Here is a 144,179-nt window from a genome sequence, read left to right as displayed (position 1 = left end):
ATAGAACCGGAACGGCTTTTCAGAACTCAATTGCTGAATAACCAACTTATGTTCTCCATCAAAGGGAATGATTCAGAAATTGATTACACAAACATTTAAAACTTTAGCAAAGTAAGAAACAAACAAAAAAACCCATAAGCATAGGATGTCAAATAGCTAATTTGTAATAATCTAGAAACTTTTGCACATCATTAATAATAAAATAATAAACAACCTCCCAAAAATGTGTCACAAACATTAATAGATTTGTGGACAGAAAAGAGATACAAATAACTGATAAACATATGAAAAAAATGCTCAATTTCAAAGAAATACAAATCAAAACAACCATGTTTTACCATGTTTCAGCTAGGAGTTGGTCAAAATTTAGAAATTTGATGATATTGTTCACTGGTTAGTGGGAAAATGGGCATTTCCACACTTTGTTGGAGGGAGATACTCTGAAGCAATCTTTTTCAGGAGGGCAATTTGGCAAAAGCTATCAAATGATAAATATAATATCCCAAAATTCTTTGACCCAGCAATTCTATTCCTAGGAATTTAGCCAGCCTATATACCTATACAGTTTCACAAAGATATATGAGGTCTACAATTAAGTTCCCAAACTCATCCTAGAAAAAGTGCTACATACCTCATTGCTGAATATCACTACAGTCACCTCGAAGTACTCCCCTGGGGAAGCTATGCACTGATGGCAGCACCTAGTTCACCCTTCAAAGCAATTTTGGAATTCTTTCTGGAATGGCCATCAGAGCTGTTGTCCTATTACCCTTGATGTCCTGAATGTCATCAAAATGTTTTCCTTTCAATATTTCCTTTATCTTTGGGTAAAGAAAGGAGTCATTGGCGGCCAGATCAGGTGAGTAGGGAGGATGTTCCAATACAGTTATTTGTTTTCTGGCTAAAAATTCCCTCACAGACAGTGCCCTGTGAGCTGGTGCATTGTCATGATGCTAAAGCTATGAATTGTTGGCGAAAAGTTCAGGTAGTTTTTAATCTAACTTTTTCACACAGCCTTTTCAGCACTTCCAAATAGTAAACTTGGTTAGCTGTTTGTCCAGTTGGTACAAATTCATAATGAATAATCCCTCTGATATATAAAAAATTAGAACATCATTTTGACTCTTGATGTGGACTGAAGGAACTTTTCTGGTCGTGGAGAATTGGCTGACTTACGTTGTGCACTTTGACGCTTTGTTTCAGGGTCATACTGATACACCCATGTTTCATCACCAGTGATAACACGGCCCAAAACATCACCTTACTTCTCCAAAAGGTCTTCGCAAACTTTGACTCTCCTTTGTTTTGTTCATCCATGAGCTCTTTTGGGACTATTTTTGCACACACCTTTCTCATGCCAAGATTTTCAGTTAAGATTTTCGTAACTATTTCTGTATCGATGTTTACTTGGTCTGCTATGCTTCTCACAGTCAGCTGACGATTTTGATGCACAATTCGACGAATTTTTGCAATGTTTTTGTCAGTTCTGCTTGTTACTGGTGACCCTGACCTCTCTTCATCAGTGACATGTTCTCTTCCCTCAGATAAACTTTTAGTCCATTCACTGCCGTTTTCTTCATTGCATTATCCCCATAAACTTGGACTAACGTCCCTGATTTCACTTCCACTCTTGCCAAGTTTAACAAGAAATTTAATATTTACTTCTTGCTCTAATTCAAGCTCAGACATTTTCATGTCGGCACACAAAAACATGCAACAATAATGAACGCCACTCAGCAAGACACTGACACACATTGGCATGAACACAGCTGTGAGACACAGATATGCCAAGTTTATGAAACCTTACTGAGCTGTTTGTACAGTGCTGCCAATGTAAGCATACTGTGGCAAGTTCGTGAACTTAATTGTCATGCCTCGTATATAGAGGGTGCCAAAAAAATGTATATGCATTTTAAGAAAGGAAAACTGTATTAAAATTGTAACACTCAATATATACCAATAACAAAAGGTGAATACAAGTGACTTTTGACTTCTGCAATTACAAGAGGTGTTCAAAGTGGTTACCATCAGCGTCCAGACACTTCTGATTATGGCAAACTACTGCTTGAGTGACGTTGACCAAAGTGTCCACTTGTATACCAGTACCCCCGGTATATACTAGGATATCTATCATAGTGCTTGTAAAGGTTAAAAAAAAACTGAAGCAGCATAAAATGTCCATCAATAAGGGAAAGATTAAATACATTATGTTAAATTTATACAATATAGTTGATTTAAAAATGATTTAGCTCTGTATATCTTGAACGAAAGACACTTAGGGTATTTTATTATTTGCTGTTTAATTTCTGTAACTGCACACAAATTCCTCAAGAATAGTATAAAATTCGAATGGGGGATACATTCCAAGACCCCCAGTGGATGCCTGAAATCTCAGATCGTACGGAACCCTATATATGCTATGTTTTTCCCCTCTATACATACATACCTATGATAAAGTTTAATTTATAAATTAGGCATAGTAAGAGATTAACAGTAACTAATAATAAATTAGGACAATTATAACAATGCACTGTAATACAAGTTATGTGGATGCAACCACTATTAAGTAAAATATGGGTTACTTGAACACAAGCACGGTGACACTGGGACAGTTCATATGATAACCTAAAGGGCTGCTAAGTGACTAATAGACGGGAGTGTATACAGCTCAAAAACACTGAACAAAGAGATGATTCATGTCCAGGGCAGGGCAGAGCAGGACAGCTCAAGATTTCATCACATTACTCAGAACAGCGCCCAATTTAAAACTTAGGAATTATTTATTTCTGGAATTTTCTATTTCATATTCTTGGACCATGTTTGACTGCAGGTAACTGAAACTGTGGAAAGCAAACTCAAGGATAAGGGGGGACTACTGTACATATATATAGGGTTTGGTACTACTGGTGGTTTCAGGCATCCACTGGGGGTCTTGGAATGTATTCCCCGCAAATAACAGGGAATTGCTGTATATTACTGCTTCAATAGCACACTTTTAATTAGTATAGCTTTTTAGGAAGTTTTGGTGTCTGGTGGGACACATCTTTCATTGTATTACTTTTTCAACCTATTTTTGTATTTGCTTGGGCATTTCAAGTGAAGCTCCAAGTTTCATTTAAAAAAAATTCTATTGAACTTTTATTAGGATTTGATTGAATTTATAAATTAACTTGGGGAATAATTAAAATAATAGTAATAAATTATTATTTTCATTCAGGGTCATGTAGTATTTTTTAAATTTATTCATATCTTTTTTTGGTCCCTTTAGTAAAATTGTATAGTTTTCTTCATGTAGATTTTACATATTTCTTATTAGCTATAGTCCTAGATATTTTATAGTTTTTGTTAACATGGTAAATGGTGTTTATTTGCAGATGATATTCTTTCTTCTTTTTTTAGGAAAATAATTTCAGTTTTTATAAAAATCATGCGTACTCATTATAACAAAGCAATGCAAAGCAGTAAAGCACAAAGAAGAAAGATAAAATATCACTCAGATTCCATGAAATAACCATCAAACTTTCAAAAACCAGTTAAACTGCCTCAAACATTATATGTTCTTTAGATCCGAACACTTCATTATATATATATATATATATATATATATATATATATATATATATATACATACATATATATATATATATATATATATATATATATATATATATATATATATTATGGACAGAAGAAGCGCTTGAGATAATCACATTGACTGGAGATGAAAAAGAAAAAATGAAAGGAAATGAAATACACACACACACAAATATATTTGTGTGACAAATATATTTGTGTGTGTGTGTGTGACAAATATATTTGTGTGTGTGTGACAAATATATTTGTGTGTGTATTTCATTTCCTTTCATTTTTTCTTTTTCATCTCCAGTCAATGTGATTATCTCAAGCCCTTCTTCTGTCCATAATACAATTTTTAGCCATGTTTTTCTATTTCAGCTATTTATAATTTATTATTTCTATGATAATATTATTTGGACCTAATTGGTTCCTTAGTTTACAATCTTTCTTTTTGTCTAATTCTGCTTATCATCTCATCTTTGAGCTCTCATTTGATTAAGCCCACATTCTTATTAAGTTGTCTTATAGCTTAAAGTACTTGTTGGAAATTCCTCCCTGTGCTTTGTGGTGTGTTTCCTTCTTATTTAGGTTCTTTGTCTTTTGCATGCTCTATCTTATACAGAGCCCCAGGGCAAGACTGAGAACCCAGCTGCACTGCACCACTATGCTCAGCTCTGGAATCTCGTGTTTCTTTACTTGCTTGTGAGTTTGTCTGTTTGTTTGTTTGTTTGTTTTTTGTCTATCTTTTTTATTATTAAAGTTTATTGGGGTGACAAATGTTAGTAAAGTTACATAGGTTTCAAGTGTACAGTTCTGTAATACGTCATCTATAGATGAGAGTAAAAGGGATCAAATATATGGTGACGGAAGGAGAACTGACTCTGGGTGGTGAACACACAATGTGATATATAGATGACGTATTACAGAATTGCTTGTGACTTCTTGAAGTTTGTATATTTGGGATGTGCCCCATTCCTTTGTCTGTTTGCTGCTCATGATCCCCCACTCCATGCCCACTTGCTTTGTATTCCTTTTTTTTTTTTTTGCATTTTGTTAACATTAGGAGACATTCTGTAAGGCAATGTCTTTTCCTCTATTCTAACACAGAAGCTTCTAATCCATTTTCCAGTTAGATGCTCATTGCTGGTGTAAGATAAGGCTATAATTTTTGTATGGCACTCTTATATCAGGCCACCCTAATGAATCTTTACTACTAGTTCTATTATAAAAGTTTGTCCGCTGATTACAATTTTAAAGAGACAATTACATTGTAAATGACAGTTTAGTATTTTCTTTTCTGACATTTTAGCTTATGCACACTCCTTTTTGGCTTTTGCACAAAACAAGAACTTCAGAATACTGTTGAATAGCAAAGATAATGATATGGGAGCCCCCTCACTATAGAAATTTTAAGTCTCCTTTTGAAGTAGGAATATTTTTCTGTGAGTCCCCAAATGATGTAAATGATGTTGGATCTGCTAGCAGTTTCTAGGTGTGGGCTGGGATCGTGTCTTGTGAAGCCGAAGAATGGATATATGGACCAGGGAGAGGCAAAAGTTTAAAAAAGAGGATAGTTTATTAGAGACAGAAGAGGTTGTAGCTCCTGAGCAGGAGGGGGTCCCAAATGGGGGTGCCCAGTGACTGAGGCAAAAGTTCTTACTTTTATACCTTCCCTTGCCTGCTTGCGGAAGGGGGCCTTCTAATTGAATCCATCAATCAGGTTTGTCCATCCTGAAGGGATTAATGAACCAACCCATTCCTATCTATCAGATCTGCTCCTTTGTCCAGCCAGAAGGGATTTGAGATTATCTATTAACCTCAAGGCATATTCTCATGTCCTTGTCCGGGAGGTGAAGGAGACATTCCAGGATATGGCTGTTTTTTGTTTATTCCACCAGGGACCCTCCTGTCTACCTAGCCAACATACTAACTATCCTGTCTCAATCCCCCCTCTGAAGATGAAACCCTAAGTGCTGTTAGAGAATAGGGGCGATGACCGCTCTGGCTACTTCAGGCTGAGGAGGGGCGTAGTAGAGAGAGACCAGCAGCTGGGGCTTGTCCAGAGGTCTATCTAAGGGTCCCTGGTAGGTGAACAAATCCAGATGCTGTTGTTGTTGTCTTGTAGGCCATTATAGCCAACTAGTGTGTGGTCTGTAAACTGAGAAGCATTGTAGGCAACAGAATGAGGTAAAAGCTATAATAATGAATAAAAGAGAAATGAGAAAAGCTTCCTTAAGTCCCGCTAAACTGGGAAGCCAGGAAGTAAGGCAGGAAAAAATCTAGGCCAAAGAATCTAGTTTTTAATTTACTATTGGAAACTATATTATGAATTTGTTGAACTTTATCTTTAATTAACTGTGAATTATCAGACAGCTTGAAACAGCACAACCCTTTAAACTTTTTACATCCTTGATTGTGTTTGAGAAGTAGATAATCTATGGCAGTTCTGTTTGAGAGTGTGGTGGTGTGGCTCCCCTGTCTGAGGTTCCATGGATGTTCCTTTTTGGCCTCACCATGTCCTGCATTCTTATATGGGGAGCGGGAGCTGAGACACCCTGCGTGACACACGGATAGCCTGTGAGGTAGATTAAAGCACTGGTTGGAGCTAAGATATTATGTAGGGTAACTACAGCGTATCCAGCCTTTTGTATGTCATTTTTTATAAAAGAGTTCTCGTCAGTGAAGAGAGTCCATTCTGGGTTGTCTAGGGGTGTTTCTTGTAAATCTGCTCTAGTAGTATAGGTTTGTATTAAAACTCATTGGCAGTTAATTCTTCCTGTATCTCTGGGAGGAATGGGGCAGGATTAAGGGTGGAGCATATGTGTATTTGAATTATAGAACTTTCTAATAAGAGGGCCTGATACCATAGGAGGTGGCTATCAGTGAGTCAATGACTATTATTAGCATTTAAAAGTCCTCGAATGTGATGGGGGGGGCAAAGACAGTTAAGTCCTGTCCCATCGTGAGCTTGGTGGCTTCAGGAACCAGGAGGGCAGCTACAGCTATGGCCCAGAGGCAAGCTGGCCAGCTGCGTACTATGAGGTCTAGTTCCTTACTTAAATAGTTTAAGAGTCCTTTTTAAGTTTAATTTGTTTATTTTACATTTTCTTTAAGGTATAGACCAATGATAAGAAACAGGCTGAGTAAAGTGAGCCCAAATCTGAGGGCTGTCTTTGTCTTTACAATCAAGCAGTTTTCAGAGGAAAAAGGTCCAGAGTGAGCAGTTGAGACAGAATAAATGGCTTCTATATCAATTAGGAAATTAATAGACTTACCTGCTACGTTAGGGTCACCCACAGTTTTACCCCCTGTGATGAGAATAGCTTGGGAGCCACTGGGAACTTTAGGCCCAACAATGACGACAGCCATTTTTGGGGAGAGAGCTGGTTCTTGCTCCCTTCAGAACAAGGGGTACTCTCTCCTCTAGTGCCCTTTAGTCTGTGCAGGGGGCACAGCTGTTTTGGAGGACTAGGACACTCCTTATTCCAGTGGTCTGGGCTTCCACATCCAAAGCAAGCTCCTTTGTCTGGCATTTTCTCTCTGGGGCTTTTGGGGTACCCTGAGGTGGATTCAGCCCTAGGTTGTCTATAACTGTGGCCAGAAGTCTGGCCTGTCTCTGATTTCATCCTCTGGTCTCATTGTTCCTTTATTTCTTGTTTTTCGGTCTTGGCTGCTAAAGACATTTAAACAAATTCCTGACCTTCTCTAGGATCTGAGCCTCTTAATCAGGGATGTAACAGTGGGTCAGAACCATTAGAATTCCCTGCCAGTTAGGGGAAAATATTAGGCTAAGCTTCCTTATATTGGCCTATAGCTGATACTGAGGAAGGTATATGAACTCTAGCAGTTCTACAACATGTTAGTAGCAGACCAATAGTCTAACAAACTTTATCTTAGTAGAGAGAAAACAACTTTTGGACCAGCTTACTTTTTTTCAAATTTATTTTTTAAATTTATTGGTGTGACAATTGTTAGTAAAATTACATAGATTTCAGGTGTACAATTCTGTATTACATCATCTATAAATCCCATTGTGTGTTCACCACCCAGAGTCAGTTCTCCTTCCATCACCATATATTTGATCCCCCTTCCCCTCATCTCCCAACCCCCACCCCCCTTACCCTCAGTAACCACTAAACTATTGTCTGTGTCTATGAGTTTATGTTTCTCATTTGTTTGTCTTGTTCTTTTGTTGTTTTTGGTTTATATACCACATATCAGTGAAATCACATGGTTCTCTGCTTTTTCTGTCTGACTTATTTCGCTCAGCATTACACTCTCAAGATCCATCCATGTTGTCACAAATGTTCCTATATCATCTTTTCTTACCGCCGAATAGTATTCCATTGTGTATATATACCACAACTTCTTTATCCATTCATCTATCGAAGGACATTTTGGTTGTTTCCATGTCTTGGTCACCATAAACAAAGCTGCAGTGAACATTGGAGCACACGTGTCTTTATGGATAAATGTTTTCAGATTTTTTGGGTAGATACCCAGGAGAAGGATTGCTGGGTCATATGGTAATTCTATTCGTAATTTTTTGAGGAACCTCCACACTGCCTTCCATAATGGCTGCACCACTCTGCATTCCCACCAACAGTGCATGAGGGTTCCTTTTTCTCCACAGCCTCTCCAACACTTGTTACTATTTGTCTTGTTGATGATAGCCATTCTGACTGGGGTGAGGTGATATCTCATTGTGGTTTTGATTTGCATTTCTCTGATGATTAGTGATGTTGAACATTTTTTCATATGTCTATTTGCCATTTGTATGTCCTCTTTGGAGAAATGTCCCTTCAGGTCCTCTGCCCATTTTTCAATTGGGTTGTTTGTTTTTTTGTTGTTGAGTTGCATGAGTTCCTTGTATATTCTGGATATTAGCCCCTTATCGGAGGAACTGTTTGCAAAAATCTTCTCCCGTTCAGTTGGTGGCCTCTTTATTTTGTCGATGGTTTCTTTTGCTGTGCAGAAGCTTTTAAGTTTCATATGGTCCCATTCGTTTATTTTAGCTTTTACTTCCATTGCCTTTGGAGTCAAATTCATAAAATGCTCTTTGAACCCAAGGTCCATAAGTTTAGTACCTATGTTTTCTTCTATGCAGTTTATTGTGTCAGGTCTTATGCTTAAGTCTTTGATCCATTTTAAATTAATTTTGGTACATGGTGACAAATAGCAGTCCAGTTTCATTCTTTTGCACGTGACTATCCAATTCTCCCAGCACCATTTATTGAAGAGGCTGTCTTTCCTCCATTGTATGTTTTTAGCTTCTTTGTCAAAAATTATCTGTCTATATTTATGTGGTTTTATTTCTGGGTTCTCAATTCTATTCCATTGGTCTATGTGTCTGTTTTTCTGCCAATACCATTGTACCAGCTGCCTTTTGAGATTTAAATTTACTTAATTATATTTAGCTTAACTATATACAAAACTCTCAAAACTTCTCACAAACCTACAAATTTCCCAGTCCCTCTTAGTTTGTCTCTTTTCACTCATTCAGAAATAACTATCTTTAGGACAAACTGTTTTCTTTCAGTACCTTCAAAAATGTTATTTCCATACCTTATACGTTCCTTGAAAACACACACGGTTTTCTTCCATGTTAGAATTCATAACCTTCAGAACCTTAATTTTTATTGACAACCAAAAGCAAGCTATTAGCATTTTCACTGGCAAATCCAGGAATATATTTGGAAACCTTTAAAAACATAGGTTTTTGTACTAAAATATAAGATATATTTATTAACAGATCTTAGTTTCTCCTTTAACATTTCTGGGACAAGAAGCTAGAAATGGATGAACTTAGACCTACCTAATAATTAACACCTCAGCATTTTGTTATTTTGAAATACCTAGATACTTAATCTAAGCCATTTTTTTTTTTTTTTTACAAATTCTGTTACAGAGATAACATGACTTTAAAAGCAGGCTTATTTAGAATGTTAGTACTCTGGGACGCCAATCTAAAGGCGATTTCCCTTATAATGAATTCCACTGTGAATGGTCCCTGTAGGACTTAGAGCAGCAGAGTAAGGGGTCTGGTTTGAGAATTAGCTGGTTTTTAAAAGTGCCACTTTTTTCCTTCAGTTACCTCAGCCTCAGGCATTTCTGTTTATAGGTGGACTAGGAGATGGGTGTATGTTGAAGGGTCCTCCTCAGGAGAGGAGGATCCCACTGGACGTTCCTTTGGAGGAGTCCCTTTAGGAGGGGACTCCTTAGGGAGAGTCTCCTTAGAAGGAATCCCCCTAGGAGGAGTCCCCTTAAAAAGGGACTCATTAAGGGAAGGGAGGCAAGAGATCACAGCCAAAAGAGCCGGGTCAACTCTACATTTCTTAGAGATCTGGGTTGTTCCTCAGGGCAATACAAGCCTGAACATATGGAACTTCTTACTATTTGCCCTCCTTTCTGCAAAACAGGTCTAGCTGCATGATAGTATTGTAATTAATACTTCCCTCAGAAGGCCAAGTCTCCCCATCGTTCAACGTGTATTTAGGCCAAACCTATGAACAAAAGAAAATGACACACCGCTTCTTCAAAGTCTGAGGGTCAAATTTGTCCCAATGTTTCAAAATGCCATTCAGGGAGGTGTAGGCATGTGAGGGCTGATTGCCCATCTGAAAGGGAGGAAGAACAGAAAGGTATCCCTTTGCAATTCATCTCCCACAACCTGCTCTAGAGTGTCCCCTAGATGCGTGGGCCATGGACATCTCACAACCAATTCCGGGGCGAGTGGGGAGACATGGCATGTCAGGATTAGTCATGCTTACCTGAGCAGCCCAGCCTGTGCCTCCGGGTCGGCGCCTACCTTGTTCCCGCCTGAATGTGGCGCTGGCCCACAGGCCGATAAAGGCTGTGGCCAATAATGAGGTGCCTTAAGGTAGCAGGGTGTACACCCTGACTCTGGGCATCACAAAAATTGATGGCACGACTAATGTAATAGTGGCCTTCTAAATAAACATGTTTAAGGAGGGAGTATATACTTAAGGCTTGTAGGGAAGGCATACGGCCTAGGCAAGAGGAAGTGGAAGGAGGCCCTGAAGCCCAATATGTGAGGGGGAACAAAAAGTGATATCTGAAGCCCCAAAAGGCTTCTGAGAAGGCTGTTTCCTTAAGGAAAAGTGAATCTGGAATATGTTGGTCCTCCTTAAGAACTTTGCCTGCTGGTGGCTGAGGAGGCCTGGCACATGGTGCTCCGGAGGAGCTGTGCTCTTGTGGCCCTTCCCCATCTCCGCTGTCACTGCAGCTGAGCTGAGCTGGGGATGGCGCCAGGCAGCAGAGAAGCCGGGCATGGTCCCCAGAGGAGTACAGTGATAGTACAGAGGAGAAGAAAAATCAAGTCTCCAGAGAGACATTATGCCATACAAACACAGACGTCACTGGTGCTTGGATTTGTCTTGAACCCAGCAGGTCCTAAATGACCTATTCCAAGACCAGGTTATCCTGTCATGGGAGTTTTCAAGCGGCGGACACCCTAATGCCCATTTAACTGTCCGACCCGTGCCCACAAAGGCCATATAGGAAAGTGAGTGAGAGATTTTGGGATCCCTTAAAAGAGGCTTACCTCCTGGCTGGCTTGTTAAAATATGTTACCAGAGAGTGTTGAGGAGGTCTCACAGGGAAGGGACCCCGGACCAACGTCTCAACAGCTAGGGAGACATAGTGACAGGATGAAAGAATAATAGCAGAAACAAAGGAGTCATCCTGCTGGCACCCTTATGGGCCGTCGAGCTGGGAAGGGACCACAGGGACCTTTGGGGGCTCACAGCAGAGGGGCCATGGCCAGAGTCCCCTCAGTTGTCCGCAAAGGCCCGCAGTCCTGGCCACGCGCCAATATTCAGTCTCCTCGTGGAAAGGAAAATGGCAGCAGAAGGATATGAGAAAGTAGCAGAGAAGGGGAGGGAAGCCTCTGAACGGCACCCTTACAGGCAGTCGGGCTGGGGGAAGACGCCAGGAGCCTTTGGACCACACCGTAGAGTCGCCATGGTCAGAGTCCCGCAATTGCTGCCATTCACCTAAACCGCGCGCTGTCTTTGGGCTTTACTCCATCCGAGAGAGAAAACAAGAGAGAAGGTAGTTGGACTGTGGCCGAACTTCCTCCGGCTCAGTGCTGGAGGAGGTCAACCAGAGCCCTTCTGCAAGACCTGCCCTTTGAATCTTGAGAGTAGCAGCCATGCTTTTCGCATTTAAATGGCTGACGGAGGCCTACTGTTTGTATGACAGAAAAAAGGAGACAAAAAAATGATGAAGGCCCATAGAGTGGGCAAGTAGAAAGGAACAGGTAATATTTACCTCTCCTTCAATCCTGGACACGAGCCCCAAAATGAAGTAGGAATATTTTTCTGAGTCCCCAAATGATGTATTTGATGTGGACACACGGACCAGGAAGAGGCAAAAAGTTTTAAAAAGAGGATAGTTTATTAGAGGCAGGAGAAGAAGTTGTAGGTCCCGAGCGGGAGGGGGTCCTGAATGGGGGTGCCCAGTGACTGAGGCAAAACTTCTTACTTTTATACCTTCCCTTGCCTGCTTGGGGAAGGGGGCCTTCTAATTGAATCCATCAATCAGGTTTGCCCATCCTGAAGGGATTAATGAACCAACCCATTCCTATCTATCAGATCTGCTCCTTTGTCCGGCCAGAAGGGATTTGAGATTATCTATTAACCTCAAGGCATATTCTCATGTCCTTGTCCGGGAGGTGAAGGAGACATTCCAGGATATGGCTGTTTTTTGTTTATTCCACCAGGGACCCCCTGTTTACCTAGCCAACATACTAACTATCCTGTCTCACTTTCCCCTAGTTTCTTAGCTCCTTAGCCCCTGGCTTTGGTTACTCTTCTAATCAGTTTCTGAATCCTAGACTAAAGATTGCTCCTAGCCTGAATCACAGAATATCTCTCACCCCTGCTTCAGATAACTACTTAAAAGCCTCTGACTGCCCAACATCCTCCAAGCTATTCCGGACCTAACTCTTGGATAATTCCATCCCAGAGACCAAATAGCTGTTAACATTCCCCCAGGCCAGTATATTTGTTGATTGTAATCATTGAAGCCTAATGTTCTTTCCAACCCATTCTGGGCCCGGCTTCTGGACAACTGATGCCACCTGAATGACTGGTTGAATGGTCACAGGCACTATGGAGCCAACGGATTTATTAATTAAAATCTATTTTTCCTCATTTAGGGGCCTATCATCTGGGGATACAGACGATACCCCAGCAAGATTGTCAGTCCCAATCAAAGAAGCCAGCACAGTCTTCCAGGCGGATCTTGAAACCCCTTCCTCTCATCTAAGATCAGCTAGGGCGAAAGTTCCGTGAATCCCAATAGGTAAGGACAGCTCTATGCCCCTGCCGAGCAGGAAGCAGATACAGAATAAAAACCTGTCCCTCAACTTTCCATAGAGATTTTATGGGGATCACATCTCTAAAGGGGAAAACAAGCCAGGCAGTTAGAGATAGGTATCGGGTCTTTGCATTACTGCCCAAAAGACCTCCCCTCTCTGTCCAAAACTTCCCCTTTTCATTGTAAACATATGGGTACAAGATATCCAACTAGATTAAACCAGCCACTCACACCTGTGCAGTCTAAAAAGATGAGGTAACAGCCTCTTGTCAATCACAGGCATCAATCAAGTGGTCCCACGCCTGCAAAGGAACAGCCCATTCTAGAGAAAAAGGGATAAAACCTCCAAATCTTCACCAGTCAGGCCCTTTTTCTGAGCCTGGGCCCTTGGCCCTTTGGCCTTTGAGCCTTTTGAGCCTCTTCTTTAGCTTGGCCCACTCCAATCTCTTTGGAGTGTACTTTTTCTCCTAATAATGCCACTTTGGGCCCTTGAGCCATTCTCTTCTAATAAACTGCTTTTTCACTACTTTACTTTGGTAGCTCGTTCAATTCTTTGCTAGAGACGCCAAGAACATGGATAACGCCCCGAGGAGGGCCCACCCTCCTGCAACAGTAATAACAGAGTCTAGCTCCTGACTATAATAGAAATGCTTAGTGTTTCATCATTAAGTACAATGTTTCCCAAAATCTGTGGCACAAACTTTTTGCCAAGTTAAGGAAACTTCCTCTATTCCTAGAATGCTAAGTGTTGTTATCAGGAATGGATGTTTTATTTCAACAAATGATTTTATGGTACCTATTAGGATGATCATATTTTAATATGATTTTAACATTATTTTAATATAGTGGATAACAATAAAACTGAACCACACTTGAATTCTTGGTATAAATCTCACCTGATTTTTTAATACACTGCTGGATTTTAATTTGCTAGTATTTGATTTTTTATTTTTGCACATGTTCATTGATGAGATCAGTTTATAGTTTTTTGTGCAGCATCTTTTTCCAATTTTTTGTATTAGGATTATATTAACCATGTAAAATGAATTGGGAAAGTTTCTATGTTCTGGAAATAGTTTACATAACAAGAGAATTTTCCGTTCCTTGGAAGGACTTTGTTAAGAAACCATTTGAAAATGGTAATTGTCTTTTTCCCCCTTTTATTTGTTTTTTAAGCAGTAGATCTTTATCTTTTGAGATTCTTCATTGGTTGTTGGTTTATTCAGGTTTACTACGTCTGCTGGAGCCCATTTTGATAACTTATATATTCTTAATGTATGATCCATTTTGTCTGAAATTTCAAACTTAGTGGTAAAAAAAATGTGACTTGTATTTTCCCATATTTTCCTCAAATGTCTTCTATATTTATAATCATGACTCCTGGTATTGTTTATTTTCCCTTTTTTCTTGATCAAATTTGCAATTTTTTCTCACAGAACAAGTTAAGGTTTTATTGATCAAGTGTACTGTGACTTTTTTGTTTATTGTCTTGTTTTCAATGATTTTTTTTGTTTTTATTTTTATTTTTTCCTTGTATTTTCTTTGGATTCAGTTTATTACTTTTTTTCTATATTCTTTTTCTAAATTAATTTATTTTCCAATTACAGCTGACATACAATATTATATTATATTCTTGGTTTGCACACTAAGTTCATTTATCTTAAATTTTTTTTGTTTTCTAATATGTATTTGAGTCTAAATTACCCTTTTGCATTTAGTGTTCTCATTTTCAGTCTTGCCTGCATAATATGAAGTGATAAATTTATTTCCGCTTTAACCCAAGAGTCATTTAGAAAAGTCATTTTTCATTTTGGATTAGTGGGAGTTCCTTGTATTAATGTCTAATTTTATTTCATCACATCATGTCACCTCCACTTCAAGGCTTTCCTTAATCATACAATGTAAAATATCCCTCCAGCTTCTATAGCATCATCCAGTTTAATTTTCATTGACGGACTTATCACCTAAACAGGTGATATTTCTTTATTGTTTGATTCTTTTCCCTAGGGTGTAAGCTCCTTGGGAACAGAGACATTGTTTTTTATTCACCACCACATTTTCCGTACCTAAAATAGGTCTGGAATATAGTAGACACAATAAATATTTGCTGAATTAATAAATTATGGTCAATGAATGTAAACTCTATGATTATTTTTTCTACTTTTTTTTTTTTTAGAAATTGGTGGGATTCAACTGTTAAATGAGCATGTTCTAGTATATAGATAGATTTTGTAAATCAAGTGCATTTGAAAAAATATTATTTTCTGTTGTGTGCAAAGTTGTTTATATGAGAGAGATTAGTTAAAGCTCATTGATTGTGCAATACAAATCTTCTATATACTTGCTAATCTGTAGATTACTAAAAGAGGTATGGTAAGCCTTCCACTATAATTGTGGATGTAACAATTTTTCCTTATATTAATATCATATTTTGCATTGCATATCTTAAAGCTATATCATTAAATACACAAAGATTATAATCTTCTATGTTTTTTAGGCAATATAACCATACTTATTAAATATTGCTCTTTGTCCCTGTAAGTCCTTTATGTCTTAAAATTTCTCCTGCCTTATATTGGTAATGCTACATTTGCTTTGCTTTTATTATTTTTTTGCCTGGTTTATCTCTTTATTTAATACAATAGAGAGAGGGATTTTTGTTTTAATCTTTAACACAATCAGAGAATCTCTGTCTCTTTTAAGTGACTTTAACCAGTTCACCCAGTAATTGTCATATGTTTGGATTTACTCCTGTCACCTGTTTCACATTTTCTATTTACCATGTTTTTTGTTCCTTTACCACCCACATACACACTTCATGTTTTATGTTGGATCAATTAATTTGACCTATAGTGGTCTGGAGGTTATTACATTCTGTTTTTATTCCACCATCTTTGTCAGCCCTGATAACTTTTTCTTTTGCAGATACTCACTAAGAAGTCTTGATTTCCACTATTTGTTCTCCCTAAATCTGGTAGCCTATTCCATATCACCTCTTTCTGAGGGACCACTGCCTCTTCCATGTTCCTAGATAAAAGTTACGACCTTTACTTTTTTTACTTTTGCACTAAAAATAAACACCAAATCCATAAGGTTTCTAGCATAAAACACAGGGAATTATCTTCATGACCTTGGGATAGGCAATGACGTCTTGTACAGGATACAGAAAGCATTAATCCTAAAAGAAAACTGACTGTATCAAAATTTAAATTTTCTGTTCATCCATTATTAACAAAATGAGTAGACAAGCCACTGACTTGGAAAATATATATATGTAGTACATATATCTGGCAAAGGACTTGTATCCAGCATATATGAAGTATTCCTACAGATCAACAACCAAAAGTAAGATAGCCAATCCTCAATATCTTTAGCAATCAGGGAAATGCAAATTGAAACCACAATGAGATAGGTATCACCATATACCAATTAGAATGGCTAAAACCAAAGGCTAATAATACCAAGTGTTGGTGAAAATGGAGAAACCAGAACTATTTTTTTTCTTTAAATTAAAGTTTATTGGGGTGAAAATTGTTAGTAAAGTTACATAGATTTCAGGTATACTATTCTGTAATAGATTATCTATATCTCACATTGTGTGTTCACCACCCAGAGTCAGTTCTCTTTCCATTACCATATATTAGACCCCGTTTACCTTCTTGTAGAGCCCCCCCTCTCCCCTTACCCTCTGGTAACCCCTAAACTATTGTCTATGTCTATGAGTTTTTGTTCTTTCAGTTGTTTGTCTTGTTCTTTTGTTGTTTTCGGTTTATATACCACATATCAGTAAAATCATATGGAAACCAGAACTTTAATACAGTACACTACATTACATCCATTGAGGGTGTAAAAGTGTACAGCTACTTTGGGGAACTTTTTCACAGTGTCTTTAAAAGTTTAGCATTCACTTACCATACAACCAGTTGTTTCAATTCTGGGTATTTAGCCAAGAAAAATGAAAATACATATCCACACAAAGACTTATACATGAATGCTTATATCAGCTTAATTCATCATAGCCTAAACAGGAAACAAGCAAAACGATAAACAAATTGTTGTACATATATACAATAGAATACTATTCAGCAATAAAAAGTAATGAAATACTGATACATGAAACAACATGGATGAATCTCAGAAGTAGTATGCTGAATGAAGAAGCCAAACACAAAGGAGTATTGTAGAATTCTATTTATATGAAATCCAAGAACAAATAAAAGTTATTCGAGATGATAAAAATCAGAAAGTGGTTGTCTCGGGAATAGAGGGAAATTAACTGAAAAAAGTTACAAGAAACCTTTCTGGGATGATGGGAAAGTTCTATATTTTGTTCTGTATGGTGGTTACATAGGTATATACAATTGTTAAAACTCTTCACAATGAACATTTAAGATATGTGTGATACATTGCATGTAAATTACACCTCAGTACACCCTAATTCTTTTTCCAGAGAGAGTCACTTTATTAGTTTGGGTATATCATAACAAACCTTTTTCTATGGATTACATACACATACACGGTCGGACAATTAAGTTCACGAACTCATCCTAGAAAAAGTGCTACATACCACGTTGCTGAATGTCACTATGGACACCTTCGAAGTACTCCCCTTGGGAAGCTATGCACCGATGCCAGCGCCTGGTCCACCCTTCAAAGCCATTTTGGAACTCTTTTTCTGCAGTGGCCATCAGAGCTGTCATCGTATTACCCTTGATGTCACCAAAATGTCTTCCTTTCAATATTTCCTTTATCTTCGGGTAAAGAAAGAAGTCATTGGGGACCAGATCAAGTGAGTAGGGAGGGTGTTCCAATATTTGTTTACTGGCTAAAAACTCCCCCACAGACAGTCCTCTGTGAGCTGGTGCATTGTCATGATGCAAGAGCCATAAATTGTTGGCAAAAAGTTAAGGTCGTCTAACTTTTGCACACAGCCTTTTCAGCACTTCCAAATAGTAAACTTTGTTAACTGTTTGTCCAGTTGGTACAAATTCATAATGAATAATCCCTCTGATACAAAAAATAAATAAAAATGTTAGCAGCATCGTTGCAGTAAGTTCACGAACTTAATTGTCAGACCTTGTATATGTACCTATATGTTTCACAACTTGATGTTTTTTCACTTATCAACATAGCTTGGAGCTCTTTCCATGTCAGTAAGTGTGGATCTTTTAAACTGTTGTATTATATCCTACAGTGTGGGTATACTATACTTTATTTAGCCATTCCTCTACTAAAGGTTGTCTTTAATTTTTAGCAATAACAAACAATGCTGCAAAAATTATCTTTGAAAATGTTGCCAATGAGAAAACTGAGATGTGGTATACAAGTGTCATAGACGACATTTTGCTATTAAGTATTAAGGTTGTATATCTGTTCACAGGCTTATTGGTCATTTGTAGCCCTGTGAATTGCCTAACATCCTTTTCCTATTTTCCTGTTGTACTATCTTTATCTTATTATTTTTGCAGAAGGCTTGCAGAAGGATAGCATTTGTTTCTCTGTTTTGTATGTTGCAAATATTTCCTTCTACTCTGCAGCTAATTTTAATATTATCTATGTGATCTTTCCATATACTGAATTTTTTTCAATTTTGATGTAGTTAAATGCATCAATCTTTTCATCTACAGCTTTTTTTAAAAAAGATTTTATTGGGCAAGGGGAACAGGACTTTATTGGGGAACAGTGTGCACTTTCAGGACTTTTCTCCAAGTCAAGTTGTTGTCCTTTCAATCTTAGTTGTGGAGGGTTCTGTTCAGCTTCAAGTTGTGTTTTTTTTTCACTCTTAGTTGTGGAGGGCGCAGCTCAGCTCCAGGTCCAGTTGCCGTTGCTAGTTGCAGGGGCACAGCCCACCATCCCTTGCGGGAGTCAAACCGGCAACCTTGTGGTTGAGAGGACATACTCCAACCAACTAAGCCATCTGGGAGCTCAGCAGCAGCTCAGCTCAAGGTGCCATGTTCAATTTTAGTTGCAGGGGGCGCTGCCCACCATCCCTTGCGGGACTCGAGGAATTGAACTGGCAACCTTGTGGTTGAGAGCCCGCGCTCCAACCAACAACTGAGCCATCTGGGAGGCAGCTCAGCTCAAGGTGCTGTGTTCAATCTTAGTTGCAGGGGGCAGAGCCCACCATCCCTTGCGGGACTTGAGGAATTGAACTGGCAACCTTGTGGTTGGGAGCCCACTGGCCCATGTGGGAATTGAACCGGCAGCCTTCGGAGTTAGGAGCACGGAGCTCTAACCGCCTGAGCCACTGGGCCGGCCCATCTATGGCTTTTTTCTTCTTCAACTGAAGCATATGAAAAATACTCCCATATATTGTTATAATACTATTATAAGGTTTTTTTTATTTTAAACTTGAGTTCAATTTGGCATTAGCTAGGTCTCTGACATTATATTTTTTACAGATGGATATGCAGATTCCCAAAAGCATTTATTAAAGAGTTTATCCTTTCCCCAGTGATTTGAAGTACAATTACCACACACTAAATTCCCCAATATACTTGTATCTATATGAGAATATATGTTAAACACACGAATTGTGTTGTACATACTATTCTGTACTATGTATTCCTCATTTGGCACTATTCAATCAAACTAATTCTTTTATAAATGACACAAAATTAAAACTGAGCAAAACCAATATAAAGCATTCTCAGTAACAATTAGTTTCATTAAAGAAAAATAGGCATTTTTCTGCCAGTCCAGCAGGAACTGTATTTCAGGTAATCAAATAGCCTAATTAATGAAGAAAACACTTCCTTTTAAATTAGATGAATGTTAACTAAGAAGCATAGAAGAATGATGAACCCCAATGAAATAATTGATTCAAGCAAGGATCATTGATAGATGCTTAAATCATGAGATGCTAGTCATGGGGGCAAAACATAACTTTACAGTTGAGGAATTATATCATCGCCAGCTTAAGCCAGCTTCTTGAGACAGATGCTTTGACATTTTCAAAGTCAGGTTTGTTGAGATAAAATTAATTTTTTAGATGTAAATATGACCCAGCAATCCCTCTTCTGGGTATCTACCCAAAAAATCTGAAAGCTTTTATCTGTACAGATATATGTGCTCTGGTGTTCACTGCAGCTTTATTTGTGGTGGCCAAGACATGGAAACAACCGAAGTGTCCTTCGATAGATGATTGGATAAAGAAGATGTGGTATATATACACAATGGAATACTACTTTGCCATAAGAAAAGATGAAATAGTGCCATTTGAGACAACATGGATGGATCTTGAGAGTATAATGCTAAGCAAAATAAGTCAGACAGAAAAAGTAGAGAACCATATTATTTCACCGATATGTGGTATATAAAACTGAAAACAACAAAGGAACAAGACAAACAAATGAAGAAACAAAAATTCGTAGACAGACAATAGTTTAGTGGTTACCAGAGGGTAAGAGGGGAGGAGGGTGGTAGATGAGGGTAAATGGGATCAAGTATATGGTGATGGAAGGAGAACTGACTCTGGGTGACGAACACACAATGTGATATATAGATGATGTATTACAGAATTACACACCTGAAACCTATGTAACTTTACTAACCATTGTCACCCCAATAAACTTTAATTAAAAAAATATTTTTATGAGTTTTGACAAATGTATGCGGTCATGTAACTACCACTACAATCAAGATATAGAATACTGTCATCATTCCCAAAAGTTCCTTCATGCCATTTATGGTAAAATCTCAGCCTCCAGAAGCCACTGGTCTGATTTCTATCCCTCTAGTGTTGCTTTTTCCAGAATGCCATATAAATGAAACCAGCCTTTTGTGTCTGAGTTTCATTGAACATAGTGCTTTTGAGCTTCATCCATGTTATTTGTGTTAATAGCTCAATCTTTCTATTGCTGAGTAGTACTCCACTGTATATATGTAGCACAATTTATCTACCCATTCAGTAGTTGATGGACATTTGGGTTGCTTTCAGGTTGAACTAATTACCAACGAAGTTACTATAAATATTTTCATACAAGTCTTTGTTTGGACTTGTGTTTTTAACTTCTCCTTGGGTAAATACTTAAGAGTAGGATTGTTGAGCCATATGGTAAGGATATATTTAACTCTCTATGTATTTTTTAAAAAAACTATTTTCCAAAGTGGCTGTACTATTTTACATTCCTACCAGAATTATATAGAAGTTCCAGTTACTCCAATCCTCACTTGCACTGGATGTTGTCATTTTTTAAGGCACTGTAATCTTTTGCCCATATTTTTTAATTGGGCTGTTTGTTTTCTTATTATTCAATTGTTAGAATTCTTTATATAAGTTGAATACAAGTTCGGAATTATATTAGCTACGTTGATTTCAAACATTTTATTCTTATCTGTTGTTTGACTTTTCATTTCTTAACAGCGTCTTACAAACAGCAGCAGTTTTTACATTTTATATATCCTATTTATCTATTTATTGATTAAAGTATGTACTCTTTGTGTCCTATTAAAAAAATTTTTGTCTGACACAATATTACAGAGAGTTTCTATTATGTTTCATACCAGACATTTTATAGTTTTAACCTTTACATTTAGACAGATAATATGTTTTAGGTCAATTTTTGTATAAGGCGTGAGGTTCATTTTTTTTCCATATGGGTGTCCAAATCTTCCAGCATCATTTATTGAAAAGGCTATTCTTTTTCCACTGAATTACCTTGCCACCTTTGCTGAAAATCAATTAACCATATGTGTGGGTCTGTTTCTGGACCCTTTATTCTGTTTCATTGATCTACATATCAATCCTTTCACCAAAACCACACTCTTTTGATGATTGTACTTTATAGTAAGTCTCAAAAGCAGGTAGTGTGAGTCCTTCAAGTTTGTTCTTTTTCTTCAAGTTTGTTCTTTTTCAAAGTTGTTTTCAGCTGTTCTAAGTCCTCTTTTTTCCATGTAAATTTTTAAATCAGCTTGTCAATTTCTAATCCAAAAAATGGCCTGCTGGGATTTTGCACCCCACAAATTCAGATATGTTATAATTTCATTAAAGCGCAATTCAAAATATTTTATAATTTACATTTTTATTTCTTCTTTGACTCATAGGTTATTTGAAACTGCATTTCATAATTTCAAAACATATAACAATTCCCAATTTATTTATTACTTTTTAGCTTAATTTCACAATGGTCAGAGTATATACTCTGTGTTATTTCAATCTTTACAGTTTGTTAACTTGCTTTATGCCCTTCGTGTAGCAAATTTTGTAGATGTTCCATTTGTACCTAAAAAGAAAGTATATCCTGAAGTTTTAGAGTGCAGGGTTCTACATTTGTTGATTATGTTAAGATAATTAATTATGCTACTCAAATATTTTATATTCTTACTGATCTTATCTATTATGTTATCAATACTGAGAGAGGTCAGTTAAAAATCTCCCATTATTCTTATACAATGAAATACTATACAGCAATAAAAATGAGCAAACTGCAACCACGTGGATGACTCTCACAAATATAATATTGAGTGAAAGAAGACAGACACAATATAGTACGTAGTAGATGATTTAATTTAGGTAAAATTTAAAAATATGCAAAACTAATATATATTTTTAGAAGTCCAAGTAATGGTTAATCTTGGTAGGGAGAGCTTTAATGACTGGAGGGGGACACAAGTGAGGCTTCAGGGATGCTGTTAATGTTCTCTTTCCTGATCTGGGTCCTGGCCACACAAATATGTTCTTTTTGTGAAAAGTTCTCAAGATATACATTTATGGTTTGTGCACTTTTCTGTCATATTTCCAAAGGCTTGCTTTAAAAAAGTCAACCTCAGTAGTGATCAAGATCTGCAAATTCAAGCAACAATGAAACATTATATTTTCTCACCAGAATTACAAGTCTCAGTTTTTGTGTAGAGGAAGAGAAATGGATATTCTTTTGCATGATTATCAGGAGTATAAACTAGTATAATTTTTGAATGGCAGTAGGAAAAAGTGTATTGGAAAGTTTTTAAAGTGCATATGCCTTTGAAGCCAATAATTTAATTTCTGAGAAAGCATCCCAAGGAAGTGATAAGACAAATGCACAAAGATGTATCTACAAAAGTTCTGATTGCAATGTTGTTTATAATTCTATAATTCTAAACTACTTGAATATCCAATAGGGGATAGGTTAAATAAATCATGATACTTTTATATAATAGACTACAGTGCAGCCTTTAAAAACTATAACAGAACAACATATTTTACATGAAAAGATATTTATGATATACATTACTTAAAAATAGGCAACGAGACCGTATGTATATTATTGTTTATTTTTTATTCAAATACATATACACATATATACAAATATACCAGGAAAAATTTTAGATAGATAGATATATACTAAAATGTCAACAATGGCTTTCTCGGAGTAGTTGTGATTGAAATTATGGGGTTATTTTCCCCCATTTCCCTTTTCCCAACCAATTTTATTCTGTGTATTCTTGTATAATAAAAATAGTTTTAAAAACTCTCCAAGTATGACTGTGGATTTTTCAATTTCTCTTTAGATGCTACCACATTTTGCTTATTATATTTTGAAACTATATTATTAGATGCATACACAGATTTAGAACTATTTTATCTTCCTGGTGAATTGGCCCTTTTATCATTATGAAATGTCTCTTTTTGTCTTTATTAATACTCTTTACTTTAAAATCTATTTTATCTGATATTGCTATAGCTATATCAGATTTCTTTTGTTAATATTTACATGGTATCTCTTTTTCCATCTTTTTATTTTCAGCCTTCTTCTAAGCAACATATAGGTTTTGTTTGTTTGTTTGTTTGTTTATTTTACATCCAGTGACAAGGTTTGTCTTTTAATTGGAATATTTAGGCTGTTTATCTGTAATGTAATTATTGGTATATTTGAGCTACAATCTATCATTACTATTTGCTTTCTATTTGTTTTGCCTATTCCGTATTGCTTTTTTTTCTTTTCTCTTACCCTCTTTTGGGTTGCTTGATGATTGTTTTAGAGTTCCATTTTCCCACTTTATTACCTTGTAAATTATACATTCTATTACTATTCTTGTAATGTTTACCTTGGAGATTATAAAATGCATCCTAGACATTATTAAACTCTAATATAAATACTGTCCAACATAGAGTGCGCCTGAGTAAATATTAGATCCCTTGCCTGCATTCCCCACTCCTATCTGCACTCCTATCTGTGGTTCCAAGGCCCTATACATCATTGCCTTGGAAACGTAGTGATGTCAGTCCTATACCTCCCTTTCCTCATATCAACAAGAGAAGTTGATGAAGTGGTACCATATATCTGTGTCATTTCTTAATATATGTGCACCATTGCAAGCAAATGTAACACAGCCAGATCCTGATCCCTAGAAGTCCATCATCTAAAAAGGAGAAGCTATGTGGTAAGTTGGGAAGTTATGCATATTAAAGCCTGGGTAAGAACCCAAGCCAGCTAGAACTTGGAAACGTTTTATCTCTCCACCTATATTCACTACAACAGGCATAATCTGATATTCTCAAACCTACCAATAGATGTCAGCAAATCATAGAAAGGGATGAGCTGTTAAGTTTGTGGGATTGTGGGTGTTTATCACCATTCTTTCTGTTTTAATGTATTTTCTAAATGTTCTGCAAAGAATATGTATAATTTAAATTGTAGGAAAAATAAAATTAATGTTACCTATAGCAGAAACTTAATAGTGGTGAGCACCATATCTATTCCTCTGTTATAGAGCAAAATAAGTTATCGCTGCCAAGCTCTCACTGAGTCTTACTTCTGTAACCCCAATATTTTTTCCTAAACACAAGACGGATTCTAACCCTCCCTGAGACTCAGTTTCCATGTCTTTAAAATAAGAATAGCAATCCTTCCTCAAAGAGTTGATCTAAGTATGTAATGCCACCATGTGTCTACAAGGGCTGAACTCTGTGCAAATCAATCCCCACAGTTAAACAGGCACACAGGGAATACAAGTGCCCCTTGAGAGATAAACACATGGTGCAGGTTACCTAGAACAGAGAGCACTTGGAAGACAGGGCTAGAAATGCAGTCTGGATTCACAGGGTGGGGAATGCAAGCTGGGAAAAGGAGTTTGCAGTTCTCTTCGAAAGTAGTGGATTGCTTCTGAAGGTGTTTGTGTGATGATATCAGAGCCACCTTTGGGGAAACTGCTCTGGGTAGCTGTGTGTAAAGTGGCCTAGAGAGAGGCAGGTGGAAGGTTTGAGAAGCCATTACAGGGAAATGGTACTTGGGGGGCTTAAACCATCTGCTCTCTCCACAAGGGACACTCTCTACAGCGTGGACAGGTCAGCAAACCATGAGGAAGAGAGAGGGAGAAAGAGGGAGAAGATGATGAATAAAGTGTATATAAAAGTGAATTGAAAGGACATAAAAAGTAGCCACCTGGAGACTGGTAGGAGGGGAGGAGATCTGGAATGTGCTGGTCCCACATTGTATATGACCATTAAAAATTGGGAATGATATCGCATATGTGGAGGGCCTCCCCAGAGGAGTGAAGGGTTCCCAGGATTTCAGTGCCAGAGCGAGAAGTCTCTACAACTTCTGGCTGTGAAAAGCAGTGGAGAGTGTGGCTGAGTGAGACAGAGGGTGTTGCAGTCCCAGATGCTCCTCTTAAAGGGCCCCTGCAAGGACTTACTCGCTGACAGATTCACTCACTCTGAGCTCCAGAGCTGGGCCTCCACCTGGAAAGGCTCCAGGGACATACGAGGAGGAACTGAGTTGTATGGCTTCAGGGCTCGGGCTGGAGGGGTAGCTTTCTCCCAGATGAATGAGATGGATGAAGCCATTGTTTCTTTGTTGAGCCCTCCCCACTCCCTGCACGCAAATGCACGCGGCCACCATATTTGAGTTTCTGTGGGGACAGAGTCCCAGAGAGCAGTTTCCAGGCTCTTGGCCTCACGTGGAAAGGTGCTGGCTCGGGTAATAGATGTCCATCAGCTGTGACTAGTTAGCCATCAGCTGTTACCGGTTAGCCGTTAGCTAACTGATATAACTGCTGATATAACTGCTGCATTTATATCAACTAAACTAGAATTTGGCTTTCTCTCTGTTAAAAATAGCAATTTTCTTAGATTATTGGTCCACTTTTTTATTGAAGTGTAATCGACATACAATATTATATTAGATTCAGGTGAACCACATAGTGATTCAACCTTTATATACATTATGAAATGATCACCACAGTAAGTCTAGTAATCATCCAAGTTCTTGGCCTGCCTTTAGCAAGAATCTTATTAGCCAGATTATCAATAGTCCCCCTACCATTGATGTAATCTTAGTAATTTTCTATCCACCAATCCCCCTTACTCTGCTCATTGGCTGTAAATCCACAGCTGTCTTTGCTGTATTCAGAGTTAAGTTAAATCTCTCTCCCCTATTGCAATAGTCTCTCCCTTATTGTAATAATCTCAAATAAAGTCTTTCTTACCATTTCAACAAGTGTCAGGGATATTTTTTTCTTTGATACTTCTTCCAAATTTACTGATGACAAGCTTATTAATAATTTCATCATAGCTAAATTTTTCTTTTCCTTGGTTCTTTCACCCTGCTAGTGCCCTAAGTATGTGTTTAGTCTGCCTACTGGGGAATCTAACACTGTCCATTCCCACTCTTTAATTCAAGCTATCATCACTTATTGCCAAAGCAACATGTTTCCTATGATCTTGAGTCATTTGTATATGCTGTTTCTTCTACCTGGAATCCCCTTGTCTATCCTCCACATTTGATGAACTTCTGCTATCCTTCAAATCTCTTCTTAGACATAATTTACTTTGGGAAACCCAATGGTGTACCAGAGTTAGCTTGCCCTGACTTTCAAGAGCCTATTATGCACATCTCTTCCCAACTCTGTTTTCAGTTATATCAAGTTGGTAGCTTGAAATTGGCCATTCACAATGAAAATCAGCAAACACTACAAATCAAGGCTTTCAATTTTTTTCAGAGAACTGATTGTTAAACATTTACCAGCATATCTACCTCTTCCCCACCTATCCCAAATTTGGGTTAGATGGTTCTGCTATATGGGTTCTGATAATATCCTAACACTCATCACTACATACTGTAGGTTACATGTCTGTCTTTCCCTCTAGGCTGAAATTGTCTTGAGGGTATCTAGAGATACTATATATCTAGAATCTTATCCAGTATCTGGGTCACAGAATGTACTAATTAGTGCTAGTATTCTTTGACAGAGTGGTTCTATAAATGAATGACTATAATGCATTCTTATTAAACACTTGCCAACCCTGGGAGAAATATTATCAGAGAAGACAGTTCCTGGCTTCCATCTGCAGTGATCACCTATTTGCATGAAAAGCATGGAATGAGAGCAAGGAGAGTGAGTTGGATACTCTCCACGGCCTGTGCCATCAAGCTGTGACTTGATGCAAATATATCACCTACACCACAGGTATAGGTCTGCTGTGAAGAATGGACCATGATATCCATGGTCCAGAGCTCCATCCCTCTCCTCCCTATCAAGCAGCAGAAAAGGCTGTAGTGTTTGTCTCTTGGATTCACTCTCTTTTTGGCTGCCATTGTTCATTAGCCACCACTTATGGTTAACATCAATGGCTTGCAATAGCATGCAGATCCAATAATACCTGCCATAGAAGATTTCCCAACCCATTCACAAAGAGAAGATAGAAATGGTACCATAAGCAGAGTTCTAGTGTAGAGGAGAACCTCTTTAAAACAGCTTATGAGTTCCAACTCAGCTAGCTATCCTTGATCTACAACTACAAATTCCTGGATAGCTAGAAGCACCCCTGGGGATTTCAAGAATATTTATAGAGGAATACTCCATAATCTTCCTACTCAAAATATGATCTGAGATCAAGTGGCATCAGAATCACCTGAGAGCTTGTTAGAAATTCAGAATTTTAGGTCCCACTCTAGACCTACTGGATTAGAGTCAGCATTTCAAACAGAGTCCCCAAGTGATCTATATATACATTTAAGTTTGAGAAGCACTGGTCTATAGAATCTTCTCAAACAGGCCCTTAAAGCCATGGAGTTTAGGGTGTTAATGCCAATGGCACTTCATAATGATAAATACTATTTATGTATCATGAAAATATTTACATTCATTTTGTCATTGAATTAAAAAACAACTCTACAACTTAGCCAATTAGAATCAACCTGACCCTGAAGCTTGAAATCTCACCATCTGAAATAGGAAGCATCTTCATAAATACCACAGGCTTGGGAGTTAAATAAAGCCTGGATTTGAGTCTTCCTTTTTTCACTCACTGGTTGAGTAATCCTTCAAGAACTATTTAACATTTCTAAATATCTGTTTCTTTATCTGTAAAATGGTGATAATAGTACTTTATTTTCAGAGTGGTGGTGAGAATTAAATGAGAAAACCTATATAAAGTGTCTGGCATGTGGTAGTTGCTCATTAAATATGTTTCCTCCCTCCCTGCTACCTCCTTTCTGAAAAGAAATTAATATGGATTAAAACAAACAGCCCAACCATGCCATAGAAACCTTTGGAAATTTAAGTGCAAAAAGGAAAATAAGCACTATTTTGTACATGATGTGATAAGTTCAATACCATTTCTGTGTAGTACAGTTGAATTTGTCTAATGGAACTAGGGTTGAAAGAAAAACCATTACATTCTTTTCAAATGAATTGGTGAGACTTTCTTTCAGTTTCTGGACTATGCAGGTTACTATTAGAGATGCATATTGTATTCATCCATGCTCTCTGGGAAGCAGATTTTGGCCTAGTGTCTTTATCAAAATACAGACACAAAGCACAGACAGACAAAAAGGAGTAAATACTGAGTACCCAGTGGACAATGCAGCTCCTAGACAGCCTTTCCCAATCCAGGACCACCACCATTACAGCTTCTCTTTACATTTGTTTCCTCATCTGATTGTTCTCTGACACCCCCACCCCCACTTTCCACCCTGCTCTATAAATACCAGGAGTAACTTTGTCAGGGTTTTGTTGTTGCTGCTTCTGCTGTGAGGAAACAACTACAATGACAACAGCAGCTTCCCTTCCCCTTAAGTGTGGGTTGGACTTGGTGACTCACTTCCAACTAAAAGAACATGGCATAAGCTGCTATGTATGATTAGATCACAAAAGGCCTCACAACTTCCTGCCTTATCTCTCTCAGATCTTTCACTCTGGATGAAGCCAGTAGCTGTGACATGAGGACACTCAACCAGCCCTGTGAAGAGATCTACATGATAAGGAACTGAGGCATCTTGCAAACAGCTCTGTGAGCCATCTTGGAAGTGGAACTTTTAACTCCAGTCAAACCTTCAAATGACTGCAGTCTCGGTGCACATCTTAACTGCAACCTCATGAGAGACCTGGAGCCAGAATGACACAACTTAGCCATTCCCTGATTCCTGACCCTCAGAAGTATGTGAGAAACAAGTTTCTTATTTTAAGCTGCTAAATCTGGGTAAATAGTTATGCAGCAATAGATAGCTAATAAGGGACTTTTCAAATAATTTGCTCCACTCAAAAGACAGATTTATGTATACTACTAGAAGCAATATATGAAGCAGCCATTCTATGTCCCTTGTTATTGTTCAACATAGGAGATATCACATATCTGCTCTTCTTCAAGTATTACTCAATCAGCTTTTGTGGAGGCCATAGCATTTGTTTAGGGGTGAAACTGGATGAGCAAAATGAGCACAGTTGAAACTATAGGAAACCTACCAAGGGGTACTGAAAAAGAGCCAAGAGATGAGAAATCAGAGTGGCTAGAGAAGTTAAAAAAAAACGGTTTCAAAGAGGAGGTAAAACATTTTCAGTATATTTTGCAGATAATAAAATTGTTTTTCTAACCAACCAAAAGTAAACTAACATCAAATGAGAAACACCAAATTGGAAACTGTCGCATCCAGCGCAACACAGGCAGTGAGAGAACAAGAAGGGGCGGCGAAGGGTTAAGAAAGAAACAGAAATCAAGAAAGTTATGAAACAGGGGGCCAAGGGTCTCCCACCCTCAAAGGACTGAGAGCCCCGAATCAAGCCACCTTGTGGCTTTTATTGATGCACGCACAAGGAAGTAGCATTGTTTTCTCCACGGTCTGTGAGTCTCATACATCATACCAGAAAACTGATTCAAACCAATCACCCTTGCCTGCAAACAGCCGGAATCAAAAGACCCATGATGTCTTAACAATTATGGTGTGTGCCTTCCCAGGGACAAATTCTTTATGCTGAAACTTATTGATAAGAATGGAATGAGAACTGATGTTGTCACATCATTGACTCACTTCCCAAGCAGGTTGTGGGAAGGAATATAGCCACAGAGACAGAAGCTCTCCTCAGCCGGGGGAGGTGGGGGCTGTGCCCACCGCTATCGGCCCTGTGAGTTCTCCTGGTGGTCCCCACATGGTTCTGCCTGGCTTGGGTTGTTCCTCCCGTGAGGAATCTTACCCGTCATTGACTGACCAGCCATCTTTTGGGGGCCAAACAAAGAGACATGAGGTATAAGCACAAAGGTGAAGCAAAGTCCCTGAAAGGAACAGTCTCACAGACACTTTTTTTTTATTGTCCTTTTTTTAAATTAAATTTATTGGGATGACAATTGTTAGTAAAATTACATAGATTTCAGGTGTACAATTCTGTATTACATCATCTATAAATCCCATTGTGTGTTCACCATCCAGAGTCAGTTCTCCTTCCATCACCATATATTGGATCCCTTTACCCTCATCTCCCACCCCCCACCCCCTTACCCTCTGGTAACCACTAAACTATTGTCTCTCACAGACTCTTCTTTCGTTAGGGATAGACATGAGGGGACAGATGGTTAGGCTGCTGCGTGATAACAGAAACAAATGGAAAAGCCAACATATATGTAGAAATTTTCCTATCTAGCTCATATAAACTTCTGTCAATTTGAAGATAATGCTGTAACAGTTGGTGAACTATTTGTCCTTGATCTAGTCAGCAGTGAGAGATGCTAGAACAGAAGGAAAGTATGCCATCAGAATCCATAAACAATAAAGCAAACTGTCAATTGAAAATAAACATGTACTAAGCACCTACTATGTGCCAGGTAAAGGCTCTGCTTGGGAAAATGTGGCTTATCTTAACTATCCCTACTCCGTAGCTCAGGCCCAAGTGCAGACCCCTCCTCCCCAGGGTAGGCACCCCAGGCCCACTCCTCCTCTTCTCCCTCCTTGACACCCTTCTTCCACAAAATATTCATGAGAAGGGGCGAGGAATGTGGAAATAGAGCTGGAAGAGGAGGGGCAAATTTCTGCCACAAATAGGACTTTACAATAATAAACATAATTTATATAACCTGAATTTAAACTAAAGATATATACTCATCTTGTCATTTAATGCAAAACAATTTTATTTCCTCTACTCTTCTCTAATCTCCAATAACCTCCTTCTTTACCACAGATAAGACTGATTCTCCCCCCTCCTGGAGAATTGGTTTCTTCTTCCCTAAAATGAGGGTAACAGTGCTCTCTCAAGGGGTTGATCTGAGGATGTGATGACATCATGTGTGTGAGGGCCAACCCCTGTGAAAATTGAACCCTAGCATGTTAAAGGAGTGTGGAAAATGTGGTGTGTTTTGAGGGAACAGACAATGGTGCAGTTCTCCAAGAGCACAGAGGGCTTGGAAAAGAGGACTAGAAATGTAGTCTAGGTCCATGGGATGGTGGGCCAGTCAAGGACTCTACAAATAATGTTATAAAATCCAGCCTGGCTAATATACTTTTGGCTGGGGCAGGAGTGGGGATACTTCTACATAAGAATGTTAATAATAATAATAATAATAACAATGATGCAAGTGATAATGACATACAAATGTTATTTTTCGTCTCCTTCCACTTATTTCAAGATAGTATTTATTGTGGTTAATATACATCATGTCTTGTTTTCTAGAATCATAACTGCTAAATTTAATGTTATATAAAGCTGTGTACATACAAAATATTTGCATTTTACTCACAACTTTTAGGCAGCAATGTTTTTTCAAGACCTTGGGAGATGGAGAGAGATGACAGCCAGGGAAAGCAGTATGTCCTCCTGTTGATAGGCAGTAGGACACCTCTGAGAGTGTCTGGGTGATGAGGTAACAGCCAGCTTCAGGGAAACTGATCTGGGCAGCTGTGAGCAGTTAGAGAAATTATTCTGACACTTGATAAAATGATAAGGAAGACTCTATTCAAGACTATTGCAGTCGGGAAGAGAAATTGAACTCAACTCCAAATACACCAAAGACAGCTGAGGATTTACAGCCAGTGAGTAGAGTGAGGGGGTTAGTGGATGGGAAATTACTGTACTAAGGAGAGATATCAACAGGTGGGGGAATTCTTGCTAAAGACAGATCAATGACTTAGACACCAAGAACTTGCTCAGATATCAAGGGTGATCAAATATCAAGAGTGAGGGGATTGTCGCTAATCTGACTCAGCAGGATTCTTACTTACTAAAGGCAGGCCAAGGGCAGCAGGCCAAGGTCCTGGTCTATATAAGAAGGGGGCTCAGAGGAGCCTGACAAAAGTTTGGTCAAGTAGAATGTCTTTGCCAGGGCACAGTAGCCTGGAGAGAAGATAACAGAGGTGAGGGAAAGTCTGGAAAGCCTTTACAGATGTGAAGTATTGGAGGCATGGATGGGGGTTGCTCTCTCTGACAGGCCTTTCCTATGTGTTAACAAGTCCCTTGATGAAGGGAGAGAAACAGGTCATCTGGGAGAATGTCCTCTCAATGACCTCTAGGTGTCCAGTCATGGGGCATCATTGGTCAGTGTGGTAGTCTGATAATGGCTCCCAAAGATATGTCCACAACCTAATCCCTAGAATCTTTGAATGTCACCTTATTTGGAAAATGAATCTCTGGAGATGTAATTAAATTAAGGATTTTGAGATGGGGAGATTACCCTGGATTTTCTGGGTGGGGCCTAAATGCCATTACAAATGAATTCATAAGAAGGAGGCAGAGAGAGATTTGACACACAGAAGAGAAGGAGACAATGTTACCATGCAGTCAGAGATTGGAGTGATGCAGGCACAAGTCAAGGAGTGCTGACGGCCACCAGAAGCTGAGGAGAGGCAAGGAACAGATTCCCCCCTGGAGCCTCCAGAATGGGTGCAGCCCTGCCAACACGTTCATTTTGGCTCAGTGAAACTGATGTTGAATGTCTGGCCCCCAGAATTGTGTGAGAATAAATTTCTGTTCTAAGCCACCAAGTTGGTAGCCATTTGTTACAGCAGCCTCAGGAAACTAATGTCAGGCAGAGCAATGGAAGCTAGTTGAACCTCAGGGCTATCACCAGCATTGTCTTCCTACCTGGCACACACCCGCCACTCACTATGTGGTCATGAATGAATGGAAGTAACTACTGGGCTTGGTCTCTGGGTGAGTAACCATTTCCTTATACAGGGGCCTGCAAGGAACTAGGGTCTGAGTACCTCTGATTCATGGAGGCTGGGTACCATCTGCTTCTGAGTCAAAGGGCAGCATCTTCAGGAGTCCTCAACCCTTCTCTCCTGTAATCCCAGAGCCACGCCCCCTAGGGGAGTCCAAATATAACCATGCCTTCCATCCTGGCCATTTAATTGGGGGTCTCTCTGTGCTGAGGACTTTGGGAAATGGTTCTCAGGAATCTGACAAAAATGGCCAGAATGTAGAGCTCTCACTGGTCTGTCTTTGTGGGGTGGGAGACTTAGCAGGCCCATCTTGGAGTAATCCCGTTTTTGCTGAAAATCACTGATTTCTGCTGGGTGAAATAGGAACCTGATCATAAACATGCCCTCACACATAAGGCATGATCAGCCTTTATTGGCAATAGTACAGATATTAAAATCTTGGGAAGGTGGTGTGATCTCCAGAACATTCCTCCACTGCTGCTTATCTGTGGAGATAATAGCTTAGAACCTCAGAGTTTCTTTGCTGTTATAAAGTGAAACCTAGGCACTCTAATGTAGTGCAGCTGTGTACACCTGGAAATGGGCTCAGCTAGACTAGTCAATGTCCAATTGGCCTCCAAACCACCTCTCCCTCCTATCAGGAACGGAGTCTGGGCCTCAGTGGCCTCTGAGGGTGTCCTTGTCTTGTCCCTGCCCTGTGTTATTCCTCTTCTTTCTCTCTGCAAAGTCATGCCTGCCCTTCCCTCCTGGTCTCTTTCTTATCTCTCTAAATTCAGGTTTAAGTTCAAAGGTTTACAGGATGTAAGAACTGCATCTGCACTGACGCCTAGCAATTCTGGGAACACCAGAATTGACAAAGATGATTGCTGCCTGGCAAATGGATCTATTGCAAGTTGATGAATGCTATTAAGTGAGTTTGGAATTTATTTAACAGGTACTGTTCCAGATGGCTACATGTATCAAATCGCAAACAGCAACAACATCATGCAACAGCATCATCACTATCTCCATGTAACAGATGAGGAAACAGGCTCAGACAGGTTTTCATGTCCAAAGTCACAGAGCTAATAAAAGATTGAAAGATGCTAACCTACTGCTGTCTGACTGCTAAGTACTAATTACTTCCTTCATTAGAATTCTGGTCTGACAGATTGCAACAGCCATCGTTCCACTCCCCAGGGCCTCCACTAACACTTGTGTAAACTGTACTGACCCCTGAAATCTAAATTTCAGCACCAAATAATTCCAAATAGTGAAACCCAGGATAAAGAAGCAGCTAGAGCTCTGCCCCGACCCCCACCCCCACCTCCCACATACATGCATGTGAACTTTCACTCTAGCATATTCCTTGCCTGTGCAGCACATATGATCTACTCCCTGTCCCCTTCAATTGCTGTGGACACACACCTGTTTTTGTCCAGTTAGCTTAACTTGGTGTGGGGAGCCATGGTTTCTTGCAACCCTGAACCTTGCAGACTGGCTCGGTTTCTGCCCCCATAACATTGCCTCTGCCTTATCTGAGAGGCGCCTAACGGCTGCTGAGGAATGTGGTGGAAACAGCTAGTTCCCGGACACAGAAGACTAAGGGCTTTCTGGACAATTGGTAGGTTCTGTCTCCTTGAGATATTTACTTTTGTGAGTTTCAGTGACCTTGTATCTTCTATGTCAAAGTAAAGTTGAGGCTGGAAAGATTTACTTTCGCTGAGATAATGCATATTTTCTTCGTTTAACTGCACGTACTCAAACTGTATATATTGGTTAGAGATAATAAACTCAGGGCTTCAGCATGACTGAAGACCGGCCGCATTAGCATTTGTGTGTGTCTTTTATTTCATTCCCACTCCCGTCACAACTTGGCTCTCTTTTGTCCTTCGTGTGCCTCAGACAAACCTTTCTGGGACCTGCCTTTTGGTCAGGGTTGAGACAAACTCTGTGCATTCTTAGAATATAGCCATTCTCCAATACTTGAGTTTCAGGAACTTTACACAGGTCCCCTACACTCAGGACCAAGCAGGATAGGTGGGGTATGCCCAAGGGTGAAGAAGGGACACAAGAAAAGAGGGGGGCATGGCCTGGGGAAGGCTGACCATCTGTCACCCAGAGTCATTCATTCGCTAAATTTACCAAGAGTCTTCAGTATGGTGGAGGTCAGAAAGCTGCCTTGTAGCATGGATCTGTCCCCCTTCAGGGGCTGACTCATACGCCCATACTTGAAAACCTACTGGGACTGGGTAGATTTGGAAGGCTGTGTAGAAGGATTTATACAAGTTCACTTGTGTGTGGTCTGTGGAGCCTCCTTGGAAGGTGTTCATGGTTCATATATTTGGGGGGAGACTAGGAAGCAGTTGGTGGTCAGATATCCCTGGAGTAACTGATGAAATGGACCTAAAGGAAGTCTACTCAGTAGAGCAGGGGTGTCCAAACTTTTTTCAACGTTTTTCACCAAGGGCCATATGTGGTAAAATACACAAACAGCCGGGCCATTCACTCGAGGTGAAGTATGTATTGCCTCACCTGGTTTATTTAAGTAAACTAAATATATTTTTGGAATTTGCTGCAGGCCAATTAACAATGGATCATGGGCCGCAGTTGGCCCGTGGGCCGCAGTTTGGACACCCCTGCAGTAGCGGCTCAAGAACCTCAGGAAAGGATCCAAGCTGTGTCTACTGCTTGAGACAAGGCACATCTGGAGAACAGGTGCGGAGGCCTGGCACAAGACTATTTCAGGTCATAATGGGGATGGAGAGGTCTGCTGCAAACAAAAACTCATCTGAGGGAGAACAGAGCCAGGCACAGTGAGCTCAGCACAGGAAAAAAGCTTTGTCATTAGGGGAATATAGCTATTCTAGTGGCATCACTGAGACTAGGACACCTCTTGGTGCCTGTTCTAATACCTCATGGTCTAGTACAGAAAAATGGTTTAGAAATAATTACTGAATAAATTACAGTGATTCTCAGATGTTGTTTCTCAGTACCCGTCTCTTCTTTCAGAAGCCCAGCATTGAAGGGCTGGCGGCTGGCCGGTAGCATGTTCCATGCATCTATCTGCCTGTGCAGATCACCGCTGGGAGGCAGGGGCTTCCACACACAGGCTCCAGGCACACCCTAACCCCTCACCTCCTGACTGGGGTCCTGCACAGCGCTAACCTGGTGACCCCTGGGACATGCCCGCTTTACATTCACAAGACTGAAATTCAGTCAGGTGAGGGAGCAGGTTGTGAAATGGCCCTTGTGACTCTCCCAACTTGGTATCAGGCACAGCGAGTGAAATTTCATGCCATCAGCGGCTATCTCTTTTGCAATAGTCCTAGAGGCCCATCTTGGAGAAATTTTCCTTTTTGCTGACAGCTTAGGAATTCTCCCTAATGGAAAAGGACCTTGATTTGTGAAAGAATTTGCAATGCATTTTCGTATCAATTGCTGGGAGCGGGGAGGTACAGAGGATGTGCCATGCTTACAGATAAGATGGTGTGTGGTTTAGGAACCTCCTTTATGGTTGGATGAATGAATGCAGGAATAAATGAATGGGTGGATAATTAAATCCATGCAGAAGCCAGTGGTTCTGAGTATCAGAATCACCTGGGGGGCTTGTTAAAACACAGATTGTTGGGCCCTATCCCCAGGGTTTCTGATTCAGTCGGCCTGGGATGGGGCCTGAGACTTTGCATTTCCAGCAAGTTCCCAGGTCATGCTGATGCTGCTGGTCCAGGATCCCCACTCTGAGATCCACTGGAGTAATTCATCAGTAGAGACCCCTTTAGGCCATGAGTGTTGTGGCTGGAACCTTCTTTGGCTAATGCTGCAAAGTAGCTCATGGGTGCATTCTAAAATGAATTCCCTGCCTTGATGATTGGGAGATATGGGTTGGTTGCCCACTTTACCTCCCAGGAAACTCTACTGGGTAGTGTTAAAGTATTAGATTTGAGAGACTTAGAGGTGGTAGTGGTGGTGGTGATGTGTGCATCTGTGCTGTTACTCTGACTGGTACTGCTGTCCCTTTCCACACCTCTAGTGTTAACTTTTTCCTGAGTTTCTCTTTTGCCTTTCTTGAAATCAGGGATATTCCAAGGTGAAGGAAATGACAGGTTGCCTGCTCCCTAGTCATATGAACTTCTAAAATATGGGGCCTGGACTGAGGCTCAGCTTCATTTTCAGTAAAATTAGGATTATGACTCTTACTTCACAATAGTGCTGAGAACATTAAGTGAGAAACCATCAGGAAAGCTCTCAACAGTGTTGGGCACATAGTAGGCATTTATAAAACATTAGTTCCCTTCCTACCCTCTACTTCACTGTCTTCATTTGATGTTTTCTAAGGAGAAGACCCTAATGTTCTTTGAGATGGCATCAAGGGTCACAGACCCAGCCTGGCCTTTGTCATAACAGTTCAACATGCATAAAGCAAGTGAATTTTGCAGGAGAATAATTTTTTTGGTATCATGATTAATCACTGCCTCTAGGTTCTGCCTTATTTTCTCCACACAATCTATACTTCCCCATATGAATTCGTTTCTCAGGCAATAACAATAATAGCTGACATTTATGGAGCACATTCTATATGCCAAACACTGGGGTTGGTTTGTAGGCATTTTTTCATTGAATCACCACCACAACCCCTATCTTACACCACTCAAACAAGTGAACTTGAAATGGATTAAATATTTAAATTTAAGGCATGAAATGTAAGACTTTTAGAAAAAAAACGTAGGGGTAATATTCCTTGACATTTGTCTCAACAGCATTTTCCTGGAACTGACAGCAATAGCATAGCAATAAAAGCAAAAATAAATAAGTGGGACTACATCAAACTGCAAAGCTTCTGCACGGCAGAATGAACCATCAACAAAATGAAAAGGCAACCTACAAAATGGGAGAAAGTATTTGTAAATCAGATATCTGATGGGTTAATATTCAAAATACAAAAATAATTCATACAACTTAATAGCAAAAAATAAACTAACAACCTGATTAAAAATGGGTGGCAAAACTGCATAGACAGATCTCCAAAGAGGATATACAAATTGCCAACAGGTCCATGAAAAGATGCTAAACATCATTATACCAGCAAGGATATAGAAATCAAAATCACAATGAGATATTACCTCACACCAATAAGAATGGCTATTATAAAAAATACATACAGGATAGCCAGTTAGCTCAGTTGGTTTAGAGCATGGTGCTGATAGCACCAAGGTTGCCAGTTCACTCCCCCCATGGGCCACTGTGAGCTGTGCCTTCCTAAAAAAAAACAAAACAAAAAAAACAAAAAACCACCGGTGACATCATAGGAATGGCTGCAGCGAGGTGGTCTTCTTGAGTTCTCCTCCGGAACATACCACAAATTGAACATGTATAACCCATCAAAGGACTCTCTGCTCATCACACAGAACAGATAAGAGACTCCTATGAGGATTACTTGAAGGTGGGCAAACTGGGCAAGCCGGGGAAGACAGAAGGGAGCCCAGTGGAGACACAGGTGGTCCCAGGACAGAACAGAGACTACAAGAGCCAGGAGGTGGGCTCTTTCCCTGTGTCCCACATCTGATCTCTCCTGCCCAGAGAGCAGCATATCCAGCATTGGACGTAGTAACCTCAGCTAAGATCTCCAGCTGGGCCCTAGTCACACAAAGGACATAAACACCTTACCTGGGCCCCTCCTGCCACTCTCCCAATCCTACCTTTGCCCTTCCAGAGATGCAAGCTGGCCCCTGAACTGAGGAGTAGTGTCAGATTACAGAGGAACAGTAGTGCTCAGGCACTGGGAAGACAGGCGTGCAGCTCTGACCCAGGGAAGAGGCTGGGGAGAGTGTGACACTGTTGGGCTGGGAGACAGAAGACTCCTCCATCCCCAGCCCCCACCTCTTCTGGCCAGCCTAGAGCAGGGCAATTACAACTGCAGAGACACTCCCCAGGGGTCAGCAGCAGGTGGCAGAGGCAGCTCTGGGCTTTCAGCAGCTCAGAAATCTCGTGCCCTACACACACACACACACACACACACACACACACACACACACACACACGGAAGAAGTGCCCTAAGACTCAGGTGGCCTGGGCACAAGGCTGTGTTACTCTCAGTGCGCATACATGCAGGCAAGAGCAGAAGCTGCACTGAATTTGTAAAAACTGCCATCCAGACCCCTCAGCCCCACTCATCTAGAACTGCAGTCCCAGGGTCACTCTGGGTACCAGGTAACTGGCTCTCCCTGCACAAGACACAGAGGACTCTTGTACAGCAGAGGACAACCAGCAGATTACTTGGTGGCAGTAAGCCAAGATTGGCGCTACTTTTTTTGTTTCATTTTGTTTTTGTATTTTCGATATTTTTGACTGGGTTGAGTGTGGGTTATCAGTTGTTTTTACATGTGAGTGTATTTGGTTTTTTCTTTGTTGTTGTTGTTGTGCTTTGTTCTGAAATTGTCCTACACCAGAGCCCAGCCCAAGAGGCACACGGTTCAATACACCCAGAGGCCTACTCCACACCAAACCAGAGTATTACTGCGTTTGACTTACAAGTGACACACCCAGAGGGAATTCTCTACAGGCACAAGAGCCCATAGGGGCCAAGCCTCATTTGAGCAGTCTACCCTCACACAGCAGAACATCCACTGTGGGCAGAGCCAAGTCTCACAACTACTCAACCTAGGAGTCAATCCCACCTACTGACAAGCCAAAAGCAATTAAAGTTCAACTTTCACAAGACAGTATACACAAGGGTCATCTTTGGAGCACACGCACAGGAGAATAGGGAAGTGGTGCAAGTCAAAATAAAGGACACACACTACGTAAGATAACCCAGCAAAAACCAAGAAGCCTAGGGGATCTACCTAATACATCAAAGCAAACACAGAGAGTCAGCCAGAATGGGGAAACAAAGAAACATGTCCCAAATAAAACAAAAGAAGAAACCTCCAGAATTGGAACCAAATGAAATAGAGGTAACCAATCTTTCAGAGACAAAGTTCAGAACACTGATGATAAGAATGTTTAAGGAGCTTAGTGATAACATAAAGAAGGATAGAGAAATCACAATGAACAACCAGTTAGAACTAAAGAATACAATAACTGAAATAAAGAACACACATGAAGGAATTACCAGCAGGTTAGATGAGGCAGAGGATCGAATCAGCGACTTAGAAGACAAGTTAGCAGAGATCACCCAAACAGAACAACAGAAAGAAACAAAAATAAAAAACAAGAAAGATGGTTTAAGAGACCTCTGGGACAACATCAAGCGTAACAACATGCGCATCATGGGAATACCAGGTGAAGAGAGGGAGCAAGGGATCAAGGACATATTTGAAGTAATAATGACCAAAAACTTCCCTAACCTAGTGAAGGAAACTGACATACAAGCCCAGGAAGTGCAGAGAGCTCCAACCAGGATAAAGCTAAACAGGTCCACACCAAGACACATTACAGTGAAAATAGCAAAGGTTGAAGACAAAGTGAGAATCCTAAAAGCAGCAAGAGAAAGACAGCGGGTTACATACAAGGGAACTCCTATAAGACTATCAAATGACTTTTCTACAGAAACTTTTGCAGGCCAGGAGGGAGTGACAGGAGGTACTCAAAGTGATGGAAAAAAAAAAAAAAAAAAAAAAGGCCTACAACCTAGATTGCTTTATCTAGCAAGGCTATGATTTAAAAATGAAGGAGAGATAAAGAGCTTCCCAGAAAAGAATAAACTAAAGGAATTTATTACCACCAAGTCAGCATTGCAGGAAATATTAAAAGGCCTTCTATAAACAGAAGAAAGATGAAAACAATCTAACTACAAATTTAAAAAATGGCAATAACTATGTATCTCTGAAACATCACTTTAAATGTTAATGGATTAAATGCTCCAATCAAAAGACATAAGGTGGCTGAGTGGATAAGAAAGCAAGACCCTTGCATATGCTGTATACAAGAGACTCACCTCAGATCAAAAGACACACACATGCTGAAAGTGAACAGTTGGAGTAAGTTCCATATTTCATGCAAATGGAAATGAGAAAAAAGCTGGAGCTGCAATACTTATATCTGACAAAATAGACTTTAAAATGAAGAATATATTAAAAGTCAAAGATGGGCACTACATAATAAAAAAAAAGGGAGCGAGGACCCGAATAATAAAATCAGAAATGAAAGAAGAGAAGTGATAACAGACACCACAGAAATACAAAAAATGTTAAGAAATTACGATCAATGACTATATGCCAACAAATTAGATAATCTGGAAGAAATGGACAATTTTCTAGAAGTATACAATCTTCCAAGGCTAACTCAAGAAGAAATGGGAAACCTGAATAGACTGATTACCGCCAGGGACATTGAATTAGTAATCAACAAGCTCCCAACAAACAAAAGCACTGGATCAGATGGCTCTACGGGTGAATTTTACAAAACATTCAAAAAGGAATTATCACCTATTCTCCTCAAACTATTCCGAAAAAATCCAGAAGGAGGGAAGCCTCCCAAACACTTTTCACAAGGCCCTTATCACCCTGATCCCAAAATCAGACAAAGACATTTAAAAAAGAAAACTACAGGCCGATATCCCGAATGAACATTAGATGCAAAAATCCTCAACAAAATATTAGCAAAGAGAATTCAGCAATACATTAAAAAGAGCATACGCCATGATCAAGTGGGATTCATTCCTAGTATGTAAGGGTGGTTCAACATCCACAAATCAAATAATGTGATACAGCACATTAAAAAATGAAAAATAAAAATCATATGATCATATCGACAGATCCAGAAAAAGCATTTGACAAAATGCAGCAGCCATTTATGATAAAAACTCTTAAGAAAGTGGGAATAGAGGGATCATATCTCAACATAATAAAGGCCATATATTATAAACCCACAGCCAACATCATACTCAATGGGGAAAAGCTAAAACCACTCCCCTTAAGATCAGGAACAAGGCAAGGTTGCCCACTTTCTCCACTTCTATTCAATATAGTGCTGGAAGTTCTACCCATGGCAATCAGACAATAAAAAGAAATAAAAGGCATCCAAATCGGTAAGGAGGAAGTAAAATTGTCATTATATGCAGATGACATGATACTATATATGGAGAACCCTAAAGACTCCACCAAAAAACTGTTAGAACTGATAAATGAATTTAGTAAAGTAGCAGGATACAAAATTAATATTAAGAAATCAGTTGCATTTGTATATAACAGTAATAAAATATCAGAAGGAGAAATAAGAAAACAATCCCATTTACAATTGATTCAAAGACTATAAAATACCAGGGAATAAATTTAACCAAAAAAGTAAAAGATCTGTACTCAGAAAATTATAAGACACTGAAGAGAGAAATGAAAGAAGATACAAATAGATGGAAATATATATCATGCTCATGGATAGGAAGCATTAATATTGTCAAAATGTCCATACTGCTTAAGGCAATATACAGATTCAACACAATTCCTATCAAACTACCAAGGACATTTTTTCACAGAAGTAGAACACATAATCCTAAAATTTATATGGAACCGTAAAAGACCCCAGGTAGCCTCGGCAAACTTGAGATATAAGAACAAAGTGGGAGGTTAACGATACCTGACATCAAATTATATTACAAGTCTACAGTAATCCAAACAGAATAGTACTGGCATAAAAACAGACACACAGATCAATGGAACAGAATAGAGAACCCAGATATAAATCCATGCCTATATGGTCATATCATCTATGACAATGGAAGCAAGAATTTACAGTGTGGTAAAGACAGTCTATTCAATAAATGGTGCTGGGAAACCTGGACAGACACATGCAAAAAAATGAAGCTGGACCACCTCCTTACACCATATGCAAAAATAAATTCAAAATGGAGAAAGACTTAAATGTAAGATCTGAAACCATAAAACTCCTAGAAGAAAAGATAGGAAGAAATTTACAGACATTACCCAGAGAAAAGATTTTTACTTATATATCCCCTTGGGCAAGGGAAGTAAGAGAAAAAATAAACATGTGGGATTACATCAAACTTAAAAGTTTTTTCACAGCAAAGGAAACCATCAATAAAACAAAAAGTGATCCTACTGAATGAGAGAAGATATTTGCCAATGATAGATTCAATAAGGGGTTAATATCCCAGATTCATTTTTAAAAGTCACTCAAATCAACTCCAAAAAAAACCCCCCAAGCAACCCAATTTAAAAATGGGCAGAGGACATGAAGAGACATTTTTCTAAAGAGCACATACAGATGGCAAACAGACATATGAAAAAATGCTCAACCTCACTTATCATTAGAAAAATGAAAATAAAAACCACAATGAGATACGACCACACCCCAGTCAAAATGGCTATCATCAATAAATCAACAAATAACAAGTGCTGTTGAGGATGTGGAGAAAAGGGAATCTTTGTGCACTGTCGGTGGGATTGCAGATTGGTGCAGCCACTATGGAAAACTGTACGGAGGTATCTCAAAAAGCTGAAAATGGAACTACCTTATGACCCAGCTATTCCAATCCTAGGTGTATATACGGAGAAATCCAAAACTCTAATGCAACAAAAAAAAATTATGCACCCCTACGTTTATTGCAGCACTATACACAATAGCCAAGACATGGAAACAATTGAAATGCTCATCGGTAGACGACTGGAATAGGAAACTGTGGTACATTTATACAATGGAGTATTACACAGCCATAAAGAAGAATGAAAGCTCACCATTTGTAACAATATGGATGGACCTAGAGAACATTAGGCTAAGTGAAATAAGTCAGACAGAGAAAGACAAATACCATATGACCTCATTTACAAGTGGAATCTAAAGAGAAGAACAAATGAATGAACTAATTAGAAACAGTCTCACAGATATAGAGGAAAAATGGAGGGTTGCTAGACGGGAGGGTAGGTGATGGGATTGGAAAGTACAATCGGGATTTTTCCGGAAAAATGGCGGCGTGAGGTGAGCCTCTGTAAAGATCCCCTGGAATTTACAACGAATTGAACAACAAAAACTCCGCAAAGGACTCCCTGCACAGCAGACAGGCAAGACGAAGAGGCCCACTACCGAAATCACCTACAGGTGGGAGATTCGCGTGAGGGGGGGGAGGAGGAAAGGGAGAAGTGCGGAGGCGAGCAGCAGGCAGGGGCGCAGACCTAGCTCAGTGCTCCGAGCTTGCTGCTTCCCGGAAGCACCGCAGCTGGGAGGGAAGAACTCGGACTGCTAGGGCTCCGCTATGGCTCCACAGGGCTGAGGGGCAGCATAAAACACGGCTGAACCCAACGCTCACGGCAGAGACCTCGGAGAAAAGACAGAGGGAAAAAGGCTGAAAACGGTGGTTTAAGCCCTCACTGCCGAACAGAGAACGGAGCCTTAGGCACTGAGACTAGCCGCCCCCTCCCTACCCTCCCAGAGCTCGCCCTGCCCCCACCTGCCCGGTGCTAGAAGCGTAACAGTAGCAGTGTCAGATCAAAAGAACAGAATATTTGCTGTTCTGAAAACTGTGGACCGCAGACACAGATTTGCAGCCCAACTAGTTCCGGCAAAGGGGAGGGAGCTGTGGAAGCAGGACCGGCTGTGGTGGTGGCCACAGCCATTGCTCTGGGCCACCTCTCACAACTCACCCCGCCCCTGGCCCCATCTATCTGGGCGGATCCCTGCAGGAGTAAACAGAACTGCTGAAACATAAGGGGCTCTGAATCTGGTGCAGAAAGAGCTTTGAAACTTCAAGCTCTCCGCATACCCACACGGACACTGCACCCTGTGACCCAGTCGAACTATGAACAGAGGAGAAGCCCATCTCCCCGGGAATCCCCCCCATTGGAATAGTGCAGAGAAAACACAGCACTACCATGTGAGAGAAAAAAAAAGGCTGCAGTTGGAGAGAAAATAAAACATTCTACCGACAAGTATTGGAAAACAAAAGAAAGACCTCTTCCTGTCAACCTGTTGCAGAAGCCACTCGTGTAGATGTCTAGGAAGAGAAATAATGAATCAGTCATTGCCATGTTTAACCAAGGCAACAAGACAGCTCAGAAAGAAAGTGAAAAGTCACCAGAAAAGGAACTTAAATATATGGAAATATGTGACTTAAATGACAGAGAATTCAAGATTGCAGTTCTGAAAAAACCCAACGAGATGCAAGAAAACACAGAAAGGAAGTTTAATGAACTCAGAAACACAATCAAAGAACAACATGAGCATTTTAAGAAAGAGATTGAAATTTTAAAAAAGAACCAAATAGAATTTCTGGAAATTAAGAACTCAATAGAAGAAATTACGAATAAAATAGCCACCTTAGGTAGTAGAGTTGACCAGATGGTGGAAAGAATAAGTAACATCGAAGATAGAAAGCTGGAAATCACACAGATGGAAAGAGCCATGAGACGTAAAAGAAATGAAAGAACTCTACAAGAACTTTCTGACTCCATCAGAAAGAGCAATATAAGAACAATGGGCATACCAGGAGGAGAAGAAAGAGAGAAAGGAACAGAGAATATATTCAAACAAATTGTCGATGAGAACTTCCCAAATTTGTGGACAGAACTGGATCCTCGAATCCAAGAAGCAAATAGAACACCTAATTACCTGAATTCCAACAGGCCTTCTTCAAGGCACATTGTATTGAAGCTGTCTAAAATCAATGACAAAGAAAGAATCCTCAAGGCAGCCAGGAAAAAGAAGGCGGTAACCTACAAAGGAAAGCCCATTAGATTATCATCAGATTTTCAGCAGAAACTCTACAAGCCAGGAGGGAGTGGAACTAAATATTCAAACTATTGAAAGAGAGAAATTATGAGCCAAGAGTAATATATCCAGCAAAGATATCCTTTAGATATGAAGGAGGAATAAAGACCTTTCCAGACATACAGAAGCTGAGGGAATTTTCTAATACACGACCTGCACTACAAGAAATACTAAAGGAGGCTATTCGACCACCATCAACAGGGACAATTTGTGGCAACCAAAACACAAGAAGGGGGAGAGTACAAGCCTGAACCGGAATACGAGAATGGAGAAAGTAAGCGTGCTGAATAAAATGGAATACTCTAAATATCAAACATTCTTTTTCATAAACTTAAGGGTAAATACTAAAAAAAAAATCCAGAACTGAAATATATTATGTAACAAAAGAAGAAGCAGAGAGAACATCATAGAATACCACCACACAGAAATAATAGACAACAGCAAAAAGGCAAAGAAACAATGGAGACACAGCCTTACCAGAAAACTAAAGATAGAATGACAGGAAATCCTCACATATCAATAATCACCCTAAATGTAAATGGACTGAACTCACCAATAAAAAGGCACAGAGTAGCAGATTGGATCAAAAAACTAAACCCAACCATATGCTGTCTCCAAGAGACACATCTCAGCTACAAGGACAAGCATAGACTCAAAGTGAAAGGGTGGAAATTGACACTCCAAGCAAATGGTACCCAGAGAAAATCAGGTGTAGCCATAATGATATCAGATGAAACAGACTTCAAGGTGAAAAAGATAACAAGAGACAAAGATGGACATTTCATAATGGTAAAGGGGACTATACAACAAGAAGACATAACAGTCATCAATATTTATGCCCCAATCAGGGAGCACCGAAATATACCAAGCAACTACTAACAGAACTAAAGGGAGAAATTGACCAAAACACAATTATACTAGGGGACTTAAATACATCATTGACAGCTATGGATAGATCATCCAAACAGAAAATAAATAACGAAATAGCAGCCCTAAATGACACATTAGATGAAATGGACATAATTGACATTTATAGAGCACTTCATCCTAAAACATCAGACTATACATTCTTTTCTAGTGTACATGGAACATTCTCAAGGATAGACCATATATTGGGACATAAAATCAGTCTCAACAAATTTAAGAAGATTGAAATCATACCAAGCATATTCTCTGATCACAAGGCTTTGAAATTGGATATCAACTGCAAAAGAAAGCAGGAAAAACACAAATACATGGAGATTAAACAACATACTTTTAAAGAAGGACTGGGTCAAAGAAGAAATTAGAGGAGAGATCAAAAGATACATAGAAACAAATGACAATGAAAATACATCCTACCAAAATTTTTGGGATGCAGCGAAAGCAGTTTTAAGAGGGAAATTTATCTCATTACAGGCCTATCTCAAGAAACAAGAAAACTCCCAAATAAATAACCTCATGTTACACCTTAAAGAACTAGAAAAAGAAGAACAAGTAAAACCCAAGGTCAGCAGAAGAAAGGAAATAACAAAAATTAGAGCAGAACTAAATGAAATAGAGAACAAAAAGACAATAGAAAAAATTAATGTGACAAAGAGCTGGTTCTTTGAAAAGATTAACAAAATTGACAAACCCTTGGCTAGACTCACTAAGATAAAAAGAGAGAAAACACTAATTAACAAAATCAGAAACGAAAAAGGGGAAGTTATCACGGACACCATAGAAATACAAAGGATCATCCAAGAATACTATGAAGGACTATATGTCACCAAATTCAATAACCTAGAAAAAAAGGACACGTCCTTAGAAACATATAGGTTTTAAAGCTGAATCATGAAGAACTGGAAAATCTAAACAGACCGATCACCAGTAACAAAATTGAATCAGTCATCCAAAACCTTCCCAAAAGCAAAAGTCCGGGACCAGATGGCTTCACTAGTGAATTCTACCAAACCTTCAAAGAGGATCTAATACCAATCCTGCTCAAACTCTTCCAAAAAATTGAAGAAGAGACAGTACTCCCTAACTCATTTTATGAGGCCAACATTACCCTGATACCAAAACCTGGTAAGGACAGCACAAAAAAAGAAAACTACAGACCAATATCTCTGATGAATACAGATGCAAAAATCCTAAATAAAATTCTAGCAAATCGAATACAACAATGCATTAAAAAGATTATTCATCACGACCAAGTGGGGTTCATCCCAGGGGCACAAGGATGGTTCAACATCCACAAATCCATCAATGTGATACATCACATAAACAAAATAAAGGACAAAAATCATATGATTATATCAATTGATGCAGAAAAAGCATTTGACAAGATACAACATCCATTTATGATTAAAACACTTAATAAAATGGGTATAGAAGGAAAATACCTTAACATAATAAAGGCCATATATGACAAGCCCTCTGCTAATCTCATAATCAATGGTGAAAAACTGAAGCCCTTTGCTCTACATCAGGAACACGACTGGGCTGTCCCCTATCACCTCTGCTTTTCAACATAGTGTTGGAAGGCCTCGCCAGAGCAATCTGGCAAGAGAAAGAAATAAAAGGCATCCAAATTGGGAATGAAGAAGTTAAATTATCACTCTTTGCAGATGACATGATGCTATATATAGAAAACCCTAAAGACTCCACCAAAAAGCTATTAGAAACAATCAACGAATACAGTAAAGTTGCTGGCTACAAAATCAACGTACAAAAGTCCATTGCTTTCCTATATACTAACAATGAAATCTCAGTAAAAGAAATACAAAAAACAATTCCTTTTGCAATTGCAGCAAAAAGAATAAAATACCTAGGAATAAACTTAACCAAGGATGTGAAAGACCTATATGCTGAAAACTATAAGACATTTTTGAAAGAAATTGAAGAAGACACAAAGAAATGGAAAGACATTCCGTGCTCATGGATTGGAAGAATCAACATAGTTAAAATGGCCATATTACCCAAAGCAATATACAGATTCAATGCAATCCCCATCAAAATCCCAATGGCATATTTTAAAGAAATAGAACAAAAACTCATCAGATTTGTTTGGAACCACAAAAGACCCCGAATAGCCAAAGCAATCTTAAGAAAAAGAACAATAATGGAGGTATCACACTCCTGACTTTGGCTTGTACTACAGGGCTACAATAATCAAAACAGCATGGTATTGGCAGAAAAACAGACACATAGACCAATGGAATAGAATTGAGAACCCAGAAATAAAACCACATAAATATGGACAGATAATTTTTGACAAAGAAGCTAAAACATACAATGGAGCAAAGACAGCCTCTTCAATAAATGGTGCTGGGAGAATTGGATAGCCACATGCAAAAGAATGAAACTGGACTGCTATTTGTCACCATGTACCAAAGTTAATTCAAAATGGATCAAAGACTTAAGCATAAGACCTGACACAATAAACTGCATAGAAGAAAACATAGGTACTAAACTTATGGACCTTGGGTTCAAAGAGCATTTTATGAATTTGACTCCAAAGGCAATGGAAGTAAAAGCTAAAATAAATGAATGGGACTATATGAAACTTAAAAGCTTCTGCACAGCAAAAGAAACCATTGACAAAATAAAGAGGCCACCAACTGAATGGGAGAAGATTTTTGCAAACAGTGCCTCCGATAAGGGCTAATATCCAAAATATACAAGGAACTCATGCAACTCAACAACAAAAAACAAACAACCCAATTGAAAAATGGGCAGAGGACCTGAAGAGACATTTCTCCAAAGAGGACATACAAATGGCAAATAGACATATGAAAAAATGCTCAACATCACTAATCATCAGAGAAATGCAAATCAAAACCACAATGAGATATCACCTCACCCCAGTCAGAATGGCTATCATCAACAAGACAAATAGTAACAAGTGTTGGAGAGGCTGTGGAGAAAAAGGAACCCTCATACACTGTTGGTGGGAATGCAGACTGGTGCAGCGTTATGGAAGGCAGTGTGGAGGTTCCTCAAAAAATTACGAATAGAATTACCATATGACCCAGCAATCCCTCTCCTGGGTATCTACCCAAAAATCTGAAAACATTTATACATAAAGACATGTGTGCTCCAATGTTCATTGCAGCTTTATTTACGGTGGCCAAGACATGGAAACAACCAAAATGTCCTTCGATAGATGAATGGATAAAGAAGTTGTGGTATATATACACAATGGAATACTATTCAGCAGTAAGAAAAGATGAAATAGGATCATTTGTGACAACATGGATGGATCTTGAGATTATAATGCTAAGCGAAATAAGTCAGACAGAAAAAGCAGAGAACCATGTGATTTCACTGATATGTGGTATATAAACCAAAAACAACAAAAGAACAAGACAAACAAATGAGAAACAAAAACTCATAGACACAGACAATAGTTTATTTGTTACCAGAGGGTAAGGGGGGAGGAGGGTGGTAGATGAAGGTAAAGGGGATCAAATATATGGTGATGGAAAGAGAACTGACTCTGGGTGGTGAACACACAATGGGATTTATAGATGATGTAATACAGAATTGTACACCTGAAATCTATGTAACTTTACTAACAATTGTCACCCCAATAACTTTAATTAAAAAAAAGAGTCGATTTGGGGAATGTAATCAATAATGTTGTAAAGATTTTGTAGGGTATCCAATAGACACTTGTCATATTAGTGAGACCACCTCAGGGATGATGTAGATGCCTGATCACTGCACTGTAAAGTTGAAGCTGAGCAATAATGAATGCCAACTACAATTATATATATATATATATGTGTGTGTATATTTACAAGAAGTGGAGTACAGCATTAGGAAATGAGGCAGTGGAAATGTAATGGCTATATACGATGTCAGAGGGGTAGTAGATGGGGTGAGGGGGTTTGTCACTGTGTGAGGGATATAAATGATAAATGTTTAATTACATTGTTTTGTACACCTGAAACTAATAAAAATACTTAAAAAAAGAAGTACTTTTAATACACTGAAGAGAAATAGACACAAAAAATAATCTTAATATATGGAATTAATATTAAAGGATTGAAAAGGAATGTGAAATTATTTTTAAAGGAACATTTTTATTTCTTCATTCATCTTGTTCTTTTCTTGTTTTCAGTTTATATTAAAAATTAATATTTTATCATATGTATTTATTCTATCACTGCATGTTAGAAAAATAAGTATACCATACCAAAGTAAAATTAAATAGTTCGTGTCTTTAAGCTTTATTACCTACTGATACACACTAAAAATGTTATTGTATAATAAAGAAATAAAGGTTAACTATGTTGTTGTTTTTTCTCAAAAAAAAAAAAAATCCACACAAGTAACAAAATGTGTTGGAGACATTGTGGAGAAAAGGAAACCCTAGTACACAGTTAGTGGGAATGCAAACAGCCACTATGGTAAACAGTATAAATGTTCCTCAAAAAATTAAAAATAGAAATACCATATGATCCAGCAAATCCAACTTTTGGGTATTATCCAAAGATATTGAAATCAGGATTTCACAGAGATTTCTGCATGACCATATTCATTGCAGCATTATTCACAAAAGCCAAGATATGGAAACAACCTAAGTGTTCATCAATGGATAAGTGGATAAATTAGATAGATAGATAGATAGATAGATAGATAGATAGATAGATAGATAGATAGATAGATAGATGATAGATAGATTATATATATATGTATATATATGTTCTTTTTCATCTATGAGAAGAGGAAATCTTGCTGTTAGCAACAACTTTGATGAAACTTGAGGGTGTCATGCTAAGTGAAATAAGTCAGACAGAGAAAGACAAACAAACAAACAAAAAAAACAGACTCAGGGGAACAGAGAGTAGAGTGGTGGTTACCAGGGGCTCGTAGGTGGGAGGATGGAGATATTGGTCAAAGGGCACAAACTTTCAGTTATAAAATAAACAAGTTCTGGTGAATCTAATACGAGTATGATAAATAGACCAGCCTTTCTTTGTCTCAGCCCCATTGCAGTCACCATCATCCAAGTTGTCTGCCTGAAACCGAAACCATTGGGCTTCACCATAAATGCACATCGAACACTGGGCCAATAATCTCTAGATAAAGCTTTGGACAAATATCCGTTTACCTATCTATCCATTTGTTCATTTGTTCAACAAGTATTTATTGAGTACTGACGATGGGCTAGGCCTCATGTGAAGTGTGACTGTTAGCCCTGAATTGGAACCATTTATCTTCCACAAATGAAGCATGACCCTTGTAGGGACCTGTGTTAGGTGTGAGTAGCTTTGGGGTTGAGGATATAGTCTCAGAAGGAAGAAAAGAAACATTTACTGAGAATGGATGGTGTCAGACCCATGGAACCCTGAGAAGTTAATTAACCCCCAAGAGGATTCCTAGTTCTCAGCCCAAGGCAGCAGCATTTTGGAGGGCTGCCCTGCAGGTGGGGCTCTGAGGGGTCTGAGGCTCACATGTGCCCCTTTCAGTTTCCTCCTCTCCTCTCTGTACTCCTGTGTTTCAGATGGTCATACTTGTCTCTGTATCCAAACCCTACTTTTTAGTCTATGTTTATTTCCTCCCATGCTATAAGGATATCTTACTCACGTGGGATGGTCAGACTTGAAACTGGAACTCCTCACCACTTTAGAGGGGCTATGTATATGAGTATACAGTGTTTCTGAGAGAATGAATGGGTTAGGTCTCCCTTCCCTGGGTAAAGCAAACCAAAACAAGTACAGAAATCTATCACTATGACTGAGGTTTGGATTAAAGATTAACTGTGCCTTCCACAGAAGTTTTCCTTAATACATATTTTCTATATTCAGTCTTGCGCATTGTTTTGTGGCTCTATAACAACTCTGTACTTTCCTCCCAGAATTTCACAATGTTGCCTAAACCACTGATAAAAAGTTAAGGAATTGCCCCACATTCGGTCTTATAAAAGTTTATGTCTCTATGCTGTACTTTACACCCCTGATAGTCAAAAATATTGTAATAACTATATATGGTGCCAGGTGGGCACTGGATTTACCAGAGGGATCACTTCTTAAATTAGGTGACTATCTAACCACTATGCTGTACACCTGAAACTAATATAATATTGAATGTCAACTCTAATTGAAAAAAAATTAAAAATATAAGAAATAAAAAGCCTGGAGAACAAAGTTTATGTACCAACTTCCTTAAAGGCAGATATATTGATCACTTTTCCCCTAGTTTTGCAAATAGTTTATTTTTGCTGATCATGAAGTAATAACAATATTCTCTGTAGAAATTTATGAAAGTACAGAAATACATATGCCAAAAGAAATAACTGTTGACATTCTGGCATATTTTTCTCCAGTTTAAAAAAAAATCTTGAATATATAATCTTCCCCAAGCTTTATTGAGATATAATTGACATATAACATGAAGTTTATGGTATACAACCTGTTGATTTGATACATTTATATATCACAAAGTGATTACCACCACAGCACTAGCTAGCACCTCCATCTTGTCACATAATTACAATTTCTTTTCAGTGGTGAGAACATTTAAAATCTACTCTCTTAGCGACTTTCAAATTTATAATACAGTGTTATTAGATATAATCACTGCTCATAGACCGCCTATAAAGCAACTAGGCCGGTGTTTAACACAGAGCAGTCATTCAACAAACATCCGTTCTCTCTCTACTGAACCTTCCCTAAAAGAGACAACTTTGAGAGCAACTAAGTAGCATAGCTAGCATAAAAATCTCTCCAAAATGGGTCAGCAAACAGGAATATAAATAGGCATGTGTAGGGGGAATAAAGGCATATGTGTTATGGTTGGCTTTCATGGTCATTTCCCTGTTGTAGGAATGAGGTGTCTGGTGGAGTCTCAGGTAAGAAGAAAAATCATAATCCTATTTTTATTTATGTAGGTATCTGCAATGTCTTATTATGCCCCCACAAGGCAAGGTACAGAATATTTGTCAGTACTAGACCTATCACTAACTATAGGATCTTGGCAAAGTCAAGATGCCTCTCTTGTCTTCACTTCTGTAACAGGAGAACAACAACTATCTCTCTCAAATAGACCACCCAGGAATGTTGTGGAAGCCAGTGAAAAAGCCCCCTCCATTCTTATTTGGTAAGAAAGAGGCTATGTGAATCCAAGGATGGGTCTAAGAGTGATACTGCAAATATAAATCGTCCTTATAGTTGTAGTGGTAATGATAGGAAGGGCTATTTAACATCCAATGGATCAGGGACAGAATGTTACTTGAGATTCAAAGGTTGCAGGTTTGCAACCCTATAGGGAAATAAGAGAGTCATCCAAAATTAAATACTTTCTCTGTGGCAGGCACAGTGCTGTACCTGTATTCTCTCACTGAATTCTTAAAACAAGCCTAGGAAGTGGGGGTTATACACCCATGTTCTGAATGAGAAAACTGTGGACCATAGAAGTTAAGTCATTTTCCTACGGTCAAATAGCTAGTAAGTGGTGCAGCAGAGATTCAAAGGCAAATCTGTCTGACTCCAAAGATACCAGCTTTTAGAGAAATAACCACAACAGAAGTGAGAGCCCAAAGATATTATACATATCTAATCCAACTGCAAAAGAACAGGAAGAAATGTTCACTCCCAGAAGACATCTTTAACCACAGACTTCTTTGATTCTACTTCCTGAATAAATTGTCCTCTGCATTTTCCATTTGAGGGGAATGTGAACATTTGATTGGCAGAATTGGCGGTAGAATCAGCTTCAGTGCCTGGATGTGCCATCAATTCTCTCCCAAAAGGATATAAGCAATAAAGAGAAAGGAGTGGAGAGAAGGAGAAAGATAAGAAAGTGTTAAAGGAAGGAAGAAAGAGACTGACTAAAGCAGTTGCATCTTCTTTTAACTTTTTTATTGGGTACAGCATTCACACAGTAAAGTGCACAGACATTGAATGTATAACTCAATGAACTTTATATGTGCGCTGTGATAAAAAAAATACGGTGAATGTTTGAGTTTAAAAAAACTATTACAGTAAAAGACACATTGACTTTAATCCCCTTCAAAATACTCCCTCTCGCTTCAAACACACTTTTCCCATCACTCCTGCCACTTTCTGAAGCAGTTCTGGAAGTCCTCTTTCGTCAGTGTTTTTAGTTGCACTGCCATGGCTTCCTTGATGTCCTGAATTGATTCAAAATGTTTACCTTTCATGGACATTTTGACTTTGGGGAAGAGCCAGAAGTCACACAGTGCTAGATCCGGTGAGTAAGGTGGATGAGGACACAGCGTAATGTTTTTATTTGGCAGAAATTGCCATGCCAGAAGTGATGTGTGACACAGAGCATTAGCATGATGGAGGATGAAGTAAAGATACTCACGAAAGAGAACTTCAAGAACTGTTTCAGAAAGTGGCAAGAATGATGGGATAAGTGTGTTTGAAGCGAGTGGCAGTATTTTGAGGGGGATTAATGGCAATGTGTCTTTTACTGTAATAAATTTCTTTTATTTAAACATTCACCATATCTTTTGATCACACTTTGTATATATCCACCCATGTAACTGGATCAAGATACAGAACATCTCGGGGCCGGCCCGGTGGCTCAGGTGGTTAGAGCTCCGTGCTCCTAACTCGTAAGGCTGCTGGTTCGATTCCCACATGGGCCAGTGGGCTCTCAACCACAAGGTTGCCAGTTCGATCCCTCGACTCCCGCAAGGGATGGTGGGCAGCGCCCCCTGCAACTAAGATTGAACACGACACCTTGAGCTGAGCTGCCGCTGAGCTCCTGGATGGCTCAGTTGGTTGGAGCACGTCCTCTCAACCACAAGGTTGCCGGCTCGATTCCTCGAGTCCCGCAAGGGATGGTGGGCTGCGCCCCCTGCAACTAGAAAACGGCAACTGGACCTGGAGCTGAACTGCATCCTCCATAACTAAGACTGAAAGGACAACTTGAAGCTGAACGGCACCCTCCACAACTAAGATTGAAAGGACAACAACTTGACTTGGAGAAAAGTCCTGGAAGTACATACTTTTCCCCAATAAAGTCCTGTTCCCCTTCCCCAATAAAATCTTTTTTTAAAAATGGTCAAAATGGTCAATAAAAAAACAGATATAGAACATCTCTATCACCTCATGTTTCCTTCAGGCCCCTTCCCCATTAATTCCCACCCCCCAGAGGTGACCCACTAATGTATTAATCTGATTACTGTAAATATACCTAATTTGTATTTCCTAGGATGTTATATAAATGAAGAAATACAGTGTATACTTTTTTTTTTGGTTTGGCTTCTTTCAGTCAGCATAATTATTTTGAGACTTTTTTTATGGCTAAGTTGTATTCCAATGTATGGATGTATCACATCCACAGTTTGCTTATCTACTCATTTGCTTATGCACATTAAAGTTGTTTCCAATTTGGGGCAACTATGAGTAAACTTGCTGTGAACGTTCGTGTACAAGTCTTTGTATACACACTTGCACTTTCATTTCTCTTGAGCATATACCTAGAGATGGAATTGTTTGATCATAGAGTAAGTACATCTTTAGCTATAGTAGATTCAAAAGCATTGACTCTTAGATGTCTGCCCTTTGCCTATCCTGGCTTTTTATTTAGAAAAGGTAACTTCATTTTCCTCCACAAAATGGAAGTTACATATACTCTCTATATAAAATTGGAAAATACAGCAAAAGAGAAAGAAGAGAAATTACATCGATGACCCCCATTTTCCTAAATGTAACCCAGCCTCAAATAAGCTCTCTCCTTTCTGGAGCTAGGTGTTGTCTAGTGGCTGACTTGAGAATGCAGAACCACAGCTAGAGAGTTTCTGGAAAATTAACTGAGCAGACTGTCAAGCATAAAACCAATTTACAAAGCCATGGAGACTGTCTATGAAAGAGTCAGGGCCCAGTACACTGTGCGGCTTAGTTTGGACAGAGCCTCTAGTCAGGCCCAGAAAGGCAAACAACTCCATGTTCTCCGCCAGCCTTCCTGAGCTTTCTTACAAGACAGCACAAGAGGGCAAAGGAACATACAATGCAGTGTTTTCCTGTCCTGGCAACTGACTTGTGCCTATAAAAAAAATACTTAGATTTCATCCTAACATGTACCACATCCATACAATATAGTGCACCATTAAATATATTTAGGTAGCTCTATATGTAGAATTGGTCAAGTGTGATCATGACCTGTTTTGGGGACATATTGTAATGTAGTGGTTAAGATCATGGGCTTTGGAGACAGTCTATCTGGGCTCAAAACCTGGCTCCAACCTAAGCTCTTTGATCTTAAACAAGTGACATGGTTTTGCTGTCTCCCCATTTTATCATCTGTGAAAAGGGAGTTATAATAATACCTACCTGTGAGACTGCTTTAAGGATTAAATAAGATAAAAATCTGGGACACTTAGAAAAGCACTCAGAACAAGTAAAGCTTGGTTGATGACAAATTAACCATCAACAACCTCAAATGGCCCACCAACATTACTCCACAGTCCTATTTTCCTCACACACACTCTCACTTTTACTACTAATTAAACCTCTCCAATCTCTTCAAACTTCCAACTCCTTCTCTTCCTCATTCTTTCTACATGTAGAAATGACCACACTCCCCTTTACAAAAAAAAAATGGGGGGAGCCTTCAGAAGGAAACTTCCTCATCTTTCCAACACCAAACATTAACCTGCTGACACCTGCACACAAGCTGTTAGAAAGATGCTCTCTCCCACTGAACATTATGTCCTCCACCTGTGCTTTGAGTCCCAGGCCCTCCTCTTTCCCAGAAAATGTACACTATATAATTTATCCCTTCTCTCTACTGTATTTGAACCACTCACTCCCAATAGACCCTTTATTGAAAACTTTACACATCCACAACATTTATTTCTGTTTTTTTAAAGGCCTCTCTGCACCCCTAATCCCACTCCTGCTGCAACCCTGGCATTTTTGTGCCCTTCTTAGTCAAACTGCTTCAAATAGTTGCCTATATTCTTTGTTTCCACCACCTTGACTTCCCCTCTCAGCTAACCACAATCCAATCCACTCCAATCCAGATTCTGGCACTGTCACTCCATGAAAATTGATCTGGCTAAAGTTGCCGATGACCTCTATATTCCTAAATGCAACACATTTTTTCCAGTCCACGTTTTATTTGACCCCTCAGCACCAATAGACACCGTTGACAGTTCACTCCCTACTTCTTGAAACACTCTCTTTCTTTTCCTTCAATGACATGAATCCCTTCTAACATTCTTTTAAACCTCCCTGGCTGCTCTTTCCCTGTCTCCTTTGTAGGCTGATCCTCTACTCCACATTAAATCCTGGAGTTTCTCAAGGCTCCTTCCTATGTTCTTTTACATTCTCCCTCTGATACTCTTCTGACTTTGACAATGTTATCCCCACATATGGCTTCAATTACCACCTATGTGCATAGAGCTCACAATTTGTATCTCCAGGTTAGATTCCTCTTTCAAGCTACAGATCCAGCCACTGAATTATCTATATGGCTCTCTTGGTGTTCTCAAAGTGATATAGGAGAGTCAGCATGTCCCTAGGTAGACAGGAAGGTCCCTGGTGAAATAAACAAAAGACAGCCATACCTAAAACTTCAGGTTTTGAAATCACTCCTTTGCTCCAGGACATAATGTAACAAGGCCCTAAGGTTAATCATAAAATTCCTTCTGGCCTGACAAACGGAGCAGATCTGATAGATAAGAGTAGGTTATTTTACTAATTCCTTTAGGATAGGCAAGCAGAACAAACCTGGTGGATGAATTTCATGAGAAGGCGCCAAGTTCCCTTCTTCAAACAGTTCTCTTCTCCAAACAGCTCCCCTTCCCCAAACGGGCAAAGGAAAGATAAAATTAGGAGCTTTTGCCTCAGTCACGGGCACCTCCATTCGGGACCCCCTCCTGCTCGGGAGCTGCAACCTCTTTTCCTGCCTCTAATAAACTATCCTCTTTTTAAAACTTTTTGCCTCTGCCTGGTCCGTGTTTCCATTCTTCGGCTTCACGAGACATGATCCCAGCCCGCACTCAGAAACTGCCGGCAGATCCAACATCACCTACATCAAAAGGCATCTCCAACACAACATGTCTAAGACCAATCTCACCATTTTCATCCTTGAACTTGGTATTCAGTGTCTCTGACCAGCACCCCCAAATATCCAGTGGTACAAGCCTTGACCTCTTACTCTCCCTCACTCCCAACTCCAATCCATTGCTAATTCCTGTGGATTTTACTTCCTATGTCACTCTAAAATATACCAATTTCCTCCATCTAAACCACAACTACCCCAGTCCAATCTACCATCACTTCTACCCTAGATTGTTGCAATGATTCCTAATAAGACTCCCCAATACATTCTGATCCCTTCCCATTCCTTTGTCCACACTGTAGCCAGGGTGATATTTTCAAAAGACAAATCCAATCTATTACCACAACCATCACACACACACACAGGACTGTCAATGGTTCTTAGGATATAGACAAAATGGCTTAAGCTGGCTTGTGTTGACAGTCCAGTCATGACAGTTCACATGTTCTGGCCCCTATATACCAGCACATCTTCAACTCCCACCACACTGCTCTTGCACTACCTCTTGAACTCCAGCAGTATTGACATTCTTTCAGCCCCTTTTACTCACTATGCTATCTCTTAGCATATAGCCTTAAGCCTTTCCCCCAACCCCCATCTCCAATCTAATAATCTTCTATTTTTCCTTTACCTCTCAGCTCAATAATCACATTCTCAGAGCAGAATTCCTGACCACCTTGACTAGTCAAATCCCCCTATTTTATAGGTTCTCATAGCACCGTGGACCCCTTCTTCCTAGTACTTGTCCTTATTGCAAGTACACACTTGTATGGCTATTTGCTTACTATTTGGTTCCCTCACTAGACTATGAGCTCCATGAAGAGTTCCTTGTAGATGTTTTTTGCTCACATCTGTTTCCTCAGCACCCAGCACAGTGCCTGATAAGTAAGCCCTCAATAAGTATTTTGTGAGTGAATGAATGAATGAATGAATGAGTAGGTGCTTTTCAGTAGTCTGTTAAAAAAGAATTGCCCCCCCCCAGAAAGCCAGCCTGATGTATACTACCAGAAGCACTGTCTGAAAGTGCCTCTGTCAAAGAGAAACAGCCATATACTAGTTAAAAGCTGTTAAAGACAGATTTTAAGTATTATTGCAATAGGGGAAAAAGAGACTTCAGTATAGAACTGGGTTCAATTCTGAATACAACAAAGACAAGTTGGGATTTGTACCAAGGAACGGAGTGAGGGAGTCAGTGGATGGAAAATTACTGAGACATCCTGGAGGTGATACGGGCCAATGAGTAGCCCCTCCACTGAAAAACTTTAAGTTTTTCATTTCACCTGGGCCTCATTATACCAATGACTATAATATCATACATATGCCCAGAAGTTTATTAATATCATTATAACAGACTGAATTCTGGGAAGGAACATGCACAGTCTAAAAAGATGAGGTAATAGCCTCTTGTCAATCACAGGTGTCAATCAAGTGGTCCCACTCCTGGAAAGGAGCAGCCCATTCTAGAGAAAAAAGGATAAAAACTCTAAGTGCTCACCAGTCCACGCCCTTTGAGCCTTTTGAGCCTTGCTTTTGCTCAGGGGCTCGCTCCAAACCCTTTGGAGTGTCCTTTTTCTTTTAATAATGAGCCCCTGAGCCATTCTCTGCTGCATGGGTCCGCTCCTATTTCTTTGGAGTGTACTATCTCTTCTAATAAACTACTCATTCACCACTTTATTTCTGTGTCTCGTTCAATTCTTTGCTCGAGACACCAAGAACCTGGACACCGCGCCAAGAAGAGCCCACTGTCCAGTAACAGAGGAGGGGAATTCTTGCTAAACCAACTTAATAAGATTCTTGGTAAAAGCAGGCCAAGGTGATCAGGTATCAAGGGCAGGAGGAAGGTTATTGCTAAAACTGGACTAGGCATGTGTAGGACAGGATCCCAGGACAGTGCCCAAGGATGAAGCCTAACTGAAAAGAGGACTTAGAAGAGACTGTCTAAAGTTTGGTGAAGGAGAGTCTGTCATTTCCTTAAGTTGTATTTTGTTTATCCTGCTAGTCTCTCCATAATATATATGTCCACTATTCTTATTACTCCATAGGATTTGTAAGTGCTTCTTTAAGGTAAAAGTTTATATTCATAAATTTCACCCATTTACAATTCAATGGTTTTTAGCAAATTTACAGAGTTGTGCAAACTATCACCACAGTGTAAGTGTAGGACATTTTCATTATCTCTATAAAAAGGAAAAAAAATTCATGTCCATTTGCAGTCACTCCTCTTGCCCCCTACCCTATAGGCACTTTTGAAGCTCCTCATATTTGCCTTAGGATAAAACATACAACCTAGGCAGACAAGCAAAACTCTACATTATCACACGTGAAATAATTTGAAAACCACGTAATAATTGTGCAGTCTGATTACTTGCTCAAAAAGATTTAGAAGACAAATCAGTGTGAACTGAGGAGTGGGAAGCAGTTTCAAGGAAGAGGTAGAACATTTTAGGGCTTTGTTGCAGAGAAAAAAGAAATGCAAAAGAATAAAATGAGTTGAGAAATATTCAAACAAAATAACCCACATGTTTTCCGAACTTTTTAAAGTTCCAATATGGTATTTTGACAGTTAGGGAGCTGTTTGTCCTTGATCCAGTAGGCAATGGGAGTTTTGACAACAGAAGAAAAAGGATTGATCACAAGCCATAAAAGTTGAATCAACACTCAACTGAAAATAAACACGTACTGAGTGCCTACTGTGCGCAGGGGAAAGCAGCTCCCCTTCCCTCCTGCTCTCCCGGCTGCCCTGGGGAGACGGAGAGCTAATCTCCAGAATCTCGAGAAAGCCCAGGGAGGGGACGCCAAGGAGGTTCCGGAGCCCTTCCTTTCCTGCCCTGTAGCCGGGTTTGGCCTGGGTTCTCCCGCTCCCGGATCCCAGATGAATCGAAAGGAGTGAGAGGGGCCTGGGAGGGCAGGTGATGTTCCCGGACTAAAGTTATCAGGCCCCGCCGCAGTTAAAGTGGCGGTCTCCATTCTCAGAACTCCGCTGACACCCTACTCCCCATTCTTCCCCTCGACAAGATCCGCCATTCGCCACGCTGACCACGCCCCCTCTCCAGCCGCCCGCACCAGCCCGGAGCCGCCCGCCGCCTTTGCCCAGGAGGCCTCTTCCGCCTCCATCCCCGGAAACCAAATACACTAAGGGCGAGGATGGGCGGATTGAGGGAAGGGTGATTCTTATCAAACTCTCTCTCCGCCCTCCTGAGGCCCCCACTACCTGACCTTTTCTCCTGATTATCAGAGGGCTTTCCGTAGGGAAACGTGACTTTGGGGTGGAGGTGGGGGGCGGGGGGAAGCTGGACCGAGCGCTGGTCACCGCTACCCTCACCACACAGGTCCCACGGCTTGGCTACCCTTACCTCGTCCCATGCGGGTCTGAGCCATGACTTTCTCTTTCTCTCGCCAGACCATTTCCTCCTCCCCTCCGTCATCCCGCTTCGTTCCCAAAGACAGAGTTGATCCTTCACCCTCTCTGAGACTGTTTCCTCGTCTCTAAAGTGGGGATAGCATTGACACTTAAGGACATCGCGTATATGAGAAACAAGCCCAGTGCAAAGGAGGGAGGGGACAAGAAGAGGGAGAGAGGGAATAAGAAAAAGGACCGTGAAAAAGAGTCCTCACAATATGCAGGTAAATGTCCTAATTAGTGTATTGGTCCGACATGGCACTGGAATAGGAAAATGGTTCAGAAATAATTACTGAATAAATTACAGTGATTCTCAGATGTTGTTTCTCAGTACTCGTCTCTTCTTTCAGAAACCTAGCATTGAAGGGCTGGCGGCTGGCCGGTAGCGTGTTCCATGCATCTATCTGCCTGTGCAGATCACCGCTGGGAGGCAGGGGCTTCCACACACAGGCTCCAGGTACACCCTAATGATACAGGAGAGTTAGCATGTCCCTAGGTAGACAGGGAGGTCCCTGGTGGAATAAACAAGACAGCCATATCCTAAAACTTCAGGTTTTGAAATCACTCCTTCGCTTCAGGACACAATGTAACAAGTACTTGAGGTTAATCATAAAATTCATTTTGGCCTGACAAATGGAGCAGATCTGATAGATAAAGAGTGGGTTACTTTGCTAATTCCTTCAGGATGGGCAAGCAGAACAAACCCGGTAGATGAATTTCATAAGAAGGCGACAGTTCCCTTCTTCAAACAAGTTCCCTTCTTTAAACAGTTCCCCTTCCCCAAGCAGGCAAGGGAAGGTATAAAAGTAAGAGCTTTTGCCTCACTCAGGGGGCACCCCCATTCTGGATCCCCTCCCGCTCTGGAGCTGCAACCTCTTCTCCTGCCTCTAATAAACTATCCTGTTTTTAAAACTTTTTGCCTCTCCCTGGTCCGTGTTTCCATTCTTCAGCTTCATGAGACACGATCCCGGCCCACACCTAGAAACTGTCGACGGATCCAACATCACCTACATCACTAACCCCTCACCTCCTGAGTGGGGTCCTGCACAGCGCTAACCTGGTGACCCCTGGGACATGCCCGCTTTACATTCACAAGACTGAAATTCAGTCAGGTGAGGGAGCAGGTTGTGAAATGGCCCTTGTGACTCTCCCAACTTGGTATCAGGCACAGCGAGTGAAATTTCATGCCATCAGCGGCTATCTCTTTTGCAATAGTCCTAGAGGCCCATCTTGGAGAAATTTTCCTTTTTGCTGACAGCTTAGGAATTCTCCCTAATGGAAAAGGACCTTGATTTGTGAAAGAATTTGCAATGCATTTTCGTATCAATTGCTGGGAGCGGGGAGGTACAGAGGATGTGCCATGCTTACAGATAAGATGGTGTGTGGTTTAGGAACCTCCTTTATGGTTGGATGAATGAATGCAGGAATAAATGAATGGGTGGATAATTAAATCCATGCAGAAGCCAGTGGTTCTGAGTATCAGAATCACCTGGGGGGCTTGTTAAAACACAGATTGTTGGGCCCTATCCCCAGGGTTTCTGATTCAGTCGGCCTGGGATGGGGCCTGAGACTTTGCATTTCCAGCAAGTTCCCAGGTCATGCTGATGCTGCTGGTCCAGGATTCCCACTCTGAGATCCACTGGAGTAATTCATCAGTAGAGACCCCTTTAGGCCATGAGTGTTGTGGCTGGAACCTTCTTTGGCTAATGCTGCCAAGTAGCTCATGGGTGCATTCTAAAATGAATTCCCTGCCTTGATGATTGGGAGATATGGGTTGGTTGCCCACTTTACCTCCCAGGAAATTCTGTTAGAAGTGGTGAGGGAGGGTAGGGTGTGCACGTGAGCGTCCCCCAGCGCGTGCATCTGTGCTGCGGTCCCGACAGGTACTTCTATCCCTTTCCACACTTCTAGTGCTGATTTCCAGAACCGCTTGCTGTCTCTGGCCCTTCTGAGTTTTTTATCCAGCAAAAAAGGGAAGCAAACTACCTTATAGATCTCAGCGCTCAGCCTGTCCTTTCCTGGGGTTTGGTGACATCTAGTGGCTAACTGGAGAATCTTTGCTCGTAGAGAAAATTAACTGAGCAGCATGGAAAGCAAAAACTGCTACTTGTGAACCCTCTGAGAAAGGTTTCCTGAAGAGCTGAGAATGACTGGCTCAATGCGACATCAGTCAAAATGGATTTCTTGCTCTTGCAGCTGTCAGAAATGAGACTTCATCAAAGAACTTCAAATCTCTTCCCACTGTATCCTCAGTGTAAATGATTTTCTAGAAATGGTGCTCAATAAAGTGTACTTGAGGTAATACCAATTTGGTATTTGCTTCCCATCTTAGTGTTTCTCTGGGCCCCAAGCTCTAAATATGCCATGGATAACAATTCATTTCCAGTCTAGTCCAAACTATAAAGAGACCTGTATAAGTTCAGATGCAGCTGGTACTGACCTGAGGGCATCCAGGCCTGAAGATCATTGAGAGGTGTTAATTTTTATTGACCATTATAGGGGCAGAAATGTAAGATAACCCCAATGTCACAGGCGTTCAAACTCCTAAAGGGAGATGCAAGATATTGTAAATAAGCATATGCAATTTGTACGTTTAATAGAAAGTTTAAACTGCTTGTTACCAGAACAAGGGGAGGCAATCGGGGATCATGAAGGAAGCTGCTTCTTAAAGCTGCTGTTTTAGGGTTTAGGCAGGCCTTTAGCCATTAGAGCTGTGATGGGTCACAAAACTTACCGTTGTTTCCCCGAAAATAAGACCTAGCCGGACAATCAGCTCTAATGCATCTTTTGGAGCAAAAATTAATTTAAGACCCAGTATTACATTATAAAGACCCAGTCTTATATTATAGTAAAATAAGACCGAGTCTTATATTAATTTTTGCTCCAAAAGACGCATTAGAGCTGATTGTCCGGCTAGGTCTTATTTTCGGGGAAACACGGTAGTTGTGAAACCAGCACCATCGGCAGATTCTCAAGCACCACCCCAGAACTACTGCATTTCAGAAACTCTACGAGTGGGTCCCAGCAATCAATGATGTAACAAGCCCTGCAGAGGATAATGGTGCATGCGTAAGTTTGAGAACCACTGGTTTAAATGCCCTGGAAAACCTCAAAGGGTGTTTCATGACTACTAATGAATTCACGGAGGAGACTGAATTATTTCTATAACACAGGCCTCCTTCTTTTTCAAAACATACAAAGGTGCTTTAAATCTTCTCATTTACAGTTAAATGAAAGATTGCGTATTTGCTTTTTCTTTGAATTTTGGAGAATGCTGTCTTTAGATAGTTTCCAGAGTAGCCCCAACAGTCCTGGGGACATGGTGATAAGTTTAGAAACAAACAGAAAATTGCTCCACCTCAATATTAATCAAAGAATTACAAACTAAAATAGCAATGGGATACCATTTTCCAACTAATAAATTGGCCATGATCAAGAATGTGTATCGACATTATGGGGGAAAAATTAAAACAAAACACACACACTCCTGGTAGAAACACGAAGTACCATGATCTTTCTGGTAATACAAATCAAGCCTTAAAAAAGTGTGTTCCTTTGACTCAGCAATTCCACTGCTAGGAATATAGCTTAGAAATAATGATATATGCAACAATGTAGGTATAAAGATGTTAATAAATGTTTATAATTAAAAAATTGAAAACAACTTAAACTTCAACAGCAGAGAATTGTGTAAAAGAAATGATTCATATGACATAATAAAAATCAAGCTTTACAAAATTATTTTTCCAGTTTTTAAAAGGAAGATTTATTTAACAAGTTTCACTTAGTACAATACATCTAATGGAAATCACAATACAAGGAAGATTTAAATCAAAGCTCCAGAATTTCATACAAATGACATGACCAAACTCCTGAAGTATTGGTATTACATCTCAAAATTGTCCCAGACCCAGATCTTAAAAAAAAAAAAAGGAAAAGTGTACGCTTACGTGCCTTACTGGATAGTAAAACCAAAAAGCTAGAATTAACAAACATGCCAAATGTTTTCACTTTGAGTCATAGACAGAGCTCCTATATTTGAGTTTTACAAAAAAGCATGTTTCTCAACATGCATCCAAAGTTTTCAATGTATTGTGGTATAAGAGCAACATTTAACATAAGTGAAACTGCTTTAACCTAAATACGCTTACTGCTTAGGTACACTCCTACAACAAAACTAACTTGAGGAAAGCTGAAAATTGTTTTAACAGTTATGGTGAATACTGAACTGTTATTACATCCTAGATGAATGTCTCAGTGTTCAAAATTACTGAGCCTGAAGTCTGAAAACAATCTTGACTTCCATTTTACAGTAAGCATAAATCACAAGCCTGTAATGCAAAGTGTTAAACTTAATCTTTGCTTTCTTAAAAAAAAAGAAAAAAAAGGAAGAAAGAAAGAAAAAGAAAAAGGAAAGCTGACCAAGAGTGATCAGAATCAGTATTTCCCATTTTACCAATCATACTGGATATGCTAGACATCCCTCCCATTCTATTCAACTCCCATAAATGCACAGCTTTTATTTCTGTAGTAGCTGTTTAGTGCTCCTTCCCTACCTACGCAAGGTTTGACTGATAGTCACTGGAGTTTTCCTGAAGAACTTGGTCATATCCACTCATACTGCTCTGACCACCATAACCACCTCCGTAACCACCACTCAGCTGCTGGCTAGCAGGACCCCCATAACTAGACTGGTTGGATAAGCCCATCCCTCCCATCATTTGGCTACCATAAGCTCCACCACTTGCCCCTGCTGTAGAATTCAAAAAGAGTTCCACATAGCTGTGATCATAAGCCCCCCCACTTGTTCCTGCAGTAGAATTCAAGAAGAGCTCCACATATCTATGTTGCATGTTGGCTTTGTCTTTTGCCATAGCTGCCACAGCATCTTCATGAGTAGCAAATTCAACATCTGCCTCACCAGTAACTCTACCATCTGGTCCAATTTCAATGTGTACTCTCATGGGGTTAAGAGGTGAGAAAAAATTGTAAATATCATTTTCAGTGGCTCTGTAAGGTAATCCCCTCATGTGTACACAGTGCCCTGTGGTGCTCTGGAAACTGGACCCACCATCTCCATATCTATGATCAGACATTCCTGAAAAACAGTAATTGAGGTCTCTTCCAAATCTATCAGACCCAAAGCCATACCCATCATTATAGCCACCATAGTCATCATAGCCTCCATACCCTCCACCATAGGCACCCCGCCTCATCCTTTCGAACCCAGCCCCTCTGCCAATGCTATTATACCCTCTTCCAGCCCCTGGCCTATCATAGGGACCTGGCCGCTGCATAGCCATGAGCTTTCGAGGAGGGTCATAGTGGGTTCGGACTTCAGCTCGGCTGCTCTTAAAGATTTCAATGTACCTGTGCCCTATTCTTTCCTTGTGTTTCTTTAAGGCCTTTTCCGCTATCTCCTGTGAAGCAAACTGCACAAAAGCTTCCCCTGTGCTCCGCCCCTGAAAGTCCACAGGCAATGTCATCCCATTTGGCACAATTTCCAACCCTGAAAAAAACTGAACAATCTCCTCCTTGCTACAGCCAAATGGGAGTCCTCTAAGCCGGACGAAGCCATCATTGGCAGTATCAGGACTATTCGGACCTGTATGCTTCAACACCCAATCCATTTCAACACTGTTGGACTTGAATACTTCAACATATCTGTGTCCCATGGTTTCTCTGTCCTTCTTCAAAGCCAATTTCACTTCATCTTCCGATTCAAGTTCGACAAATGCTTCACCGCTTGGTCTGCCTTCTCTGGTGTAGATGAAACGAATACCTGATGTGCCATTTTGGATTTTGCAATCAGAGAAGAAGCGCATCACTTCCTCGGCTGAGCAGGACCAGGGTAGGCCCCTGACCTTCACCACGAACCCCTCCCTGCCTTCTGTGCTCAGCATCATGATGACTGTTAGGCTCTTGGTGGCAAGCTTGGCTCAATGCAATTTCAGTGTAGCTGAAAAAAAAAATTAGAACACTATTATCATGGAAAAATGTTCACAATATAGTAAGAGAAAAAAGCAAACTGCTAATGCAAAACTCAAATACACTGATAGCTTTTTTGGTAAGACATTCATATAAACAAAAAGACTGCACCACATTTCTAATTCATTCATTCAACAATTATTTATTCACTACCTAGTCAGATACCATTAATGGTGGTTATTTGTGGGTGGTGGGATTATGGGAGCTTTTTGTTTCAGGGAATGTTTTCTTTGGAAATTTCTGTATGTTCTATGTTGTCTACATTGACCATATATTAACATCATAGTCAAAATAAAAAGTTGTAAAAAATTAACATCAACAAAATCAGTGGAAGACATGAACAAATAAAAAAAATGCTATATATGTCTACATAAAAATTAAAAACTTCATCGCATCAAAAGTAAGATTAAACAGAATTAAAAGACAAACAATACACTTGAGAAGATATCTGCAACAAGTAGATTAATATCCTTATTATATAAAGAACTCACATAAATTAATAAAATCAGGGAAATATTAAGGCCTAAGAAACAAATGGGGAAAAGATATTATAGGGAATTCACGCTTTCATTTCACATTTTTCAGCTGCCAGGTCCAGTACTTGACTCTGGCATACAAGGATCAGTAAGTCCAGAAAGGACTTATGGTACTACAGGGGCACTGTCTTTACTGAAAACAGAAGGGCAAATAAACATTATCTCCACTATGACAGAATTCTGTGCAGGGTGAAAGGGCGGTATAAAGCAGGACCTGGTTGGTCAATTCTATCAGTTGCCACAGAATGGTTAGATGAAACAGACTAACTGGTTCAGGGATCCACAAATAGTTTTTAAAAATTATGATGGAGCAAAAAAATAGGAAGAGGCAACGCAGGAGATAAGGCTGGTAAGGTAGAGATCAGATCCCAAAGGCATTTCATAAGACAATCGCTAAGGGGCTTGAAAGAGGGAGTGAAGAGAAGTGAGTGAGGGGTGATGGGAAGGGAAGGGAGTGAGGAGGGGGAGGGAGGGAAGTGATGTTTCAGATAGATCGCCATGACAACAGTGTGGCACTCAAACAGAGGGGGTTGGGGTGACACTAGCATGATCAGTTAGAAACCTGCTCCTAGAGACATGGTAAGGATTCACCTAAGGCAATAGCAGTTTTTAAAAAGTGAGGAAAGATGTGATCATTCTAAACAGTGAACTCTGCAGAACTTGATAACAGATTAAATGTAGAGAAATAGAGATATGAGAATACAGGAGTCTGGGAAATGTTTAAACCTCATCAATCATCAAGTAATGCGCGTTAAAACCAGAATTGCCATTTTTTGCCCATCAAGATAGTGAAAACTAAACATTCAGGATAAATCAATGCTGATATTCAGGGTTCACAAACTAATAACACTCCCAGAAGTGAAAGTTTATACAGTATTTCTGGAAAGCAATTTGGAAATATGTATTTCTTTTGATACAGTAAATCCACCTCAGGTTATGTGCCCTAAGGAGATGATCTGAAATTCAGACATATTTATGGAGCTATACATTCTTTGAAAGGCATTTTATTAAGAAGGATAGAATATTACATATTTTAAAATTATAAAAATATTTAATAACATGAGATATTACTTATGGTATAATCCTAAGTGACCCAAGATCACAGCTACTTTATAATCTCAACCATGTAAAAAACACATATTCAACCCTGCTAGAATTGCAGGACCCAATCAACAGAAATACTCACAAATGTTCACTGCAGCACTGTTAGTAATAGCAGAAAATTAGAAACCTAACTATCCATCAATAGGGGGATGGCTGAATGAATTATACTTTATCCTTAAAATAGAATGTTATGAAGCTGTTAAAAAAAGATCTGCCCTGACCAACGATGATTTCCAAAATACATTGAATTAAAGAATATGCACAGTATGATCCCATTTATTTTAAAATATAAGCATGCATGTACACGTTTGCAAATGCACAGAAGATCTGGAAGCATATAATACAAACTTGTTTTTTGAGGAAAGAACTGGAAGGTAGGAAGAGTGAAGTGGATTTTTTTCACCCTGCATACTACTATATACTTTTAGTTTTTAAAAATCACTGTAATTGAAATAAAAGAAAACAATGTTAGGAAAAATATATGCATGGGGAATATGTCAAACATTAACAATGGTTTCTATGAGTAACAGGTTTATGGCTTTTTCAATTTTATTTTAATTTTTTGTGTGCATTCTTAATTTTCTAGAGTAATTACTTTTATTTCAGCAAAAAGAAAACATAAAACAAATTAAAATGTTTGCTTTTCTGGGATTTGGTATTGCAAATTTTATGTAAGTTTCTAATTTGGTATGTGGATGGTTTATCTGACATGGTCTCGGAACAGTGGGCCTCTAGGAAAGAAAGTACAAAGTGTAATAACTGCCATAAAATTACACTGAGGATTCAATTCAACAAACGTTTACTAATTGCCTATTATGTGTCTGGCACACTCCTCTGCAGTGGTAATAGTCTTCCTATAATAAACCACCTTTTGGTCTGAGCAACAGATTTATAGACTGGTTTTTCGCCTGCCTTAGCTCTTGGATGACCCATCCCATTTAATGTCCCTGCACTTTGGGCCTTAATATCCCCTCTGTAGTGGCAAGGACGTTCTGCTTCATTACTGTGTGTCTCCAGGGAAGGCCACCAGAACTGCTACCTGAAGTAGGAACCAGGAATCCATTTGTGAGTTAAGAATTCGTGTATTTATATGTGTTATACACATACTTTTTATACACCATAATGCTGAGGAGTTATCTCTGGGTGATGAATTATGTGTATTTTTAAAATTTATAGTATACTGTTATTTTTCGAATGTTCAAAATTGAAGCAATTGTTATAAGCAGAAAAATAAACGTTAAATATTCAACTCAGTAAAAATTTATTGGGCGCCTCTGTCAGGCATGTTAACTTTTGCCTGTATGTGATTTTAGAGATAAAACTGACTTGATGCCTCCCCCCACAGACAGACAAGATTATCAGGCAGTGGCGACTGAGTGCCTAACGATGGACCAGCACTCACACCACTGGTCTCAATATCTGTTTTTCCTAAACCAGGGACGTAGTTTTGAAACGTTTTTCACCTTCAGGTTTCTCTTAAGGGCCCCCTGAGACGCGCACAGACAGACAGATATACAAAAACACATACACAGTCACGAACGTCCACCATTTCCCCACCAGGCGCAGCAAAGGCGGCTTCCCGGCACTGAGATGGGGGAGGAGGGGAGCGGGGGAGGGGAAAGCAGGGAGCGAAAAAGGCGGAGGCGGCCCGCGGACCCCGCTTTCGTCTTCATCATCACCACCCCTGGGTCCCCAGTTCCCACCTACACACCAACCTCTAAGGATACCGGATAATTTTCCTCCTTCTTCCCTCAAACGGCTATAGCGAGACGGTAGACGACGACCAGAACTACTTCTGCTCACGTAAGCGATTGATCACGTGAGCACCTACGTCATGTGAGATCTCGGTCACGTGAGCAACTCTCGGCTTAAACTCGGGATCACTAAAGTGCCGCACTTCCTTCTGGTATTTCTATAGGGCGGGCCAATGTCAAGGAAGAAAGAGTGTGATTGGTTGCGGTGCGTCTTACGTGACTGATCATTGGTTCGCCTCTGGGGATAACCGTCCCAGTTGCTGGAGAAACAATAACGTCATTACTTAATAACTCCCCAGTGATTGGCCCGCCCCTAAGGTTAGACTTAACAGCCCAGTTTAGCGCCGAAACCTGTTATGCATGATTGCAGTGACCATGAGGCTCGCACGCAGAGTCCAGCCGCTGGGTTGCGTGCTGGCGCTTCGCTTCCTGGTCCTGGTTCTCTGGGACGTCCCTGCGGCCCGGGCCCTGGACAATGGCCTGGCCACGACCCCTACCATGGGCTGGCTGCACTGGGAGCGCTTCATGTGCAACACTGACTGCGAAGAAGAACCGGATTCCTGTGTCAGGTATCAGAGATATTGGGTACCCTCTTTCCCTCGCCTTTCCGTGTTTGGAGGAATGGAGGGTCTCAGTGGGAACGTTTGAGCCCGAGGGAGAGCTTCCCTACTGCTGCTGCTTTTTTATTCCCAGCAAAATGCTCCGGATGGTGACGGCCCCAAACTTTGTCCTTGTGAGGACTCCTGGGGTGGGAGCCTGGCCAGCGGCCCCGGCTTCTCCATCTCTGCCGGATTACACAACTAGGGATTTTTTCCATTTACCATCCAGTTCCGTTTAGACCCTTTTCGTGAGCCGCTGCTCTGCCTCTGCTGCACAATAAAGCAAAGAGCAATAAAGTGAGATGTGCTTGTATAAAGTTCCTCCAGGTCAGCCTTTCAGCTAGACGCCACGTTCAAGGGCGAGAAGGTGGGGAGATCGCAGAGACTCCATGGTGTCTCTAAAATTCCTCAAGTTACAGCAAAGGGACCCAGTGACCCAAAAAAGGAGAAGAAAAGTCATCTGTCTCTCCTACTCACCGTAGCTGTGCTTGCAGTTGGTATCCGCAGATATTGCGGGTTCCCCGCCCCCGCAAACCACCACCGCAATAAAGCGAGTCAATATTTTTGCTGGTGGAGGGTCTTGCCTTCAATTTGTAAAAAACGCAACATCTGTGAAGCGCAGCAAAGCAAGGCATGCCTGGGTATCTTCCAGATAGTATCAACACATTTTTAACTCTAGGCTACCTCCTTGGCACAGCTTCTGGAATCGGGGAAGGTAAGCAGAATGCACAGTTCAAGGACAGGGGGATGGGTGAGGAACTTCCCTTTGCCAGGTCCCACTGGAGGGTCACCGTCTTCTCGCTGACCTTCCCCAACAAGGCTGGATAAGACAGTTATTGAACCTATCTGATCCACACATTCCTTGTCTGTAAATTGGGGATAACAACTCTTACCTCAGAGAGCTGACTCAGAAGGATCTATAAAATAGTTCTTTAATTTTTTTTCAATTACAGTTGACATAGAATATTATATTAGCTTCAGGTGTACAACATAGTGATTAGACATTTATATAACTTAAGAAGTGATCACCCGGGTAAGTCTAGTACCCATCTTTCATGTCAGTTTCTTATTTTAATATTAAGTTTATTGGGGTTTTTGTCTTCACATTTTTCTCTAAGTGGTGTAAGAAGAGTATAATGAAAAGAAAGATTCCCCTTATTCCACCAGCCAGAAATAATCGTAGTTAAAATGTTAATGCACAACCTTAGAATAGTTTTCTAGTAAATAACAGATTTCTTTTTTTCATTAATTTTTTATTTACTACATTTATTGGGGTGACATTGGTTAGTAAAATTATATAGCTTTCCAGTGTACATTTCTGTAATACATCTATGTATTGCATTGTGTGTTCACCACCCAGAGTTTTTTCATTATGTTTCATACAAATGAGATGATGTTTTTGTTGTGAGTTGTTAACAAGACTCTGAACTTTGCCTGGCTGCGTTCAAATTCTGGCTCATCCTAACTTAGCTGTGTGACCTTGGGCAAATTCATTACCCTTCCTAAATGTAAGCAGAGTGCCTGGCACAGAATAATAGCTTCATAAATGCAAATTGTATGTATATGCCATAATTTAAGCAAATTCCTGCCGATAGCTATTCAGGCTCTTGCATTTTTTCATTAGTGTGAACAAAACTGTACATCATTGTATATCATCTGATTCTTTCCTTAGAGGTCTAATTACTGGGTCCAAGGGTTTGCTTATTTTCTGAAATACCAAACTATCTCCCCCAAAAGTTTTACAAATGCACATTCCCAACAACCGTGTATGAGAATGCCCGTTTCTCCACACCCTGGCCAACATTGCATTTTTGTCATTCTTGTAAAATGTTGCCAGTATGGTAGGTGTTTTTATTTTCATTTGTTTGAGTACTAATAAGGTTAAACATCTTTTCATATGTTAAATTGGCTCTTTGCATGGTTTCTTTTATGGATTGCCTGTTGGTTCCCTATTTTTCAATTGGAATGTTTTCTTGTTTGTTTGCGGGGGGCTTGCCTTTTGTGTGTGGTATTTCATATTTTTGTGTATATGTTGTGAATATGATGGTTCTTGCTATGTTGGTTTTTATATTTATACATCAAACATCAGTTTTTTTCCTTTATGATTTGACTCTGGCATTATACTGAGAAAGTCCTCTCCAACCTGAAGATAATATAGTTACCTACATTTTCTACTAGTATGTTTATGGATTTTTTAAATATTTAAATCTTCAGTCCATCTGGACTTTATTCTCCAATAAGGAATGCCACATTTAATATGTACTAAATTCCATGGTACCAACTGGCTGGAAGGATCTCTTTCTGAACTTTCTGTTTAATTCCATTGATTGGTGTATTCTCATGCTACTGGTACTACACCAACCTCATTTATCTTTTGCAGAATGATCACATGTTTAATCTTTTAGGTGAACTTTTCAAATCTTGTTGCCAAGTTCCTTAAAAAGGCCTTTTGGGATTTGTTCAGGGCTTTATTAAATGCAGAAGGTGTGTAGGGAGAAGTAGCTTCTTGTTAATATTGAATTTTCTTATCCAAGAGCAAAATAGTGTCTCTTCATTTATTCAAATCATTTGGGAACAGCATAGTTTTATTCATATGGGCTCTAAACATATCTTAAATTTGTCTCTAGGTATTTTAGATTTTCCTGTTGCTTTTTTTTTTTTTAAGATTTTATTGGGGAAGGGGGAACAGGACTTTATTGGGGAACAGTGTGTACTTCCAGGACTTTTTTCCAAGTCAAATTATTGTCCTTTCAATCTTAGTTGTGGAGGGTGCCATTCAGCTTCAAGTTGTTGTCCTTTCAGTCTTAGTTGTGGAGGGCGAAGCTCAGCTCCAGGTCCAGTTGCCGTTGCTAGTTGCAGGGGGCGCTGCCCACCATGCCTTGCGGGACTCGAGGAATTCAACTGGCAACCTTGTGGTTGAGAGCCCCCTGGCCCATGTGGGAATCGAACCGGCAGCCTTCGGAGTTAGGAGCATGGAGCTCTACCTGCCTGAGCCACTGGGCCGGCCCTCCTGTTGCTTTTTTGATTGCTCTTGTCGATGGTATCTTTTTCTCCAACTAGATTATTTTTGATATCTAAGGAAGCTGTTGATTATGTTAACTTTGTAGTTTCTGACTTCGCTCAAGTTTCTTCTTAGTTTTCTAATAGCCTTTTCAATTTTATGTATTTCTCATTCCTATTTTAATTGTTCAGGGTTCTTAGGGTAGAAATATTAAGAGGGGAGGGGAAGGAGAAGAAAAAGGGCCCAGTCCATTTTACCTTGCATTGGTTGTGATTACTACCTAACTATTACTGGGTTGAAAAAAATTGTGAAACCCCAAGGTGTCTACCAAATAGGAGGTACCCAAGCATTTGTTTAATGGATTGTAATGATTCTTGGAATTTTTCTTTCAGTGAGAATCTCTTCATGCAGATGGCAGATATCATGGACTCAGAGGGCTGGAAGGAAGTAGGGTATGAGTACCTCTGCATTGATGACTGTTGGATGGCTCCCCAAAGAGATTCAAAAGGCAGACTTCAGGCAGACCCTACACGCTTTCCTAGCGGGATCCACTACCTAGCTAATTATGTGAGTTTATAGATAATTTTCTTTTTCATTCAGGAAACTGTAAGCATTTCTATATGGAAACTTGTTCAGAAACACTTAGAAAGTAAAATAGCTGCCATTATCTAAACATTGAATTGTAAGCTTAGCAGGTGGAATTTTCATCCCATCAGCAGATACATGTTTTGCAGTAGTTCTTGAGGCCCATCTTGGAGTTCTCCTTTTGCTGAAGTGGCTGAATTCTCTAGGAGGAAAAAGGAACTTGGTTCTTAACATATGTGTGCATATATTTCCATATAAGCTTTGAGCAGTATTGTAGTAGTACTATAAACTAGAATTTTAGAAGACAGCAGGAACACATTCAGGAGGCTGTAAAAGAGTAATAGAGTCAGGCATTAGTGAAGGACAATGAAGACAGATTTTATTCAGCACTATTGCAGTAGAGGAAGGAGCCGAGCTCAATTCTTAATATAATAAAGATGAGTGGGAATTTATAGCCGACAAACAGATTGGGAAGGGTCGGTAGATGGAAAATTACTAAGAGGAGACATCAAGAGGAAGGGGATTCTTGCAAAAGGCAGGCCAAGGACTTAGACATCAGGGTGGGAGATAAGGAACTTGATCACATATCAAGGGTGGGGGGATGACTTAGCAGGATTCTTGCTGAAACTGAACACGGAAGGCCAAGATTGAGGCCTATACTTGAGAAGAGGGCTCAGAGGAGCCTAGGTTTGGTCAAGTAGAGAGTCATTGTCCAGACAAATTGCCCTGGAAAGGTAACTTTTAGGTTCCCATCAGAGGAAGATTAGAGTGGCTGATAGCTTTCTCTTCAGTTCTATGCCATAATTTACATATGTAGTTTGAACTCAGCAGAATTGTAGAATTTGCTCTTTGTCTTCCAACAAACTCATCTGGATAATTTTGGGGACTTGTGGAAAAAGAAAAGCCCCTGATACCTGGTGAAGTGTAAGTGTTCCTGCCGACAGCCTGGAGTGGGTCTCTCTTTCTACTTCATGACTGCCCTTCTATTGTGATGACTCTTTCCTCTCATTTCAGGTCCATAGCAAAGGATTGAAGCTAGGAATTTATGCAGATGTCGGGAAAAAAACCTGTGCAGGCTACCCTGGGAGTTTTGGACACTATGACATTGATGCCGAGGTCTTTGCCGACTGGGGAGTAGATCTGCTAAAATTTGATGGTTGTTACTGTGACAGTGTGGAACAGTTGGCAAATGGTATGTTTTATTTAAGAGATTTAGCCATGAGCAAAGAGAAGAACTTTGAGGCCAGGTAACTGAGCATCCACAGAACTAATCTTCCCATTTTTAGTACCAAGTCACAATACTGGAAATAATCATTCTCAATGTGCCAGAGATCCTACCTCTTCTCTTCTTTCAGTTTGTCCATGCACTCATTCATTCATACAATGTTAAATCCATGCTTTCCTAACCATGGCTAATATAGTGCACTTTTAATTCAAGAGGACTCTGAGTTAATTACAAATAGTAATTCTAACTCTCCATAACATCACTTGAGAAAGCATCCAGAATGTCAAACAGTCACAGAAAAAGGAGCATCTTCATTTCTGCCTTTCCTTAATATGTGCACCAGCCCACGCTACATCCTCAGTAAAATCCCAGCAGTCTGGGAGGTATTAGACACAATTTCAGCACAGTGCAGCTACCTGTCTCTGCTGCTGGTTTAAAATATAAACATGGCCCTTCCAGGCAGCCTCTTTTTAAACTATACAACCACAGCTGGAAATTCCCTTCTTTCCCTTATTTTACCCATTGTTTTTTCATGCAGGTTATAAACACATGTCCTTGGCCCTGAACAAGACTGGCAGAAGCATTGTGTACTCCTGTGAATGGCCCCTTTATATGTGGCCCTTCCGTAAGGTGAGCTAATGAGCCCAGAATCCAATAGAGCCTTGCTGATAAATTTTCAGGACTTGAGAGCAAAGGAGACAAAGGTCTCCTTCAAAGTCCAACCTTACTTAACAGTCTCATCCTCATTTCTCCCAGGAATCCAACCACTTCTCACCATCCCCACTGCTATTATTGGAGTCTTAGCTACCACCACTTGGGAAGTCGGTCATTTTTGAATCTTCCCTTTGTCTCACGTTTTACAACTTATCCACCAGCAATCCTTTTAGTTCCAATTACAAAATAAATCCTGAATCAGCCCATTTCTTTCCATCTCTGTTGCATCCACCCTGGTCTTTCAAGCCACCATCATTTCCCACCCAGACTTCTCCCAACGGCCTGATCTCTCTGCTTCTACTGTCCCTTACCCCCATCCATTTTCCAAGGAGCACCAGAGATTCTTGTTAAAGTGGAAATGGGATCATATCACTCCCCTGCTTAAAACCCTTAACTAGTTTCCCATTGTACTTGGAATCAAACTCCACTGATCTGGCCCTGACGTGCCTCACCAACCTTATTTTGCATCCCTCTTTCCCTCACTGCACTGGTATTCTTTCTGTCCTTTAAACACTCTAAGCCTATTGCTGCCTTAGAGCCTTTATACTTGCTTTTCTTCTGCCTGGTACATTCTTCCCCAAGATTTCTCATCTCCTTAACAGTGAGGTCTCGGACCAAATGCCACATACTCAGATGGGACTTCTCTACTCTAAAATAGCCCTCTATCCATTTATTCTTTATCACATTAACCTGTTCAGTTTCCTTTTAAGACCTTAGCACTATATGGAATTATGTGTTGACTGGCTTATTGTCTGTCTCCCCCACTAGAATGTAAGCTCCGGGAGGGCAGGGACCTTGTCTGATTGTATCACTATATCCCTAACATCTGGTAAGTGTTGAATAATTACTTATAGAATGAATCCTTGTTATTTGCTTCTAATCTCTGTAAAATACTCTTCACCTCTTTCTCAACATGTTAAGCCTTGGAAATTTACAGATTTTTACTGTGTTTCCCCGAAAATAAGACCTAGCCAGACCATCAGCTCTAATGCGTCTTTTGGAGCAAAAATTAATGTAAGACCCGGTCTTATTTAACATTATATGAGACCGGGTCTTATGTATTTATTATATTATATAAAACCCGGTCTTATAGTAAAATAAGACCGGGTCTTATATTAATTTTTGCTCCAAAAGGGACATTAAAGCTGATAGTCCGGCTATGTCTTATTTTCGTGTAAACACGGTATTCATTCCATTAACAAATTATGTGCATAGGATTCAGATTGCCTTATCATGTTTGATGAGTTCTATATAATTTTGCAGCAGTTATTTTTACGTATTGTTATTTCTGATTATAAAAGTAGTACATGTTCATTTTAGAAGTTTGAAAATACAGCACAGTGTGAAAAAAAATTAATCCACCATAATCCCAATACCTAGTTACTGTTTGGTAAATTTTCAGCATAGTGTTAAAGCCATTTTAAGTAAGGGTTTTATGTTATATTGCCTACTTCTGAAGCAAGCTTCTTACAATGAAATTCCATTGTAATAAGGATTTATCTCTCCTCATGGAGACCTTTAAGCTGTAAACTAAAGAGAAGGCTGCAAGTGCCTCCTTTAAACTTGACTATTTTCATCTCGCAAGAATGTTAGTAGAAAGTAAACAGAAGTTATCTCTGTTTTCACAGCCCAATTACACAGAAATCCGACAGTACTGCAATCACTGGAGAAATACTGGGGACGTTTATGATTCTTGGCAAAGTGTAAAGAGTATCTTGAACTGGGTATCTTTTAACCAGAAGACAATTGTTACTGTCGCAGGACCAGGGGGTTGGAATGACCCAGATATGGTAAGAACCCAAACCTGCCTTGTTTAAACCCATGCAGTGGGCCTGTTTCCTACTTGACATTCAAGGTAAATTGGAAAGTTCTTGGGAGTAGGCTTTATGTGATAAAGAACTCAGAGCAGGGTGCCGTGGAAAGTGGCTTGTGTCTGGGCAACGTTTTTTTTTTTTTTAAAGATTTTTATTGGGGAAGGGGAACAGGACTTTATTGGGGAACAGTGTGTACTTCCAGGCCTTTTTTCCAAGTCAAGTTGTTGTCCTTTCATTCTTAGTTGTGGAGGGTGCCGTTCAGCTTCAAGTTGTTGTCCTTGCAGTCTTAGTTGTGTCGGGCACAGCTCAGTCCAGGTCCAGTTGCCGTTTTCTAGTTCCAGGGGGCACAGCCCACCACCCCTTGCAGGAGTCGAACCGGCAACCTTGTGGTTGAGAGGATGCGCTCCAACCAACTGAGCCATCCGGGAGCTCAGCGGCAGCTCAGCTCAAGGTGCCGTGTTCAATCTTAGTTGCAGGGGGCACTGCCCACCATCCCTTGCGGGACTCGAGGAATTGAACTGGCAGCCTTGTGGTTGAGAGCCCACTGGCCCATGTGGGAATCGAACCGGCAGCCTTCGGAGTTAGGAGCATGGAGCTCTAAACGCCTGAGCCACCGGGCCGGCCCTCTGGGCAACTTTAAGAATGTTTTTTGTCTTCTTTCATTTGAACTCTAACTTCATCCTTTGTCCCAGTTAGTGATTGGCAACTTTGGCCTCAGCTGGGATCAACAGATAACTCAGATGGCCCTCTGGGCTATCATGGCAGCTCCATTACTCATGTCCAATGACCTCCGACACATCAGCACTCAAGCCAAAGCCCTCCTTCAGAATAAGGATGTAATTGCAATCAACCAGGACCCCTTGGGGAAGCAGGGGTACCTACTTAGAAAGGTATAGTAAATAATGTTCTATGGGAGAAAACAGGAATTGGCCAGGAACATGTTCCCCTGCCTTCTAGTCTACAATTCATCCAAATGTTTATTTTGGGTGTGTATTTTAAGGTGGCTTTATACCCAAGTACCAAGTTTGTCTTGAGCCTAAATCTGTCACATATTAAGGATATGCACTGATCTTTTGAGAATATTTTTTAAATCTGGGTATGATGAGGATTTTTGCTAGAATCACTTCCAAAACATGCTACAGTATAATTTTAATTTTCCCTGGAAGTGATAGTTCTAAGACTGTTACAAAGCAGTTTATTGCTAGCGACCAAGCTATCACACCTGTTTCCTTGATTTACTTTTCAGGAAGACAACATTGAAGTGTGGGAACGCCCTCTCTCGAACTTAGCCTGGGCTGTGGCTATGGTAAACATGCAGGAGATAGGTGGACCTCGTTCTTTTACCATTAACATTGCTTCCCTGGGTCAAGGAGTGGCCTGTAATCCTGCCTGCCATATCACCGAGCTCCTCCCTGTGAAGACAAAGCTTGGGTTTTATGAATGGACTTCGCGTTTAAAAACTCGTATAAATCCCTCAGGCACTGTTTTGCTTCGGCTAGAAAGCCAGACTACATAAAAAGCTTCCTTAAAAAATTTGTGTTTTGTTGCCAAAGTGACTACCCCACTTCTGTCCTTTCCTTCCATTCCCACTTCAACTGTCCTTTTATTGCTTTGAGTAAAATTTTACTACGTAAACAGGGCACATGCTCACTCAAAATACAAAGTATGTGTTGTAACAATTCCTTTGCCTGTTGGGTGATTACCAATTAGTTTCAATAAAACTGGAAGACTAATCATTGCCAGTTGATAAAATTGAAATGAAACTGGTAAACCCAGACTTAAGTCACACGCAGATATACAAACATGGAAGCAAACTGTTCCTTCCATCCCATTGAGATGCACTTTGTTACCAAAATGTGTAGCGTATTTGCTTTGCCATCACTTTGCCACGTAAGTATGAAGAGCTAAAATCAGTAAGAATGAAGTATACAATAATATACAAAGAGGGATGTGAAATTTGAAACCGTTAGGCATTTTAAAAAAGGGAGATATCCCTGCTAAATTCCATTGGGGATTTTAATTCACTAGAAATATATCCTTTGCAGTTATTTCAACATGCAAAAAATTTGTTGAACTTAGAGAGGGGGCATGTCAAAATGCTTAGGTGGTATGAGAATGGAGACGTAGTACGCTGTGCCTAGAGAACGGGTCCAGAATTCATTAAATGACTGAAGTGGCAAAGGTGAGAAAATCACTCGGTGAACTTTACAATATTCTCTATGGATATAACCTAATGAGCTCACTCTGAGTTTCAGGTCTCTACTTACATCCCATGATAACCAATAACCCTTGCTTGGTAACAGCAAAAGGGATCCCATGAAGCCCCAAGTGATTAGTGTCAAACTAGACCACCACAACATCTGATTTAAGTTCAACCAGATTCAGTCCAAAATGAGTCAAGTACCCAGAACCATCAAGCATAAATTTCCCAAGGGAAATTTTATTAATGACACTAGTTTATTTCCCTCCCCAAAAGACCAACCACATGAAGCAAACATATTCTCAAGATTTTATTGTCTTCACGATAAAAATATGAAGCTTAGAACTGGATCACTTGGCCCTGTAACAGAAAAGGAAAAAAAAAAGTGATTTTTTTGTATTTTGAACAGTGTCTATTCCTAACTGGATCACCATCCTTTATTAAGGTACGTTCTCACGCTCCCTTTCCTATTCATGCCAAACCTAACACCAAAATCTCACACCTTCAGCTATGGATCAAGTTATTCTGACGCTTGCCCCTGATCCTGATGCCACAATAAATAAGTGGGCAGAAATGTTCACCTCTCCAAATAAAGCTATATAGAAAAGACTGCACCTTCCACCAAAAATTATGTACCTTTCTCTTCTTATCTCCTCCCAGTTCAAAATGTTTGCATCTCTTAATAGCCAGCATTCTCTTAGATCTGCAGTTGGGCTCAACACATTCAAGCCTCAGGACAATCTTCTTTGTAGTTTTAGCCTGGAAAAAAAATAAACTCTTCATAAATCACTGCAGAAAAGCTGTTTTCAAAAAAACATGACTCTGTTGGGTTAATACTACTTAAAGCAAAGCTTTGCAAATGACAGTTGTGACAATTGGTCTTTGGCTATAGGGAGAAAACAAATGTGAAAACCAGTGGATTTAAGAGAGAATAGCAAAAGTGGCAGATTATCTGTTATCAAGTTCTCCATTCACAAACATCCTAGAGGGCTTATCAAATAGGCACTCATCAAACCACCTTGAACTTGTGTGGCCTTCAGCAGCTCTGCATAGTTAAGTATTCCACAACCAAAAATGGGTCATCCAAGTCTATGCAACTATGAAATAAACACAACTTTCGCAATTCATTAAATAGGGTTAACAACTGTTACTTAAGACCTACCAGTTCTGAGACTATATACAATTACGTCTAGAATTTGTGTGTATTTAAATTAATTATTTTAACATAAGGTAGCTGCCCCATGAATTCTCAACTTGTTAAGCCTGCTTCTATAGTCAGAATTCTACTGCTGCTAGTTTACAGCTCTCAAAAAATCCAAAACCTAGCTAGAAAGCTTCCCATCTTCTCAACAGATTAACTGAATGTGAAAAGGCAAGCAAGCATTCCTTTTATCACTTTGAGATCAAATCATTTATTGCACCTAAATGAACACTAAAGTCATTCCTTGGTACCTTCTGCAACCAGGCTAACAGAAGAGCAAAGTGCCTAAAGAAATTCTATGGTCCTGGGAATGCTGTTCCCGGCACTGTGTACTTACTTTAAGAAGTAGCCAAATCGCCCAGGGCAAAAACACATTCAGCCAGAGAATGACAAGAGTTCAGGCCGCCAGTAGGAGGCCTAAATGGCAATTTTAAAGAGCTTTATGACTTCATGAGGTAGAAGACCGATTGCAGGGTGAGCTGAGAAGCAAAATAAGAACAATTCTTACTGCAAGCAAGAGCTGAGGATTCACTAGGATATGAGGAGATAGGAACAGGGCAAAGGAAAGGATTTACTGGTATACTCAAACTTCAGTCTTTAGAAAGGCAGGGGACATGTTTGCCTCTTCAAAAAGGAAAGGACAAAAAACACAAACACTGCGATGGGGCCGTATTGTAGACTACAGTCAGACCTGGTTGCACTCCCAGCTCCACTGCCTACTGGGTATGTCGCTGCAGGTGACTGAAGATAACTTCTCTGAAACTATGAAAACATGCATCTTTATCGTAGAGGTGTGTGGGCTAACAACAAATGCAAGGTCTTTACCAGTCAGTGGGAAGCACATCAAATAGTAATTACTACTCACCTTTTTGCGGAAAATTGGCTTAGTCTGCCCACCATAACCACTCTGCTTCCTGTCATAACGCCGCTTTCCTGGGAGAATGAAAATTATTTGTTACGATATAACAAAGACAATAAATCACAACAGCCACGTGAAAAATCCTTCTTAGTGATTTTATCCTGAGGTTTCCAGCAGAAATATCAATGCCCAAGAGGCGGGATGGGGGCGTCTGAGCTCGTATGTACTATACAAATGTCACATTCAAACCCAATCATGTAGACTTACCCTGCGCATACAGAGAATCCTTGCCTTTCTTGTACTGTGTCACTTTGTGGGGCTGGTGCTTGCCACACTTCTTACAGAAAGTCCGGCGGGTTTTAGGAACGTTCACCTAATAAACAGTTCAGAACGTGGTGTTATCAGATGCCAAAGGCACAACTCCAACCCAGCTGACGCTAAGGCAGTCCACGAGGACTCGACTCGCAAAATCCTCGCTAAGACACAACGCAGACTAGGTGGTCCAGCCCTATGTGCTTCAAGTACAGCTGCGTCCGACGGGCCCTAAAGTGTTAGGAGAGCATATCCTAACTTAGAGAGACCCGCTAAGTCTACCTCTTCTATCCAACCACTTCAATTCCTAGCCCCGAAGCCCGGTCCCTTCGGGGTCGATCCCATCAACACTGGGTTTCTTTGGTACAACGAATCCGCAAAGGGGCTCGGACCCATTCCGGATGGTACTGTTGACCGGGGGAGGAAAGATTAAACTGGATGGTACCGTACCCCCACCCCAAGACCTACCATGTTTGTGAGAGCGCTATCCGCGCGGAAAGAAAGAGGCCGGGCTGGAAACGGAAGTATGTAGTTAGTTCCTGGTCGCCCTTCTTCATGGGAGGCAGTGGGAGCAACCATAGAGTCTAAGCCTCTGTGCGCAGCGCCCTCTGGCAGCTGAGAGGACTCGATTCGGAGCTGGGGACGGGAGCTTAAGGAAGGGCTCTGCTGAGGCTAGCACATTCTCTTGGACTTCCTCCCTCCCCCTAGCTTTGCGACTTTTCCTCACTTCATCACTTTTGGCAGACGCTGATTCGGTGCAGCATTAAGTGAAGGAAGCAGTGCTCTTGCAGACCCTCTGGCCTCCCTCTCCCCCCCCCCCATGGACGGCAGGACTAGAGGCAAGTGGAGGGGGCCCACCACCTGCATGTTCCATTCCTGTTCCACCTCAAGGACACTGGGAACATCTTTTGCAGGAACTGCTGGTTCACGGAAGACTTGGAGGGAGCCAGTGCTCTAGTCCATCTATCACATAGTCAGTTGGTCCACTCAGCGAATGCATATTGAATGCCTATGCTGTGTTGGGCACAATAATCAAATAATCATGCTCATAATGTATAATTACAGACTAAGTACTTTGTAAAAAGGGAACAATGATCAGCATTAAAGCAGCCCCTTTTTGTTGAGGGAACTGGTTGGCTGCCCTAGGTTCTGAAAAATGAGGATGAAATTGTTCAGCTGAGGCAAGCAGGTCAAGATACAGGAAGTATCCAGCCATGTTTCCCTTCCCTGGATACCTGTATGAACAAAAAAAGGAGCCAAATACTAAACCTGACAAGCTCCTTACAAACTCGGTGATCAAAAGTAACCACACAGAAAGGTCTGAATATAAAAATTCCTACCTGGGCAGGTCACAGTGGGTAGTCTCGCCCCAGGCTTATAGCTTCCTCAGCAAAGGTCAATCGTCACCTTAAGTGAGCCTTGTCCATCGTTCTTATGCATCTAGGATAACATACTTCTGAAATGTCTGAGTAATTTTCTCTTGTAGACTCCTCGAAGGCACAACAGCAGGCACCAGAGTACAAGACCCACACCAGAGCATGAGAGCACAGAATCCTTCGTTGTTATCTTATTCTCTGCATACCACTTCTATGTGCTGTAAGTGTTAATTAACTATCCTGTACCCACCAATGTAAAAGAAGTATGTGTTTCTCCATTTTGCTTTTTATCCAATCCTAGAGATTTCCCCATTTTGCTTTCTCCCGCCTCTTTAATCTACCACCAATGGATTTCATGTGCCTCCCTTACGTTTTCCCCTTTGATTCTAAATGCATAAAAGGAAATGCACAGAATTGTACACCTGAAATCTATGTAACTTTACTAACAATTGTCACCCCAATAAACTTTAATTTTAAAAAAAGGGGAAATGCAAAACTGCCATTCTCCAGAGCATTTTCTCAGTCTGTTGAGATTTTTCTTTCCGGGCATGTCCTCAAAATTTTGGCTCAAATAAACTCTTATAAGATGAAATAAGTCAGACAGAAAAAGTATGTTACTGATATATGGTATATAAAACTGAAAAGAACAAAAGAACAAGACAAACAAATGAAGAAACAAGAACTCACAGACATAGACAATAGTTTAGTGGTTACCAGAGGATAAAGGGGTGGGGGGTCCTAGAAGAGGGTAAACTTCTTGGGGGGGGGGGTCAAATATATGATGATGGAAGGAGAACTGACTCTGGGTGGTGAGCACATAATGTGAGATATAGATGATGTATTATGTAATTGTACACCCGAAATCTATGCAACTTTACTAACAATTGTCACCCCAATAAACTTTAATTTAAAAAAAAACAAACCTTTTCTATATGTTTGGATGTTGTTTCATTGACAGCTGGCAGGAGGCATGTGCTAGGTTTCAAAAGAGTCCAGCAGAGAAAGACTTCAGGGTACTGAGCACTTAAAATGGATTGTCTCATTGAATTCTCACAGTAATTCCAGGAGGTAGGTGATACTATTATTCCCATTTTACAGATGAGGACATTGAGGCTGCAAGCTATTTTAAAAATTTGCCCAATGTTGACAGTATTTAGTGGAGCCAATATACAAACACAGGTAATCGGAATCCAGAGCCTGGGTTCTCTTACCGTTATACAACATGACAATTGTGGCCTGTTAACTATAATAGGTAACAATTATTGAACACTCATTATATGCCAGGCATTTTCCTAACCACCTTATATACTACCTCTTTTAATCCTAATAATCTGGGCAGCATATACCATTATTAGTATTTAACAGGTTAAGAAACAGAGGCACAAGAGGCATTAATTTGCTTACCCAAAGTCACACAGATGGTTATTTTGTGGAGCTGGAATTTGATCCCAGGTAGTCTAACACCACAGCCTTGCACTTAACCACAACATCACACCGAGGAAGCAAGGGCATTTGCAGGGTGGAGAAGGATAAGGAGAGAGAATTGGGCAGAGGTGTAGGAGGAGCTGCCAGTGGATTAAGGGCCAAGGAACAATGAGAGCTTGTGGTCTCCTGCTTGCATAACCCTTCAGGAGCACCCATGGGTCTTGAGCTGACTCTCTGATCATCCCCTTTTTGTTAGATAGTCTCTGGGAATGAGATAATAAAAGCATTACCACTACTTGTTACATTTCTTAAAAGTTGTCTTTGCCAGACAACTAGCCTGTAGTCTCACAGCATTTTCTTCTCTCCGGGCTCTTAGGCAGTCTCACTCACACTGGCCTTAGAGGAGTTTCTAGAGGTTTTAGGTGTTAGTAACATGGAAATATGAAGACAGCGAACATGGCCCCTCTTAGTTTAATCAACCTTAGTTCTTCCTATGACATCTCATGTGACATGGCTTTGGTTTCGATTCCCTTCACCAATCCTGATCTCTGTGTTGGACAAGCTCCTGCCCATTAATTTCCCCTAGGGTGAGGCACTCAGAACTGAACACAGGACTCTATATATAGCCTGGTCCTGCAGAGTAGGTGGCCTGTTCATGTTCCTATGCCTAGATATTTTACTTCTGCAAGGAAATCTAATATCACTTTATATTTTCTGGCTGCCATATTACTGACATGACATTTCTCTTGATTCCTATCAGCAAAAACCTCTGAAACATTTCCACAAATGCTACTGCTACCTCACTTTCACCTGGAGTCGTTTGAAGTTCAGTGTCAGTGCCCAATTATGGGACATGACCCTTAGCCCTGGTAAACTACATTTTGTTGACTTTGGCTTGTCACGCCAGGTGATCAAGATCTGTTGGAAACTGTTTGCTCTGGTTCTGTCATCCCATCTAACTCACAACAGCCTTGTGCCGTTCACTGATTGGCTAGGCTACTTTCTATAGTTTCCTCCAAGGTCATTAATAAAAATGTTGAACAAGATAGCACCAAGCACAGAAACTTATATTATACTGGGAATTTCTTGAGGTGACACTAGGGCATTTATTTGCACTATTTGGGTGCAGTCCTTCTGTCCATCTAGCCAAGTGTGTTAAGGGAGTACTCATGGGCAGAAGGTGAAGAAGCACCTAGGTTTACTTTCCCCTTTTCCTTGCCCTCCTCTCCCTGTCCAGCCTCCCCATTTTATGCCCATTAATTCCCCGTCTCCACCCCAAGATGCACCTTGAGAAGGGATAGGGCATGTGACAACAAGTAGAATCTGAAGAAAAGGGGAGTAAAGGCAAATGTCTGTGAGCAACTCTCAGGCAGGTGACTGGAGCCGCTGTTAAGAGGTGACTAGTTGAAAGGATATAAATTATCAATAAAATAGGAAGATTATGCAACACTTGCCATCCGTCTATCTTGTGCAGATATGAGGATTAACCACTCTACAAATGCTTTTTTTAAAAAGTCCTGTTGCCTTAAAAATTCTTATGGACTTCTAGTGGGATCTGTGATCTGTTTCTATATTAGGATACAGCACCTGGGGCAAGTAAACATGGTAGTGCCTGATGTGTCAAGGTGGGCAAGCAGATCAGTCACCAGGGGCTCTGCTGCCATCCTGTCTGCAGCCAGTACTGGTTGAATTTCCTAGGAGAATCCTCAGGGAGAAGATGGCTGCTGGAACATAGCAGAGATAGCTGAGGAAATATTCAGGCTTTAAGTAACACACCTAGTCTGGTTTATTGCTTTATAGGATTAATGTGAAAAGTGTAAATTAGGAGTTAATCTCTGCAGCAGAATCTTTAATGGAGAAAATCAACATCCACAGAAAGAAAATAGGGAAGGTCACAAGTCTTTTTGTGGTCTTACATTTGGACATTTTTATCTGTAGAAAAAATGCTTTCTTTGAAAATGACTCAGCAGGGGGAAGTCTTGTCTCTCCTGTCAGGCTCCTTACTTTGGGGTCCCTTCATAAGCACTCTCCATCCTTCACTGTCAAGTTTAACTGTGTGATCCTGAGTCTCTTTGGCCTTGGAGGACATGAGACTCTAAAGGCTCTCTTCCTCTTTAGTCCCTTTGTTTTGTCTTTGTGTGGTCTGCATTTCTCCTCCTTCCGGTAAGTCTCCAATACCTCTGCTGACCATTCCCACAGTCCTTTAAGCATGTTGTCCCTTTACCGTGAGGAAGTCTGCCTGATGACCCATGTGCTCAATCCAGCCCCATCTAGAGCCTCAGTGGCCCCAGTAATGTTGAGAAGGGTTCTTTCAGAGAGGACTCAAGACAGTAGTGTCAGAGGTCCCAAGCAAATGAAGGGCGGGGACAACTGGGAGGGGGTGGTTAGAATAGGGACAGCAGCAGGGAACCAGATACCATGCTGCTGAGAAGAAGAAAAAAAAGGCATTGGTTTAAGTCAGGAAACGAAAAAAGGGAACTGAGTGGCTGTGAAAGGGTGGGGTTTGCTCAGACTGTCCTTCCTCTCTGGACTGTAAGAATATGTCTCCAGGGCCAGTGTCTTCTGAGATCGAGTCCCACCTTCAAAGTCCTGGCATCTCAATGCATCTGGGAAGCTACCTGCACTAAGTCAGGACTAAGGTGGGTCTGCGGCATGGCAGGGGCTGGGCAGCAGCAGCAAATATCTTTTGTGGGAATCCTGAAGGCCAGAGAGAAGGCATGGCTGCTGCCATGTAGTCGGCTGATGGAGGAGGATGACTGAGGCTGGGAGTATCATCAGCAGAAGGTCCCCTGGCAGTCCCCTCCGATGATCAGAACAGGCTGTTAGGGTTCTTTCTGAGGACAGTTGTGGGGGAAACCGGAAGAGCAAAAAGTGACATGAGGTGAACATCTGAACAGGTAACAAATGTTGGAAAGGGGCGCCTGTGAAAAAGTTTGCTGAAAAGTAATATTGTCGGTGGCAATAGGATAAAAATAAGCCCTTTGTTCAAATATTGCTTGAAGACCCCAAATGTGTACTTGTGTCATTGAGGTCCTTGGAAGAAGAAATTCTAAGAGGTAGATTGTCTGAGAAAATGGTGAAAGCTCACACACCACAATAGGCCGCTGACCTTTGAAAGCCGGGGAAAGGTATCTGCTAAACCAGCCTTCAGGCAACCTGCCTCAGGCTGCATCAGGTCCATGTTACGGGGATCACAGCTATCTTGTTGGAAGGATTGTGTGCACTAGCCTCCGTGGTAACAGTGGGTAAGAGACTGGGGCAGAAGAAAGCAGCTTCAGCCTCAGCCCAGACAGTGTGGTCAACCCCTGAGGTTTTCCCTATTACCATTGCCTGCCTGCCATGTGCACGGCTTTTCTCTTGTCTTCATCATTTCTCCTTTCCTCCCCTCCATCCCCCCTTCTCCTCCTCCTCCTTTCTCTGCCTGTACCCCTTTTTCTTTATTCCCTCCTTTATTTTGTTCATTACCACATTCCCTGAAACAGGGGCAGCACTTCATAAATAATTGTTGAATTGCATTGCATTTTTCTTGCCCCTTTCTTCCCCTGCTCTTTTCACTTTTCCTTCCCCTTACTTGCCTAGTGCTACTACCTTCCCCATAGGATTGTTGGGGGGCAATAACGGTGTTAATATATGTAAAGTGGTGAAAACAGAGCCTGACAATAGTAAGTGCTAATATCTCAGTGTTTGTTATTATTTTTATTCTGCCTGAGACCTGCCAGTGTCCCCAGCGCGCCTGCCTAGAGCAAATGGTGTGGGATTTAGAACAAAAGGGATCTCTGGCTCTGACCAAGAAATCCTTGGATGTGTTGCTGGACCTCCAAATAGAATCCCAGTCCAGGTTGCCAGCCATCTGGCTCTCCAAGCTCCAAGTCTCTATCCCATGCTGTGCATTTCCAGAGGCAGAGCAGTAGCAAAGCCCAGAGGCAGCGGTCTGCCAGCTCAGGGGCTGTCCTCTGTGCTGTTAGTTGTGTGCTAGCTCTGCTCCTTCTCTCATTTTGCATGCCAAGTCTCTGAACCAAAGGTGCTACAGCCTCTCTGGAGCCTCAGTTATTTGATAAAACAATGCCACCCTCCAAATAAGCCACAAAATGCAAATACTCATGGAACTTAAAGCATTTTACTGAAACAGTATTCCTTAGGGCTAGCCCTATCTGCTCTATTCTGACCCATTTTATATTCAGACTACTTAAACTACCTGTTGTGTTAAAGTCCAAATTCCTGTTGCTTATGGTCAGTGCTGTGTTTGGTTAGAATCCTTTGTAAACTCCTTGTGGTGAGAAGTAGTACAACTTTCCATCCACTTCTAGGGTCTTGGTGCAATTTTAAAATATCATTACTCTGATTTACTATTTCCATTAGAGCAAATTTCCTATAGAGTTTCCTTTCAGTGGACTAGACCTATACCAGGAAGTGACTTAGGTATAAGAAGATACGGCTTTTGGAAACCAGTTTGGGTGTTCTCCACAAAGTCATCAGATACCTATTTTTCATCCAGTGATGCCAAGATCTGACTGTTAACTCCTGGGAATCAGGGAGAGCTAGAATTTTCAGTGTGGTAGTGCTCAGCAAGAAGCTAGAGACAGACCTTGACCTAATTCACTCTAAAGTTGCTTGGTTATGCAAATGAAGCCATCAGGGGAGGGGGAGAGAGAACTCCTCTGAGGACCCTGAAACAAATGAGCCACATGTGACTTTCAGTTTCTATGGAGGTTCATGTGCACTGACTGAGGGTGTTCAGAGAGCACTGGAAACATGAAAGCCTTCATCTCAGGCTTTCCTTCTCACTCTCTGAGAGCCATCACCTCACCCAGATGCCCTTAGGGTTAATTTTGGTCTACGGAGCCTCGAGAAGCTCATCTCACTGCCTAGCCTCCCTGAAAAAGAAATGAACAATAGTCTATTACCGTGTTTCCCCGAAAATAAGACCTAGCCGGACAATCAGCTCTAATGCATTTTTGGAGCAAAAATTAATATAAGACCCAGTATGATATGATATGATATGGTATGATGTGATGTGATATGCTATGCTATGCTATGCTATGCTATGCTATGCTATGCTATGCTATGCTATGCTATGCTATGATACAAGACCCAGTCTTATATTATAGTAAAATAAGACCAGGTCTTATATTAATTTTTGTTCCAAAAGATGTATTGGAGCTGACTGTCTGGCTAGGTCTTATTTTTGGGAAAACACTGTAGCTCATCCCTAGAAGAAGAAAATTCTAGAGTGAAGAGAAGTTAAATTTTAGACCAGGTGGATGTTGGAATGTATTGGAGTTCAAGATCACTGGTTCAATGAGAAAACAAATTCATCGGCAATAAAAACAGTAAAAAATTGATTAGAAATGGAGCAGAAAGAGTTAAAAGTATGGGGAAAGCAGACTCTCAAAAATGCTGTTTAGGGTGAATTGGTATAATGTTTCTGGAAACTACTTTGTCAATATGTTTCAAAATGCAAAATGCACATACTTTTTGACTTGGTAAATGATGCATATGTAGAGATCCTAATATCATGGGGAAATAATCACAAGTAATAAAAATTTTAGATATTTGGGGGGAAAAGTGTGCTGGATGGATGGATGGATGGATCGATGGATGCATGGATAGGTAATATAAAGAAAAATAAGCAAACTACAAATAGTACTATGTGCAATATGATCTTAAATATAAGAAAAATGCACAGAAAAAAAAGGAAGGTAATGTGGCCAAATATTAATGCCTCTGGATAATGAGCTTATAATTGGTGTTTTCTTTTTAATATTCCTGTAATTAAAACATTTTCTATAATGAACATGTTGTTTTGATATCAAAGGAAAAAATAAATAAAAGTATTTAAACCATAGAAAACAAAAAACTAAACTGGAAAAAAAAAAAAAAAAAAGACAAAGAAGCACACAAGTCCCGAGTGAAAGATATACACCCCAGCAGTCACTCTCCAGGGCAGAGGGACAATGCCGAAAGTATTACCACCAATCTGATTGTGAGTGTAAATTTGAGGATTGGTTATCTGGCTCTCCTTGCATCATCACTTGGCCAGAATCTACTGTCTCTAGTAGAGGGTGGAAGAGATGATGAATCCCAGAGACCTAGAAGTTTCCAGAACCACAGAAGAAAATGTAAAATGTTAACAACATGAAATACTGAAAAAGAACCATAGCCCTCAGATCTCTTGGAAATGACTACAGCAGATGAGAATTTCTCTGGTTAGCATGCAGCCAGAAAAGTGATTTTGGCTGGAAGTCTTCGCCACAAATTGGTTTACCTGCAGCACTGACACTGAAGATTATCATCAAATAATTATGTCTCACTGGAGCCTGAATAGAGCTTCTTGGAACTCAACAAGAACAATTAAGTTTCTTTGTTGCTACGGTTATGATGTTTTAAAGAAGACTTCTCTTCTGCTTCCAGGGCCAGGGAATTCTCAATCAAAATCTCAATCAGAACCTGAGAGATGCTTCTTGTGGCTGAGGAGAGATTTTTGGTAGGCCACATTTAGCCCATCAGTTATACTCCAATTGGAGACAGTTGATAATTCTATCAGATTTCTTAGTAAAGCACCAGGAAGATAAGGACTGAGGAGGGAACAAGGGATAGCACAAAGTTTCTAGTCCAACAGATAAGCCAGACGTGGGTTTGCCACTTTGTCTCAATAACTGAGAATTCATTCTGAGAGTGGAAAACTACGATCACATGTACAAGAATGTTCTTGGCAGAGAGACAACCAAGATGGTGTAGTAGGTAAACTCTGTGTTTACCTTCTCTCACAGCCACACCAAAATTACAACTAATTTATAAAACAACCATTATTGAGAATCGCCTAAAATCAAACTGAACTGAAGGCTTTCAATTAAGGATGTGCAGAAGAAGCCACCTGCAGACAAGTAGGAAAGTCAGAGACGAGGAACGGGCTGGTCACACACCCGTGTGTGACCATTAAAGATCGGGAAGGCTATTTTGGCTGTGGGGGTCCCTCCCCATCCCCTAGAAGGGCGAGAGATCCCAGCCCCACTCCAGCCCAGGGTCCCAGTGTCGGGGAGAGAAGTCCCATAATTTTTGGTTATGAAAACCGGCAGAGATTGTGACTGAGTGAGAGTGCGGCTGCACTCACAGGCGCTCTTCTTAAGGGGACTATGCGCAGACTTGCCCACCAATGGATCACTCACTCTGAGCTCCAGCGCTGGGGCAAAAGCTGAAAGGGCAGCAGAGACAGCTGTTGGGGAATTGAGTTGTCTGGCTTGGGACGGGGTCTGGAGAGGTGTCTTTCTCCTGGATTGGGGAGCTGGTGGAGGCCATTGTTTCTTTGTTGAGCCCTCCCCCTTCCCAGCGTGCGAACACAAGCGGCCACCATATCTAACTCTCCCCAGTTCATTTTCCAACCCCCCGCGATTCGAGACCTGACCCTGCCCAACTTTCAGGCACACCCGGGCTGCTTTCAGTGGCTTTCTTGTGCAGGCTGCTTGCCTTGGTGCAAGCTGCAGACTTTCCTAGACTCTCAAAGTTTTGTGGAGCCCAGCCAGACACTATCTGGCTTGGCATGCCCTGTGCCTCTGGCTGAGGAACCCTAAGCCGGCACTAGCGGCAGCTAGCCATGGTTTGCAGCTTGTGCTCTCAAAGTGCTTCCAAGCACAGCATGGATGGTAGTCATTTGCGGATTTCTTTGTGGTTCCTGTTGGGTGACCTTGGGTGGGACACAGACTGTGGCTGAACTTGACCTACAGCGGACCCCCTCTAGGGTGGTCCTGGGGCTGGCGCCCCTGGAGGCCAGCTTCAAAACAAGCTGGAGCATCACCCAGCCGCCTCCTAGATTGACACACCCAACGGGCAGATTGGGCAGGCACCAGAGTTCTGTTGAGGTGGATCCTGCTCCATAGGATCAGCCCCTGCACAACAACCCTTCCACTGTAGTCAAGGCCAGTCCTCACAACCAGTGAGCCCAAGGGTCAGTCCCTCCCATTGATGTGCAATTATCAACCAAGGCTCAACTATTATACAAGAGGAGGGCATACACAACCCACACAAGGGACACACCTAGAGTGTGTGGCTCAGGTGACCAGAAAGACTGTGCCACTGAACCCCACAGCACACCTACTACATAAGGCCATTCTACTAAGACCAGAAGACATAGCAACTCTACCTAATACATAAAAACAAACACAGGGAGGCAGGCAAAATGGAGAGACAAAGAAACATGTCCCAAATAAAAGAACAAAACAAAGCTCCAGAAAAAGAACTAAGTGAAAAGAAATAAGCAATCTATCAGATGCAGAGTTCCAAACACTGGCTATAAGAATGCTCAGTGATCTCAGGGAGAACTTCAACAGAGAGATAGGAAACATAAAAATGGAGATGAAAACCAAAAAAAAGAGAATGAGCCAGAAATAAAGGCTACCGTAACAGAAATGAAGAATACGTTACAAGGAATCAACAGTACATTAAGTGAAGCGGAGGATCAAACAAGCCATGTAGAAGACAGGGTAGTAGAAAACACCCAACCAGAAAAGCAAAAAGCAAAAACAATCCAAAAACATTGAGAAGTTTAAGGGGTCTCTGGGACAATATCAAGCATACCAATATTTGCATTATAGGGGTACCAGAAGGAGAAGAGAGAAAGCAAGGAATTGAAAACCCACTTGAAGAAATAATGACAGAAAACTTCCCTAGCCTGGTGAAGGAAATAGACATTCAAGCCCAGGGAGCACATAAAGTCCCAAACAAGGTGAACCCAAAGAGGCCAACACTGAGGCACATCATAATTAAAATGCCAAAGGTTAAATACAAAGAGAGAATCTTAAAAGCAGCAAGAGAAAAGCAGTTAGTTACCTACAAGGGAGCCCCCATAAGACTGTCAGCTGATTTCTCAACAGAAACTTTGCAGGCAAGAAGGGAGTGGCAGGAAATATTCCAAGTGATGAAAAGCAATGACATACAACCAAGATTGCTCTACCCAGCAAGGCTGTCATTTAGAATTGAAGGACAGATAAGGAGCTTCCCAGACAAGAAAAAGCTGAAGGAGTTCATCACCACCAAACCAGTATTACAAGGAATCTTAGAGGGCAATCTTCTTTAAGATGGGAGGGGGGTTAAGGATGGGTGAAAGGGGAAGGGATTAAGAAGTACAAATTGGTTATTATACAGCAGTCATGGGGATGTAAGGTATAGCATAAGGAATATAGTCAATAATATTGTAATAACTAGGTATGGTGCCAGATAGGTACTAGATCTATCAGGGTGATAGATGGGAATGGGATTGGGGGCAGGGTGAAAAAGGTGAAGGTATTAAGAAATACAAAGATACAAATTGGTAGCTAATACAGAATGGGGAATATAATCAACAATGTTGTAAAGATCATGTAAGGTACCAGATGGGCACAGGACTTATCAGTGGGATCACGTTATAGACTGTGCAGATACCTGACCAATGCACTATACATCTGAAGCTGAAGTAGAATAATATTGGATGTCAACTATAACTAAATATATAGGTATATATAGTCACAGGATGTGAGTACAACATAGGGAAGATAGTCGATGGTATTGTAACAGCTATACAAGATGTCAGAGGAGTAGTAGCTTGAGGAGGAGTGAGTTATCACTTTATGAGGGTTTTAAATGTCTATTACGTTGCTTTGTATACCTGTAACTAATAATAAAAAAACAATATTCACGCAGCACTGTTCATAATTGAAAATAAACAACCTCAATATCCATCAATAGGAGATTGGATAAAGCGTGATGTAGTCAGTATATAAAATACTTTATGCATATAACAAAATGAATTAAATGTATGAACTAGAGTTACCAAAATAAATCTTAAAACATTACATTGAGGGGGAAAACAGGAAGTTGCTGAAGAATCTGTACCACTTACATAAAAATATAAAATACAAACCAATACTAAATGTCTTTTATGGATACTTACCTATGTAATAATAATAATATAAAAACATGGCCAGGAATGACAAAGACCAAAATCAAGATAGTGGTAATTTCTAAGGAGGGAGGGGACTGATTGTGGAGAAGGACACAAGAAGGTTTTGACTCTGGATAGTATTTCTGAAAATACTAGAAGCAATTATGGCGCAGTGTTAGGACTCTACAGAGCTTAGCAGTGAATACATGAGTGTAATGTTATTCTCTGTACTTTTGGCTATTCACAATATTTCATAATATAAAAGAAAGTGTGTTCAATTGAAGTTTTACATCAACAGTAAGTATTAACAATCCAAGGGACATAAAGTAGGTGTTCCACCTAAACCCCAAGCTTTTATCCCATCAACAATGAAAAATCCTGAAAAGGAAAGAGTGAATGACTAGGAATCCACTAGTTAGGATCTCCTTGTGGAAGATTTAAAGGAAAATGTAAGAAAACCTGGTGGGACTGAGAAGAGTCCTCATGTGGGAAAAAGTACAGTTGACAGTTAACAAGGACAAATCATTTTTTCCAGCCTGGAGAAATATTGCAGAGGAAAGTGCTCCATGATCCTCTCTTATCCCCTGTACTTACCCACCATTTCCTCTTTTGCTGAATGTTCCTAGAAGATGAAGAAGGTCTATCCCAACTGCTGTTTGATGACAGCCATGGGAAATGACAGGATGTTGAGGTGGATGGCATTACACCTCATTGAAGGCAAAAAAAAAAAAAAAATCCCTCTGGTAGGCAATGAGGTATCTATCACAGAAACAGCAAGGGTTGGGGAGTCCAGATGGATGAGGTTGGGCAATCACATAATGTTCACGAGTCTCACTTTCCTCACTGTTTGTTGTGAGGAATAAATGAAATAACGTGTATAAAATGCCTGACAGGTAGACCGCACTGAGAGAAACAGTTCCCTTCCATTTCTCTGGGGAGAAAAGGTAATGGCCAGAATCGTGCTGGGCAATTAAGTAATGCTTTAAAAAAGAAATAAAAAGAAACACTGCTTCTTCGATATTCTGGTTAAGCAGTTATTTGTACTATGACTGACTGGTTATTTCTAACTAACATCTGGATTCTTCCCAATAATAAGCAGGCTATAAAGTTTTCTCAATTGTCCTCTGGTGTTGTCCCTAATAGTGTTTTATCTCAGCATGAGAAAGATAGGAACCAAGGGTGGTTTAGTTTACTGATTCTGCGCGTGCTGTTTAGACTAATTCCTTGGCATAGTGCAGTTTGTAAGATGGCTGAACTCTTACTAGCAAACATCCTCTTTCTGAATTCTTCTGCTCCATAGGGAGCTGGGAGGATGCAAAAGGTGGCTACATGAAAATCCTTGCATTTGTAGTTTAATAAAGAGAATGTCATAATGCTGGAATTCTATGTTTAAACAAAGAGCTCTGTGTCTTTTTATTATTTTTCCTCCTCCTCTTTCTTTCTCTATACGAACTGTGTGTGTGTGCGTGTGTGTGTGCGTGTGTGTGTGCATGTGTGTGTGTAACATTCATGTCACTTCCATTTCCACCCCCTGAGTGAGGTGCAGGGTCAGTCCTCATAGTGCATCTTTTGTGGTCAAATCACCTCTGTAAGCTGCTGAAATTGTTAGAAAAAAAAATTGGAACCTGCTACAATAAGGACCCAAAGAAGCTGCAACAGCCCTGTAACACAGTGTGTCCCTTACACACCAACCTTCAGGAAGACGTAAAGATACATACCTCTTTTTTCACACTATTACTGGATGAAGCAGCGGTGACTAAGAACTACCACATTTTCAGGCTGTGTGTGTCTGGACTGGATCACAAGTAATGGGAGGAAAGCAGTCAAAGAAGTGGTGACCAGGCCATGGAAATCCCAGTAATCCTCAAGCTTAATGATCTAGAGGTAGAGGACATTTCAACCCTTGCTCACAGAGGCAATGGCTGGTGAGAAGCTTACTTCCTCATACTTAGACCAACACTAAGCCCTGCCCCAACACAGATATTTGAAAGGGAGGAAGGCTTCCTCTTGTACAAACTGGATTTGTTCTAAAAATGAAAAAGAGCAAAGGCAGTTTCCAGAAGGACCTGTATTATAGGAAATAAGAACAGAGACCAAGACTGAAGCAGATGTTCAGTCTGAGCAAGGAGTGTATTCACCAAGAGTTCGCAGAAAAACTAAAGGCAAAATGCTAGATGTGCTTTATTCAGTGAAAAGAAGCACAACTGGATGTGGTTTGGTGGGTAGCTTCTAATCCAATTTACTGGTTATGCTACTCAGTTCCTTTAGGGTTTTATTTTGTCTTCTGTAATTTGAGTCTCTAATTGTGAAGAGGTACTTAATTGGAATTCACCATAGGAACAAATGTGATATTATTACAGGATCCCGAAGAGTTGGAAGCTGCTGAGAATAGAGTATTATTATTTGGTGACCACTGCTTCTGGGTAAATGAATAATTTCAATGGTCAGAGAAATCTATTTGGGGTTTGAGTTGAACCTGAATGTTAGAAAGGACTCTCCTTGGTTGTAAACCCTTATCAGTTTGTCACCCCTGTGAGAGACCATTTAAATTAGGGAGTCAGGGAAAAGAGCTGTGTAGGGAAAGGTTTATTCCTTTGCCCAATTTTTCTCAAAAAGACCATTTGCAAACCACTGAAGTCATCCACCACAAGGAAATGGCATCTACATAGCGGATCATTCTGAACATCCCTGGTGTTCCTTTAACCTATTTTTGTCTCCCCAGTATGATACCAGAATCTTTCACACCACAGGAAAGAGCAAAATAACAATGTGGATAGCCTCAGGCTTCAATAAAAACCACTCCCTTGCTTTCCTGGTGTGAGCAACAATCTGCGCTTCACAAGTAGAAAAATACCTGCTGACTTTATTCTGCTTCCTTGGTGCCACCACAGGCATAAGGAGTTTAGTTTAAAAAAATAAATCTCCCCCCGCCAAGACAAATCCTACCCTAAACAAAACTTGAAGGGGAATGGTGATTTTTTTCCCCAGTATTTATTTAGTGCTCCTTTTTTTGTGACAATATTTATATTTTCACTTTATCTTTCTAATGAAGGTTTGGAATTAATAATATAAGATCGGTTGATATGAAGTGTTGTTTTGTGTGAATAAAAAGACCAATGGTGACTTTTTGCAACTTTCTTTGCCTTTCTATACTTCAGTTACCTAAACTGAATCTTTCTGGGATACTGTAAGTTTGGATAGGCCAAGAGAGTTACTTTTCATAAATGATCAGAGATGACACCCATAAGAGTAAGACAGTTGCATCTTTTGCATGATGCTGTTTACAAGAACTAATCTAAGCAAAAAGGTGGGGGAAAGCCAAAAACAAAAACAACTCCCTCCCAAAAAATTATTTTTCAATTTTAGAACAAAGCTTCCATCCTTTGTAGCTCAACCAGTGGGTGATGGGCTAAATCGGTTGGGCATCAGTTAGTACACGTCCATAACTGCAGGTGCAGCCTCCATATCCTTATTAGACCCCTTGGTTACAGACCACAGTGGCACAAAGGTTGAAACATTACATTCACTGTCTAGGAAACTGGGAACTGAAAGTCCAATATCTGCCTCAGTGGAGTTCTGGCACCTGCATTATCCCATCTGGGGATATCAGGGTCAACAGCTACACAGAGACTTTTGCTGTTCACAGATTCTTCATGTATCATAAAAGGGTGGTTAGTATGTATTTGCCTCTAGACATTATTACCAAGCACACAGGTACATGTCATTTGGCTTCCAGAGCATTCCATTGCCTTACACAAGAACTCAGTATACGTGAGCTCACAATGCAGAACCAATCCTCCCAATTCAATGTGTCCACTATACATGAAAACTAACAGAGATGGGGGCTGTGGAAGGAGGACAGCAAAGTAGGAAGAAGGTCTTTTGTTAGCTTTGCATGTTTCTGTTCCATTTGAAACTAGGTCGCTAGGCTGAGGGGGAACCAGGAGGGATGAGGATTAATGTGCTGGGTTGTCAAGAACTTTCATTATCAACAGCAAACAAGTGAACTCCAGAAAGAAGAAGCTATGGCTGCAGTGATACTGGAGAGCATCTTTTTGAAGCGATCCCAGCAGAAAAAGAAAACATCACCTTTAAACTTCAAGAAGCGCCTCTTTCTCTTGACCATGCACAAACTTTCCTACTATGAGTATGACTTTGAACGTGGGGTAAGTTTCTCTGCTTTGAAACCTGAGTATCAAGGACTTGGCCTCAGATCTTCGTTGGGGAAGAAGTAGAGGCTTTTTGGTTGGAGGAGAGAGGTGGAAGGGACCTAAGCACATTTCAAACTTAGCAAAATGTTTCCTAGCCTAGAACAGCTATGCTGGAAGAAAAATTCAAAAGTGCTAAGAAGCCATGTGGGAAGTCTTACCATAGAATGCCACTGGTGAGCACTCATTAAATGATTGTTGAGAATGAAATCCAAGACTTGGAAATTGCTTCCTTATTTTTTATGATAAGGACACACAGTCATCCACTCTTCCACAGTATTTGCCCTCCATCTGGTAGTCAAAAAAGGTTAGACTAATAGATCTGGAAGTTGTATTTTTCAAAATGACAGGTCCTGATGATAGAATATGGGTGTCATCTCACTACGTAGAATGATTAGATAACAAAATCTAACCATCTGGTTGCTTAATCACTCTTAATCTTTCTCCATTTTCTTCCTCATTCTCTTTCTCAGAGAAGAGGCAGTAAGAAGGGTTCAATAGATGTTGAGAAGATCACCTGCGTTGAAACAGTGGTTCCTGAAAAAAATCCTCCCCCTGAAAGACAGATTCCGGTAAGAAGAGACCATTGTCAGAGGAGGGGGTGGGGGAGCTGTTAAGAAACTTGGGACACTTCAATTCTCTGTAAATAAGCTGGTGATGCTGTGCAATGTGGAACACAGAAAAGCTTCTTTATAAAATTCTTCACTCTGCTGTGTATTGATTATACCAACTCTCAGCATCTTTCCCCCAGACGCAGAACAACTCACTTAACCTAGAAAATTTGTAACACCATTTTTTGTTTTGGTAACACCATTTTAAAGATGACATCATGTCAAGTTTTCAAACTGATCAGAGATGATTGGTTTTACTCCCTGGGTTGTCAGGATCAGATTTACATGCTTGAGTTAGTCTGACAGCCAGAATCCTAGGACTCTTAGTCACATACGATTTTTTAAATAGCTCACACTGTTTATTCTCTTGTCATGTCCCAGAGCCTCTCTGGGGCATACTGCCTTCTGACTTGGTTATTTGAAATATCGTTTATTTCCCCCTAATTAGAAGAGTAATGAGTATTTATTATAAAAACTCTGGAAAATATAAAAAAAGCGCACAAAGAAGATAAAATCATGCATAATCCCATCATCCAGCTAAAAAATCTATTAACATGTTGTTGTATGGACTTACAGATGTTTTTCTTCACTAGCAACACATACAACCACACTAGTATGTGTATTATATACTTAAAACAAATCATACTACACATCTTGCTTTGCAACCTACATTTTCAATTTAACAATATATGAAAACTTTTCCCCGTGACAGTAGATACTCTTTAATAACTTGAGTTTCATGATTGCATAGTATTCCTTATCATGGGTGTACTATATTGTAATTTGTTTAACCCATTTCCTATTACTGCACATTTAAGTTGTTTTAATTACTTGATATTATAAAATATGTTGGAGGAACATCCTTGCATGCATCTTTACATACTTTTGTTATTCTTTTTCTTATAATAACTTCCTAGAGGTAAAGTTTGTCTTCTCTTTATGAAATCTGTGCACTTTTGGTTTTTATAAATATTTTTTATTCTATTTTGTTTTCTAAAAGTGGAATTTGATTTCATACACTCCTACAAACTGTTTCTATTTCTCTACACTCTTTTCAATACCAGGTATTTTTAATATTTGTTAATTTGGCAGCCAAGAAAAATGCTATTTCATTGTTGCCTTATTTTGAGCGTATTGTTACTCATAAGGTTGAACAATTATGTCTCTAGCTCATTTATATTTTTCCATTTGTGAATGGCCTGTTAATTTTTTGCCCATTTTTTATTGACATATTTACCTTATTCCTAGTACTTTTTTTTTTTTTAAGTTACCAAAAGCCACTGAATTGTACACTGCTGTAAAACAGAACAAAATCTTGCCATCTGAGACAACATGGATGGACCTACAGGGTATTTCTAGTACTTTTTAAAAAATTCTTAGCATTTTTAAAAAAAGATTTTATTGGGGAAGGGGAACAGGACTTTATTGGGGAACAGTGTGTACTTCCAGGCCTTTTTTCCAAGTCAAGTTGTTGTCCTTTCAATCTTAGTTGTGGAGGGTGCCGTTCAGCTTCAAGTTGTTGTCCTTTCAGTCTTAGTTGTAGAGGGCACAGCTCAGCTGCAGGTCCAGTTGCCGATGCTAGTTGCAGGGGGCGCAGCCCACCATCCATTGCAGGAGTCGAGGAATCGAACTGGCAACCTTGTGGTTGAGAGGATGCGCTCCAATCAACTGAGCCATCCGGGAGGCAGCTCAGCTCAAGGTGCCGTGTTCAATCTTAGTTGCAGGGGGCGCTGCCCACCATCCATTGCAGGAGTCGAGGAATCGAACTGGCAACCTTGTGGTTGAGAGCCCACTGGCCCCTGTGGGAATCGAACCAATAGCCTTCGGAGTTAGGAGCATGGAGCTCTAACCGCCTGAGCCACCGGGCCAACCTCAATTCTTAGCATTTTTTAAAAATAAATTTTATTAGGGAATATTGGGGAACAGTGTGTTTCTCCAGGGCCCATCAGCTTCAAGTCGTTGTCCTTCAATCTAGTTGTGGAGGGCGCAGCTCAGCTCCAAGTCCACTCACCGTTTTTCAATCTTTATTTGCAGGGGGTGCAGCCCACCATCCCATGCAGGAATTGAACCAGCAACCTTGCTGTTGAGAGCTCGCACTCTAATCAACTGAGCCATCCGGCCGCCCCTATTCCTAGTACTTTTAAAGAGATCTTGATATACTAATCCTTTAATTGTAATAATATGTTGAAAATATTTTTCCAGTTTTTCATTTATCTCTGAATTTTGTGTATGGTGTTTGTACTATATTAGGTTTTAAAATCTATACCATCAAACTACTTCACCTTTTCCTTCAAGCTTCTGACCTTTTAGCATTATATTAGAAAGGCCTTGCCTCCCACAAGATTATATAAAATAAAGGTTTTTTTCTCAGTCATTCAGTTTCATTTTTTAAACATATATTAAGTTCTTGAATCCATCCAGAATTTACTGTGGTGTGTGGTGTGAAATAGCTACCTAACTGCCCCCCCCCAATATTAGTGGTTAAATGTTCCAGCACCATTTATTGAGTAACCTCCCTTTCCTCAAGCTGCCTGTGGTTTTTTTGAATGAGTATGTTCTGGATCCTATGGATATGTGTCCTTATTTGGTTATAGGCAGCAGGCACTAAGAATTTGCATTGTCTGTGCAGGACAGCCTTCTGGAGCTACTGCAAAGCACTCCCAGTACATAAGAAAATCCAGGAAAGAACAATGTATCGACCAATAACCGTTTCTTCTTTGTTGCAGAGAAGGGGTGAAGAGTCCGGTGAAATGGAGCAGATCTCAATCATTGAAAGGTTCCCTTACCCCTTCCAGGTGAGGCATTTTCTCTCCCCAGCTCTCAAAGGGACCTGCAACGTAATTGTTAGTGATGGGGTGTGGGACAAAGGGAAGGATACTAAGTCCCAAGGAACAGAAGCTGAGGTGGACAAGGTGGTTGGACTGAGAAATGAGACTGACATGAGCTGAGAGCATTTGTTTTTTCTATTTTCTCAATCTAACATAGCTTCTTTTAGTCTCTACACCTCAAAGAGACTCCATAAAGGCACTAATTCTATTATGGTATGTCTTATCTATGGTAACTGCATTGAGAAAGATGCTCTGTTTGTTGAGTGAGCATTTCACTTCCTTCTGGTTCAGCCTATCTGTCGAATGGTGGTCATGTGGGTTGAAAAGTCAGAAAAGGGGTGGAAAGGAGTAGTATTAGGAAGTTTGGTATGGGGAAGACTTATTAAACTTACACACATAAACCTAAATTCGAATGTAGTTTGGAATAACTGAAGCGCCACATAGACATCTGTTTGGTTGATGCATTGTAAGCCATAAAAGAGAACAGGAGCTTCAGATTCGATCTTCAGTGTGGCTTGCTTATGTCCTGAGAACTCTGTAGGCCACATGTCATGAATACAGCAGCCTCTGCAACGGCGAAAGCCAGAAAAGGAAGTGGAAAGTCTCAGGGGAGGGGGCTTTCTGTCATGGATTTATGAGCACAGAAAGACTAACAAGCAAAAAGAAAAATATAAAAGGATCTTGTTCATGTCTTTGACTGTATCAAAGTTTACAAAACCTGTGAAGAAGGGGTGTTTTAGACATACGTTTGCTACCGCTGTGTTTCAACAAGATGACGTTGTTTGGCTGGGCTAGTGGATGATGCTAAACAGTAGATAATTCAAAATTAATTTACATTTGACTTTAGAATCTACTATGTGATGTTTAGTAAGTCTGTGAAATATATTATATGTTTTATGTGAGGTTTTAAAAAAATATTGACTGTTTAATTTGATGACAGTGCTTAATATATACTTTACTCTTTTTAAAGTAGTTTGGTTTATTGTGGCAAATATTGGCAAGGAGAAGCCACTAGACAATGAGGGGGAAATTAGCCATGAATTAAAATTGTGCTCCATATTATCCAAGTGAACAATCCATATGTATTAACCAAGACTTAAGTTATATAAATCATTACTTCAATTCTTCTCTATACAAAGTCAAGGTTTAAGATCATAAAATACCCTTTGTTGGATAAACAAAAATCCTTTCTCCACCATGGGATGAGGAAAACATGAACTAAGTTTACACACAAATTGAAACATAAGTCAAGAGAACCTAGGAATATTCAATAAGCTAAGACCTTCTAAGTTGTATATCCCTGGACATGATTTGCTTAGGTATTCTGCAGATAGTTCACATGACCCTGGCTCAGCTGCTGACTGATGATTCTGCCTTTCTTTATTTTCTACTATGAATATAAAATGTTGTAGCTGAAGATTATTTCCTTCAAGGTCTTTCTTTCTTTTTTCTTCTGAATGCTAACCGCTGAAGTCTGTGTGTCCATTGTCCCAGGTTGTATATGATGAAGGGCCTCTCTATGTCTTCTCTCCAACTGAAGAACTGAGGAAGCGTTGGATTCACCAGCTCAAAAATGGTGAGAATTATTTGGAAAATATGCATGTTTCCAAAGAAAGAAAGAAGGGAAGGAAGGGAGGGAGGGGAGAGGAAAGAAAAAGGAAGAAAGAGGGGGAAAGGAGAAAGGAAGGGAGGGAGGAAAGAAAAATGGATGGAAGGAGGGAAGTGAAAGAAAGGAGAAAGAAGTGGAAGAGAAGGAGGGAGAGAGAGAAGGGAGAGAGGGACGAAAGAAGTAACGTTTCTAATATTAGTGATGCAGTTGAGTTTAATATTGCATCATATGAATAAAAGGTCATATGTTAGACTTTCAACCCAGTTCTACCACTATCTCTGTAGTATAATTTTGTAATTGTAGGTACCTCCATTTCTCTATTTATAAAAAAGTCCCATTCTTTACACTGATTATAAGGGTGGTATGTTATGGCATTCAATGGTTATTGCAATATTTTGAATCCTAAGTATGCAATACATAGTTCCAAAAAACTAAATAGATAATTATGGGAGCCAGAGTAGAGAACCTGCTTCCAAACCCCCTTCTACCACTAATAAGCTGAATGACCTGTGGCAAGTAGGCCAACAAGTTTCTCCGAGTCTCAGTTTCTTCAATTGAAATAGGAATAATAATGATGCCTGACGTACCTACCTCCAAGGTTGTCCTAAGGATCAAATAAGGTAATATATGTGAAAGCATGTGGAAAACTGTAAAGCACTGCACAAGAAAGCACTGTACATATCTTTATGGTGGATACATATTGTCCAAGTAACTATTTCATGTTCCTAGCTTTGAGGACCTAAACCTGAACTTAGTTCCAGCATTTCATATAGACCATACAATGTGTTCAGATAAACTTGACTGTAAATGCTTGTAGCACAGGATGCATGCACACATATTTGTGTATATATATAGCCACATGTCAAGTGACTGAGAGATTAACTGGTTGAGTTGACATCAGGAAAGAGTGCCTAGAGAAACAGGAAGGATGGCAGACTGATAACAGCATGGTTGGGTTATTGCATGACAGCCCTTTGTCTTAATAAACATTTAGATTCTGATACTTGGTGGCTGGCTATATCAGCTTTGCTCAGTCCCTTGAATGCAAGTCAATTGGTCGAAATAAAAATTACCAAATGTTTCAAGCTGAAAGAGGAAAGGAGTGGGAAGAGAAGGGTCATTTATTAAATTTTTGTTATGTGCCAGACACCAAGCTAGATACCTTATCTCATGTAATTCTCATGGCAACCTTGAGCAAACAACAACGATAATAACTAACACTTAATGAGCACTTACTATGTACCAGACCCTGGGCCAAGTGCTTCAAACGTACTAGCTCATTAAATCCTCAGTAAGCTTAGGAAGTATGTATTACTCACCTATTTACAGAGGAGGGAACTGAGGCTCAAAGAGGTTAAGTAACTTGCTCAAGGGCACACAGCTTGTGAGTGGGGAAGCCTGGATTCTTATCACATCGCTAGGTTTGTATGACTCCAGAGAGTAAGCTTATTATATAGTTTTATGCTGCTTGGTTCTCAAGCCCAGAATTTGCACCTGTAGTTGGCTGCAAGATACAGTCATGTGCTGCATAAAGACATTTTGGTCAATGATGGACCGCATATATGATGGTGGTCCCATAAGATTATAATGGAGCTGAGAAATGCCTATTGCCTATTGGCAGTGTAGCCACCATGACATCGTAGCACAATGCATTACCTACATGTTTGTGGTGATGCTGGTATAAACCAGCCTACGAGTCATAAAAAAGTAAAGCACGTACAGTTATGCACAGTACATAATACTTGGTAATGATAAAATGGCTATGTTACTGGTTTATGTATTTACTACACTTTATATTATTATTTTAGAGTACGCTTTCTCTACTTATAAAAAGAAGTTTGCTGTAAAACGGTATGCCATGTTATGCCAGAAGCAACCTCATACGTCTTATCACGTCTTTCTATTGCATCATTTTTTCTTGTACTTGCTTTAATCTCATGTAGTTTTGTACACTAACATTCTGTACAGTCTCGTAGCCTAGGAGCAATAGGCTATTCCATATAGCTTAGGTGTGTAGTGGGCTCTATCATCTAAGTTTTTGTAAGTGCACTCTGTGATGTTCGCACAACGATTAAATCACGCATTTCTCAGAATATATCCCCATTGGTAAGCGGTGCAAGTCTGTATTCTAGAGTAAGCCTATGCTGAGTATTATGAGTAGGTGATATCTTGCACCACACAGTTCAGTTCTTGGCATGTTTTGAGATAAGAGGCCTTCTTTAGCTCTGGGGGTACAAAACAAGCAAATGCTTCAGTAGTGCTTATTATGATCCAGGATCCTCAAGTTCTTTACGTGTATTAACTCATTTCTTCTTCATATTAACCATATACGGCAGTTATTTTCATCATCCCCATTTACAGATGAGAAAACTGAGGCACAGAGAGGTTAAGTAACTGGCCCAAAGGTACTCAGTCAGTCAGTGGCAGGGTCAGGCTTTGAACTCCATGCTCTGAATGAACAGGCTGTTTCCAAGCCAGGGAAATACTTACAGAGGCTGAGATAGGCGCTCCAGAGGGCATATATATTTGTACTCCTTTGGTTCTCTCCACAGTGCCTCATAAAGTGCCTTGCACACAGAAAGGGACCAATAAATAGCTGTGTTAATTGACTTTTCTGTGGGATTACACAACAACCACCAACTTGTGCTCCACATTGATGGATACCTAGGATTTAGTTTGGAAATAGGGGAAGGTAGATACTCATATACTAGCTGAGGGAGAAACAAAAGAGGAAGAAAATGTGGCATGTACAAGTTAGCAACTCCTTTACACTTCAAATACTAATAAAAACCAGTCATAGGTCAGCACAACAAATATTTATTGAGTGCCTACTATCTTCAAGGTATGAGTAATGACCAAGGATAAGAATATCCAGCTTGTAAACTTGGCTTATTGACTCAGATGTTAGCCTTACTATGTTGATTATGCACAGCTATTAAAGGTCATTAGGTAAGTAAAATTACAGTAGAAATAAAGCTAAAACAAACAAACAGAAAACACCACCACTTCAGTTGGGTCATTAGTGTGGGTAGATGCAATTTTGCCTTCCCTTCCCTTATGTTTTACCGAAGGCATTTTTTTCCAGTTGTTCCAGTTCTGGGTGTATGTCTTGTTGAACCTGCTTGGGCTGACAACATGAGCCAAAAAGTAGGTGCCCTTCAACAAAGACCATGATTGCTGGGAGATTTAGGTACAAGTTCTAACAGCCCCAGGTGCTAGTAATGTCAATAGTGAGATAGTCTAGGAGCCATAAAATCCCATTGTAGTGATGTTATCCCATTTTAGGGTAAAATGCACCAATTAAAAATCACTAACATGAAATGGGAATCTCATCAGTGTCCTGGCTACTCGTGATGTCAAGGGGCATGAGGGAGCCTTCTGAGGTGCTGGATCTGGGTGGTGGCTAAATGGTTGTAGACAAATGTGGCTAGCTGTATACCTTAGATATAGGAACTTTATGATATGTAAGTTCTACCTCAATTTAAAAAGTAGGGCCTCAGGTACCTCATATCCAGCTGCCACCTTTTTCCAGTGGCACTTTCCATGCAAAGATTGTATGCCTGAGAACTTAGCTATGGGCTCTCTCCTTCCATTTCCTTGAACATGGCAGCGGATACTTCTATGTTACAATACAAGGAAGTAATTGGCCATATTTACTCTAGAATCTTTGTTTAGTCAAGCCCAATTGAGCCTATTTTAACTGCAACTTCAAAAATAAGCAAATGATGCGACCTCACCAAAATGAATGAGTGGCCTTGGCAAAACTCCAACAACCAGTATGGGAGGAATAATTCATTCATTCCTGAAACAGAATTCTAGACATTATCCTAATAAATATGGGTATGAGACACCAGCCCATCAAGTACTCGGAGAACGTGCACCAACCATTAGTGCTTCCCGTATAGGGCTGGCCCTGTGCATTGGTTAAATAAGCAGTCTGTCCTAGCCTTCCCACTTAAACACTGTCCTAGTCAGCTCGAACTGTCATATCAAAATACCATAGACTGAGTGGCTTAAACAACAAACATTTATTTCTCACAGTTCTGGAAGCTGGATCCTAGATAAAGGTGCTGTCTAATTTGGTTCTTGGTGAGAACTCTCTGCCTGGCTTGCAGACTGGCCACTTTCTCACTGTGTCCTCACATGGGGGGGAGGGAGAGAGAGAGAGAGAGAGAGAGAGAGAGAGAGAGAGAGAGAGAGAGAGAGAGTAAGAGATATGAATGAATCTCGAGTCTCTTGTTTTAAGGGCACTAATTCCATCATGAGGGCTCTACTCTCATGACCTAATTACCTCCCAAAGTCTCCATCTCCTAGTACTATCACCTTGGGGGCTTCATAATGTGAATTTTGAGGGGACACAAACATTCAGTCCATAACAGACACTCCGCTTTTGCAATTCTCTCCTAAGTAGCTGGAAATATCAGCTCTGGATTAGCCAATAAGAAAAGGACTATCATCTTAAAGGGAACTCTTAAGAGGCAGACATTATTTGGTAATGAGTGTGCTGGAGGTGGGGAGGGCAGGAAGCCTTATGGCTCCTCATTAGCATATTAGCATAGCTTAGTTCATCAGAGTAGTTAGTTGTCAAGAATTCTTGGCATATCTACTGGTGTCCAGGCCTGCACCGGAGGGTCTGCAAAACCCTGGGAGAAGAGTAGTGTAATGGGGGGAGGGGAAGAGGATGGAGGTGATGGCAGCAGTCAGTCCTTGCTGGGAGGAGTATATGGAATATTATTCAGAATTCCCAGTGCCTGGTAATAATAAAAGTCAGAATTTTGATTGGTTTTACTGTTGTTTTAAAATTCTCTATAGACCATGCAGCCCCTTATAGCCTGCGTCCCATCTGAACAGCTCCCACCACCCTACACTTGGTGCAGTAGTGGAGTGCTGAAAAAGTGAGGGGTGAGGGTGGACAAGGTAGAGTGGTTAGAAATCTTAAAATCCATGTTTAGAAAACATGAAGATAGCATGTTTTAAAAGGACAGCACTTTTGTTCCTTTGCCTTTAAAATGCACCTGGCCACCAGAAGGTTCTAGGCTTCCCCCCAAAACCTTAAGTGAGTAGAGTGTGACTTGCAAGCTCTTAAGAACTGGAGTTGGTATCTATAGAGGAAGGTTTTGTTTTGTTTTGTTTCTATCTTTTTACAAAAGTTATGCAGGGCTTCTTCGTATCAGTAAAGGCTGAAATGTGTATGTCCTACAATGTGCGTATTCTTAGACCAGCCTAGGTCTTTGCCCCAATGCTAGCTATTGTCAATTATTTCAGTTGTCGTTGCTTCTGTTGTCTGAAAACATGATCCCAGGATGACTTGTCTGACTTCATGTTGAGGTTCTTGAGATGCCTAACATGCCTGCACATCAGTATTAAAAACCGTAAGACCAATTCCTCCTTCCTACAGACCATGCTATTCTTTTCAAAGTACTTTGTCTTCTAAGAGATTTTTTGAGCCTCACAACCCTGTGAGGGAAATGGAGCTGCTGTGTTTATCCCGCAATGAGCACAACCCACCTTGATGGCCCTAAGATTGAAACCATGTTTATTCTAGAGGCAGAATCACTTCATTTGCCCCTGAGCTCTCTCTGTTGACTATTCTATGAATACAGAAAGCCTGATGCAGAAGTTCTCACTAAGGCAAATATCTCTAAAAGATCACTCAGGGAGCTGGGACATTGGTGTATTGAAAGCTGGAGTGAGAGTTTGGCTTGAGCAAATTGTGTCCCTTATCTGGAAAAGAACACCACAATCAACAACTGCCTTACAGGAAGATTGTAATGGCTACCGAGAAAACATAGATAACATATTTTTGTTCTTGAGCTCTGGAGACATCAGATATTCTTATCATGTTGGTCAGGAGATAGTCATCATGACTGACCACTGAAGAGAACTGCACAGGAACTCTCCAGGGCCACACATGTGAGCCAACTGGCCCTGTTGTCTGCTTCTCTTCAGGGCAGTTGTTTGAAGCTCACCACTAAGCTCAAAGAGGAAAAAATGGAAATGGTGGATTCTCCCACATGTCAGATGTGACCTCCCTCTCTTCTCTTCTCTCCTGTTACAGTAATCCGGTACAACAGTGATCTCGTACAGAAATACCACCCTTGCTTCTGGATCGACGGGCAGTATCTTTGCTGCTCTCAGACAGCCAAAAATGCTATGGGCTGCCAAATTTTGGAGAACAGGAATGGAAGTAAGAGATCTGATCAATATAATTTCTCCCTGCTTTGACTCTATCACCCACTCACAAGGGTCTATCAAACCCAGGTTTGTACATTTTGGCTACTGCACAGAGGGTCCTGGGAGAGGAAATCAGTGGGGGCCGAAATTCAGCCAGTGCCCGACTCTCCAAGCCGTGCGACCTGGCATGGGGCTGTATCCACCCAGACTTTTCCTAACTTGCTAAAGGCACTGTGGATGAGAGCAAAGTCCCTGACCAAACCTGTCCCCGGGCCCTTTCTTAGGATACATTCTGTATCATCACCGGTTTCTTATTTTGCAGGTTTAAAACCTGGGAGTTCTCACAGGAAGACAAAAAAGCCTCTTCCTCCTACGCCTGAGGAGGACCAGGTATACAGGGAAGTTGGGTGCTACTACTGCTCAAACAGAAACTTACAGTCACCAGGGAAAACACACCAGAGTCTTAGAATTCCACTGGGACTTGGCACTGTTAATTGGTGTTCTTGCTGAGACAGGGAATTTGTCCTTCTAATTAGGACTTCCTCTTTAGTGGAATGAGAGAGGGCTATTAGGAAGCTCTTGGCAACCATTTAATCCAATCGCCTGTTTAAAACAAAACAAAGCCCAGTTTTTTAAAATGAAAAATATTTTCAAACATAAAGTTGAAAGAATTTAATAGTAAACACCCATATACCCAATACCTTGATCCTACCACTAATACATTACTTTAAAACTTGATATTTTGGGTAACTTTTTGAGATCTAGAAAGCCCTTCCTCATATATAGACATAGCTCAGGGATACTGCGGGTTCAGTTCCAGACCACTGCAATAAAGCGAGTTGTAATATTTTTGCTGGTGGAGGGTCTTGCCTTCAATTCGTAAAAAAATGCAACATTTATAAAGTGCGATAAAGTAGGGCAGGAATTATTATGTTCATTTCACAAATAAGAAAACTGAGATTCAAAGCCACTTAGTAGACCCATGTACCAGTTTAGTGCCAAATAGGTTTCCCAATCATATCTGTACATGGTTTTTATCCTGGAAGAAAATACTGATGTCTGGGTGACATCCCCAGGAATTCTGATGTAATTGGTCTGGGAAACTGCCTGGGTGTCAGGATTGTTAAATGCTCTCTACACAATTCTGATGTGCACTCCAGGCTGAGAACTCCTGTGTAAGTGCTTAAAAAATGGATGCTGAACACTATGCCTGATTTGAATTACAATGGTAGCTCTAGGAAGCCAGAGTTGGGAGCCAGTACTTGATGTCTAGCCAAACCACCCTACTTTTTTCTACTACCTACACAGATCTTGAAAAAGCCACTGCCCCCCGAGCCAACAGCCGTGCCCATCTCAAGTGAACTGAAAAAGGTTGTAGCCCTTTATGATTACATGCCAATGAATGCAAATGATCTACAGCTGCGGAAAGGCGATGAATATTTTATCCTGGAGGAGAGCAACTTACCCTGGTGGCGAGCACGAGATAAAAATGGGTGAGTCCACACCAGCCCTACACCTGGGAACCTCTCTGAGCCTGTAGGGTCTGGCCCACATGTTGTCATACACATGTAATCAATGCTGCACGTGCAGAAGCTACATACTTCACTGGCCTAGCAATGGGTTAGTGATATGATCCATTTCGAGGGAGGGGCGTGGCTTAAGTACCTCCATTGGAGATTGGTTCTGAGTGCAGGGATACGGGCGTATGATTCTGTCTCTCCCCCAGGATGGGGAGTGCTGGATGATCTACCACAATGTCTCCTCTACAGGCAGGAAGGCTACATCCCTAATAACTATGTCACTGAAGCAGAAGACTCCATTGAAATGTATGAGTGAGTATGCTTATGTTCCCAGTGCATGATCTTCCAGGAGAAATAAAATATAGTGTATACTTTTTTGTAGTTTCAACAAAATTTTGATTTCAAGATACTTTATTAAAGTCACTGCCAACTAGGTCAAATGATGCCATCACCCCAAGTTAGTACCTACAGCTTATCCTCATCCCAAACAACATCTGCTTATGAGAGCTGGAGAGATCGCCATGCCCCCCAAATCCAGAAGAACCACACTCAAAGAAAGAGTTGACAACCTAATAGAAAACATTTGAAAGGGTGACTATGTCAAACTTCTGCCATTGTCCTCTCTCCCTAATCATGGAAGTGGATTGTTGAGTGCCCTGTCCCTGAATCCTTCCCTGCAACCTCTGCCACTTACCTTTGCCCTCCACTCTCCATTTCCATGAGTTTTCAGTGCCAACCGGGGTTTGGGAAAGGGAAGCAGTTGTGTTACCCACAAGACAAGAACTCAGTATATAGGGGTTCAGTGAACTGACTGAATCACTGGCATGGATGAGCCCTGGAGGGCACTTTAATCTTGGAGTCACTTACATCATGGCCTAGGAGTCACTCAAGCACTCTCTCTTTACAGGTGGTATTCCAAACACATGACTCGGAGTCAAGCTGAAGAACTGCTAAAGCAAGAGGTAAGTGTGTGGCCACAAGCAAACAGCATTCTCCTTCCACAAGTGAGGCTCCTGAGTTGAGGGCTTGCTGCTGTCCACCACCTTTGGGCAAGGCAGTGTCACGAACATCATTTTACGGAGTCCCAATTACACTTTTCAATATCAAAAGCAATGAGGCTGCAGCTGAAACATGGCATTTGGCAGTGAAATCAGGGGTTCTAATTTCTCCCAGGTTTGGGCAACTAGGACACAAGTGTGAGCACCGCTTCCTTACAATCAGTTTCTTTTTCATTGTTTCAGGGGAAGGAAGGAGGTTTCATTGTCAGAGACTCCAGCAAAGCTGGAAAATATACTGTGTCTGTGTTCGCTAAATCTACAGGGTGAGTGCTACTGTTCCAAGGCCCTGGGGACAAAGGACAGGGGTGCCCACCCAACAGCTTCTTAATGGTCTGACCCTCCTATTTCCTCTGTCCCTTAAACTTATCTCACTTCACTTCTTGGGTTCCACTGACCCTTGTTCCCAAGTTGCTGACTCAGAATCCACTTCTTCAGGGACCCTCAAGGGGTGATACGCCATTATGTTGTGTGTTCCACACCTCAGAACCAGTATTACCTGGCTGAGAAGCACCTTTTCAGCACCATCCCAGAGCTCATTAACTACCATCAGCATAACTCTGCAGGTGAGTACCAGTGGCACTAGAGAAGAAGGGTGTAACAAGAAACCAGGAGAAGCAATTGAGGACAAGGTGGTGAGGGAAAGAATAAGCCTCACAGGGCAGTAAGAATTACCGTAGCTGTGCAAGTCAACCGGAGGTCAACTACACAGGTGGTCAAAGGCAAACCTTATACCCATAGGGACTGATCTCTTATTTGATGATTGATGCTCAGTGCTAAGGGAAGACATAGAAGAGACTGGTGATTAATCAATCAGCAAGTATTCACTGAGTTACTACTGTGTAGTCAGCAATTTCCTTGGTATTAGAGGAAAATTATTAACTGAGATCCTTGCCCTCTCAAAGAATATACAGGTTAGAAAACATCAGACGAGACAAGACAGTTTTCAAGTACAGTTAAGTCTTCACTTAACGTTGCTGATAAGTTCAATGGCTTTAAGTAAAATGACATATAATAAAACCAACTTTACCATAGGTTAATTGAGATAAACAAGATTTAAGTTCCTAGGGCATCTCATCAACATAATTAAACAACGTTATTTGAGGACCTGCTTTAGTATAGACATTCTAAAAACTGGGAGACTGGTGAGGGGAAAAGCTTCAGTGAGAAGGTAGAATGTGAGTTAAGCCTGGGCTGGGAGCTGGGGATGTATTTAGTTGGGGAGTCTTTTTCCACTAGCGTTTTCTCTTCTTTTTTCGTCCCTGAAAACTCTTGAGAGGAGAAACTTCCAGAAAAAAACTGGGTTTGCGGAAATCTTCTGGGATTCAAAATGTACTAGAAAAATGGACATCGGAAGTGTGAGGTTTTAAGTGAGGGTGTGTGAGGTGTCCCACCGCCTACACCCTACACTGCACTAGCAGCATGACTCTCTCTGTATGTTTCAGGACTCATATCTAGGCTCAAATATCCAGTGTCTCAACAAAACAAGAATGCGCCTTCCACCGCAGGCCTGGGCTACGGTAACTGCTTATTTCTCTGGGGTAGGGTGGACGGGCCAGTTGCAAGGACTACCTTTGGCAGATCCAATTAGACTTGCCTCACCAGAGTCCTTGCAGCACACTCTTCTGCACTAGATGACTCCAGGAAGGTTAAGACAGAGTGCAACAGGTTATTTAATAATTTTCTCCCTCTGGTGGCTCCTACTGGGACTGCAAGAATGTAGATTCATAAAGGTTTAATTGTGGTAAAAAGAAAACATAATCATAAAGGGTTTTACGAGGTCGTCTAATCTATCTTCTTGCCTTATGGCTAACTTGCACCTAAAATTCCCAGATTACTTCAACAAGTAACTCCTTGTCCCTGAGATTTACCTGAGCAAAGATGGATTAGTATTCTTGAGAATTTCCGTTTTACTGCTTGCCTATTTCTACACCCAGTAGGGATTCTTATCTATTGTAGAAATTATACATACATGACTCCCAAAGACTCACACCAAGGCTCTGTTGTTATAGGATCATGGGAAATTGATCCAAAAGATCTGACCTTCTTGAAGGAGCTGGGGACCGGACAATTTGGGGTAGTGAAGTATGGGAAATGGAGAGGCCAGTATGACGTGGCCATCAAGATGATCAAAGAAGGCTCCATGTCTGAGGATGAGTTCATTGAAGAAGCCAAAGTCATGATGTGAGTTACAATCCAACTCAACTCTCAATCCAGTTGAGGGAGTCTAGGAATTACGAGGACAACTCACTGTGGTTTAAGGTGACTTTCAGTGAGAGAGATTTGAGACCAGGGCTTGAGTTCAAACTTTGACAGGTGGGAGTCCTAACTGTTAAGGTAATCATTTATCTGCCTTAGATATTGGTTGAGATTAGTGTTGATCATGGGTGTTTACCATCTTAGTAGCATTTGGGGTAGTTGTAAAAAATGAGATTTTCAAAAGGAAGACTGATTCTGATTTAGCCTTAGTGTTTATTCAGCTCTGGGGTTGTTTCTGATCTATTAATGGCTTCCAAGTCCCTGCTCACCCTCATATATTAGGCATGTTTGGGGTTTAGGGTGGGAAGGAGGAAAGTCAGCTTGCTACTGGGGTCCTTTATCTGACACTCTACGCCCAGGCTAACCCCTTTTCACCCCAGTCCCTTTCTGACTGGAATGCAGAGCCAGAAGGGGAGGACTGGTTCATTGCCTCTCCTGTAGGAATCTTTCCCATGCGAAGCTGGTGCAGTTGTATGGCGTCTGCACCAAACAGCGCCCGATCTTCATCATCACTGAGTACATGGCCAATGGCTGCCTCCTGAACTACCTCAGGGAGATGCGCCGCTTCCAGACTCAGCAGCTGCTGGAGATGTGCAAGGATGTCTGTGAAGCCATGGAATACCTGGAGTCAAAGCAGTTCCTACACCGAGACCTGGTGGGTCCTCAGTAGGATTAGCCTGAGACCAAGGGCTCAGGGGGTGGGAAGTCGCAGAGGAAGACATATCATACGTGGATAAGGAGGGCTGCTGGAGCCATCATTTCAGTTTTATCTAAAAAAAAACCAAAACACTAAAAGTTAGGTGAGCCTCTGCCCCAGTGGTCAGCCAGTCAAGGATGTCCAGCCTCAATACCATGAGCTCTGCCATGGTGGCAGTCACTCACAGCCCCCTGCCACACCAAGGAAATGGGGGGGTCTTTCAGGGGCAGACGGGCAACACTGCTTCCCAATGGGACTGCTCCTGGCACAGAGCCATCATTTGGTTACATCACAGTCACAAACTGGGGACCTGTGGATGGATTTTTTAAATGTTATATATTAGTTAGCAAACAAAAAGAAACATTTCACATTAAAAAAAAAAACCCTGAATGTCCAGCTTCTCTTGAAAATCTAGACTATCTTGTAACCCTGGATCCACAATCTCATAGGCCATCTAACAGTGGGCTGGAGCTGAGGAGCAGCTGCCTCCCTTACACCAGCAGCATGCTCTCCACTTTCTCGCAACCTCCGCCCACCCCCCTTCACTCTATCACTGCCTGCCTGCTCTGGAGGCATCAGACTTTTTGCTCCTGTTTATTTCAGCCAGGCCAAAGCTCAAAGGGCCCTCGTCCCACTGGCAGAAAAAGAAAACACACTTGTCTTCTGTTGTTGTCCCTTAATTCGCTCAGCATTTCAGTGCAGGAAGGGGTGTCATGGAATTGTCAATGTGAATGAAATCATTGTTCACGTCCTCAGTGTCTTATGACTTCACAGCACATGGCTTTCCATGTGGTGGAAATGCATCACCATTGCTCAGTGGCATCATGTGACTCCTGTTAGGTGGCAAGGTGTCTCTAATTGAAGGTGATGAAGCCGTCCTGGCTTCATTTCCCTGGTGGGCAGAAGCTTTGTGCCTTTAACCTATGTGCCAGGGATGGAGTCTCACTGCTATCCGTTGCACTACAGGCAGCTCGAAACTGTTTGGTAAACGATCAAGGAGTTGTTAAAGTATCTGACTTCGGCCTGTCCAGGTGAGTGTGCCTTTTTCATCTTTCCCTCTAAAGGTACAAATAGCACAGTACAAACACGAGGAGGCGTTATAGTTTTCAATCCTCTCCCTTTCTTTTTTCTCATTCTAGTCTTTTCCCAACATTTTTCTATACCTTTTCTTTCTCTGAATGATTTAAATCACTTCTTTCATCCTTTTTATTGTTATATCCTTTTCTTCTCCTTTTTCCCCACCCCTCTTTTTTTTAAGTGAATCTTCCCAATACCTTATTGTGATCTGTTAATCCTGTTGACTTTACTCCATCCTGCCTTCTTTCCTAATCAGTGTAAGTACCACTGACAATTGCAGAATAGAAGGAAGGGGAAGAGAAAAAATGAGAAAGGAAAACGAAGAGGAAGGGACTACGTATTACATCTTATTTCACTCAATCCTTGCTGTAACTATATTGTTAATCAGGAAAGCTAAATCAGACATAAAAATAGGAATATATTAAAAATAACATTTGTAAAAGACACTGGCTGGCCTGTAGGCATGTATGTATTTGTACAACTCTTGTGACTGTGCCAGGAAAACTTAAGCAAATATCAAGCTCTTCAAATCCGAACCATAACAAGTCCTGAATCCTTTGTAGGTATGTTCTGGATGATGAATACACAAGCTCAGTAGGCTCCAAATTTCCAGTCCGGTGGTCTCCACCAGAAGTCCTTATGTACAGCAAGTTCAGCAGCAAATCTGACATTTGGGCTTTTGGTGAGTGGATAAGATTAAACAGATTATGCAGCTCAAAGGAGGAGGAACACAATGGGGAAACTGACACTTTGCAACCTGCACAGAGAGATTATTTTTTCTTGCTTTAATTCACCTAAGCTTTAGGGAATGCCTACTATGTCAGGCACCACAGGGTTTCTGAGGATAAAACCAGTAAACAAGACACGATCCCTGCCTTCTTAGAACTTACAGTATATTGACGGGAACCAACCGTTCAGTATTCGACAGCTTCTGAATACTGATTATGTACCAGGGACTCTGCCAGACCCTACAATCACAAAGACAAATAAGATGCCGTCTCTCTCCTGGAGGATCTAATGGTGCAGTGCAAACCCTGATTACCTCCAGTGTGGTCAGTACTATAGCAGAAGTTTGATCAAAATGCAAGACACACAGAGGGGGGAATCAGCTGAGTCTAATCTTTGAGGTTGCTATAGGAAGACTAGGATCTCTACTACCAAAAAAGACTGCAAACTGACTTAATACTTTTCTCCCCCATTTTCTAGGGGTTTTGATGTGGGAGATTTACTCTCTGGGGAAGATGCCATATGAGAGATTTACTAACAGTGAAACCGCTGAACACATTGCCCAAGGCCTGCGTCTCTACAGGCCTCATCTAGCTTCAGAGCGGGTATATACCATCATGTACAGCTGTTGGCATGAAGTAAGTGTTTTACTGGGACCTCTTAAATTATTTCTTTGAACCTCCTTTCCCATTTAGCCGGTCAGGCCCCCAGTCCCCACTCTCCCTGGCTGCATGGAGCTGTACACATTCTTAGACCTCTGCCTGCACCCCAATCCTTTTATAGCCAGAGGCTTTCCCAGGCCCACTCCAGTCTCACTAGAGTATTATTAGCAGACCCCAATAGCAACTGAGCTTTAGGGAGAGGTGTTGCCCTGAGACCATGTCACCTAGCCTACCCAGGCAGCCAAAGGCACTCGGACAACTACATATATAGACATTAAAAAAGAAAAGTCATTAAAATTTGTGTTGATTCCTTTGGGAGTCTTTGACCCTTTCTTCTACTTTACTAACTGCCAACCTTCTCTGGCTGTGGTCCTAAGTGAGATTTAAAAACAAACAAACAAACAAAAACAACCCTATGACTTGAAAGGAAACTAAAGTAGGTAGTGATCTATTTTTTTAAAATGTGGTGCAATATGGGGCATGCGGTATTTTGAAAATAAGGAGCCTGTCCCACTATTACTAAAATGCTTTGCTGCTCTCTCCTTGGGTTCTTCCAATGGTGCCTTCTCCATTTTTCAGTAGCTACTTGGCAACCTTAATTTGGCAACCTAAATCTCTCGTAGGAAATAAATGTTCAGCTCTTAGTTCTGCCCTTCTAAAATAAGAAAAGTGTCCAAGAAGCGCATGTGAATCTGGAGCCCTTTTGGTGGCATGAAAAATTGAGGATCTGAATTAGAGCATGGCACATTTCCCTTCAACAAGTGACGGGGGTCCCAAAGAAAGTGTAGAGAAAGGGAGGACCCCATAGAGCCATTTTCCTTCTCTCTCCTCAGGATTCAGGGTGATTGGCTATGCTCCCTCCAAACTAGGGTACCCTCACTCTGCTAGTCAGCTGTTTCAGATGGGCACTTTCTCCACGGCCTGTTTAAAGTAGCAGTCTTGAAACTGGCTGCACATCAGAATCCCTGGGGAACTCTTAAAACTACAGATGACTGGGTCTTATCCCCAGAGATTCTGATTAGGTGTATCTGGAGAGGGACCCAGAAATGTCTTCTTAAATTTCCCAGGAAATTCTGATACTCAGATAGGTTTGAGAACCACTGATTCAAAGGAACAAGAAATTGATGGCTTTTTGATTCTGATGCATTGAGACCTTTCTGGCATGAATATGCCCTGAATCACCACATACCTCAGGGGCTTATGGACTATGGCTGTCACAAAGAGCCTTAGTCTGGAGACCAGACAGTGGTAATGAAAGGTCCCAGGTACTCAGGATCCCTGCCCAGTGATGCCGCCGGTGGTCTTGAAATGTTCGTTCTTTTGTTAACTTTGGCTATGAGAATGATAGAAACAGTGTTTGAAACCAAACTAAAAATTATCAGAGTTTATAGGATTTCAGTTCTGTCGACCACTTAAACTTTTTTGGTAGCCATTTTCAGTTGAGGAGCCAAAATAAGAATGCATTGGTGTACAATTATGTAACGAATTTGCCCTGTTTTAATCAATATGTTTGTCAGTTTAATTTGCAAATTGTCCTCATCACATTAATGACCTGAGTTACTAAAGATGGAAAGTGCACAAGGATTTTATGGAGCACTACTATTTTTCCTTTTTTGTAATCGACAGGTTATGTTACTGGGCATAGAGTATATACTTAAACACTTGCTGCTTACTCACTGCATTTCCCTGAAATTCTGGATTCTAGCCCACTAAACACTCTTACTTTTTCTTTGGTTTTAGAAAGCAGATGAACGTCCCACTTTCAAAATTCTTCTGAGCAATATTCTAGATGTCATGGATGAAGAATCCTGAGCTCGCCAATAAGCTTCCCAGTTCTACTCGCCTCCACAAGCCCCAATTTCACTTTCTAGGAGGAAAACCCAGGCTACCGGCCCTGGAGCCTTTGTGCTCTCGCTGAATACACAAAGGGCCCTCTCTACATCTAGGACTGCCTCTTTTTTTTGATTCCCTGGGATAGTACCTTCTGAGCAAAGGAATTGTTGTGCCTGGTTCTGTCCCCCAGAGAGGAAATTTCCCAAGAGTATTAAGACAGACTGAAATTGGAATGGAAACAGTTTTGGGGAGGGAGGGATGTAAATAGCCTCACAAGGGGTCCAACAGCTCTTTGGGTAGGCATTAGAGCCTGGGGGGAGGAAAGCCAAATTTGGCCAGAATAAAAATGGGAGGGGAGGGTGTTTTGATAAAATAAAATTAGTGGAAAGCATGAAGATTTCTTGCTATGTCGATTAATCATGCAGCCTCCCCAGCCTCCCTGAAGCGCCTCAGTGTTCCGGATAACTGTTGTGTGGATTGGCTTGGCATATTCCTACCTTGAGAACTGGACAGGATCTTTAGCATTTAACCCTTCCGGCTCTTGGAATCAGAGACGAACTCACAAGCCAAAGCACAGTGCATTGCCTGGCACACAGTAGGCATGCAGTTTTATCGGAATAACGCTGACAGTTGGGGACATATTCTGCCGGAGCCTCGTTTCCCCACATCAGGAGAGGAAAATCATCAAAGAACTAGAGCCAGGGGCCCAGGACAGCTAAGAGACTGGCCCAGCAGTCCCTGCCGGGCACCAACACGGCTGCTGGCAAAGCGCTGGCCAGTTTAGAAGCCAGCAGATGCGGGGTTGTTTGGCCGGCCAGTAACGGGCCACGTGGTCTGCAGCAATTTCCTTTTTTTTTTCTTTTCTTTTTACTTAATTCTTTTCTTTTCGGAATAACGTCTGGACAGCGCCCAGGCCCTGGGATGCAAGCCCTGAGACCTCAGTGCGCAGGCCCGGCGCTGCCACGCGGATCGCCGAGCAGGGAAGGGGGCGCAGGTGGGAGCGGGACGCGGGGGCGGCCGGGAAGAGCGCCCGGGGGGGGGGTCAGGGAGTGGGAGCAGGGCCGGGGGCGCGAGCGGCACTGGAGCGCGCGGGTGGCCCGAAGGAACGTCGGGCACGGGCAGAGGCAGGGGGCGGGGCTAGGGGCGCAGATCGGAGCGGGACACGGGGACAGCCGGGGGCCCGAGGCGGCGCTGGGGACGCAAGCGGGAGCGAGGCAAGTGAGCGACCAGGAGGCGTGCAGAGCGGGGGTTAGGGGTGGGGCTCAGGGGTGGGGCTCGCGCAGGCGGAGTGCGCTCACGGGGCGGTCCCCGAGGCCGCGGGTTGTAGTTCCGGTTCCTTGGCGGAGACACGTGAAGGTCGGTGAGTTGGTGCGGAGTTCATCTCGGCACGCGTGGCCGCGCTGGGATGGATTCCTCCTCGTCTTCTTCTGCGGCGGGTTTGGGCTCTGTGGACCCGCAGCTGCAGCATTTCATCGAGGTGGAGACTCAGAAACAGCGCTTCCAGCAGCTGGTGCACCAGATGACGGAACTTTGTTGGGTGAGGAGCCTGGGGCCGCGACCTGGGCACTGTCTATACCTACTTTTCCCCAGTCCTTGACCCGCGGGACTCGCCACGACGTCCGGGATTCGGGGAGGGGGAGCACCCGACAGCACCCCTTGATACCCTTAGGTTCCTCAGGCCGAGCTGGATGGGACAAAGGGTGACTCCGCTTCTGAGGGGACTGTCACTCTGGACTTCAGCTTTGTTGGTGCAGAGGACTGGTGATCGTAGGACCGGGGATTATGCTGCTGTCCCAACCAGCACTTTAGGCACCTGAGGTTGAAGCTGTCTAGTGCTGGTCAGCGAGACTGATGAGAGCACCCCAGTACTGGGTTCTTATTTTTGGAACCCCGAGTCCCAGGGAGTGAGTGACTCTCCTGTTTCGGGATTCCTTGGGGTTTGCCTTCATTATCCAGTTGCTCAAACCGTCCCCTGGCAGAAATGAGTGGCTGTAGCTCACTAACTGTAACATACACACTACTGGGTTACAGTTACTGTAGCCCACTAACTGTATCAGACACACTTACTTGCCTTCTTGTTGCATGGTTGTATAATGTCAAGCCATTTTGGGTCTGAAGGTTGAGGAATTGAGTATGCCTTGTGAGGGGACTTTGGCAAAAGGGCGGAAGACATTTACAGCTTGGGATCAGAGTGTTCCCTGGCTGCCAAGGACAGCATAACTGCACTGCCCTGACACACACAATTCACAGAATTCAGAGGCCAAGGGTAATTTTTCTTGGAAGCGGAGGGTCTGAGGCTTGTGTACACAGCAGAGAATAATGAAGAAAATTCATTTGAACTGTTTAACTTGAACTATATACATTCGTCAGTTTTCATAGTTCTTTTTCCATAAACTTGCGATATTGCTGGACTCCGATCCTTAACACATGCTTACTTAACTCTGTCTTGGACAGAGTGCTTTGATTCTTTTTAAAAAATCTGATTCATTACATTTGGGCCAGGAGTGGGGTGTGATTAAGGACTCCTCTATAAGAATTGGTAAGCATTTGGAAAATGCATACAGTTTCCCATTCATCTTGAGGAGTCAAGAACCTCTGGCTTAAGTAGACAAGGTCACTTAATTACAGATTCTCAGGTTCCTTTGGAAGGTTTTAAGGTGTCTTGCTGCAGTGATTTATCCTTTCAACCTTTTATTCTGCAGTTAAAGGCATTTGATGCATTTGACATTGTGGAGTTGTAACCAAATTCAGCAAAGGGTTAATTCACTTGTATTTTGCCATTTTCCTTGTTCAGTAATATCTCAGCTCCACAATTTTCTGGCCCTATGACTTTAGGCAAAATATCTGTGCCACAGCTTCCCTCTTTGTAAAATGAAGATTAATAATATTACCTATTCCATAGAGTTACAAAAATTTGAGGTAAGGCTGTAAAAAATTACCACAAAGTAAGCTGCTGCCAAATGTGAACTATTATTAACATATCAGATACTGTTTTTAAGTGGAGTTTATTTCCTTTAGGCAAGAAGTTACCCCCTCTTTCTTCCCAAGTTCCCTTCATGATTCTGTATTTTGTCCTGAGCAGGAGAAGTGCATGGACAAGCCTGGGCCAAAGTTGGACAGTCGGGCTGAGGCCTGTTTTGTGAACTGCGTTGAGCGCTTCATTGATACAAGCCAATTCATCTTGAATCGACTGGAACAGACCCAGAAATCCAAGCCAGTTTTCTCAGAAAGCCTTTCTGACTGATTTTAGCATTACCTTTTTGGAAAAGGAAGGTAGTTCAAGAAATGAAGAGTGGTTGATGGAATGATTGAAGAAAAGGCTGTGGGGTATTGGCTCCTACTCTTGTCACTCTTGGGACGCCCTGTCATCTGAGAATGACCAAAGACCAATTTTTTGTGTGTTTGGGGTTTGAGGGTCATATGTGTATTTGGTTTTTTTAAATGTTAATCTTGTGAAAACAATTGATAGATGAATGGAAAACTTTACTAGATGCATATTACTGTATGTGGGACTATGTTTTTCTCAAAGTCCCATTAACTGCTTCCTATAATTTGGGTAGTGGAACTGCTTTCTATAATTTGATAGTGGGACCACATGGGTATAATCTGTCATTTGTGTGGATTCAGTGCTCATTTCTGGGGACATTGATGTACAGCTTTGTGTCTCTGAGAAAGGGCAGCAATGGGGGAAGAATAACTTGGTACTTAACTGTAGACCTCCTTATCTAGTGTTTTGACCATCAGTGTTGGGGAAAAAAATTATGGAATGTTCATACAATTCAGCTTTCTAAATTATCTCCCTTCCTTATACTGTGATTGAGGTAGTACAGGCAGCCTCAATGTCCAGAGGCCTTTAGTTATAAAGGAATCTAGCCAGTGAACATAATTCTCATTGCTAAACTGCCACAAGGAAGAAAGAAGTTAACTTACCCTGTGTATCAGGGTCCAAGAAATTCAAAGATATGCCTAAATAAGTTATAAAGATTTAGGCCTGTCAAAAACTAACAGCAGTTTCAGGTAGAGGTGCATGCCTAATGTTAATCAGTATAGATTCCATTTACTGCATTCTTTTGATCACTGAAATAAAAGCTTCTACAAGATTCAACTCTGTGATTGAGAAGGCTTTCTATTCTGGTTATCACCAGTACCCTGGAGAGATTTCGGTGTGGGCTGGTTCCAAGGCTGAAATGTAGTCAGTCTGGGTACCTGCTCTGTGCAGGTACAACACAGTATTCCAGGGATATCTGACCTTTTTGTGAGAAAAGAGATCCTTTAGATGAGATATGGAGGGAAGGAATTCAGTGCTGACAGTCAGTTCTCTGAGTGTAGTAGGAGAGTTTATATTAACTGGTTCTCTTCTTCAGATCCTAGTAGACTGGAGTATAGACCTAGAGTGGAATTGCTTGTTGGGTGCCTCTAATGCGGATCCATGAAAGTTGGGGAAATACACATTTTTAGAAGCCTCAAGTCCTTTTTACTTTTCCCCATATAGGCACGACAAGGACATTTTTAAAAATCCTGATGACAACAATTCAACAAACATTTTCAGTGCTTATTTTTTGCCAGACACTGTTTTTGGTGCCAGGGATTCAGCAGTGCATAAAAACAAATCCCTGCCCATGTGTGGCTTATGTTCTAGTGAGGGGAGTCAGGCAACAAACACGTAAATATATCAACATAATAAGTGCCATGGAGAAAAAGCAGTGTTAGGGAATGTTTGTGGGGTATTGTTATTTGAGATAAGATGGTGAGAGAAGGCCTCCTTGGGATGGTGGTCTTTTCAGCAGAGACCTGAAAGAATTAAGTGACCAAGCCACGTAGGTATCTGGGAGAAGAACATTTCAGGCAGAGGTGATGGCAAGTCCAAAGGCCCCAGGGTGGGAGATGAATGCTATGATGTTAAGGTAGAACAGTCAAAAGGTCAGTATGGCTGGAATGAAACGAGTGAGAATGATGAAGTCAGAGAAATGCCTGAGACAGATCCGGGCTGGGGGGTGGGGACATGTGCTACTCATGTAGGGCTTTGTAGGCCATTGCAAGGACATGGCTTTTATCCAGTGAGATGGGAAGCCATTTGAGGGTTTTTAGCAGACAAGTGATGTGATACAACAATTTTTAGGAGGGCTGCTGTGTGAAGAACACGTGCATGGTAAAAAAAGAAGTAGCAGCACCAGAGCAGTGAGAATAATGCTATTTTGAAGTCCAGTAGAAATCAGGCTTTAGGGTAGGTGTCTGGCATATACCTTATATCTATATGCCCCTATTTTTTTCCCCTACAAAATTTAATGTGTTCATGTAAAACCTCAAATCGTAAAGTAAAGTTCCTTTGGTGTTTTACTTGTTCTTCCTTCTTATTATATATTATTTATTTTATTACTATATCGTTATTCCTCCTTACTCTTCCTTCATCTAGTGTTATTACATTTAGACACAAACTTACATGTCTGTTTCACAGTATTATTGCTTTCTCAGCTCATACACATAATGAGAAAGAGGGTCTCAGATTCATACAATATGCTTGAGCACCAAGGATATGTTTGACACTACTAGGCACCAGACAATGGGAAAGAAGAGGCAGAACATTTGCCCTCATCCTCAAGGAGATTAAGTACCAGAGCAACAATGTGAGCTTCTGTTTGTTTTGTCAATCTCAGAAATTTATGTTCACAACCTTGACAGAAAGGTGGTATTATCAGCCCTGATGACATTCAAAGTCCTCATTTCAAATATTCAGAGTAGGACACTCAGGACTCAACTGTAAAACAAGAGGATTGGATTATCAGACTCTTCCTGAAATGAAATCTTTCTTAGAAGCCTGCCTAATTTATAAAATAGCAAAGCAAAGCTGCTGCGACGGGAATCTGGAGGCCTGCCCACTTTTGTCGCATGCCGCCCCCCCAAACCCCATGCCCTCACCCTGTGGTGCCTAAGGCACGGTCTTAGGACCTCTAGGCTTTTACCAAGCATACTGTGCAAATGAACCAGGGGATCCCTAAGGCCCCTGCCCATGAGTCCATGAATGAGCATTAGGGATGACAGATACAAGGAAATCAAGCACTTCATATTTATGGTAACAAGTCTCCATAAGGAGTTTGAATTACAAAACGTAACAAGTCAATAAACCCCCTGCAAAATAGCCTTTATAAGGAAAGCAGTCAATGGTCCTTTAAAAATTTCCCTCAAATCAGTACCTTAATAAAAAATCTTGGTCTAGGGAGATTTTATTCCAAAGACCACCCAGTAGTGCCTCTCAAGTCGCTTCATACTCAGCCTCATTATTGTTGGCATCGTCTGGACTCAAAAGAGGCTGATGGAGAAAATTCTGGTAACCTTCAGTTTCATTCCATGGAAAAGTGAGGATGTTGTTTAGATTTATTGCTCTCCAGTCAAAGGACAACAGATACAGGTACAGACCAAAAGGGACGTTTCAAAAGGTGTGGAGGAAGAAAGGCCAAGGACTATGGTAAGGAAACCACAGGCAGTACCACCGAAGCTGTTGAGGGCCTATGGTGCTTTTCTTTGAAATGAGTGGCAGAGCAGGTGGGGACAGCAGCAGGGAAAAGGAAATACTACCTGGGAATGACTGCATAGGTACTGAAAATATCAAAGGCCTTGTTCAGATAGGTAACTCATTTGAATGCTTACACAAATCACAAGACAAATCAAGAGTATCCCGCCCAGGGCTGGTTTTGTGATACGCTTCCCTAAAACAGCTTCTTCAAAGCAATGCCCAAACTTGATACCTGACATGGAAAGTGAACCAGCAGAAAAGCAGATAAGAATGTACACCAGGAGGTTGCTCTGGCGATCATGAGGTCACACTATGAAGACGGCAAAAAAAGATGAATCCTCTGATAAGAGAAAATAATTGAATTATTAGTTTTAGTACTTACATAAGAAACCCTAAAGCAGTTTGGCAATGAAATCATTACATTCTGTAGTAACTTAGCAAGTGACCAGCATTTGAGCAATTAGCCATTTAATATATTAACTAATGAAATTTGTGTATCTAAAGCTACATCTTGCGAAGATCACTCTCAAAAAGGCAAATACAGTATAATTATGGTACTTTCAGCGACACAGAAATGCATAGAAGGGACAATTAGGATATAGCAAACCACGATTCAGATATACCAATCAGGAACACTACAACAAAAGGGCCAACAGAATTTTAAGCTATAACTGCATTATGATAATAGTTATGCTTTATCGGGGGTATGTATACTGTTTGCCACACACTGTACTAAGTATTTTGCATGGATCATCTTTTTAAAAATTACACAAACTCTGAGAGGAACTATTATCATCATGCCCATTTTATAGCCGGGGAAGCTGAGGCTCAGAGAAATAAACTTATTCAAGGTTACACAGGTAATAAGTTGTAGGTGGAATCTGAACCCAGGCAGTTTACTCCAGAGCTTATGGTCTGAACTACTATACTAAATTGCCTCTTAATGTGTATTTAAAGATAGGAAGTAATGTTTCTTTAAAAGTCAGGGCCAAAATGACTAGAACATTTCATTCCAGAGATAGCATGGTATAGTGGAAACAGCATAAGTTTTTTAGAGTTAGCAGAACTGGGTTCAAATCCTGAGTCTGCCAACACCTATGTGACCTTAGAGAAGTCACTTTACCTCTTTGATCTTCAGTTTCTTTATAAAATTGAGATGGTAATACCTACCTTACAGGGATGAAAAATGAGATCACATGTAAAGTGCTTCGCATACTGTAGATGCTTTAGCTGATGATATTTATTATTACTACTTTTTAAAAAAGATTTTCTTGGGGAAGGGGAACAGGACTTTATTGAAGAACAGTGTGTACTTCCAGGACTTTTTGCAAGTCAATTTATCCTTTCAGTCGTAGTTGTGGAGGGCGCAGTCCAGCTCCAGGTCCAGTTGCCGGGGGCGCAGTCCACCGTCCCTTGCGGGAGTCGAATCGAACTGGCAACCTTGTGGTTGAGGGCCCACTGGCCCATGTGGGAATCGAACCGGCAGCCTTTGGAGTTAGGAGCATGGAGCTCCAAATGCCTGAGCTACCGGGCCGGTCCCCTATTTATTATTATTAAGAGAGCTGAGCATCTTTGACAACCCTGGCAGAGTCATTATCTGTGAGAACAAGAGAAATGCAAGAAGTCACTTAATGAAGCTGACTAATGGATGAAATGGCACAGCTAATGGAGCATATAATAAAAATTTTGAGTTTAGTATTGCGATCAGTGGAAGCTACAGGAGGATTTTAAATAGTGGAGTAATAAACTATTTGCACTTTTTTACAAAAGTACTACACACGTTTTAAAATGTTCAAACCTTATAGAATTGCTTAAAATAAATGAAAGTCCTCCCCTTACTCTCACATATGCATTTAGAAAGATCACTTGAGCAGCTATGTGGTAGCTGGATTAAGGCAGAGAATAGTAAGAGTATTTCACTAATTCAGGCAAGAGAATATGGAGGATTTAGTTCAGACAGTGGAAGTGCAGATGAACAGGAGGGGACATATTAGGAATATGGGGGCGCTGTGAGAGAGAAATATGGAGTAAAGTGGAAAGGAAGTAAAACAGATGGTAGGAAAGGAGGTAGCGTATAGAATAATGTGCCAATGAGAGGATGCCGTGGGGTTCAAAGGGCAGCAAATGTGACTGGAAGAGAGGAAGATAACAACTGATCACGTTGAGCAGGCTACAGAGAAGATACACAAATGGCTCTCCCCAGTTCCATAGCTCCAGAGTCTGGGTAACGCCTGAAATTGGTTATTGTTGCCTTCCAATTTAAAGAACATAAGCATACCCCCAAAGTCAGAAATACTTAAAAGATTACTCACAAATACAGTGTTCTATAAGCTTTTATCAGGAAAAGTTAGAAATGAGCCAAAAAGGGAAAAAAAGATAAAATGTCACTTGAGTTATAACACTGTGTTTTGATGAGGAAAGGAGGAAGGAGTAGAAAGACAAAAAGGAACAAAGAACAGAGTGGGGAGTCAGAGACTCAGCAGTAGTATTCGTTAAACTGTACTTCAGACCTGTAGTTAATTCCTTAAGGCTTAAAACCATTTGCTACATAACATGACTAACCTGTGTACTGAACCAGTATTGTTCACATTAAAAATCTAATGTGGTCACGATATTGCTAGGTATACCTTATTACTACAAAGGAAACCTCATCAACACTGCCTAGTTCTTTTTCTAAACAACTATCCTTCAGCATCATTGTGTGGCAGGATATACCACCAGGTCAAAGGAGATGATCCTCATTTTTCAAGCACTTTCTTTTTTTCCCCTTCCTTCAGGCAGGTCCCAAGGATGCGTTCTTTTCTTCTTTTCTAAAAGCTGCTAATACCTTTGGGTTCTTCTTCCCATCAATTTAACTATTACTCCTAATTCATCCGTTCTTCCTATTCAAGACAAGCACATAAGCCCTTAACATGTTAATGGTTTTGCTTTGAATCACTATGGGGAAATAGATATGGGACAACTCACAGAATAAATACGGGGGAAATTGCAAAGGTCATGAAATTTTACAAATTTCTAGCAGTCAACTCTGATTGACATTCCCTTCCTTATTGATGCGGTGATTACCAAGATCTCCCTTGGTCTTTATTCCTAACTGGGCTTTCAGCAAGCTTTCCCACTTCACGCAAAACTCAGAAGCCACAAAATAAAAGGTTGTTGATTTTGTCCACATAAAAAAATTCTGAACAGCAAAACCTTCCATAAGCAAAGTTAAAAGAAAAAAAATGGGGAACACATATTTGAAACTATTTTTCCAGTTTTTATTTTATTTATTATTTATTTTTCAGGTGTACAGCATAGCAGTTAGACATTTATATAATTTACGAAGTACCCACTACTAGTTCCCACCTGGACATAGTTATTACCATATTATTGATTATATTCCCTATTTGGATTTCTTTATCCCTTCACCTTTTTCACCCTGCCCCCCAAACCCCTCCCATCACCCCAATACATCTAGTACCCATCTGACACCATACATAAATGCATAGTTATTACAATATTATCAACTATATTCCTTATGCTATACCCTACATCCCCATAACTACTGTGTAACCAACCAATTTGTACTTCTTTTTTATTTCCCCCTTCTTCTGCCTCCCCGCCCCCCCACTCTGGTTCAAGCCGTTGTTTCTCAGTCTAGTCACGCTGGCTGCCGGCCACTCATGCTGGCCACTGGCCACTCACAGCAGCACACAGCATCCCACAGTAGCTCACGCCAACCTCTAGCTGCTGATGCCAGCCTCGGGCTGCTCCTGGCAGCCCAGCTCCAGGGAGAGCTGTTGTTCACAACCTTAGCTGTAGAGGGTGCAGCTCACTGGCCCATGTGGTAATCGAACCGGCGACCTCGGCATTAGGAGCATGGCACTCCAACCACCTGAGCCACAGGTGGTTGTACTTCTTAATCCCTTCCCCTTTTTCACTCACCCAAATGCCCCTCCCATCTGGCAACCATCAAAATGTTTTCTGTATCTATGAGTTTGTTTCTCTTTTGTTTGCTTATTTATTTTGTTCTTTAGATTCTACTTGTAAGTGAAATCATATGACATTTGTCTTTCACTGTCTGACTTACTACACTCAGCACAATACCCTCTAGGCCAGGGGTGTCCAAACTTTTTTCAACGTTTTTTACCAAGGGCCATATGCGGTAAAATACACAAACAGCCGGGCCACTCACTCGAGGTGAAGTACGTATTGCCTCACCTGGTTTATTTAAGTAAACTAAATATATTTTTGGAATTCACTGCGGGCCAATTAAAAATGGATTGCGGGCTGCAGTTGGCCCGCGGGCCGCAGTTTGGACACCCCTGCTCTAGGCTCACCCATGTTGTTGCAGATGGCAAGATTTCATTTTTTTTATGGCTGAGTAATGCATTGTTTATATGTACCACCTCTTCTTTATCCATTCATCCGTTCAGGGACACCCAGGTTGCCTTCATATCTTGGCTATTGTAAATAATGCTGCAATGAACATATGGATGAGTATGTCTCCTCGAAGTAGCATTTTGGGTTTCTTCAAATAAATACCCAGAAGTGGAATTACTAGGTTCTTCTTTGTCTCTTGTTTTATAGTCTTTGTTTTTAAAGTTTATTTTTTCTTGCATAAGTATTGCTACTCCAGATTTTTGTTTCGTTTTGTTTACATTTTCATGAAGTATCTTTTTCCATCGCTTTACTTTCAGTCTGTGTGTGTTTTTCCACTGACTAAAGTGAGTCTCTTGTAGGCAGCATATGTAAGGGTCTTGTTTTCTTATCCATTCAGCCCCACCTATCTTTTAATTGGAGCATTTAATACATTTACATTGAAAGTAATTATTGATAGGTATGTTGTTATTGCCATTTTATTGTTATTATTTTTTTTCATCTTAAAGAAGTCCCTCTAAGATTTCTTGTAATACTGGTTTGGTGGTGATGAACTCCTTTAGTCTTTTCTGTCTGGGAAGCTTTTTATTTGGCCTTCAATTCTAAATGATACCTTTGCTGGGTAGAGTAATCTTGGTTGTAGATCCTTCCTTTTCATTACTTTGACTATTTCCTGTCAATGCCTTCTGGCCTGCAAAGTTTCTGCTGAGAAATCAGCTGAGAATATTATGGGAGCTTCCTTGTTGGTAACCAACTGCTTTTCTCTTGCTGCTTTTAAGATTCTTTCTTTGTCTTTAACCTTTGGCATTTTAATTATAATATGTTGTTGTGCAGGGTGGCCTGTGGGGTCTCAGCTCCTGCTCCCCACATAAGAACGCAGGATGTGGCTAGGCCAAAAAGGAACACCCACAGAGCCATAGGTAGGGGAGTCATACCACTATACTCTCGCTTTCGGCTGGGTTGGAGACACAGGAAGCAGGAGCCACAGAATCCACAATCCACACCGCCACACTCCGCGCTTGCCAGCCACCATCTTGCTAGCCCCCATTTTCTGCTAGCATAGCCACAGCAGTTATATTAGTGGCCAATGGCTCACTGGTTACAGCTGACAGCCAACTAGCCACAGCTGATGGCCATCAAATCACAGTTGATGGCCATTTACTACCTGAGCCAGCACCTTTCCAAGTGAGGCCGAGAGCCTGGAAACTGCACTCCTGGCTCTGTCCCCACATATGTCTTGGTGTTGGTCTCCTTGTTTTCATCTTGTTTGGGATTCTGCACTTCTTGGACTTGTACATCTCTTTCCTTTACCAGGTTAGGGAAGTTTTCTGTCATTATTTCTTCAAATAGATTTTCAATTCCTTGCTCTCTCTCTTCTTCTGGTACCCCTATAATGTGAATGTTGGTATGCTTGAAGTTGGCCCAACCCCTTAAACAGTCTCATATTTTTTGGATTTTTTTTCTTTTTGCTGTTCTGATTGGGTGTTTTCTGCTACTTTATCTTCTAAATCATTGATTCAGTCCTCTGCTTTATCTAATCTAGTATTGATTCCCTGTAATGTGTTCTTCATTTCTACTATTGTATTCATTATTTCTGACTGTTTTTTTTCTTTTATGTTTTCTATCACCATGTTTATATTTCCTGTCTCTTTGTTGAAGTTCTCCCGGAGATCATTGAGCATCCTTAAAACCAGTGTTTGGAATTCTGTGTCTGGTAGATTCCTTGTCTCCATTTTGTTTAGTTCTTTTTCTGGAGCTTTGTTCTGTTATTTTTTTAATTTTTATTTGGGACATGTTTCTTTGTCTCCTCATTTTGGCTGCCTCCCTGTGTTTGTTTCTATGTATTAGGTAGGGATGCTATTTCTCCCGGTCTTAGTAGAGTAGCCTTATGTAGTAGGTGTGCTGTGGGGCTCAGTGGTATAGTCTTCCTGGTCACCTGAGACTGGTGCTCTGGGTGTGTCCCTTGTGTGGGTCATATGTACCCTCATGTTGTAGTTGAGCCTTGGTTGCTGTTTGCAAGTAAATGGGAGGGATTAACCCTCAAATTCATTGGTTGTGAGGACTGGCTGTGACTACAGTGGAGGAGTTGTGGTACAGGGGCTGACCCTAGAGCAGGATCTGCCTCAGCATGGCTCTGATGCCTGCTCAATTTGCCCTTTGGGTGTTCCATCCTCAGGGGTGGCTGGGCGATGCTCCAGCTTGTTTTGAAGCTGGCCATTGGGCACACCAGCCCCAGGGCCACCTGGAAGGGGACTTGCTGTAGGTAAAGTTCAGACGCATCCTCTGCCCCACCCAGGGCCACCCAGCAGGAGTCACAAAGCAATCTGCAGATGGCTGTCATTTGCACCGTGCTTAGAAGTGCCTCGAGAGGCCAAGCCATGAACCAAAGCCAGCTGCTGCTAGTGTCAGGCTTGGGGCTGCTCAGCTAGAGGTGTGGGATGTGCTCAAGCCAGATGCTGCTTGTCTGGGTTCTGCGAACCTTTGAGAGACCCTAGGAAAGTCTGTAGCATGAGCCAAGGCAGGCAGTTTGTATGAAAAAGCCACTGGAAGTGGCTTGGGTGTGCTCAAAAGTTGGGTGGGTTAGAGTCTCAGAATCAGCAGGGCTTGTTGAATGAATGGTGTTAGCCAGCTTGATGTAGATTCAGATATGGCAGCCACCTGCATCTGCATGCCAGGAAGAGGGAGGGCTCAACAAAGAAACAATGCCTTCCATCACCTCCTCAATCTGGGAGAAAGCTGCCCCTCCAGCCCTTGTCCTGAAGCTAGACAACTCCGTTCTCCCCCACATGTCTCTGTCACCTCTCCAGCAGCTGCCCCAGTGCTAGAGCTCAGAGCCAGTGATTTTGTCAGTGAGTAAGTCTGTGAGCAGTCCCTTTAAAAGGATCACCTGGGTCTCCAGCCACCCTCCATCTCACTCAACCACAATCTCTGCTGGTTTTCACAGCCAGAAATTATGGGGTCTTCTCTCCCTGACACTGGAACCCTGGCCGGAGAGCCTGGTGTGGCACTGAGACTCCTTGCTCCTTTGCGGGGAGTATTTGGGGAACATCTACAGCCAAGATATTGCTCCCGATTTTTAATGGTCACGTGCGGGTGTGGGACCAGCCCATTCCACATCTCTGCCCCTCCTACTAGTCTCAAGGTGGCTTCTTCTGCACGTCCTTAGTTGTAGGGCTTCAGTTCAGCAAGATTTCAGGTGATTCTCAATGATGGTTGTTTTGTAGTTTAGTTGTAATTTTGATTTCAAAATTGGCCAAGAGAGAAGGTAAGCACAACATTTACCTACTCCACCATCTTGACCAGAATTCCTGAAACTTTTCTACAAAGGACTAATTTCCTCATTGCAAAGGGTCCCTAAACATCAATAATAAAAGACCGTTTAATAGAAAAATGAGCAAAGGATATAAAGAGACAGTTCACAGAAATGGAAATACAAATGGCTCTTGAACATGTGAAAAGATGTTTATATTTAATAGAAATTTGAAAAATCCAACCTGAGATTTCGCTCACATATTAGACTGGCAAAGCAAAACTATGATAACATACCACTTTGTGTGGGTGTAAGAAAACAGGCATTCTTACATTATTGGTGGGAGTATAAATTGGTACCACCTCTGGGACAGCAGTTTAGCAATATCTACCAAATTATAGATGTAGAAAGCTTCCATTCCAAAAATCTGACTTCTAGGAATTCATCCTACAGATGTACTCACATGTGCAAAATGGTATATAAACAAGGTTATTAATTGCACCATCATTTGTAGTAAAAAAAACAACAACAAAAAAAAAACAACTGGAAACAACCTAAGTGTCTCTCAATAAGATAGATATTGGTTGAATAATGTTCCTACAATGAGATACTTACCATACAGCTAAAAATAAATAAATAAATAAATAAAAAGAATGAGGTACCTTTTTATATACTGATATGTAATGAGCTCCAACACATATTGTTAAATTAAAACAGCAAGATTCAAGACACAATATGGGGGGATTAAAATAAATGTACACATTTGCTTGAATAAGTATACATTATCTGTTAAAGAATATTGTTAGCATCGGTTGCCTCTGGGGAGAGGAACTATGTGGTTCCCAGGGGAGAAAGGGAGACTTTTTACTATATATCTTTTCTCTATGCCTTTTGAATCATGCGAATGTATTACCTATTAAAAAAATAAATATTATTTTAAAAACAAAATTTATACTTTCTTCAGAACTCTGAACTCCATACTAAAAAGTGCAGAGATGTGATGGAAACCACTTCCAGGAATAAAAGCCCTATATTTCAACTACAACACTTTCAGATACCCACTAGTCTCAAATAGATTATTTGTACCTATGGACCTTAAGCAGGACTAGGACAAGGGAGGGGTGAGTAAGGAACTCACCTCATGTGCAAAATTTAAGGATGCCAAAAAACTCAGTAATCCAGATAAATTCTATTTTAATGCAATATTTTAAAATAAAAATTAATCCATAAATCCATGATAACCAAAATATCAAAATTTTAAATAAGAACAATGCCGTACTGAGCCATACTGGAGCCTGAGGCAAAAAGAACAATGTGGGGCCCCCATACATGTTTTTATGTATTCTTGAATGGTTAATTTTTTCCAGAAAATTAAAGCAGTTGAAAAAATGTTGAAAAATTGAAAAGTAGGTAGATTAAAACTCACAGCATTAAATTTAAATGTTTTATCTACTCCAAAAGCAGAATGTATTAATTTTTCTATCCTGGCTTTAATGGAAGCAAACTCCTCAATAATATCTTCATTAAAATCAATAATGTTTTCATTAAATATTTTCTCAGACCTAATGAGAATATGTAGAATTTGAGGGAAGTACTAATAATCTGGTGCAACTTAAATGCAAAGGAGATATTGGAGAGTCTCTGGAGTTGAGACTCATAAGGTAGACATGGAACTATTTAGTTATGCCATGTCCTTAGAGTTTGAATTTTATTTTGAAAGTGATGGGTAACCTCTAAAGTATTTTAAACACGTGTTTTAGGAAGACTACAATCACACCAGTGTCAAGGACTGAAAAAGGACAAGACTGGAAGTAGAGATCTGATAGAGTTTTAAGGTTGAAATACACTTGCAAGGTAGATAGGCTAGGTTTTGATGACCAAATAAGAGGAGTAAGAGGGAAAGTGTGAGGATGACCAACCATCCAATATTCACCCATTTAGTCTGTTCTGTGTTGGATTATATTACACGTTTGTTCCTCAAATATGTGAAAGGAAATAAATCACTCCCTCCTTTCTAAGAAGTGTGCCAAGCAACTTTTGTTTTAGTAGCAGAGCTCACCATAAATGATCCATCCATTACACACACACACACACACACACACACACACACACACACACACAACTGGTAACTTGACAGTTTTGTTTTCTTTCTTAGGCAAGCAAAAATATTTAAGATGATGAAACAGGCAGAAAAAAAGCCATTCACATTCTTCTGTGAAAGAAAGGAAGTTGGCCTTTTAAATACAGAATTAACATCTAAGCCAATGCTGCCTGTCATCCTAAGATTATATTCCTTTAAAAATAACCTTTGATGCTCATTTCCAGTAACACAGTGGCCAAAATAACCTGAAAGTTCTCCCATACTACAAAACACTTAGAAATCCGAAATAAAATATAACATCCTTTAAATGTACAGCTGAGTTTGCAAGTAAGTAAAGGAAACTCCCAAGGATCCAAACAGAAAGTGAAATACAGAAAACCAGAGCATTTAGTGGAAGTTGGAAGTTTTAGCCACTCTGATGGTGAGGTGCAGGTGGTTTGGTTATCCACTAAGTAATGTGCATAGGTTTTGGTGGCCATGTAGAGGTAGGAGACAGAGCCTTGGGCCTAAGTAAGGCAGGGGGCTGGAACTGATGCACTTGTCGAAAGTTGGGACTTTCAAAGGATTACACCTTTAATAGGGGTGAACTAGACAAAAATCCATTCACTGGCATAGGGAGACAACTTGGGATCTGGGAATACAGAAAAAGGGTCTACCTATGAGGATTTGTAACTTTAACCCTGCTTTCACATGGGCTTGGTATTCAAAATGTATACCTCCTGCAAGGTTCAGGAATCCTCCAGGTTAAAAAAAAAATTAGCGTGAAGTGGCTCCTAGTTGTTGATATCCAACATAAAACATCTCTAGGGGACTAAATCCTCTACAAGATTCCCAAAGGTATAGCTGCACTGAACAGGATTTACAGTTAAAAATTACAAAACACATGAAGAAACGCCACACCATAAATCAATATCTGAAGACACAACAGCAGGATTAGACTCCAAATACTCAGGTAGTAGAATCATCTAATACACTATAAAATAACTGTTTAAAAATGATCAAAGACATAATTAAAAACATGAGAAAAGAACAAGACATCATTAAAAAAAAGACCAAATACTTCTGAAAGAAAATTCTAGAAATGAAAAATAGTTTTAAGATTGAAAACTCAATGGCCAGATTAAACCACAGATTGAGCACAGCTAAAGAGTGGTAAACTAGAATATAGCTATACAGAATATATCACAGAGAGGTAAAGAAATAAAAAGAAATGTGAAAAAAAGTTAAGGAGACTAGAGAACAAATGGAAAAAAGGTAATAGTCAAAGAAATAATGGTTGAGAGTGTTCCGGAACTGATGAATTATAGATGTAAATTCTTAGAAACAGACAGTATGAGTTCTGAGAGAATAAATACAACTAAATTCACTTTAGACCATTTTGGTGAATCTTCAGAACATCAAAACAAATTATCATAATTATAATACTTAACATTTTCTATGTGCCAGGATTGTTCTAAACACTTTACTCAAAAGATAATCGCCCCTGTCCCCACCTATCTGGGCGGATCCCTGCAGGAGTAAACAGAAATGCTAAAACTCGTGGGCTCTGAATCTGGTGCAGGAAGAGCTTTGGAACTTCAAAAGCTCTCCGCATACCCACAGGGATGCACTGCCCTATGACCCAGGAGAACTGTTAACAGAGGAGAAGCCCGCCTTCCAGGGAGTTGCCCCATTGTGTGAGAAGCAGGAATAGTGCAGAGAAAACAACACTACAGTGTGAAAGAGAAAAAAAGGCTGCAGTCGGAGAGAAAATAAAACACTCTATCAACACGTACTGGAAAACAAAAGAAAGACCGCTTCCTATTAACCTGTTGCAGAACCCACTCCTGTAGATGTCTAGGAAGAGAAATAATACATCATTAATTGCCATGAATAACCAAGGCAAAAAGACAGCTCAGAAAGAAAGTAAACAGTTTCCAGAAAATGAAGTTAAAAATGTGGAAATATGTGACTTAAATGACAGAGAATTCAAGATTGCAGGTCTGAAAAAACTCAACGAGATGAAAGAAAATACAGAAAGGCAGTTTAGTGAACTCAGAAACACAATCAAAGAACAACATGAGCATTTTACCAAAGAGATTTAAATTTTAAAAAAGAACCAAATAGAATTTCTGGAGATTAAGAGCTCGATAGAAGAAATTAAGAATGAAATAGCCAGCTTAGGAAGTAGAGTTGACCAGATAGAGGAAAGAATCAGTGACATCGAAGATAGAAACCTGGAAATGACATGGATGGAAGAAGAAAGAGACTTGAGACTTAAAAGAAATGAAAGAACTCTACAAGAACTTTCTGACTCCATCAGAAAGAGCAATATAAGAATAATGGGCATACCAGAAGGAGAAGAAAGAGAGAAGGGAACAGAGAATATATTCAAACAAATTGTCGATGAGAACTTCCCAAACTTGTGGACAGAACTGGATCCTCGAATCCAAGAAGCAAATAGAACACCTAATTACCTCAATCCCAACAGGCCTTCTCCAAGGCACATTGTATTGAAGCTGTCTAAAATCAACGACAAAGAAAGAATCCTCAAGGCAGCCAGGGAAAAGAAGATGGTAACCTACAAAGGAAACCCCATTAGATTATCATCAGATCTTTCAGCAGAAACTCTACAAGGCAGGAGGAAGTGGAACCAAATATTCAAACTATTGAAAGAGAGAAATTACGAGCCAAGAATAATATATCCAGCAAAGATATCCTTTAGATATGAAGGAGGAATAAAGACCTTTCAGACATACAGAAGCTGAGGGAATTTTCTAATACACGACCTGCACTACAAGAAATACTGAAGGAGGCTATTCGACCGCCATCAACAGGGACAATTTGTGGCAACCGAAACATAAAAAGGGGAGAGTAAAGGCCTGAACTGGAATATGGGAATGGAGAAAGTAAGCGTGCTGAAGAAAATGGAATACTCTAAATATCAAACTTTCTTTTACATAAACTTAAGGGTAACCACTCAAAAAAAACCAGAACTGAAATATATACTGTAATAAAAGAAGAAACAGAGGAAACATCATAGAATACCACCACACAGAAATAATAGACAACAACAAAAGGCAAAGAAACAATGGAGACACAGCCTTACCAGAAAACTAAAGATAGAATGACAGGAAATCCTCACATATCAATAATCACCCTAAATGTAAATGGACTGAACTCACCAATAAAAAGGCACAGAGTAGCAGATTGGATCAAAAACTAAACCCAACCATATGCTGTCTCCAAGAGACACATCTCAGCTACAAGGACAAGCATAGACTCAAAGTGAAAGGGTGGAAATTGACACTCCAAGCAAATGGTATCCAGAGAAAATCAGGTGTAGCCATAATGATATCAGATGAAACAGACTTCAGGGTGAAAAAGGTAACAAGAGACAAAGATGGACATTTCATAATGGTAAAGGGACTATACAACAAGAAGACATAACAGTCATCAATATTTATGCCCTTATCAGGGAGCACCGAAATATACCAAGCAACTACTAACAGAACTAAAGGGAGAAATTGACCAAAACACAATTATACTAGGGGACTTAAATACATCATTGACAGCTATGGATAGATCATCCAAACAGAAAATAAATAACGAAATAGCAGCCCTAAATGACACATTAGATGAAATGGACATAATTGACATATATAGAACACTTCATCCTAAAACATCAGACTATACATTTTTTTTTCTAGTGTACATGGAACATTCTCAAGGATAGACCATATATTGGGACATAAAATCAGCCTCAGCAAATTTAAGAAGATTGAAATCATACCAAGCATATTCTCTGATCACAAGTCTTTGAAATTGGGTATCAACTGCAAAAAGAAAGCAGGAAAACCACCAATACATGGAGATTAAACAACATACTTTTAAAGAACGACCGGGTCAAAGAAGAAATTAGAGGAGCGATCAAAAGATACATAGAAACAAATGACAATGAAAATACATCCTACCAAAATTTTGGGGATGCAGCAAAAGCAGTTTTAACAGGGAAATTTATGTCATTACAGGCCTATATCAAGAAACAAGAAAAATCCCAAATAAATAGTGTCATGTTACACCTTAAAGAACTAGAAAAAGAAGAACAAATGAAACCTAAGGTCTGCAGAAGAAAGGAAATAAGAAAATCAGAGCAGAACTAAATGAAATAGAGAACAAAAAGACAATAGAAAAAATTAATGTGACAAAGAGCTCTTTCTTTTTTAAGATTAACAAAATTGACAAACACTGGGCTAGGCTAACTAAGAAAAAAAGAGAGAAGACACTAATAAACAAAATCAGAAATGAAAAAGGGAAGTTGTATTTCGGATGCCACGGAAATACAAAGGATCATCCAACAATACTATGAAGGGCTATATGCTACCAATTTAATAACCTAGAAGAAATGGACAAATTCTTAGAAACATATCGCCTTCCTAGGCTAAACCATGAAGAACTGGAAAATCTAAACAGAACGATCACCAGTAATGAAATTGAATCAGTCATCCAAAACCATCCCAAAAGCAAAATTCCTGGACCAGATGGCTTCACTAGTGAATTCTACCAAACTTCAAAGAGGATCTAATACCAATCCTGCACAAACTCTTCCAAAGAATTGAAGAAGAGACAGTACCCCCTACCTCATTTTATGAGGCCAACATTACCCTGATACCAAAACCTGTAAGGACAACACAAAAAAAGAAAACTACAGACCAATATCTCTGATAAATACAGATGCAAAAATCCTAAACAAAATTCTAGCAATTCGAATACAACAATGCATTAAAAAGATTATTCATCACGACCAAGTGGGGTTCATCCCAGGGGCACAAGGGTGGTTCAACATCTGCAAATCCATCAATGTGATCCATCACATAAACAAAATAAAGAACAAAAATCATATGATTATATCTATTGATACAGAAAAAGCATTTGACAAGACACAACAACTATTTATGACTAAAACACTTAATAAAATAGGTATAGAAGGAAAATACCTTAACATATTAAAGGCCATATATGACGAACCCTCAGCTAATCTCATAATTAATGGTGAAAAACTGAAGCCCTTTGCTCTACGTTCAGGAGCACGACAGGGCTGTCCCCTATCACCTCTGCTTTTCAACATAATGTTGGAAGTCCTAGCCAGAGCAATAAGGCAAGAGAAAGAAATAAAAGGCATCCAAATTGGGAATGAAGAAGTTAAATTATCACTCTTTGCAGATGACATGATGCTATACATAGAAAACCCTAAAGACTCCACCAAAAAGCTATTAGAAACAATCAACGAATACAGTAAAGTTGCTGGCTACAAAATCAACGTACAAAAGTCCATTGCATTCCTATATACTAACAATGAAATCTCAGAAAAAGAAATATAAAAAAACAATTCCTTTGGCAATTGCAGCAAAGAGAATAAAATACCCAGGAATAAACTTAACCAAGGATGTGAAAGACCTATATATGCTGAAAACTACAAGACATTTTTGAAAGAAATTGAAGAAGACACAAAGAAATGGAAAGACATTCCATGCTCAAGGATTGGAAGAATCAACATAGTTAAAATGGCCATATTACCCAAAGCAATATACAGATTTAATGCAATTCCCATCAAAATCCCAATGGCATTTTTTTAAAGAAATAGAACAAAAAAAATCATCAGATTTGTTTGGAACCACAAAAGACCCCGAATAGCCAAAGCAATCTTAAGAAAAAAGAACAATGCTGGAGGTATC

The 144,179-nt window shown here is 40.7% G+C and overlaps 5 protein-coding genes across 7 annotated transcripts; 3 read left to right on the top strand and 2 right to left on the bottom strand.

The window, feature by feature from the left end:
* Positions 1–66,114: 66,114 nt before the first annotated feature.
* On the bottom strand, positions 66,115–71,856 carry HNRNPH2 (heterogeneous nuclear ribonucleoprotein H2). 2 transcript variants are annotated; one of them, XM_019716668.2, is made up of 2 exons: positions 71,720–71,856; positions 66,115–68,335 (listed from the first exon to the last, which is right to left on the bottom strand). In XM_019716668.2, exon 2 carries the CDS (start codon positions 68,280–68,282, stop codon positions 66,933–66,935), a length of 1,350 nt encoding a protein of 449 aa, XP_019572227.1. In that variant the 5' UTR covers positions 68,283–68,335; positions 71,720–71,856; the 3' UTR covers positions 66,115–66,932. The 2 variants fall into 2 exon arrangements, with proteins under 2 accessions (XP_019572227.1, XP_074179654.1); XM_074323553.1 differs by having other exon boundaries at positions 71,708–71,825.
* Positions 71,857–72,059: 203 nt separating this feature from the next.
* On the top strand, positions 72,060–81,429 carry GLA (galactosidase alpha). Its single transcript, XM_019716666.2, has 7 exons — positions 72,060–72,327; positions 75,751–75,925; positions 76,958–77,135; positions 77,707–77,798; positions 79,511–79,672; positions 80,389–80,586; positions 80,943–81,429. Exons 1-7 carry the CDS (start codon positions 72,119–72,121, stop codon positions 81,210–81,212), a joined length of 1,284 nt encoding a protein of 427 aa, XP_019572225.1. The 5' UTR covers positions 72,060–72,118; the 3' UTR covers positions 81,213–81,429.
* Positions 81,430–82,193: 764 nt separating this feature from the next.
* RPL36A (ribosomal protein L36a) lies at positions 82,194–84,888 on the bottom strand. Its single transcript, XM_019716667.2, has 5 exons — positions 84,737–84,888; positions 84,224–84,329; positions 83,963–84,030; positions 82,533–82,655; positions 82,194–82,256 (listed from the first exon to the last, which is right to left on the bottom strand). The coding sequence occupies exons 1-5, from the start codon at positions 84,845–84,847 to the stop codon at positions 82,236–82,238; spliced, it is 429 nt and encodes a 142-aa protein (XP_019572226.1). The 5' UTR covers positions 84,848–84,888; the 3' UTR covers positions 82,194–82,235.
* A 4,682-nt stretch (positions 84,889–89,570) lies between these two features.
* BTK (Bruton tyrosine kinase) lies at positions 89,571–122,345 on the top strand. Of its 2 annotated transcripts, XM_019716678.2 has the most exons (19): positions 89,571–89,708; positions 100,978–101,148; positions 101,664–101,762; positions 104,528–104,596; positions 106,124–106,205; positions 112,297–112,425; positions 112,735–112,802; positions 113,721–113,905; positions 114,182–114,244; positions 114,840–114,894; positions 115,174–115,253; positions 115,426–115,553; positions 116,433–116,507; positions 117,000–117,171; positions 117,688–117,901; positions 118,910–118,974; positions 119,584–119,702; positions 120,227–120,384; positions 122,149–122,345. In XM_019716678.2, exons 2-19 carry the CDS (start codon positions 101,008–101,010, stop codon positions 122,218–122,220), a joined length of 1,974 nt encoding a protein of 657 aa, XP_019572237.1. In that variant the 5' UTR covers positions 89,571–89,708; positions 100,978–101,007; the 3' UTR covers positions 122,221–122,345. The 2 variants fall into 2 exon arrangements, 1 of the variants encoding a protein (XP_019572237.1); XR_012493263.1 differs by lacking the exon at positions 119,584–119,702.
* Positions 122,346–123,539: 1,194 nt separating this feature from the next.
* Positions 123,540–127,578, top strand: TIMM8A (translocase of inner mitochondrial membrane 8A). Its single transcript, XM_019716680.2, has 2 exons — positions 123,540–123,778; positions 125,324–127,578. The coding sequence occupies exons 1-2, from the start codon at positions 123,647–123,649 to the stop codon at positions 125,483–125,485; spliced, it is 294 nt and encodes a 97-aa protein (XP_019572239.1). The 5' UTR covers positions 123,540–123,646; the 3' UTR covers positions 125,486–127,578.
* Positions 127,579–144,179: the final 16,601 nt, after the last annotated feature.

Source organism: Rhinolophus sinicus, chromosome X (assembly GCF_036562045.2).
Source record: "Rhinolophus sinicus isolate RSC01 chromosome X, ASM3656204v1, whole genome shotgun sequence".
NCBI classification, from domain to species: Eukaryota; Metazoa; Chordata; class Mammalia; order Chiroptera; family Rhinolophidae; genus Rhinolophus; species Rhinolophus sinicus.
This window is presented reverse-complemented; position numbering and strand designations above follow the sequence as displayed.

Coding starts and splice junctions, on each gene's coding strand:
- TIMM8A (XM_019716680.2), top strand. CDS start 123,647: ATGGATTCCTCCTCGTCTTCTTCTGCGGCGGGTTTGGGCTCTGTGGAC. Junction 123,779..125,323: donor AGATGACGGAACTTTGTTGG/GTGAGGAGCCTG, acceptor TGTCCTGAGCAG/GAGAAGTGCATGGACAAGCC.
- BTK (XM_019716678.2), top strand. CDS start 101,008: ATGGCTGCAGTGATACTGGAGAGCATCTTTTTGAAGCGATCCCAGCAG. Junction 115,554..116,432: donor CCATCAGCATAACTCTGCAG/GTGAGTACCAGT, acceptor TGTATGTTTCAG/GACTCATATCTAGGCTCAAA. Junction 116,508..116,999: donor CACCGCAGGCCTGGGCTACG/GTAACTGCTTAT, acceptor CTGTTGTTATAG/GATCATGGGAAATTGATCCA.
- HNRNPH2 (XM_019716668.2), bottom strand. CDS start 68,282: ATGATGCTGAGCACAGAAGGCAGGGAGGGGTTCGTGGTGAAGGTCAGG.
- RPL36A (XM_019716667.2), bottom strand. CDS start 84,847: ATGGTTGCTCCCACTGCCTCCCATGAAGAAGGGCGACCAGGAACTAAC. Junction 84,031..84,223: donor GGATTCTCTGTATGCGCAGG/GTAAGTCTACAT, acceptor TCATTCTCCCAG/GAAAGCGGCGTTATGACAGG. Junction 82,257..82,532: donor GAGGAGATAAGAAGAGAAAG/GTACATAATTTT, acceptor TTTCTGTTACAG/GGCCAAGTGATCCAGTTCTA.
- GLA (XM_019716666.2), top strand. CDS start 72,119: ATGATTGCAGTGACCATGAGGCTCGCACGCAGAGTCCAGCCGCTGGGT. Junction 77,799..79,510: donor ATATGTGGCCCTTCCGTAAG/GTGAGCTAATGA, acceptor CTGTTTTCACAG/CCCAATTACACAGAAATCCG. Junction 80,587..80,942: donor AGGGGTACCTACTTAGAAAG/GTATAGTAAATA, acceptor TTTACTTTTCAG/GAAGACAACATTGAAGTGTG.